This window comes from Malania oleifera, chromosome 4 (genome assembly GCF_029873635.1).
Source record: "Malania oleifera isolate guangnan ecotype guangnan chromosome 4, ASM2987363v1, whole genome shotgun sequence".
In the NCBI taxonomy this organism is placed as follows: Eukaryota; Viridiplantae; Streptophyta; class Magnoliopsida; order Santalales; family Ximeniaceae; genus Malania; species Malania oleifera.
Genome location: NC_080420.1, coordinates 17,910,177 through 18,033,214, shown reverse-complemented (window position 1 = coordinate 18,033,214; position 123,038 = coordinate 17,910,177). Strand labels below are relative to the sequence as shown.

Here is a 123,038-nt window from a genome sequence, read left to right as displayed (position 1 = left end):
AACGCTGAAAGATAAGTTAATATCTCTACAACTTTTTGATATTTAAAATGAAAAATAAAAATTGTTGTGGGCCTTTACTGCCCTTTGGCCTTTCTCTCTCTCTACATCACTATTAAAAATAAATGTTGTAAAACATGTATATTTATGTGGATAACTATCTAGATAATAGGTTACAACATTTGGTATGTCCACATAACGATTTATTATGTGGTTAATCTTTGGGATACCAATGTATTTGTCTATATAAGAACATGCTTTATAACGCAATGAGATAATAAGATGATTAGTAACATCTAGTTTTTGAAGAACTAAACTGTTGAATTTTTATAACTCCAAACTTTTTGCATTCCTCTTTATTTCATTTATAACAATAAAAATAATTTTAGCATAATTAAAAATTAAGAAAAATCGAACGTTAATGATGAGTATTATCAAATTTTAGCTTATTGACTTGCTATTTATCCTTTTTTTTCAACATAATTTTCATTCCTAGCCAAATATTAAAAAAAAAAAAAAAAAGATTCTTTCATATTTTTCTTTCTTTTCTTTAATATTTTTCAAATTGCAAACGAACCTAATTGGGCATATGCAACAATGCTCACACACACACACACACAGAGACTCTTATTCATTGCTGCGGCCATTCCTAATTCCATTGAAAAATAATGACCAAATCCCTAAGAGTGATGTTATTCATTATAGAGACATGTGACAACTAGAGGGAGAGGAGGAGATAACAGGGCACATGCCCTCTCTCATCTCTGTACTCATCAGGTGACCCCAAAATCGAAAATTAATTTTCTATAAAATTGAAATCGAATCAAATTGAAATATTAGACGGTTTGATTTTGGTCCAATTTTCGGTTTCTCGGTAAGTTTGCGCACCCCTACTCAGCAAAGCCCATTGGAGCATGATCCGAATGCAATAAGCTCAGCAACCTTATTCTTATTTGACGCTTTTGAATGAGAAACCCCAATCCCTGGCGTGCCCTCCTTTGCCTCGCCTGCATTCCTCTTGACCAACACCTAAATGATGGCTTTCAGCAAAATAAAAAAAACAAATTACAGAATTTGTAGAATACTTTCATTGATATAAAGATGTCCTATATATAAGAATTATACAAAATATGGTAATTACAAATTTAAAAGTATTCAAATAATATAATAAGAGAATTACAGGCTATCTGATATCAACCAATATTCAAATAGGAGATCCGTGACTGTTTCAGCAATGAGCAAAATTGTCGACGGTTTCCTTCTGAAAATGTTTGTCTGAAACCGTCGATGTAACCGTTGATGGTTGTCAATAAATCTAGTACAACTACATGATTTCGTTTGATTCGGAAAACACATTTGCAACCAACAAGTTTGATGGTGGAGCGTAGTGGAACAAGCTCCCATGTGTCATGTTTAACCAAAGCAGTGAACTCTTTTGACATAGCATGCCGTCACTTGGGATCCTTCAAGGCCTAAGACACGCATATGAGCTCTACAGGTTGAGGAAGAGGATTTTTTGTGGCGAGGTAAATATATTTGGGTTTATGAATATTATTCATAAACCTAGTAGTCATAGCATGAGTACGGGGACCGGTTCAGAGTTGTAAGTGTGGCGGGTGGAGTTATTACTGCTCGTCGAGATTGTGCCGGGGAAGATGATGGTTGGGAAAGTTGAGTCAGAGCTGCAGGAGCACTGTCCGTCACAATGGTAGGAGAGGAGGGTATTCGTCCAATGGAAGGCACCGCTGGATGGCAAGATCCTATGTGTTAGCACCTAAAACTAATAGAGAAGGCACAGTGACATGGCAAGAGGAAGAAAAGAGAAAAAATACACTCATTAAAGACTACATGCCTAGACAAGTAGATGCTAGATGTAACAAGGTCCATACACTTGCAGACACTTTGTGAGCTCGGTAACCGAGGAAGAGACAATGCGTTGATTTTGGTTATAGATTACTTGTGGTATAAGGTTTTAGCTATAGGTAACTCTAACAACCAAAAATTTACAATTTCTTGTAATCGAGAAGGCTGCCAAATAAACATTTGAAAGAACTTTTATTTTGAAAAATAGGGTGGGCATACAATTTATTAAATAAACCGCAATCTGAATCGCATAGGACCAATAAGATGGAGGAATTCTTGCCTGACTCAATAGAGTTAGGCCTGTTTCGACAATGTGACAATGTCGACGCTCACTCGTACCATTCTGTTGAGGTGTATGAGGAGTGGTGGTTAGCCAACCAATGGAATTAGAAGGAAGAAATTGGTGAAAAGCAAGATATTCTCCCCCCCCCCCCCCCAAAAAAAAATTATTGGAGTACAATTGCTTGATTTGAAAGCCAAATTATTTTTCAAGTTGCCCTTTTAACTGACAGAAAATGGAGCGAACATCACTTTTTCGACAAATGGGAAACAACCAACAATACTTATTAGTAAAATGATCAACAAATAAGACATAAAAATGAAACCCATCAAGTGAAGTGGAATATGTAGGCCCCAAAAGATTTGTATAGATATATTCAAGAGGATGAGTGCTAACTAGAGAAGTTGAAGAAAAAGACAATTTATGACTTTTATTGCATTGACAATGTTGTGACGTCCCGAAGCACAGGTGTCCCGGGGTGGCGAAATTAAATTCGTTTTATATTTTTTTTTAAAAAAAGGAATATTGGAGTCGCCACTAACCTTTTAGTGTGGTTAGAATACTTGATTATTATCAAATTAAAGGTAGAATCGGTCTGCATTACCAAAGTCGAGACTGGGAGTTCGGTTACGCGAGGGGAAGGTACGAGCACCCCTTATGCGCCCGTTCTTACGAACGATACCTAATTAATTATGAAATTATCTCAAAGTAAATTTGAAAAGTCTTTTATGTTACTTCTTTTGTGGATTTAAAAAATATACGAGCAAATAAATTAATCACAAAAATATACATAATATATATTCCCTCGGAACTAAAGGTACGTAAAGCCTAAAAGCTCATACCCCTTTTTGAAATCATAGAGATAAAAATCAAGAAAATACTTAATAAACATAATAAAATAATAATTAAGTTAATACAAATATATGATACTAAGAATGACACAACAAATGATATAAACTAAAATAATAATAATGATAATACTAATAATAAGTATTTATACCGTAATAAGTAATATCATATATACTAAAATATCAATAATAATAAAATCCTATAATATCATATATATAAAAAAATACCCTAATAAATACTACCATATTAACATACCAAATATATAATATAATATATAATATTAAGAATACCATAATAAAGTAATATCATATATACTAAAATACTAAAAAAAAAACTATGATAAGTAATATAACACCGTAATACTATATATATATATATATATATATATATATATATATATTAAAATACTAAAAATACTATAATAAGAAACACCACAATAAACATATAATACTTAGAGTGTGTGTCTGAGTGTGTGTAAATGAGTGTTTTAGTGTGTGGTAGAGCGTGTGTATTAGTGTGTGTGTGTGTTGTGTGCGTGAGTTAGTGTGTAACAGGTTTTGGGGGGGGGGGGGGGGGGTTGTGTGTTTCAATGTGTGTAAAGGTTTGTGTTTTAGTGTGTGCTGTGTGCGTGAGTTAGTGTGTGTAAAGGTGTGTGTTTTTCTGTGTGTGCAGTGTGTATTTATGTGTGTGTGCGGTGTGTGTTTATGCGTGTGGGAAGAATGTGAGTGATGAGGGTTGTGGGTTGAGACGACCTTGAGGTCGTGTGGTTGCGTGAGGTGGAGCAAGTTCAGACGGTGGTGTGTGTAAAGGTTTGTGTTTTAGTGTGTGCTGTGTGCGTGAGTTAGTGTGTGTAAAGGTGTGTGTTTTTCTGTGTGTGCAGTGTGTATTTATGTGTGTGTGCGGTGTGTGTTTATGCATGTGGGAAGAATGTGAGTGATGAGGGTTGTGGGTTGAGACGACCTTGAGGTCGTGTGGTTGCGTGAGGTGGAGCAAGTTCAGACGGTGGTGTGGAGAGGTTGGCGATGGTGCTAGAGCAGGTTCAGACGGTGCTGGAGCAGCAACGCTCGATGTGGGTTCTGGATGCCCTATGTTGTGCTAGGAAGACGATGAGGGGGAGCTCGAGCGTTCCAGTTCTAGCAAGGTCATTGGGTGATGGCCGGAGTTGCAGGTGGTCTGAATCCGGGTGAGGTCAGATCTGTTGAGTCTCTTTGAGAGACTAGCCGTGGGTTGGCTGCCTGAGGTGGTGACACGTGGTGGTTGTGCCGGTTTGCTAGTGCATTCCAGAGCTACAGGTGAGGATGGAGGGGCGGTGATACTTGTCGGTGGTCACAGGGTTGCTGAAAGATGGTGGCTGCGACGAAGACGGCATGCTAGGGTTGCGGAGAGGGAGGTTGTCGGTGTGTGGATGGTTGCTGCTACTGGCGGCAATGGTGAGGTCGGAGGTTGCCGGGAATGGTGGTTATGGAGATGAGGGGATCTGTGAGAGAGATGAGGGAGAGATGGCTGTCGCCGTAAGGCTGCTGCTCTAGAGAGAGATCGAAAAAAAAAAAAAAAAAAAGAAGGAAGATGAGGATAGGATAAAGGGGAGAAGAGGAATGGAGAGTGGAGGCTGTGAGGGAGAGATAGATGAGGGAAGCTTAAGGTTTTTTTTTTTTTTTTTTGGTGTGTTTTCCGTGTGTATATGTTATATTGGGTCTTGGTAAAAATGGAGTGTCTACAACTGTCCCTCTTTGTAGGCTTTGTTGTTTCAATGTAATGGTAGGAACTTTCCTACATTTTTGTAACAATAAGCCTGCAATGATAAAAGACACGGATTTTGAACTGGGCCAAATATAACAAAAGAGGCAAAAATGATCCGTGAAAACTGATTTGTACTAGGTTTAAGAGCACATGAGGATAACTTGCATCGGGTGTAGGAACCCGAGCTATAGTTCACGGAGGGTGACTTGCACCAGGTGTAGGAGCCTGAGTTATAGTTCACAGAGGGTGACTTGCACCGGGTGTAGGAACTCGAGCTATAGTTCACAGAGGGTGACTTGCACCAGGTGTAGGAACCCGGACTATAGTTCACTCAGGGTGACTTGCACCGGGTGTAGGAACCCGAGCTATAGTTCACAGAGGGTGACTTGCACCGGGTGTAGGAACCCGAACTATAGTTCACAGAGGGTGACTTGCACCAGGTGTAGGAACTCGAGCTATAGTTCATGGAGGGTGACTTGTATCGGGTGTAGGAACTCGAGTTATAGTTCACAGAGGGTGACTTACACCGGGTGTAGGAATTTGAGCTATAGTTCACGGAGGGGGACTTGCACCGAGTGTAGGAACCCGAGCTATAGTTCACGGAGGGTGACTTGTACCGGGTGTAAGAACCCGAGCTATAATTCACAGAGGGTGATTTGCACCTGGTGTAGGAACCCGAGCTATAGTTCATAGAGGGTGACTTGCACCGGGTGTAGGAACCCGAGCTATAGTTTATGAAGGGTGACTTGCACTGGGTGTAGAAACCCGAGCTATAATTCATGGAAGGTGACTTGCACCAGGTGTAGGAACCTGAGGTATAGTTCATGGAGGGTGACTTGCATCGAGTGTAGGAACCCGACCTATAGTTCACGGAGGGTGACTTGCACGGGGTGTAGGAACCCAAACTATAGTTCACGGAGGGTGAATTCAACCGGGTATAGGAACCCGAGCTATAGTTCACAGAGGGTGACTTGCACCGGGTGTAGGAACTCGAGCTATAGTTCACGGAGGGTGACTTGCACTGGGTTTAGGAACCCATGCTATAGTTCACGGAGGGTGACTTGCACCGGGTGTAGGAACTCGAGCTATAGTTCACGAAAGGTAACTTATCCAAATTTACGAGATTATTTGAATTTTGAAGGCCTAGGAACTCTAGTATGACCTAAATGACAGTGCTCTAGTTTCCAAACATTAGTGAAACAAGGGTTGCTTGGACAATGATGAAAAAAGATGTATGGCAAGACGAGTAAGATTGAATGATGTTATATGATGCATGAATGTTGCTATCGGTGATGCTAGAATGAAGTGATATGTTGCTACATGTATGCATGTTGCTAACTTGTGATGCTGGTGATGTGCTTCTATTTGTATGCATGTTGCTAACTTGGGATGCTAGAATGCAAGGGTATGCTGCTATATGTATGCATGTTGCATGTTATGACATGTATGCATTTTTTTTAATTTTTTTAATTTTTATTTTTTGCAATGTATGAAATGCATGATGATGCATGAACTTCATTTTTCCAATGCAAATGTAATCAATAGCTCAATCTCTGATCTTGGCTATGTTGTCTCTGAATTAGTTCCCTTGAAACTCAACTTGAAACCTACCCCAATTGAAAGGATCTATAACTGATCTTGGCCCGATTTTCTTAATAGAGGTGGTTGACTTGACTCAAATGAAACTCAATTACAAAATCTGCACCAGTTGAATGGATCTATAACTGATAAGAAGGTGTTTGAATGGGTTCCACTGAAACTTAACTTGAAATTTTCTCAAGTTAAATGTATCTGTAACTGCTTACTACCGTGTTGTTAAATTCCCCTTGAATAAGCAAATCTCTGAATCGGCTCGTGTGAAAATTATTATGACATTTGCTCCAATTAGATTATTCTATGACTGATTCTACCTGCATCGTACATTCCCGACAGGGACCTTCTCTATAAGAAGCCTACTGGTGATTCCAAAACTCTTCGACTATCCATCCTCTTTTCAAGCTTGGAAGAGTAAGAAGGCTTTTTTGTTTTTTGTTTTTTGTTTTTATTTTATTTTTTTGTTTTTTGTTTTTTATTTTTTGTTTTTGTTTTTTTTGCAATAATACATGATGACGCGCCAATTTCCCAATGAGCCCGTAACAAACCAAATTCTGATCTTGGCCATATTTTCGAATTCCCATCTAACATAGATGTCCCTGAATGTGTTCCTCTAAAACTCGGCATGACACCTGCCCTAGTAGATGCATTTATAGCTGATCCTGTCCATCTTACATTTTCTCCACAAAGACGTTCTTTGGATTGCATCCTTAATGTTTTAAAATCTCTTTGAAATTTAAATAAATAAGCATGCAATCAGATAACTCAATCTCAATAGGAATATGGAGGGAATGCACAAACTTACTTGTCTTTGCTTGATTTTCTGTGTTTGTTAAATAGGAGACAAATTTTACTAGTACTTTGACACTAATGTAACTTTGCTAGCTTAGAGAATCATATCAATGGGCAAACCCCCCCCCCCCTTTTTTTTATCATTATTTAGCCTCATAACCATAACTCCTCCACTGTATCACTACTTAGAGATTCTTTCTTACTTATTTCAAACTTATTTCAAACTCCCTATCTTGAATTATAACTAGTGTTTCATTAAGTAGTCTGATCAATATTCCAATCTCAGGGTGGACTTTAAAACACGAGACGAAATGTAAGCTTAGGATTTAGGTTTCACCAAGAACAAAGAAACTAAGGCTTAAAAGTCTCATCTCATAATAAAAATTTCTGCCCCAGTTTGTGATGTCGTATTTGCAAAATATTGACCGAACTTGTTATTTGAACAAGCTGCATACGTACCTTTTCAAGATCAAGTCATTACGTAGTTTAGACTCAACATCGAGTCTGAAAAATCATTTGAGACAACAATGTATACTAATCTGGTCAGGACTTTCATTTGGACCGTAATGTAGGCTAGGGGTATGGGTTAAAGAAAGAAAGACTTAAATAAGGCTCAAAATTTATCAATCTCATCACGGGTATTCGTTAGTCAAAGATCACATATGTAGTATGTCCCTTATTTCTTTCTTTCTTTTTTTTTTTATTTCTCTTTTTTTTTTTTTTTTCTTTCTCTTTTTCATCTTCTTTTTCTTCTTTTACCACAACTTTTGCTTTTCCTTTTATAAAGGAATCTTAACTTCATTTTCATTTGAATTCCATTTGAGACTGATCTTTTTTTAAAAAACTGCCACAGTGTGGAGTGTGATTCTTTGATGGGTTAATTAAGAATTGAACTTTTCAGGCTCAAAAAGGGTTTGCAAGAGATTTCTTCTTTGACTTTCTTTTGGGTAGCATAAAAATGGCTTACCATCATTTTGGTAGTGACCACTGCCTCAAATGACTTGTCAAACACTAGGAGACCCAAACCCAGGTTAAATTTCTGGTGTACTGACTTTTAATAAAAAGTTGGTTTGACATTCAAGCTCAAAATGGGTTAACAAATTATAAATCAATATTTGGTTCTTCTTAGGAATACTAATCGACCAAAGATGACCACCCCTCATTTGATAAGAATATAATCATTATACCTTTAAGACACCAATCATAACTTAGATAACAAAGATAAGAGACTTTGTTCATCAATTTCATCAAACACACGTATGACAAAGTTTGGTAAGTCATTTTTGTATATTTCTCCTACTATTCTTCATCATTTTGAAATCCACATCCCAACGAGGCTCCTTAACAACGTATTGAAGTGGGGATCTTCTAGCTCGGAGGCTTTTCCTTCATCATCTATTTTTTTTTTTTTTTTTTTGCCCCATTGAGTAGACTCCCAAAACCAACTAATGGCTCCAAGTCCTTTATACACTATTTCCTATGTCACTTACACAAAATGCAAGCAAAAATAGGCAAAATTTGGCGCAAGGTGATGATCCAAGGAGGATATGATAAGATGAGACTGAAAGACATTCCTATTTCATTCAATTTCAAAATGATTTAAATGAAAAGCATAGATACATTCCTCTTGTTATCACCTTTAGGTGATCAAGCACATCATTTTTGTATCATGTGCGCTCACTTCTGAAGTTGAATATCAATCAATCCTTCAACTCGATGACATTTGCGAAGTTTCAACTGTGATCGGGCAGCGGGTTCCCATGATTCTAACCTTTCGCCTAGAATAGAGAGATTGTTTTTGTTCTGCTTAATGATGGAATCTCTAATCTTTAACTTTGCCACTTCGGCACACCAGTTTTAGAGAAAATTGGAAATGTGATTACCAACTTATTGGAGATGACTATGCATGCATGGTTATGAAATTGAGCATGGGATGCGTGATTATGTTGTGCAATGAGTGTTTATGTATAGATGTAACTAGTGCAAACATGCTTATAAACAGGGACATGAACATGCATGCAGCCTATCGTGCATGACTATGCGTGAAATTATGCATGAAAGCATGAGTGCAATGCAACCTAAACAACCACTTTGCCAGAATTCTGAGAAAAGTCTTATCAACTAATGAAAGACATCAAAATTAAACCAACCCTTGATGGACATTTACTCTTTGTCCAATCTATCGATTGTGTAGTGTGAGGTTACGACATTCTCTCCGGAAATCAAGTGATGAGAGACCACTCTATCCAGCAACACCATCACCATCTCCTCCCTCTTACCCACACGGCCACCCCCATCTAAACACCGACATGACCACTTCCCCTTAAACACCCACACAGCCACTTCCCCTTATACAATCACACGACCACCTTCCCTACACTCCATTGATGCATTCATCTTGGTGATTCAAAGCTTGAACGAAGGCCTTACGATGTTGTCTAACTTGTTCTCAAGTCATCCAACAAATCTTGTGATAAATTCAGTACTTGTTTGAACCCTTACTTAATATTGTGTAAGCCTTTGCTTGAAGCCTGAAATTCCATATTTGAATAGCACATTTGAATCCTTAGATTTTATTATTGTCACTTGCTAGCTAATATCAATTGTATGAATATTAGTTTGCTAACTTAGAACTTGTAATCTTGGCTTTGAAATTAACAACTTTCCGCATAAAGCTTGATTCCTTGATCAGTAACACTTAGGACTTATTTTCTAAATAAAATCATACACCTTTTCAAAAATCCGACAACATGTGAAATGTCACATAATTTATGTTGTTTATGTTGGTTAATTAAATTCTTAAATCAAAGTGTTTTAAATGTATGTGCTTGTGTAAGGGTTGATCCTTAGGACTAGGCCAACCATACCCGTCCTACATCATCTTGGTATCAGAGCTTAGGTCGGATTAGGCGAACCCTCAAAGTCTTATTTTCCCTTAGAATAGTAGGAGAAAATAGTCTCTATCCAAAGTAGTTGACTAATTAACCCAAATAGTCGATTAATTGGTTCCAAAATTCAAACAATTTCTATTCTTTCTGAAATAGTAGACTAATTGCCCTAAACGATCGACTTATTGGTCCACAACAGCCTATATAGATTTTGAATTTTGATATTTGAACATTAGTTAGGTTAGGTTCACATTTGACCCTACTTTGTGTGACCAAACACCATTCCAAAGGGTTGCCCTAGTGTTGGCTAAATCCTTCCCCAACCACTAGGATGTCCACTTAAGTCAGGAATCCTTACATAGGTCATAGAACTGATGTTGATAGAGAAACCTCAATAGATGAGTTGTCAAGTGAACTAAATGAGAGTGCCCGGTTGAGTGTGATAAGACACACTATGAACATTCCCAAGGATCAGGAGGACTAGCGTCACACTTCTATTTTCCATACTTACATTAAGCGTGAGAGTAAAAGTTGCAAGATGATTATAGATGGTGGTAGCTGTATAAATGTTATGTTTAAATCTGCAGCTGAAAAGTTGGGTTTGAAAGTTGAGTCACGCCCACAACCATATAAGGTAGCTTGGGTTGATGCCACTACCATGCCCGCGAGCCATAGATGCCTAGTCCCCATTAAGATTGGTGATTATGAGGATAAGATTTGGTGTGATGTCCTTCCCATGGATGTTGCTTATATTTTGTTAGGGTGACCTTGGTTGTATGATTTGGATGTTTCACATAATGGTCATGCCAACACTTATTCCTTTAGGTGTAATGGTAAAAGAATTATTTTGAGTCCATTAGAGCTAAAATGTGAGAAAAAAGAAGTAAAATCAATTTGAGAAGGAGAGTCGAGATACACGGGGAGTATATGAGGTTGTTACCATGGAGATTGAGGCACCCCTTACTAAGCATGAAACACCACGAGAAGTATCACCTATACTTTCCAAGTTTGAAGATGTCATCTCTTAGCCACCTAGTGAGTTACTTCCCAAAAGAGACACTCAACATGTTATTAACCTTGTTCCTAGTTCATCTCTACCTAATTTACCACATCATAGAGTGAACCCGATAGAACATGAGGAATTGATAAAACAAGTGCCTGAAATGAGGGAACATGACTTTATTTAGGAGAGCATAAGTCCATGTGTCTCTACCCTGCTCTCCTTACTCCCAAGAAAGATGACACTTGGAGCACATGCATCAATAATAAAGCAATCAACAAGATTACCGTAAAGAATAGGTTTCCCAAAACCATTTTCTCTAATAGGGATGTGAAATTTGCAAGTTATTTTTGGAAAATCTTGTGGGCCATGTTAGACACCAAACTTCAATTTTCTAGTACTTACCACCCCCAAACTGATGGGCAAACTAAGGTAGTTAATAGGAGCTTAGGTGACCTATTGAGATGTCTAGTGGGTGAAAACATAGGTTCGTGGGATTTGTGTCTTCTTATGGCTGAATTTGCTTTTAATAGTTCAATGAATAGAACTACAGGATTGAGTCCTTTTCAGGTTGTCACTGGTTACCAACCTAGGAAGCCCATAGATCTCATCCCATTACCCCCACAAGCTAGAATGAATGAGCAAGCTGATGTTTTTGCAAAGCATATACATGATTTACATTCTGAAATAAGAATGAAAATTAACTTGAACAATGAACATTATAAATCTAGTGCTGATGTACATCACAGGTTCCAAGAATTTTCAAAAGGCGATATGATTATGGTTCGTATTCGTCCCGAGCGGATCCCATTAGGAAAGGTAAAAAAAAGTTGCATGCCAAAAAGATGAGACCTTTTAAAGTTTAAAAGAAAATTAGTTATAATGCTTACATGTTCGATATTCCTATTGATTTTTGTTAGACATCCCAGCCCGAGAGTATATAACCACGAGGGGGGGTGAATGGACTCTTTTGCGAAATTACAAATTTTTTCTACAAAATAAAATCCTTGACAAGATGCAAGAAATTATATCACAATATATGAAATTTAAGTCATACACAAGACAAATAATAAAGAGTATAGGAAGAGAAAATCAACACCGATATTTTTACGTGGTTCGGCACCAAGGCTACATCCATGCCTTGAGACCAACTCAAGGATTCCACTATACGATCTCCTTCACCGGCGGAGAAGCCTTGCAACTTAGGAAGAAATATCTACCCGCTCACCAAGAGTCTCTTTGGTTCACAAAGAATCTTCACCAAATGGTCCACAAAGAACCTTACAAGAAGATGATGGAAATATAATATGATGCTCTTCAAATGAGCAAATATTAAATACAAAGCAAATCTCACACTATCTCTCAAGTAATGAATCAAACACAATTAAAGAGCATGAGAGAATGAAGACTTGTGAATGAAGAACAACAATGCAAAGTGCTAGGTGTTTAGGTTTTGGTGTAAAAAGATATTTTTCCCTAAAAATGATCAAAAGCCTTCAAAACCATGTTAATACAAGTCTAATAGCTTGTATTTATAGTCCAAGAGCCAAATGAGCCATTAACTAGCGGTTGGGGGGAAGAAAAGATATTTTATTTGGTAAACTAGCTTTTTTCCACCTGTTAGTGTCATTCTGCCTGTTGGACTCATCGACTAGGCCCCTGCACTCATCGACTAATCATATACTGCAACTTGTCAACGAATCCCTTGTGTTCGCCAATGAGGTCCCTGAATTAGAAAAAGTAATCAACATGAAAGTTGTGGCATTTTATCTTAGCTTTCTAGGGACATCAAGATAGTCCCATTTGGACTTTTCTAACAAAAGTTATGCCCAAAAAACCTAAAAGTATTCAAGACTCAATGCTGCACTACGGTAGTGACGATTGCTTTGTTTTTCCTTATCAAAAAATGTTTTAATGACTCAAAACATTCTTGAACAAAAGTATATGAAATATATTAAGTCTAATAAAGATTAAAACTTGTCCAAAATAGTTTCCTTTTGAATATAAGATATCTTAATTAATAAAACACGTTTGAAAACCCATTTTGATATCTTATATGCTTAGTATGTCCTTTTATAAATATACTTGATTTTCTTTGAACCTTTAGGACATAAAACTTGTTTTAACACATTGGGACTAAGTATAAAAATGTTCTTAAAACTAGGATGTTAAAAACTTGTCCCTTTGAAAACATATTTGAGTTTTAGGATTCATTTGACAAACTCATGTTTTAACTTAGAAAACTATGAATTGTGAGTTTGTTACTTCTGTGCAAATCCTATATGCTCATGTGTCCTAGTATGCTTATGCAATGGCTCAACTCTTACTCAAAAATCATACAAGACACACACCGCAAGAGTTACAATACGCACTCACTCATACAACCCTTATTACAATTAATTCATATACAATGAAAACTTCAAGATGTACTTTGGTGCTTCCGAGTCAGCGTCCTTCCCATCTTTCCTATTTGATGTCTACTCGGTTCAATCTTTGCTTCTGATTTGGTACCTCCGTGTATCTGACACTTTGTACTTGTACTAGATAAGATCTGCAATGATGAAAAATACTATGAACAACAAATAGGTTAATATCATCAAAACATGTAAACCGAGATTGTGTAGCTGTCAGGGCTAACAATTTTAATATAAGCAATGTGTTTAATGTTGAAGATCTAACCCCCTTTCTTGAAGCATCATCTTTTGTGGAGCCTTCAAATTCTAACCCTGCAGGTAATCCGACTCCATTCCCCACTCCTCATAAGTATGAAAACCCAAAGTTGCCTTTGCATTCACCTTTACCTATACCAAAGAACCTTGATGAGATTGAATAGATCTTGGATGACATACAACACTCACATGAGCAGGATCATACCAAAAGTTCTTGGTCAAGTGGAGAGGCAAGCCACTATTCGAGAGGAGCTAGATACTTAAAGAGGACCTCCTTTGTCTCAACCTGGAGTTGTATTCACAGTACATCACTTCTCATTGTTTGGAGAAGAATTCTTTTAGGCCCAGAAGAGATGATGGGGATCAATATGCCTTGACTATTTCCTTTGCTGATATGGTAACACGTGGACGACCTCTCGATGTCCACTACTGTTCATAACTCTTTTATTTGCTTGGATATTTTATTTCAAGATTATTAGGTGCTTGAAGACCAAGTGAAGTATTAAAGCAAGATCCACCTCAAAACTCATGTGGACTCCACATGACTTGTGGGCCCCACATGATTTGGGTCTCCCTTTTGGCATATCTTATATTTAATTTGTAATAATGCAAGACAATTAAGCTTGTATATGTGCTTAGTAAGTTGTGAGAGTGTTTATGGTGTTATGATTTAGTGTTAGTATTTATTGTGTTTGTTTCCCATGCTTGTGTGGGAAGTGTAAGCTAGCTAATACCTTGTCCCCCATGCTAGCTTTATATCTTTCATTGTAAGAACTCAAACATTAGCTTATGTTTGAATATTGAATGAATTTCCATTATTGAAGCTTGTTTAGTTTTGTCCAATCTATCGATAGTGTAGTGTGAGGCTACAACGTTCTCTCCAGAGATCAAGTGGTGAGAGACCACTCTATCCAACAACACCGTCACCATCTCCACCCTCTTACCCACACGGCCACCCCCATCTAAACACCCACACAACCACTTTCCCTTAAACACCTATACGACCACTTCCCCTTATACACCCACACGGCCGCCTTCCCTACACTCCATTGCTGCGTTCATCTTGGTGATTTAAAGCTTGTACAAAGGACTTACGGCGTTGTCTAACTTATGTTCAACAACGTCAAGTCATCCAACGAATCTCGTGGTAGATTCAATACTTGTTTGAACCCTTACTTAATATTGTGTAAGCCTTTGCTTGAAGCCTAAAATTCCATATTTGAATCCTTAGATTTCAATATTGTCACGTGCTAGCTAATATCAATTGTGTGAAATATTAGTTTGTTAACTTAGAACTTGTAATTTTGGCTTTGAAATTAACATCTTTCCGCATAAAGCTTGATTCCTTGATCAATAACACTTAGGACTTATTTTCTGAACAAAATCATATACCCTTTAAAAATATGACAACATGTGAAATGTCACATAATTTATGATGTTTATGTTGGTTAATTAAATTCTTAAATCAAAGTGTTTTGAATGTATGTGCTTGTCTGAGGGTTGAACTATAGGACTAGGCCAACCATACCCACCCTACATCACAAATGCAAGGATGGCGTGAAGGATCAACTTATCTTGCCTGAGCCAATGCTAGAAGACCAGATTGGAGACATCTGTAGAAGATGATTCGGCATATGGGATGCTGGTGGAAAGCATCGGTGACGAACATACAGTGGTACCGTCAAGATAGCCCTAGAGGTCATAGCCAATAAGCAATGACGTAAGTTGGGCGTGCCATGAAATAAAGTTGGAAGGGATTAGCTTCAGAGGAAGCTGGGAGCCGATATTGATGGCAACAAGATGGGTGTTACCATTGCAAGGAAGCTCGAAGTTGTTGACTTTCATAGACTCGGGGGGAACGACCATGAGGAAAAAAAAAACTTGTTAAAGAAATAAGCTATGATACCATATAGAATTTGCAGAATACTTTCATTGAGATGAAGATGTCCCATATTTAGGAATTGTACAAATTATGGTAGTTACAAATTCAAAGAAATTCAAATAATATAACAAGAGAATCTCAGGCTATCGGATATCAGCCAATATTCAAATAGGCGATCCACGACTGTTTCAGCAACGAGTAAAACCGCTGATGGTTTCAATAAATCGTTGACGATTCAGTACATCGTCGACGATTGTCAAGAAATATGGTACAACTACATGATTTCCTTTATACAAAAAACCTAGCCTAACTTGTTTGATAAAAGTCTTAATAGTCAAGATGATGCATCTGTGCAAGCCTTCATAAGGTGAGTTGAATTAAATCTTAGTGCGAAATGAGGACTCTTCTTTCACTTCTGCATTAAGGTTTTATTTGAGACCTCAGTGTTAAGTCTTGGATTTAGATGTGTGAAGTTTTATGAATAAAAATAATTTTGTTATTTATTTTATATAAATTCATCAAACTTAAATTTAAGGTTCGAATTTCAAGCACCTTAACATGAGATTAGGGCTTTCCAAATATGAAAAATATGAAAATGACAAAGATTTTTCAAAGATTGTATCATTGTATGTGTGCATCCCGTGACCTGCTAGGAAGATTTTGATTCTCTAGGTATATATTTTATTCTTTTGCAAACCTATTTGGGTTGTCTGACATTATAATAATTGAGAATGTATTACTTTAGGAATTCCTACAATTTGTTCTAGCTACACACGTAATGCCAAGCAACCCAAGACTTGCAAGGTGCAGAAATGACATCTTGGGATGATACATAATTAAAATCTCACACAATTATTAATTCTTTTAATTTTTAGTGTAGATTTGATTTCATTCTGTAATGAAATTATAAGAGGCAAGTAATCAAACAAAATAATAATTAAAACAAACATATGAAATTCATCAGTAAATAAACCAGTTTCAAATCACCCACTCCCTAGATATGGTTATTGGATTGGTCTAAAAAATATTTATGGGTATCGTGGAAATTTTCTAATATTGCAGAGGAAAAAGCACATACTTTTGAATTTGAGAGAAAATGGAACAGAGTTGACCCTTCTGAATTGATCGCCTATTCCCTACAAGACTGAGAAACCAAAATTTCTTACGCTCCAAAGACTTGACCAGCTGAAACTTAAATATACAACACTATTGATTAGATATTGACCATTTCAATTTTGATTCCTGAAACAGATTTCTAGTGTGGAATAAAGCAGGGAATGAAGGAGATGACATCTAATTTCAACTACAATCATCGCTCCTGGGAACCTAGCATTGTAGGTCAACAGCTTGATTGAATTTACGATTTGTTTTTGAACTTGTTCATGCGTCCAAAAGTCTACACCCGCCGCTAAAATTTTTCAAAATAAAATTGCACATCCACAAAATTAAACTGTTGCATCACAAATCAATAGAAGTTTTCCTTGATAAAATCCATAGACCGATGCGGATAAAATTTTCTTCGCAAGTATCAAATGTGTAGGCTTCCATGCTTATAAAGAGAGATTTTTCAAGAGAAGCTTTTATCTTCATAGGCGACTTATGACAGCCTCCACCTCAGATGGCGAGTACAGGTGGTATGTTGGAGCTACCTTGGCAATATCAACATTATTGGGCGTCACCTGCAACAAAGAAGCTTCAATGTGAGTAAAATTTTCACAGGGAAATTAAAATAACATATATAGAACACATTCAACAATGCATATCACATAATTAAGCAGCATACCTTCTCTTCCATAACTTGCTTCAGGATGGAAAGAGCAATTGTTTCTGCCTCCTGAAGGGATATGTCCTGAACAAACCCAACAAAATTCAGCACAAACACCACTTTTCAGGAACGCAGCAGAAGAATCCAAAGGGGAGACATATTTCTCATCTACGGACTTTCAATATGGGGCCACACATGCACAGAGAGAGAGAGAGAGAGAGAGAGAGAGAGAGAAACCTGATTATATTGCTCTTGCAAAGAGCTGTCAGCACCTTCAGATCCTGAACCAATAGCTTTTGCATTGCACTGCCAAAATGTGCCAGATGGGTCTGTATAGTATCTGCATATCACAAGTTTTTCACTGAGAACATACCAGGACAAAAATGCCACAAGCAGCATTGAAGACTTAACGGCCACAAAACAGATCAAAATAAGCATGCTGCTATAGGAATTCTAATATAATTATACAAAATCTTTATACAGCATTCCAAAGGAAAAATTTGTAAACGTAATCTTACGGGGTCCATCTAAGGACTATATTGCTTGCGAAAAAAAAAGCCTTAGCCCTATGTTTGGGGAGCCCTAGGATTTGGATTTGTATTGGATTTGGATAAAATGTAGTGTAAAATTATATTAAAATTTGTCCAAATGCACCCAAATCCAAATCCAAGGTGCAAAATTCATGCTCCCAAACACTACCTAAGGGTCCATGAAAAGCTAAGTGGTAGGGGGTGTCAATGTAATAGGACAACAAGGGGGGAGATAATGACTCTATATGCAACTCTGCAGGGATTGTTAGAAATAAACTGTTTCTGTTAAGGTTTGTATTGTTGCCGTCTTGATTGAATAAAATGAGTATACACTATTATCGCTGTGCTTACAATGCTTGATTGTGGTGCACTTTGCTGATCTCTGAATGCCTTCTGCATGATTACCGGTTGTCTTTAATATTACTCCCAGTATTACCACTTTTGTTGAGACTTGTGTGATTCTTGTGTCTGCAGGCTTTGAACATGAGAACTTCGACTGACTCAATTGGGGAAGAATTCTCAAAGAGTGCCGCGCGGGCCTCATTAGCATCAACATTTGCCGGTCCATAACAGTGATATCAAAGCACAGTAGTCAGTCAACATGAGTGGTAACCCAAGAACTTCCAAATTCGCTAAGAGGGAGTGCAGTGAAGCGTTTAAGGAAGAGTTGCTGCATTAGAAACCCTGAGACAAGATTCCTAGAGCTCCAAGTGTTTGTGGTCAAATTGTCAAAAAAGAAGGGTGTGCCAAAAGAGCTTGAGCCGCTCACAAAACACTAGAGGGATCCTCTATTGTGAAACCGAATTTGAGAAAAGGATTGTGAAACTGGAGAGAATCTTATTCCACACATAAAATAACTGGATAATGGGTCAATACAGCTTAAGGCCTTCCAAAAGGAATATCGAGTAGCTGTAAGCCTGTAGGCTAAAACAGATAGAGGGCACGTTCCCATTGTTATCATCCTAAGGGAAAGGGCCAATAGAGCTTGAGGCCTCCTTTCGTGAGCTTAATGAAAATTTTCACTTGCAAATCATGTCAATGAGTCATTAGTTCTTTAAATGAATATCTAAAAGAAATGGGGAAGTGTCAAAACATGAAGGATCAATTCCAAAACCAACTGCAAGTTTCAATGTTAAGTTGAATGCACTAGCACAAATGTCAATGAGACCTGTGGTAGATGCTAGTGAAGGGGCTTGGATAAAATTACCGGACCCATAATCTAATGGTGAGGCTCACGATGTGAAGGAATTGAACTTCATCTTCGACTAGAACATTATTTCAACTGCTCTCGAATTGAATGGGAAGAGAACAAAGTGGCACTAGCCACGTTGTTCCTTGTGGATGATGCGAAGTTGTGGTGGAATACCAAATATAAAGACATCTAGAACAATCAATGCAGCATCAATACTTGGGAAGAATTAAAACAGGCTCCAAAGACATGATTTTATCTAAAAAATGTAAAGTATATTAATTGCTACAAGTTGTATGACTTAAATCAGACAGGCTCGACAAGGGAATACCAACAAGAATTCCAAGTCTTGATTTTTTTTATATCAAAGACATGGCAAGAGTCTAGTAGATTGTTTCACTTGTATGAGGACTCAAGATGTAGCCTAAAAATGAGCTACGGAGGCCAGGAATCTATGACCTTCCTCTACTCTAGCTGCTGCAAAACGATTAGATGACTATTCAAAAAGCTACCTAAAGAGGAAAAATCCAACTACCTCCAACGAGCAGAGGCCCAATAAGATTAAGTGATGAACAGGCCTACAAGCGGAGAAGGAGATAAGAGGGTCTACTAACTTTGGAAGAGACAAGAGACCCTTCTCATCTAGATACTCAAGTTGCGGATATATAGCAACTGGGGAGAACCAACTGCACATTTCTTGTTTTCTCTATAAAAGACCACATTGGGTAGCTAAGTGTCGTAAACCAGAGGCCCTAAATGTTCTAAAGGCCTTAAGGCCTTGTGAGATGGAACAAAAACCAAGAAAGAGGACACAAGGAAGAAATAGGATATGGTGAGGGCCTTAATATTTCTATGGGCCCTTAAATGTCGAGCAAGTATCAACAAATCACAAGGCAAGGGTCTTATGCATGTTGATCTAGTTCTAAATAGAAAGAGTACCAAGGTGTCACAGGCCGACTATTTTCACACCTTTGTGAAGGTCCGTGCGGCGATAGCTAAAGCACTCTTGCTTAACTAGCCAGCCTATTGTTTACCAACATTCATCCACAAAACACTTTCATTAATATTCATTCAAATAGCAGCAAAAACAGTAATCAATTCATAAAAGTCGTGGCAAGCAAGCAATAAACATTGAAGCAAACGTAATTCATTAACACCACCTCCGTTGACATTGTGCGTTTAGCGAGAGAGGCAAGTAGGCTAAACACTTTGACAATAACTAGTGAATTTTACAATGACTGATGAACACTCACCCTCCCCTAAAGAGGTTTTTATGTAATTATCATCCTGACACTAGAAAACAACAAAGTAACTAAGGAGTCATACTGTCTTATTTGGCATACAAATAAACTACTAGCAGAAAATAACCCTACACTAGTATTTACATAATGGAAACCCATCCTAAGCACATGAGACAAGCGGTCACAAGCAAGCATAATGCCCTAAACAAGCTTAGCTCATAACACTCTCCCCCACTTTTGCGGTCGATGTCCTCATAGACTTTGGCGGTAGGTACACTTCAAGTTTGTCCACGAACGGTTGAATTTCTTCCACAGAAATCCAGTTGATTTCTTTGTCATCAAGGCATTTCCACTTCACTAGGAACTTCTGTCGTTTCTTCCTTGAGGATATGAACTTTCTATCTGCAAGGATCTCTTCAACTTCATGTCTATCAGGTTGCACTATCTTCAACTTTGCTCTTTTTGACTAACTTCTACTCAGATCATCGGTGTTAGCGTTGAATGGCTTGAGGCAGTTGACAAGAAACTACGGTCTTCTCCCCTGATTTGCCCACTTCTTCATCTGCTTAGAAGCTTTCTCCAGATAGGTTTGGGCAAACTCTGCATTCTGTCTCCATTTTCTGGTGAAGATGTACGCCCTAAGACTCTTTCGTCTGTACGGCTCACCCACTATGTAAGGTAATAGCGGTTGCTGGCCTGTAACAAGCTCAAAAAGGCTTTTGTTGGTTGTTGAGCTCCATTGGGCATTGCCACAAAACAAAGCCACATCAAGTAGTTGCACCCCATTCTTCTAGTTATCGTTGACAAAATGGAGCAAGTACTCATCTAGCAGCTCTCTGAATCTCTTCATCTGTCCATCTGTCTGTCGGTGATAACTCGAAGAGATGTTAAGGTGTGACCTGAACTGTTGGGCTTTTGTGGAGCCTAGTTACGTTAAATCTGGATGATGACCCGACCTTTCTTTAATGAGAGATTTCTATCCTAAGGCTTAGTCCATGGAGCGAAGGCTTGGGTATTACGCAGCACTCATGTACTAAGCGGCCCAAGCCGTACTCGTGGGGGTCCGAGGGCAACACCCCCGGGAAAATTGTTAGGCCCATTTTGTAGCCCATTCAGAACCCTGTCTGCAGCATATAAAATCATTATTTTTCGGATGATTAGGGTTAAGCGGTCGCACTTGCGAGAGAGCAAGAGGGAGAGCATTGTACTGCTGCACTCTCTGTATTTTCTTCCTGATAATAGTGAAATCCTTGCAACTCCGTGGATGTAGGCAAAATTGCCGAACCACATAAATACTGTCATTTGCGTGTGATTGATTTTTCTTTGGCGTGTATTCTTTCTTTATTTTGTTTCTCACAGGTTTCGGGAATTTGTTCTTAATTCCCAACAACGGGTATCAGAGCCTAGGGTTAGGTTTGAGTGGGAGCAATGGCAGAGGAAGCAGGAAAGGCGTCTAGAATAGAAAAGTTTGGCACAATCTTTGAATTTTGGAGGATGCAGATCGAGGATTATCTCTATGGGAAGAAGTTACATCTGCCGCTTCTAGGAGAAAAACCTGCTACTATGAAGGACGAAGAATGGACTCCCCTTGACAGACATGTACTGGGAGTTATAAGATTAACTCTGTCTAGGTCTGTTGCACACAACGTCGTGAAGGAGAATACTACAGCAGATCTGATGAAGGCTTTGTCTGGTATGTATGAAAAACCGTCAGCAAATAACAAGGTACATCTGATGAAAAAATTATTTAATTTAAAGATGGCAGAAAATGCATCTATAGCACAACATCTGAATGAGTTTAATACTATCACAAATCAATTATCGTCGGTAGAAATCGATTTTGATGATGAGATTCGTGCACTAATCGTTTTGGCTTCATTGCCAAACAGTTGGGAGGCAATGGGGATGGCAGTAAGCAACTCTACTGGAAAAAAAAAACTAAAGTATAATGATATACGGGATTTAATTCTGGCTGAGAAGATTCGCAGAAGAGATGCAGGTGAAACCTCAGGATCTGGTTCTACCCTAAACCTTGAGACAAGAGGCAGAGGTAATGACCGAAATTCAGATCAAGGTAGATCAAAATCCAAAAACTATAATCGAAACAGAAGTAAATCTAGATCTAGCCAAAAAGGACAATGCTAGAACTGCAGGAAAACGGGTCATTTTAGGAGACAATGCAAAAGTCTTAAGAAGAAAAATGAGGATGATTCTGCTAATGCTGTTACAGAAGAGGTATAGGATGCACTACTTCTTGCAGTAGACAATCTACTTGATGATTGGGTTTTGGACTCAGGAGCTTCGTTTCATACCACTTCACACCATGAAATCATACAGAAATATGTAGTAGGAGATTTGGTAAGGTGTATTTGGCTGATGGTACAGCCTTTGGATGTTGTGGGTATGGGTAATGTCCGGATGTCGTTGCCCAATGGGTCTGTTTGGTTATTGGAGAAAGTACGACATATTCCTAACCTGAGAAGGAATTTGATTTCTGTTGGATAGCTTGATGATGAAGGGCATGCAATGTTGTTTGCTGGTGGCACTTGAAAAGTTACAAAGGGAGCCAGAGTATTGGCTCGTGGAAAGAAATCTAGTACTCTATACATGACCTCAAGTCCAAGAGATACAATTGCAGTTGCTAAAGCAAATACTGATACAAGCTTATGACACCGCAGACTTGGTCACATGAGTGAGAAAGGGATGAAGATGCTACTGTCAAAAGGGAAACTACCGGAATTGAAGTTCGTTGATTTTGACTTGTGTGAAAGCTGCATCTTAGGAAAGCAAAAAAGGGTGAGTTTCTTGAAAAGTGGCAGAACACCGAAGGTTGAAAAATTGGAGTTAGTGCACACAGATTTATGGGGGCCTTCTCCCGTTGCATCCCTTGGAGGCTCAAGGTACTACGTTACTTTCATTGATGACTCAATCAGAAAGGTATGGGTTTATTTTCTGAAAAATAAATATGATGTATTTGAAACTTTTAAGAAGTGGAAGGCTATGGTTGAGACAGAGACAAGTTTGAAAGTAAAATGTTTGAGGTCGGACAATGGAGGAGAGTACATAGATGGAAGGTTCAGAGAGTATTGCGCTACACATGAAATCAGAATGGAAAAGACCATTCCTGAACAGCAGAATGGTATGGCTGAACGTATGAACAGAACTCTCAATGAGCGTGCTATGAGTATGAGGTTGCACGCTGGACTGCCAAAAACTTTCTGGGCTGATGTTGTTAGTACTGCAGCTTATCTGATAAACTGAGGACCTTCAGTTCCCATGGAGTTCAGACTTCCTAAAGAGGTTTGGAGCGATAAAGAGGTAAAGTTTTCCCACTTAAAAGTTTTTGGTTGTGTTTCTTATGTTCATATTGATTCTGATGCTCGTAATAAACTTGATGCAAAGTCCAAAATATGTTATTTCATTGGCTATGGTGATGAGAAATTTGGGTATCGATTTTGGGATGAACAAAATAGGAAGATCATCAGAAGTAGAAATGTGATATTTAACGAATAGGTCATGTACAAGGACAAGTCAACTGTAGTGTCAGATGTCACATCAATAGATTAGAAGAAATCTGAGTTTGTTAACTTAGATGAGTTGACTGAAAGTACTGTGCAGGAAAGGGGTGAAGATGATAAGGAGAATGTAGAATCACAGGCAAATCAGAATACACCTGTAGCTACGGTTCGTAGATCTTCCAGGACCACTAGACCTCCACAATGTTATTCACCTGCTTTAAATTATCTTCTGCTAACTGATCGTGGTGAGCCAGAGTGTTATGGTGAAGTCTTACAGGATGAAAGTTCAAGCAAGTGGGAGTTAGCCATGAAGGATGAGATGGACTCCTTGTTGGGGAATCAGACATGGGAACTAACTGAATTGCTAGTAGGAAAGAAGGCTTTGCACAACAAGTGGGTATACAGAATAAAGAACGAACATGATGGTAGCAAGCGCTACAAAGCCAGATTAGTTGTCAAAGGGTTTCAGCAAAAGGAAGGCAATGACTTCACAGAAATATTTTCTCCAGTTGTGAAGATGTCGACAATTAGACTGGTACTGGGAATGGTGGCTGCAAAAAATCTACATCTTGAGCAGTTAGATGTGAAAACAGCATTCCTCCATGGTGACTTGGAGGAAGACATTTACATGATTCAGCCAGAAGAGTTCATTGTCCAAGGACAAGAGAACTTAGTCTGCAAACTGAGAAAGAGCTTGTATGGTCTAAAACAAGCTCCAAGACAGTGGTATAAGAAATTTGATAGTTTTATGCAAAAAATTGGGTTCAAGAGATGTGAAGCTGATCACTGTTGTTATGTTAAGTTCTTTGGCAATTCTTATATCATTTTATTGTTATATGTAGATGATATGCTTATTGCAGGGTCCAACATTGAGGAGATTAATAATATGAAGAAGCAATTGTCAAAACAGTTTGCAATAAAGGATTTGGGAGCTGCAAAGCAAATCCTTGGAATGAGAATCATTAGAGACAAGGCTAATTGTACATTGAAGCTTTCACAGTCAGAGTATGTGAAGAAAATTCTCAGCAGATTCAACATGAATGAAGCTAAACCAGTGAGCACACCCTTGGGTAGTCATTTCAAACTAAGCAAGGAACAGTCACCAAAGACAGAACAAGAAAGGGACCATATGAGCAAGGTGCCCTATGCCTCAACTATTGGCAGCTTGATGTATGCTATGGTGTGTACAAGGCCAGACATTGCACATGCAGTGGGAGTTGTGAGCAGATTCATGAGTAGGCCAAGAAAGTAGCATTGGGAGGCAGTCAAGTGGATTCTGAGATATCTGAGGGATTCATCAGATACATGTCTTTACTTCACAGGTGCAAGTTTGAAACTGTAGGGTTATGTAGACGTTGATTTTGCTGGTGATAATGATAGTAGAAAGAGTACTAATGGGTTTGTATTTATCTTAGGCTTCAAACTTACAAAGGATTGTTACTTTGTCTACTACAGAAGCTGAGTATGTTGCAGCAACTGAAGCTGGAAATGAGATGATTTGGCTACATGGTTTCTTAGACAAATTGGGTAAGAAGCAGAAGATGGACATTCTACACAGTGACAGTCAGAATGTAATTTTTCTTGCATAAAATTCGGCTTTTCATTCAAAGTCGAAACATATACAGACAAAATATCACTTTATCCGTTACCTTGTTGAAGATAAGTTGTTAATACTTTAGAAGATCTGTGGATCTAAGAACCCGGCAGACATGTTGACTAAGGGTGTTACTATTGAAAAGCTGAAGCTGTGTGCAGCTTCATTTGGTCTTCTAGCTTGAGGACAGGAGGATGAGTTGGAGAGATGAGGGATTGTTCATTTGGAGGATTGCAGTCGATATTGGTGATTAAACTAGTCTCCAAGTGGGAGATTTGTTGGGCTTTTGTGGAGCCTAGTTACGTTAAATCTAGATGATGACTCGACCTTTCTTTAATGAGAGATTTCTATCCTAAGATTTAGTCCATGGAGCGAAGGCACTCATGAACTAAGCGGCCCAAGCCATACTCGAGGGGGTCCGAGGGCAACACCCCCGGGAAAATTTTTGGGCCCGTTTTGTAGCTTGTTTGGAACCCTGTCTACAGCATATAAAATCATTATTTTTCAGGTGATTAGGGTTAAGCAGTCGCACTTGCGAGAGAGCGAGAGGGAGAGCATTGTACCGCCGCACTCTCTATGTTTTCTTCCTAATAATAGTGAAATTCCTGCAACTCGTGGACGTAGGCAAAATTGCCGAACCACGTAAACACTGTTTTGTGCGTGTGATTGATTTTTCTTTGGCGTGTATTCTTTCTCTATTTTGTTTCTCACAGGTTTCGGGAATTTGTTCTTAATTCCCAACACTGAACATCCTCAAAAATTCTGTCAAGAAGTTGTCAATGAACATTAAGTCTCGGTCACAAACAATAACTTGAGGAACACCCCAATATCTCACAATAGTCACAAGGAACAATTGTGCCGTCTCCTTTGCCGAACAATACTTTAGTGCGGCTATGAACGTACCAAACTTCCTCCGCTTCCCCATTGTCTTGTTGGCAAATGAGAGAAGTATGGGTATAATCAACCACATCATCCTGCATGTGCGGCCAATAATACCTCTCCTTCAATAGTCCTATCATTGGGTCATTCTCCGTGAATACCTCTCAATGAATTTCCTACAATATCTAATAAGGCCAAGAAAGGAACGCAATTCCTTCACTATCGTGGGGATTTTTTGTTCTTGAATCATCCTTACCTTCTCCATACCCCTCCGAATACGGCCTTGTTCAACCACATGACCAAGGAATTTGTTGCTCTGCTGAACGAAAGAGAACTTCCCTTTCTTCACATACAAACTGTTTCGCCCTAGCCTGCCGAACACCTTCTGTAGATGCTCTTCATGTTTCCTTTGAAACAACACCGATGCTCCCAACGATGCTTTGGAAGGGCGAACACATCTCGCTTCCATTTCATCAAGTTGTTTTCCCAACTCTACTATCTCTAGAGGCGCCATCCGACATGACCCTTTTGCATGTGGTTTCACTCCTGATAACAACTTGATCTCATGCTCCACAGTCCGTCATGAAAGCAAATTGTGAGGCAGCTTACCCAGCAACACCTCCTTGTACTCATCGAACACTGCTTGGATGGTCATAGGCTCCAGCTCTTGGCCTACTTCTTTGTCTACCACCGCCGTGGCTAGACATGTCTGCTCACCCTTTCTCAATCCCTCATTGAGTTGTATGACAGAAAGGGACTTCCCGTCGTCTCCTTTCATTGCAACGACTTGCACCATGCACAAGTGATCTCCCATTAGACACAGGGAACCAGCCGAAGGCATCAGCATTGCCCTCGCCCCCTTAGGAACTCCATTCCTATAATGACTAGAAAGTCATCCAATGGCATCGCTGTGAAATTCGCATGACCTTCCCACTGTCCAATCTTCACAGTAACTTGCTTGGCTACTCCCACAGTAGGCTAGGCTACAGAATTAACTACTTTGATGCACCCTGTATCCTTCTCTAAGGATAAGTTGAGTCTCCCTCATGGTTTTAAATAACGGCCGTTACGTAACGTAACGGCCGATACGTAACGTAAATCAAGGGCTCCGAAACCGATCCGGGCCGATAATGCGGTTCGGAAAAATTCACAGCCGTAACGGCCGTTACGTCTCCGTAACGGTCCGTAACAGCCGTTACCCCTACGTTACACTCCGTAACAGTCCGTTACGGACCGTTACATACCGACAACTTGCAGAATCTGCTTTCTGCTGCGCAGCGTTCCTTTCCCCCTTTCCCGAGTCCCAAGCACCCATCTACCATTCAATCTACCTAAATCTAACATTCAAAAACAAAAATACTTACTTGCAGACTTGCAGTTTTGTTGGCCGAGCCGCTGAAGCTATAAGATGGCTTCACGCCTTCACTCCTTTGAAGCCTGAGTTACTCATCTTCGCAGCCTTCGTTTCCTGAATCCTGAACCTAACAAAGTTCTTTGAAGCTTGAGAGTGGCCGAAGGCAGCTTCATCCGCCACCGCCAGTCGTCGCACTCGCCGCCACCAGCCAGCCCTCTACCAGTCGTCGGCGTCGTCGCACTCGCAGCCACCAGCCAGCCCTCCGCCAGTCGTCGCACGAAGCTTCGAGGCTTTGAGGCTCCTCCATCCTCCGAGTCGCCTCCCCTCTCTCGGTCTCACTCAGAGTCTCAGACTCTCTGCCCTCTGCTCATCTCGCGTATGAGATAAGCTTTATTTCAATAACACTCAACACCCACAACCACATTTTAAATATTTTATTATGTTTTTTTTTTAATTATAATTTATTGTAAGTAATGTTTGTTAAATTGAATTAAAAAAAAAAAGAGTAATTTAATAGAGTAAAAAGCTTTAAAATTTCAGATTCATTTAATATGCAAATTGGTTCCTAAACAATTTAAGCATGTCATATTCTGTTTTGATTAACATACTTTTATTCATTCTTTACGTATTCTTTCTTTCCTTTTGGTTTCATTGCATATAAAATATATATTATTTTAAAATAAATGACTATGACATGGCATTCCAAAAATATGGAGTGGACAATTTCTCATGTTCTATTTCTATGCTATTTTATATTTGTGAGTAAAACAACATTTTGCATAATTATTTCCCCTAACAGCATTTTTTTTGTTGTAAATTATTATATTCATATACAATATCAATTTCATTTATATGGTATCGCATTAACATTTTTTGAAAGCTGACACCGTTAGAAATAGACTAATAGTATTATGGTTACAGACTTCCAAGATACAACATTAGTACAAAAAATACTCTTTTCTAGTCTTATGCCTTGCCTATAGATGCAGCTCTTGTTTTTTTTTTCTTTTCAAAGATCAGAAATCTCCCACATCTTAAACTTTTTATTATGTTTTTTTTTTAATTATAATTTGTTGTAAATTATGTTTGTTAAATTGAATTAAAAAAAGAGTAATTTAATAGAGTAAAAAATCAAAAAATAGTAATAATTATGTAAAATAAAATTTTCTTAATTTATAAATATTTTAATTGTCTTATATTTTTTGAAAGGTAATTAGGAAAATTTAGTTTTATCACATATTTCCTATTTATAAATATTTTTTAAGTTTTAAAATATCATTTTGACGTTAAATTTAAAATTAGGCAAAATAAATCGTTACATGATCTATTTTTTGTTTTTCAGTTATCAAATAAAGTAAAAATTGATAACTTAATAAAAAACATTTTAACCTAATAGTTAATATATTAATAATTCAGATTTTTGCTAATTACTAGTTTACTACTGGAATTTGTAGAAAAATTTTATTTTAATCCATAAATTGAGAAAATGCTTAAAAAATTAAATAGAAAATTTATACTGTATGGATCTCTATTAGTGATGCTGTGATGTATATAAAAGTAGAGCAAGTTTTTTCCACCTTTAAAATTACAATGTTAATTTCTTATAGTTATAAATAAAAATAAAATCAAGTTAAAAAAATAATGAAAATACCTTTTTAAAGATAAAGGAATATATTTTTTTGTAATAAAATATCTAATATTTTAATCCATATACTGAGAAAATGTTTAAAAAATTAAATAGTCAATTTGTAATGTATGGATCTCTATTTGTGATGCTATGATGTATATGAAAGTAGAGCAAAAATCTTTTTCACCTGTTAATTTCTTATAGTTATAAATGAAAATAAAATCAAGCTATAAAAAATAATGAAAATATCTTTTTAAAGATAAAGGAATATATTTTTTTTGTAATAAAATATCTAATATTTTATAATTTTGTTTATTTATATATAAAAATAATAAACATTACTTATTATTTTTAATCAAATATTATACTTATTTTTACGTAATAAGTATTTAAAATTAGGACTATTTAGTACTTATTATTTAATATTTACTAAATTACTAATTATATTATTCCTGTCATTGTAGGAAGGTTGTAACTTTGTATTTTCTTTATATTTTGTGTAGAGATCATCAAATTAAGTCTATCAATATGTCACGTGATAGAGGAAATGAAAACTTACCTAGTGAAGATATTGGATGGCATTTTGGTACTGCGGTAGACGGTAATAGACATGTTATTATGTGTAAGTTATGTGGGAAGATAATCAAAGGGGGCATTACACGCTTGAAACAACACTTGGCACATAAAAAGGGTCAAGTAGCTGGATGCTCAAATGTGACCACACAAGTAAGAGAACAAATGATGAAACATCTACAACAGTATGCTGAGAAGAAAAGAGATAAACAAAAAAGGCAAGAAGAAGCAGAAGCCCAAATTAGAGGAGATTTTGAGAATTTCAGCGATGAAGAAGACTTGGAAGAAGAAAGTATGAGATTCGCTCGACAAGAAAGCATGCGATCACAACAACAATGGGAAGAGAGACAAAGATTTCGAGCAAGAACAACTGGAAGGGGTAATATTTATGAAGAGGGAGGTGGCTCTGGCAGTGGTGCTACCAGTGGTTTCAATAGAGCAGGAGCTCGATCTTATAGTGGTCGAGAAGCTGGAGGTAGTGGACGACAATGGATCAATCCTGATGCCCCTGAAGCTAGACTAAAGGCAATGGATCCTATTTAGAAAGAAGCAAGAGTGCGAAACAACCAAAACTCAACACAAAGTTACTGAAAGGTTTAAGAAGTAAATTAGGAAAAGCGGTTGGAAAATTCCTAATTTATAATCGGATTCCAGCGAATGTAGCTGACTCTCCATTTATGCAGCCTATGCTTGATATTGCTGCAGAGGTTGGAAAGGGGGTGAAGGGTCCATCACCCTATGAGATATCTGAAATTTATTTGGAGCAAGAGTATCAAGAAATGAAAAATTATATAGCTTCTTTTGCTGGAATTTGGAAGGAAAGAGGTGTAACACTTATGTGTGATGGTTGGTCAGGACCAACTAGAAAACACATTATAAACTTTTTAGTTTATTGCGATAGAGGCACCGTGTTTCATAAATCAGTTGATGCCTCTGATGTGCCAAGCAGAACAGCTGAATATTATTTCAGGTAATTTTCTAATTTTAATTGTATATGCAAATAGTATTATGGACTTGCATGTTTTTAATTAAATAGTAGTAATTATTGAATTTATAATTTCATTTCAGATTAATGGATGAGGTGGTTGAAGAAATTGGAGAGGAGAATGTTGTCCAAGTAGTGACTGATAATGAAGCTGCAATGAAGGCAGGAGGAAAATTATTAATGCAGAAGAGGCCCAATCTCTATTGGACAGCATGTGCAGCTCATTGCATAGACCTTATTCTTGAAGATATTGGTAAGAAAAGTAACGTGAAGAAGGTCTTAGAAGATGCAAGAACAATAACCTCATTTATTTACAACCACACATGGACAGTGAATTTCATGAAGAAATTCACAAATAATAGAGAGTTACTTCGCCCTGCCATCACTCGATTTGCCACAAATTTCATTGCTTTGGAGACTATTGTCAGGCATAAACAAGCACTAAGGGAAATGTTTACATCTGATGCTTGGAAAAACTCAAGGTTTGGAATGGCAAAATCAGGCCCAGCATATGATTCAAAGAAAATTATCTTAGGCAAAGAGTTTTGGCAAAAGGCCTCTGATATAATTAAAGTGCAAGAACCCTTGGTGAAAGTTCTTAAATTGGTTGATGGTGATGAAAAACCAACCATGGGCTTCATATACGAGGCAATTGATAGGGCGAAGTTGGCCATTCAAAAAGATTGCCGGTTTTACAAAGACTATTGGAAAATTATTGACAACCGGTGGAGTTTTCAGTTGCACCAAGATTTGCACGCTGCTGGTAAGTGTAAATCAAATACAATTTCTTATTATTTTAACTTTTAAATTATGCATGGTTGCATTAGAAAACTATTGATTAATATGTTTCTAAATTTAATTGTAGGGTATTTTTTGAACCCACAATTTCTTTATGGTGCCCCACCCTCTCCTGAAGTTGCTAGAGAAGTCATGGATGGAGTTAAAAAAGTGATAACCAAGTTGGTACCCCATATAGATACTCAAATTCGGGCTATTAATCAAGTAAGTATTGGTTCCATTAAATTGAATAATGAATTGTTCTAGTATTTAATAATACTTTTAAGAATAATTATTAATATATCTAATTAATTAATTATATTTCACAATCATCATTTTTTAGTTGTTGCTATATCGAGATAGGCAGGAGACTTTTGGAACCCCGTTGGCTCAAAGGGCAGTAAAACAAACAAATCCTGGTAAATATGGCTATATAGCTAAATAATAGAGAATTACTCTATTTTCTCTCTTTGTGTTCAAATTTGACTTTTGAAATACGCTATACTAACATAAAACTCTTTTTAATTATTCATGCAGCTGAATGGTGGATTCATTATGGCTTGTGTGCTCCTGAGCTCCAAAGAATAGCAATTAGAGTTCTTAGCCAGACCACATCAGCTTCGAACTGTGAGCGTAATTGGAGCACCTTTAGCCTCATCCATACGAAAACAAGAAATAGATTAAAGTACATGAGACTACAAAAACTTGTTTTCGTACATTACAACATGAGGTTAAAGTTAAGACGTACAATGAGAAGAAGCCAACGAGAAATTGAAGAGGGTTTCAATCCTATCAATTTGGACTACATTTTCGAAGAAGATGATCCTTTAAGTCAATGGTTAGAGGAGAGAGAGACACCACTACTCGACGGTCAGGACAATTCAAATTGGTTAAATGAAGAGGTTGGTGGTACTACAGAAGGAGGTGATCAACCACCAATAAACGCGCATGATGATTCAAGTTCAAGTCCTAAACGCACACAAAGTGATGACAATCTTGGTTTGAGCCCACCAAGTGATGATGATGGTAATAGTGGTGCTGGAGCTGGGGTTGGGGGGGGTGGCAGTGGTGGTGGTGGAGGCGGCGGCGGTGTAGAATATAATTATGGATATGATACAGGGACATCATTTGGAAGGGATATATATCCTTCTGATCCTTATGGACTACATGACATACCTGAAAATTATGACTTGGGTATTCCTCCAGGGAACCAATCTTCACAACCCAGGAGAAGGAGTGCTCGTGGTGACCCTAGCGATTCTACTGAAGATTCATATGGTGTGGTTCGTAGTTTTGGCGACTTTGGTTTAGATGGTTCATCATCACAATCATATGGATCTCATCCAGCATATCCACATTATGCATCTCGTGACTCACATTTTTATCCCAGTGGATCAGGAATCTCAGGATCTAGTGAGTCTTCTTCTACACACTACCCAGAGCCAGCCCCTGCCCCAACTTATAGACATTATTCAGGAGAATTTTCATCACCAGTACATTTTCAAGAGCAACAACAAAATGACGCAAACTTGGGTTCATTTAACTATGTATTTCCACAAGGATGGGGAGATAATTTCCCATCCCAATCTCAAGATACAGATGCAAATTATGAAGACCCTCCACGTCATTCTTTTTGGTGGTGACATGTGTTATGTTATAAATTTGTAATATTATATTCATGTATTTTCAACTATTTATTGATATTTGATATTAATCACTTTTTAAATTCATGTATATGTAATCACTGTAATGTGTATATTGAGTATTAAGTCTATTGAGTATTGATTCATTTTTAGTAACTTTATGACTTTAATTAATTGATTCTTACATTTCTACATCTTTTTACTCATTAAACTAATGTAAACTATAAAAAAATATGATTTTTTTTTTAAACAGCGCACTAAAATTAATATAAAAATCATAATGCCTATTAAAAAGCATTTGTAGAGTGAATGAAAGCCTGCAAAATTCATTAAAAATCATGTATTAATGGATTTCATGCTTAGTTTTTAATTTTGGCATGGTTGTGCATGTGTGAAAAAAATTCACGACCGTTACGCCTGCTTCCCGTTACGTAACACCCGCGTCTCCCGCGACCCGCGACACCCGCGACCGTTTCGCGACGTTACCCGCGACCGCGATTTCGAACCATGGTCTCCCTGCTTCCAACTACGAAACAAAAATATGGCTAGCCCCCATATCCACCATAGCGCGGGTACTCTTCCCATTTATCTTCAAGTCCACAAACATTAACCCTTTTGTTTGTGTAACTTTCGGTGCTTTTTCCTGCTTTTCCAATGCATTCACTTGTTGCATTACACCTACCCTTGAGGCATCATCCTCTTCCTCCTTGCTTTCCACCACTTGTCCCGAAGTGGAAGCTTGAAAGGCATTGATTAATCTCGTGTTGACACTCACTCACCCTGTGAGGTCCACCACACAAGTAGTACGAAATTTTACTCTTCCCCTTTCCATTGGGTGTGTTGATTCCTTTAGACGACGAAACTTCCTTTGAGGTTGATGATTTAAAGTCGGCTCCCCCACTCTTGGGTTTGGGTTTGCCTTTCTTGTAAGACTTTTCACTGTTTCCCTCTCCACCAAACCCTTTGGACGAAGCAGTATTCTCGCCAGCGTAGTCAATCAGGCGTTCCGCAACAGCTTGTGCAATAGACAAGTCTTGAACCCTTTGCCTAAGTTCTGTCCTTGCCCACGATTTCATCCCTTCAAGAAAATAGAACAACTTGTCCTTCTCCGACATATCCCTAACATCCAACATCAAAGCAGAAAATTGTTTCACATATTCCCTGATTGATCCAGTATGTTTGAGGTCTCTCAGCCTTTTTCTTGCATTATACTCAACATTCTTAAGAAAGAATTAGGCCTTGAGCTCTCTCTTCAAGTCTACCCAACTATCCACTACACAGCGTCCATTTTCAATGTCATTGTACTTGGCACGCCACCACAGTTTGGCATCACCGACAAAGTACATAGTTGTAGTATCCACTTTCACCTGTCCCAAGGTCATCCTCACAACGCGAAAATACTGTTCCATATCAAACAAGAAGTTCTCTAATTCCTTAGCATCACGAGCACCTCCATACATCCTGGGGTCTAGTACTTTGGTCTTGCTAACTCCCGGAGTGTTGGAGTTTCCCATAGCTAGAACCATCAAATTCACCTTTGCATCCAGATCAGCCATCCAGGTCTGCAAAGTTTCCACAGTGTGATGAAAGTCTCTGACATTTCACTTGTCAAACTTGCTTGATGTTGTTGTGATCCCATCACTTCATCAACAAGTCCCCTCAGTTGGGCCATCTCGTTGGCCATATTGTTGGTTGTTTCTTCAACCTGTGCTTCCAGTGCACTGATTCTCTCAACATTGTTTGGTGTCATGGTCACTTACCAAAGCTTTCCAAATCCCACAACGAAAGTAACTGAATTCTCATAGCAACTGAGCCTTGGCTCTAATACCAAGCGTCACGGGCCGACTATTTTCACACATTTGTGAAGGTTCGTGTGGCGCTAGCTAAAGCACTCTTACTTAACTAGCTAGCCTATTGTTTACCAACATTCATCCACGAAACACTTTCATTAACATTCATTCAAATAGCAGTAGAAACAGTAATCAGTTCATGGAAGCCGTGGCAAGCAAGCAGTAAACATTGAACTATTGAAGCAAATGCAATTCATTAACAACACCTCCATTGACATTGTGTGTTTAGCGAGGGAGGCAAGTAGGCTAAACACGTTGACAAAAGCTAATGAGTTTTACAATGACCAATGAACACTCACCCTCCCCTAAAGAGGTTTTTATGTAATTATCATCCTGACACTAGGAAACATCAAAGTGACCGAAGAGTCATACTGCCTTATTTGGCATACAAATAAACTACTAGCAGAAAATAATCCTACACTAGTATTTACATGATGGAAACCCATCCCAAGCACATGAGACAAGCGGTCAGTGGCAAGCATAATGCTCTGAACAAGCTTAACTTGTGACACAAGGCAATGATCAACACAAGTGCCACTCACAACTTGTTTGTCAATATTGAAGCTCGACAGATGAAATTGCAAGTTGACAAAGGTTTAGGAAAACTAAAGGCGATGAATTCTAAAGCGTTGTCCATCATAGGTGTTGCTTCGAAAGTCGCTCATCAGATGAGTCCTTGGTTAAGAAGGGTAGACTTCACAGTGGCACCCTTCAATGACTTCAACGTGGTATTGAGGATGGATTCCTCAAGATTACTCGAGTTGTTCCAACGCCCATAGCAAACTGCCTCTTGATGATGGGGGATACCGTGCTAGTAGACCGCAGCATTATAAATGAAAAGAAATTGCTCTCAGCTCTTCAAATTAAGAAAGGATTGAAGAGAAGAGAACCTTCATTTAAAGTGTTGCTAGAAGACCCAAGTAATGAAGCACCAATTTTGTGCCCAATAGGAATTAAGGAAGTTCTTGAAGAATTCAAAATGTGATACCAGATTAGCTTTCCGAGCTCCTTACTGCATGTCACCACCCAAATTAGTAGAACTAAACAATTAAATAAGTTATTGGAAGTAGGGTTTATTCAATGATCAAAGACACCCACTAGGGCCCCAGTTTTGTTCCAAAAGAAACAAGATGGGAGTTTACGCTTGTGAGGACTATCAAGCCCTAAATAAGGTGACGGTTCAAAATAAGTACCCTATCTCGCTGATTGTAGATCTCTTCGACCAACTAAGCACTGCCAAATATTTTACCAAGCTAGATCTGAGATCAAGGTACTAAGTGTGCATTGCTGAAGGAGATGAACTAAAAAACACTTGTGCCACTTAGTATGGAGCATTTGAATTTCTTGTTATGCCTTTTGGACTGACAAATGCACTTGCCACTTTTTGTACTTTAATGAACTACATTCTTCTAAACTATTTTGACAAATATGTAGTGGTCTACCTCGATGACATCGTGGTGTTTAGCTCAACGCTAGCTAAACACAAAGAACATTTATGCTAGGTCTTCCAAAAGCTTTGGGAAAACCAATTGCACCTAAAAGGGCAGAAATGTGTCTTTGCTCAGAAATGTATCAAGTTCTTAGGACATATTTATTGAGGAGAGGTAGATACAAATGGATCCAACCAAGGTTTAGACCATCTACGAGTGGAATCCACCAACATTTGCTAGTAAGCTACATTCGTTCCTTGGGCCTGCCAACTACTACAAGAAGTTCATAAAGGGATACTCCAAAAGTATCATACCGTTGACAAACTTGTTAAGAAAGGGAGTAAAGTAATGGTGGTAGAAAGATTGCCAACCCACATTTGATGAGTTGAAGAAGAAAATTATTAAGGACCTAGTGCAAAATCTTCCAAATGTAGTGAAGCCTTTTGAAATCCAAGCAAACACATTTGACTTTACACTAGGAGGGATTCTTCGTAAGGTCATCCATTTGCATTCTAAAGTCTAAAATTAACTAGAGCAAAAATGAATTATACGGCCCAAGAGAAGGAACTTCTAATCGTGGTAAACTGCCTCCAAGTTTGAAGGCACTACCCCTTGGGGCCTAGATTATGGTCAAGACGAACAACATGGCAGCCCTCACTTTTCATCTCAACTGGGATTAACTTGGAAGCAAGCCCGTTGGTAAGAGCAACTAGCAAAATTTGATTTCCATTTCGAATATAAGGCGGAGAGAACAAATCAGGTGCCAGATGCCTTGAGCATAAAAACAAAACTAGCAACACAAAAATAGGTAAACCATTTGTCAGCTAGCAAAGCAACCCTATCCATGAAAGAACTTATTCATTGATGAAATTAGTGGCAAAAGGCAAAAGCAAACATTTCTAGATGGAAAATGACCTATTGATGGGAAAACAGTGGTGACTATTTATGCCTAAATCTGGTAAATTATGAAAGACGTTATTAAAAGAGTCTCACGACACCTTATGGGTAGGACATCCGAGATGGCGACTAGCTCATGCCTTAATCAAATAGGGCTACTATTGGCCGCAAATGGAAGATGATGTGATGGGGTATACAAAAACATGTTTGATTTGTCAACAAAACAAAGTTGAGAGAGAGAATATTCCAAGACTATTAAAGCTTTTTCCAATACCAACAAGGCCATGGGAGAGTGTCTCCTAAGACTTTATCACCTTTTTCCAAAAGTGGAAGACCACGATACAATGTTGGTAGTGATTGATTTGTTCTTAAAGTATGCAACATTCATGTCTATTTCAAAACCTTGTTCTATAGAAAAGACAACTCAATTATTCTTCAAGCGAGCAGTGAGATACTGGGGAGTCCTAGAGAGCCTTATCAGCGATCAAGATGTTAGATTCACTAGTAGATTTTGAAGTGAACTATTTCGCTTAATGGGGTCGAGCCTCAATATTTCCACAAGCTACCATCCACAAACAAACGGTTAGAACGTTTAAATAGATTGTTGGAAGAATATTTGCTACATTTTATGAGCACTAACCAAAAAAATTTGGGTTTCACTACTAGATATTGCACAATTTTGTTTTAATTCTATGAAATTTGCAGCAACTAATAAAAGTTCTTTTGAGATTGTAAAAGTGTACCAGTTTACAAAGAACTGGATACAGAATATTGAAATAACTTGAGCTCAATTGGAAAAAAGTTCAAAGCGTATGAAAAAATGGGCAAGCAAAAGGAGACATCCACAACAATTTGAAGCTCAGTACCTTATGCTGGTGAAAGTGAAGCTAGATACATTTCAATTCCTTCGCAACAAAGAGAAAAGACTCTTACAAAGATATGAAGGCCCAATTAAGGTGTAGAAAAAGTCAAACATGCACCTTACCAAGTTGAAAAAGTAGAATATATGAAAAACCATAGATGACCGGACCATCCTCTATTCCACATTAGCAACTTAGAGTCATTCCATGCAGATGAGAAGATCCTAGCTAACAGAAGTCAAGGGGACCAACCATTTCTAGAAAGAAGACTACAAACAGAGATGTTGAAGAGATCTTTGCAGACAGAGTCATCAACAAAGAAGGTAGTTAGCAACAGCAGTACTTGGTGAGATGGACGAAGCTGGGAGAAGAAGAGAATAGTTAAGAGAAGACTGAAGACCTCCAGCATACCACACAGAAGCTTCAAGAATTCCTAAACTCCAAGATAGCAGCATCGCAGCTAGAAGATTGAAGACCTGACAATGTAATGGGATGACGAGGAAGATAATGCCTATATGCAATTCCAAGGATTTGTATTAGAAATAAATTGTTTCTATTAATGTTTGTATAGTTGTCGTCTTGATTTTATAAAATAAGTAGACACTATTATCGTTGTGTTTTACTATGTTTGATTGTGGCACACTTTGCTGATCAATGGATGTCTCCTACATGATTGACTCTTGCCTATGTAAACAGTGGTTGCCTTTAATACTACTCCCAAGGTTACCACTTTTGTTGAGAGACTTATCTGATTCTTGTGCCTGCAAGCTTGAACATGTAAACTTTAGTAGACTCAATTGAGGAAGAGTTCTTGACAAGTGCCACGCAGCCCTCATTGGCGTTGACACTTGTGGGTCCATGACACCAAGCCTTGTACATCAAGGGTACATTTGTTTAGCAGGCTAAGCGTCTGGATTTGACAAGACAGGACTGGACTAGCTATGATAAATCTTATTTTGAGTTTGGCCAGTCATCCATACATATAAAAAAGATAAGGACATAAGTGGAATTTTCTTCTCTTTCCAGTTTTAATATCCACAGAATGCCGCCTTACCTTGAGCTAGCCGGTGTGGGTTTTTTTTGGGGGGGGTTGGTTTAAGAACCCACATCCTGACCTGGCTGTCCAATCTCATACAACCACATCCATATCCTGTTTTGCTGAATCTGCTGATATGCCTATCCTATGTGTTCTAAAACAGGTTACGTAGGTGTAAAATATTGTACTCTAGTACTATATAGAAGGGCAGCCTGGCGCACAAAGCTGTGTATGCATGGTCTGGGGAAAGAGTAAATCGCAACGAGTCTATAATACGCAGCCTCACCTTACATTTTTGTAAAAGGCTGTTTCCATGCCTCGAACCTCTGACCTCTAAGTCACATTGCAATAACTTTACCATTGCGCCTAGGCTCCCCTTCATACTGCTACTATATACACACAATGAAAATAAACAATAATATGCTGCTATGATCTGATCTATTTACAGCCAAAGGGTAGCTTCCAACAATCGAGGAAAATTATTTAAGCGTATTAATTTACAGCTCAGTATATACTAGAATAAACCATCTAAAAAGAAAATAAAGGCAAACAGCTCATATCATAGCAAGCCCAATCTCACTGTAACTACCATTTGAACTATTTTTGCAGGAATTGATCATATGCTAAAAAAAAAATGGTTCTTACAGGCTGGGACCATTCTCATCATGACCAGCTATGAGAAGAGAAACACCAAAAGGTCGAGACTGCACAAAAGCAAAAGAAAAGAACATTAGAAACTGGGATCAATAACCAGGAAAAGCAGTTCAAGTTATTTACAAGTACACATTTTTTTAAAATTTGGAAAACAAGAATACACTGCATAAGTGAAAATTCCCATTCCCAAGAACGGAAGGATGCCTGATGTAGAAAACAAGAATTCCTGCCACAAAAATACTTGACAGGTAAAATTATTTGGAAGGGATGCACTAAAAATTTCATTCGCAAAACTGTGAATATGCACAATGTATTGGCAATTCATTGCAAAGGATGAAAGAGGCACTTGACACAGAAAACAAGAATTCCTCACATAACAACTCTACTTTATAACAGAGGGTGTGACTACTAAGAATTTAAACCTTGGCTCCAACACTCCCTCTAAATGTCACTCATGCACCAGGACACTTTGATGGCATTTGCTTGGTACAGGAGTACCTGAAGGTGAATGCCTAAAATATACATAGTGGTTCAATTGAACACAATGTCATGGAAATAAGATCACTTTAAACAAGGTCATTTTGGCAGATAACTTCACCCACAAGGATTTCAATTCCAGCAAGGCACTGAACTTCCTGGCCCAAGGTTAACCATATTGTCTGCCATGGTTCTGTTCTTGTATTAGAAACTATAAAATCACAATCAGCTAATAAACTTGACTAGAAAAAATACTTTCCTAAACAAGTACAAGATTCCAGAGAGATAAAAATTGCACACAGTTGAGTACATAATGTAGAGGGCTTTCAAAGACATCAAACTTCTATTATCAGGGCCACCCCATAACACAGCAGAAGAGAAATAGTTGTGGTTGCAGCACCAGTAATCTTCCCAACCACAGGTTTCGCGTCCTACTGACATCCTATTTCCTTTGGCATTTGGCAACCACTTCTGCTTTATGCACAAGATTTCTGGTTAGAAGCAATGACCTTCCGTACTGAGGATGCATTTCAAGTATGTGGTGCGTGTGCCAGTGATGAAACATCTTTCAATTGCTGATCTAACCCCCCCACCCCTCCCTCCCAAAAAAAAAACACCCCAAAAAGGGGAGATCTGCAGGGCCGAAAAATATATAAATGAGAGAAATTCTCTAAGCTTTGATTGTTCTAAAAGTTCCTGAAATGAATTTTCACTACATGTAACAAAAGGTAGCAGACCAGTAGAGACTCAAACTAGTTAATGGCCAAAAAATCTTAATATCAAGTCACAAGATAAACAGAGAATATAAGAAACAAAACCCTGTTAATGTGAAAAAGGAGAAAAGCAGGCCCACCGCCATACTACAAAAGGGAATCTTGTCAGATTGTTGGGTTCATGAACAATCACATAGTTTAAGTACAAAACCATGGGAGCTTAGAAGGATTGAATTTGAAATTTATAAATATACAAGGAAATGAAAATAATTATTGAAAAAGAAGCACTTATGACCATGGATTCTTCATCCCCCTCGCCAAATCGTAGAGCCAGATCACAAAGAGCTTGTGTAGTGGACTCAACAGTCATTGGCTCGCCATACGAGAACCTATGATTCTGTCAAAATAAATTTTAAAAATGGTGAGTGGCAATGCATCTTGACATGGATGATGGTGATTATGAAGGCCACAATGATGATGAACATCAAAAACCTGTACCTGAGTTTCAACTCGTGCATGTTCCACAAGTGTACGAGCATCAGCAATCAGTCCGCTCATTGCACAGCCTATATGCTCATCAATTTCCATAATTTTCTCAACACTGCTAGGTTCCTGCAAAAGAACAGGAAAGAAAATATAAATTATGATTAGAAGAATTTGCAACCTCCTCAAATTCCAATATTAACAAAAAATTCAAATCAGCAACAGCAAAAGCCAAATCTGAAATCCACCACAATTTTTTTCTAAATAAAGAAAATTATGACACTGAATCAACACTAACTTAACAGAAACAGCCCAAAATCCAGAAATATATATAAATGGTTGTTTCTTGAAACCATCCAATTTTTTTATAAAAAAAAATGTCTAGCAAGTAAATAATAAAATAATAAACTGCCACTTCAATAAGTTGTGTTATATAAGAAAATGTACAGTGGGCACTATTCCATTCATTGTCTTATAAACAATTAATGGCAAATTATCTACTAATGTTTGAATTTTTAAATATTTCAATGTTTTATAACTATTCATATTCATAATATTAAAATCCTCTTCCTCCTCCTCAGTTTTCTACCTCCAGATTAAAGAGGTCCAACAGTGTAAATGATGAGTTAATTAAGTGTAGAAGAATTACTCTTACAGTTATATTTCAGCTCTTTTGTCGCACCTCTAATAAATTGTTCAATATTCATTTTGACAATGCTTTAAAATGCGTGCCGGTAAATTTTCTGCCACACTGCTTTCTTCCAAACCTACAACTATAAAACTGAACCGCTGCATTTGGGAGTATAAATTTCGGACCTTAGATTTGAATTTGGGTGAATCTGGACAAATTTCAATACAATTTATATTATATCTTATCCAAATCTAATACAAATCCAAGTCCAATGTCTCTCCAAACATAGGGAAAGAGCAGCTCAATCTTTTGCCCCTTTGCAAGCAGCAAATATTTCTCCTAACAGTTAACTACATTTATTCAAATTATTTGTGATTGAATCACTCCAAATATTGGCTTTCAAACAGAATCCTATTGCACCAGCCAATCAGCCAAATTGTAAGAGCAGATTTGATAGTGCAATCTACCAATTTTGAATTAAGGTGCCGAAGGAGAAGGACTGACTCGCACCAGTAAAATAAGCCGAAATCTTATTCCTCTTCAAGTGCTAAATGCAAATCAATTTGCTTAAGAAGAGAATAAAAGCATAAAGGGAATCTAAAAGAAAGCAGACAGACCAGCAGTGGTGAAGTAATGCGTTTCTCAACAGCAAGCACAACACCTTCCTTCGTCTTCAACCCAATTGCAGTTGAGCCCAGCTGTAATAGAAGGTCATATATTTTCAGTAAAAAAACACTTCTATAAAACTTCTATAAAGCCCTAGAAATACAATTAATCTTCAATGAGTAAATAAAAGAAATAGATACTAGCAATGAGGTTACCTTGATGGCTTCAATGGCATATTCAACCTGAAACAGTCGCCCTTCTGGAGAGAAGGTATTGACTCCTCTATCATACTCAGTCCTTCAAGCACCAAAATGAACATAGAAAGAATTAGACACGATGTCGAAGTATCATATGACCTCTTGCAATAAAAAGCCTCTTACTTGCATCCAAATCACTCTTACCTTGTAAGAAACATCCTCAGTTCGATTAAAAATTTCTTTTATCTGCAGAGAAGAATCGCATTAATCAGGGAGAAATGCAGTAAATACCACGATTTTAGAGATTGCGGACTTCGTATGACTCTAGCACTAACAACAAGCAATCCCGTTAAAAAATGAATGCAAATTCGAAACTTCAAATCCAACCAACACAAAGTATAAAAGTGGCATTTCCATAGCCTTTACCACTTTGAGAACGTATTTCTGGAACGGTAACCCAGAATCCGACACAAGCGAAATAACATAGAAAAGAAAAAGAACAAAACAAAAAAATAAAAAACCTCATGCGTGCATCCGAAATCGCGATTTGGAGATGAAAAGGAGAAGACTTAAGAGGCAAACCTAGTCGGCGATTGGTCGGAGATCAACAACAGCAACAGAAGCCTGCTACTGCTATGTTGGAGCCCTTCTTGCGAAGCAAGGCAGCTACGGGAGACCAAATGTTTTTTAAAACCCGATGGGTCAGCGATGAGTGAACCGGTCGGTCGAACCGGAAGACCTTTATTGTTATAAAAAATGCAGAAAAGAAATAGATAAATAAATAAATAAATACGAGACAAAAATTTACGTGATTTGGCTATGCCTATTCTACGGGCGGATAGATCAAAACTTCATTATCATGGGAGGAATTACAATATGATACGAACTAGCCTTGTACAAGATATCTCTACTTTCTCTTTATCTCTCTTCTTCTTTCTATATACCCTACTTACTTCAAGCATTCAAGTGAGTATTTAAGCATGCAATATTTATACAAGTATGCAAAGATTTGTCTTACAAATGTGAGGGGTAGAGTGCCCTTTTATAGGACAATACGGATACCAATGCATTTACTGGGGTAGAAAAACGAAGTGGTGGAAGATAGGGTGACATCCACATTTCCCGTAACCTATTTTTCGTAACACTTCCTTTTGGATGTCACCCATATATTAACTACTTTTACTAAAATCTGTAAGGTGTTTCATTCCGATGAGATGAATCAATTTCTTGAATGTTATAGTATGCAAAGCTTTGGTGAACAAATATGCTTGATCAAATTTGCTGAACATCCATTCTTCTGGAGTTCATGTGTATATAAAAATTTTGGAGAGATATATTTTATTCTGTCACCCTAATTCCTTTATGGCCTTTGGGACAAGTGGCACTGGGAGAGCTCCCTTGAGAGGCTCGAGATCCTAACTCCTGCCACGGACCCATAAAATTACTAGGCCGCTTCCACGTACTCTAACTGGAGTTAAACTGAGACTCGTGAGATAAGTGTCTCTTCTTCTGGTTCGCCTCTCTCTCCCCTTCCTGAATACTGGCCTTTACCGTCATAGCCCTGTTCACTAGCTCAGTAAAGCTCTAGACCAATAACACCACCACCTACACGTGCATTGTCTGTCTCAGCCCTCTCTCAAACATCCGAGCCTTCTTTGGCTCATCCGGGACCATATGTGGAGCGAATCGGGATAGCTTTACAAATTGGGCCGCATACTGTTGAACGGTCATGGATCACTGGGTTAGGCGTAAGAACTTCTCTACCTTTATCTCTTAAGTGGCAATAGGGAAATATCTGCTAAATAAGATCTCCCTGAAACAGCTTCAGGTAACAGCTACATACCCTGGACGCTGCTCCACCACTAGCCTAACTGATCTCCACCACCTCTTTGCCTCCCCCAACAAATTGAAGGTAGCAAATCAGACCTTCTGCTCCTTTGTGCATTCTAGCATATACAACAGTTCCTCCATCTCCTGAATCTAGTCTTCGGCCGCAATCGGTTTTGGTCCTCCTAAGAATGCCAATGGATGCGTCTGAGAAAAATGTTGGAACGTGCAGCCTCTATCAGCCACTGGCTGACTCCATTCCTGAGAATCCCTCCGAGATTCTTTCCTAGCATGTTGTGCTTTACTATGCAGCACGACCAATGCCTCAACATCATCATCGCTGAAGGTATCTACATGATTGTCCCCTCCTATCATAACTTCCTTTCCCCTGGGATTCATCTTGAAGATAGGATAGAACCCGACATAGAAATTCCACATTTATCATGATCAATGCAAATATGGAATGACTAAATAACACAACATATGAGTTTGCAGTTAAAGGAAATCATTTATGCACTTCAACTGCAAAACTACCAAAGTATGGGTCCCTAATCATAACGCTAACACTACATACATACTTTTCTATCCTATCATTCCTAAACTAAATTTTTAAGCCCCAGTCCTTCAATCTAGAACCAAAACCATCAATGGATTTATCATGGTTTTCCTGAAATCATCATTCCAGGAAAAGCACAAAAGACCGTTGAAAGATCATTGTCCCAGAACTCCAAGAATAAAGCCCGACCTAACTTATTCATTCTTATCCTTAACTTATCTCAACCTATACTCTGGTAATTATCACTGACAAAGTTTGCAAAACCTAGAAAACCTAGGCTCTGATACCACCTGTAACGCCCCAACACGCCACATGGGCCCGGGGTGCTACTAAAGTGACATCTGCATACCTGATACCATAATCATTTAACAATAATGTTGGGGAAGTAATGAAACATTCTCCATTTATACATTACCAGAGTTCTAAGTTGGTTCATACATAAAGGTTTCCATGCATCCATATTACAATCCGACCAAAACTAGGCAACTAGTTTGGTCCATACGACCATAATGCAAGCCCTGAGCTTGACAACATAACTTACATACGCTAGAGTTCTTACAGACACTCGAAAAAAGGAACTAATCTAACTTTCACCCCTTGAATCCTCTAAACATGAATACTTGTAGTTTTCCTGAAAGATGATTTTTGTCTATTGGGAACTAGACACTTCTCAGTAAGGGTGATCAAGTTAATATTAGTGTGTGGGCAGCATGCTTTTAGTGCTTACAGAAAACATTCATTCTTCATATAACCGAAAATAGTTGTCTTAACATCATACATACATATACAGCTGGAAATACTCATTTCATTTTCCTGGCATAAACACTTCATTCATTTCATAACATCATTATTTACATAAATGTACAAATAGACATAAAAGACACCTCCTCAAACTAACACCATGCATAGAGCCCCGTGGTTAGGGTTATGCTACTCGAAGGCTGTACTAAGCCTAGGGTGATCAACCCAGACAAAGTTGACATTCATCTACGTCATAGCTCTGACTACGCAGGCATCCACAATGTACTTGCATGCCCTGATTGCCCTACCATGTCTTGAAAGTTTGACCTTCTAGGTATGGTATTATAACGACCTGCTTAATTGTCATATAAATATATATATATATATATATATATTTTTTCACATAATAACATACATAATATCCAGCTAAATTGTCATTTTTCATGGTCAACCTTGACCCATGGGTACCAAGGATATATTTGTCATAAAACTCTGATACTTAAGCAACGGGAAACATAAAATCATATACATGCCATAAATTCCAGAAACCATACCAGAGTTCTACTAAATTTATCATATACATATACATACAGTCATCCACCAAAAATACTGAAAGTACTTCTAGGGTCTTTACCCAAAAAATCATCTGACCCTAGCTCATCCACTTACCCTATAGACAGGGTAGCTCAAACCACTTCTACTGCTGTGGGCTTTCTTGTCCATCCTACTGTATTTCCTGAAATGTTTGTATGTGGGATATGACACCTCTCAGTAGGGAGACAAATTAATATCAGTGTGTGACAATATGAGTTATGTTCGGGATACAATCTAAAAAGTACATAAGTCATAACTGATATAACAGTTGTATCATATTACATAAAACATGGTTTATCATAACATAACATATCATACTAAATTTCAATACTGAGAAATCATTTATATAACCATATCATACGTAACTTATTACCAAGGATAGATAGTTAGTTAGCTCTCGTCATGTCTAACCCCCCACATGACAGGGTTGTGCGGCCCAAAGGCGGGACCTAGCAATGGCTGACCGACCATGCTAAATTAAACATAAGTCTGTAAGTACGATGGGTCTGTTCCGCCTGTGCCGGTCTACCAAGGGAACTACAACACTCCCATAAAGCCACATCGACTGTCATCTCCTATACTCTACATAAAATGTGTGGTAGCACTAACATATTCAAATTCATAAACATATAACTACGATATTGTGCTTCATAAAACTAAACTAAGTTATCCAGGTTCTGATAACATATAATACATTTCATATTTAAACATATTTGTTTCGTAATTCAGAGTAATATCTAACATAAACATATTCCATGATTTCTTACATATCATACATAATCACAACATCAGCGCCGACATAATTCATAATGTAAAATCACAACATTAATGCCGACATAATACATAACGTAAAATCACGGCATCAAGGCCGACATAATTCATAACGTAAAATAATGGCATTAATGCCGACATAGTTCATAACATAATAAACATACATTCTTGCATTATTTAACGTAATCTTTAAAACATATTTCCTGTATTGGTTTTAGGGTTATCCTGAAAACTACTATAACATACTTATCTTAGGAAAATCATAATATTTCAATATAACATAAATTTCATGGGAATATTATACTCATGCCACACGAATATTCATAGCCTTATAAATTCATAAATTATCCTGAAATCATATTTCCATATAAAATGTGTTAAAATCATTTCCCTGTTCAACAACAGTATTCTCAAACATAATTCTATATCATACATATTTTCCTAAAAATAAATGTTATTTAATTCATAATAATTTCAAGAAAAATATTGACTTAATTTATCCCCTTACTCGACTTACTTAGAAGCCCACAAAATATTCCAAATTTACATCCGTGTGTTCCCCAACTCAACACCCTGAAATTGCATTTTCCCCAACCAAACTTCAGCATAATACTATCTAAAGCATTTTCCCTAGTCTAACAACACCAAATAACTTATAAAGTCTAAAATAACTAACTTACCTAGATTTTAGGATGGTGCCCAAACTGGCCTAACCAACAAATTACTTTAACAGATTTATAGAGAATCTTCCCAGGAGTAGCATAGCAACTTCTGATCATTGAACCGGCATGTAACAAGGCCGGAATTCTAGAGAGAAGGAGGAGAAGACAATTTTTAGAGAGAGAAATGGTCCTGCATGAAATTCTTTCGTAGAAAAACGATTTTTGGCTTTTATAGAGTGCTTGTCCACGTGCCCTTGTAGACGAGCCACTCCACTTTGTCGACGAGTCTATGAAGGGAGTTCATCGATGAACACCTTCTCCTCATCGACAAGTTTTAGGCCCTGAAAATAGTCCTCTCGGTAATTTCTTGTCAATGAGACACGTGTCCCCGACGATGAGTCCAATAGGCCTTCTCGTCGATGAATACTCTACACTCGTCGATAAGACCCTACTGAAACCTTTTTTTTTTTAAATTCCTTTTCTCTCTTTTCTTTTATTATTTAATTACTATAATTCTTCGAGTCTCTACATTCTCCCTTCCTTATAAAATTTCTTCCTCAAAATTTACTATCTGTATTAAATATCATCTTTTGAGGAAAATGGGCTACTTATTTTATTACTTACTCTCATTTGTGGCGGAGGAATACTATGGTTACATTCAGAGTTCTGGGAGATTACATACACATAAAAGAAAAATTCTCTCAAAACCAAAATAGTATCTACTAACAAAAAATTATTACATGTACTCAACTAACTTGCACAAAATAAACTTAGCATACTTACCTGCATCTTCCCTTATTACTGTTGGTCCTCACTAAATAAGTGCGGGTATTTCTGTCGCATTTCTTCTTCAAGATCCCATGAAGCTTCTTCCACCACATGATTCCTCCATATGAATTTCACTAATGGAATCCTCTTATTACACAATTCCTATTCTTTTCTGTCTAAGATCCGCACTAGTATATCCTCATAAACCATTGATTCTTTAAGTTTTATCCCTGCATAACTGACCACGTGGGAGGGATTTAGGACATATTTTTTCAGAAAAAAAACATGAAATACGTCATGTATTATGGATAAAACTGGCGGTAAGATTAACCGGTAGGCAACTGACCCCATTATTTCTCTCTCAAGCAAAATATATCCTACTGCTCATACTCTCTTCAAAACCACTCAAACTTACCTTCTTCACTTCTCTATATCATCTATAAGTGTATTGAGTGTTGGTATTTAGAGGTTTGCTCTCTCATTCATTGAGTGTTTGAATCGATTTTTTACGAGAGCATAACGTAAGTATTCTTAGGAGGCTTTGCTAATAAGCCTACCCTAAGAAACTTGGATTGACCTGTCCTGAGTGTTGCATTCTCGTTGCAATAACTTATGAATTTGTATTGTTTTTGGTTTGCAAAATATTTTCAAACTACTCAAATTCTTGTGGAATCTTCTGTATGGATATATTTTGAAAAGATATTTGTATTTCGTTACCTTTATGCTTTGTGACAAATTTATTCAAGTACCTATCATTTGCTTAATACAAAGATGGCATAGCTTTGCCAACCAAGCATTATCCCTAATTCGTGGATTGAGACCTCCTATTGATTTGACATACTTGAATTTGCTCATGATATGGTCTGTGTGAACACATTTGATTGAATATTTTGAGATACACAGATTGTTATTGACACTTTCACGTACTCACTACATTGATAGAAAATACATTTGAGAGTTGAATTATTTAGACCACATTGAGCTTACATATTAAATCATTTGTGGTGTATGTGATTCAACGCATTTGGGTACAAATATGCTTTACGTGAAAACATTTTTATATTGTACCATTTGATTGTAAATCTGAGTGATTTTAGGCATAGCCTGAGTGGGCGGCAATCCAGCCCGATAAGGATTGGTGTAAAGGTTGAAGTCAGCCCTGTGCTAATTGACCTAGTTTGTATAGGTGTCGCGCCACCCGATTAAGTGAGCAAGTGATAGTGGTAATCCTTGTACTTGTTAGCCAAGGCAGGGACGTAGGCAATTGGCCGAACCTCGATAATATATCTGCATGTCACCCTCTTTTTACTGCTTTCTGGTGCTTGTGTGATTAATTAAATTGTTTTATCTACTTTCTGGTATACATTTACTTTACTTGCACTAAATTGACCATAGGGTTGTGAATATATTGGTGTTAGGAGATTAACCTAGGAATTAAATTTTAAAAATATCAATTCACCCCCTTCTTGGGATCATGGTAAAGCTAACACTTTATTTTAAATATATATAATTTATTTAATAAATTTTTATCTTAAAAAATAAATTCTCAAAAATAAATTAATTTGTGCTTAATATAATTCATATTATTACTTTCTAATTAACAAGAATACATATCATATAGTAAATTAACATATGATTGTGAATTTAATTAATAATATTTCAGCTTTTTATTATTATTATTTTAATTAGTTAATAAATCATAGTGTTATTTTTAATTAAAAAATCTCTAATTATGATGCAATATGTTTAAGTTTGTGGTTAATAGTAGTACTATTATTTATATAATCCAAATGCTTAAATGGTAATATTGTCCAAGAATTTCAACATATATATGCGAAAAACACATCTAAGCTACAGAGTAACATGCCGAAACAATATTCATTTAAATATGGAATGCAATAAAAAAACATGGACAACAATAATATATATAATAAATTAAAATACAAAATCCAAACTCACAATGCCAATCAAAACATAATTCATTGTCAATTAAATCCATTAGTATTCATTTGTTTCTATACCAATTTAAAACACTAGATTGTAGCATACTGTCAATTAATTACACATAACACATATAACAAATAAGGAAGTTTTTGATTATTATTTTGTACTTAATATAATTCCCATTATTACTTCTAATTAAGCAACAATCATATTGTCATGTTGATGTGAGTTTGCATATGTATATTTGTTACATTTATGAGTATGTGATTATGGTGGTATATAGATGTAGGTGGTAAGTTTGCATGTATAATATCATATATTGAATTAACATATGATTGTGAAATTTTTTATAATATGTCACCTTTTTAATTATATTTTTCATGTTACTATAATTCATATTGTTATTTTTTTAATTAAAAGTAAATATATTATGATGCATATTTTCTTGGCCCAAATCCCTACGCAATCCAATCATTTTTTAACACACCCTTAAATTTAAACAAATCCTTTTAACTACTATAATTATTTCGGCAAAATCATAAAATATCAATAAGCGTAGTACCGCAAATAATATTTAGCATATACAACACAATCATTTAGATACTAATATATAACTTTGAAAAAAGTTAGAAAACAAATTTAGATCTAGTAAGTGCCAACCAATAATAAACTTTAAATTTATTCAAATTTTTAAGACAAAATCATGATCATTAATGGAACAAAAAATAAATAATTACAAGATTTTAGTAGGCAAAATCACATTTACATATCTTTATTACACATTGAAACACCTCACTGGAAAAAATTTTTATATTTCTAATAATTTAAAAAGAATTGTACAGGTGTTGTAGTCTTGAAGCATATTACCCACAATATTTAATACTCAAATATAACATTTTAATTGATAAAATACCAAATAATGAAATAAAGTCTTACCTTAGATGGGGGTTCCTGATTGCCTGCTTCCAAACAACACATCGAAGCAAAATGCTTAATTTATGAATCTATAATAACAACTCTTCAAGCCAAGTCAATTATTCAGAATAATCAATACAACAAACTAATTTGGTAAAAATACATAGTCCCATTCTCCCCTTTTAATCTTACTCGAGCTCTCGAACGGTCACTTGTTTCCCTAAACGACCATGTTGGAATGGGGGTATCCCGATAAGGGGGGGTGAAATGGGTTTTAAACATTTTATTCTAATTAGCATTTCGCCGATTCAACTACAAACATTTTATCCAATATACACGCGTGTATGTAAAATAATAAAACGATAACTGAAAACAAACACGTGTGCAGTATATCTTATTTAAATCAAATGTGTGTATGCAAATAATTATTATATCAAATAAACATTCATACACATACTGAATTTAAAGTGTAAGAATTTAAATAAGATAGAGAGAGAGTGACACACAATATCGAGGTTCGGCCAAACCAGCTTACGTCTCCGCCTTGAGCATACCCCCCAAGGATTACACTATCCTTACTCACTTAAATGGGCAGAGTAGAAGCTGTTTATATCCTCTCCTTATGGGGTGAGGAAAACTCTAGTTCAATTTTCAAACTGAACCGAACCAGTCTCACTTACGGGACTGAGACTCTCCATTTCAATTTCCGGGTTGAACCGAATGTGTCTCACTTACGGGGCTGAGACTCCTCAGTTCAATTTCGGACTGAACCCAACCGGTACATTTAAAAACAATTTTTGTATATGAAAATGTTTTTAAAACATGCAGGCAGAAATGTTCACATTAAACTCATAAAAGATGCACTCTCTAAAGATATGAAATAATTGTCACTAGAGTAAGATGTGTATCTAAATAATTAATGCACAAATAAAATATATGTGAAAAAGAAGTATTATTGTTCTCTTATAAATACTTTTGCAAATAAGAATATTTGGAGAATCTAGGAATTTAACCTCAAGAAAATATTTATGCAATAAATAATTTTCTCCCAAAAATCTTTATCAAAGAATAATCAAGAGAAAGCCTCAGCACTACTCCTAACAAATTTTTTTCAACGAGAGAAGCTATGTGAAAGTAAAAGTAAATAAAATGCCCTAAATAAAATACTCTCATAAAAAATGATTTTGAAATAAATGTATGAAAAAGAGTTTGAGAGATTTGCATAAAAGATTTGGCTCCAAAAGAATGATTTTAACAATAAAAACGTTTGAGGAAACTTTGATTAACAATGGATTAGAGAGAAAATTTGGGCTAATCAAAGCAAATGAGGGGATATTTATAAATTTTATGAAAATTATGACCGTTGGGAATACGCTCGGTATTTTGGAAAAGTTTTAATTACAAAGTTATAATTTTTTTTAGCGTTTTTAAAAAATTCCAACCCGAGAGTTTCAGTCGACCATATTTGAGATTCGGTTAACCATATCATTATGTTCGGTCAACCATGACATTCTTGAACTAATGTTTTGATCAACCGTATTAAGGCGATATTGAAGAACCTTCCCAAGGTTCTTCGATCAAGGTAGTTGTCCCTAATTGATTTTCTACAAACCAGTGCGAACAGTGTCACGATTTTACTAAGGGTTCGGTCGACCAGAGCATTGGGGATCCCCCAAGTGTCAGTTTAGTTGACCATACAACTCAAGTTCATTTTAAAATGGTCGACCGAATAGTCAACAAATTGACTCTGGGAGGTTCGGTCGACCAAAGTTTCTATGTAGGTTTGGGATCGGTCGATCGAACACACTTAAAGTGTGCATTTAAGGCCTGATTTGAGTTTAAAGTTACATGTAGGGATCTATGATCTATTTAAGGTCAAGACTCTTTAATTTAGCCTAAAAAACTTGGTGTCAGTCAATCAACCTAAAGTCTATCTACGGTCATTACTGAGCATTCAAATATATCATGCAAATGCATGCATTATTACATATTAAAGATAAAAAATTAAATGCAATACAATTACAAAATAAATGTTTTCTTCTTTACTCTTACGTCTTTCGTGGAAAATTCCAATTGATGTGAACTTTCTAACTTTCATCTTCCTTTTTTGTGTGTGCATTCTAAATTTGTAAACCTGTTCAAAACATTAGCCACACACATAAGATACATGCGCTTTGTCAGTATCAAAATAGGGATTAGATTCAAAAAGTCAATATGTCACCTGCCACAACGAACGACCACCTGCTAGCTTGTTGCTGCTGCCGTCCTTTTCCTTGCTAGACTCTCTACTCTCTCTGTTGTAACTGTGCGTTCGTGAGGGAAGTTAAGAAGAAAAGATGAGTTGAAGGGTGTTAAGGCAAATCTCGCTGGACCAAGCAGCGAGATTTGTCATGCATCACACATCAATCGGCCCTTCCATTTTCTAGACAAATCTCGTTGCTTGGTCTAATGAGATTTTTCTTGACATGCGTTAACACTCGATTTGCCTTGACATGCGTTAACACTCAATTTGCCTGACCATTTAAATGTCGCTGTTTGGTCTAAAGAGATTTATATAAATCTCGTTGGATCAAGTAGCGACATTACGTGAGCGTCATTCTGAAAATAATTTTTCTGAATAGGGTGTTATTTAATATATTATTTTAAAATAATGATAAAAAGGGAAACAACTCCAGAGGTGAGCATGTTGCGGATTTCCTTGAAAATGTTACTAGGTTCCTTCTCGACGCTACACCCGCACCGGCAATTGGTAGTCTACTCCTAATAAGATTGTGCCACATGTATTTCGAATGACAAATGGAAAACAAAACCTTTTGTTTTGTATGAATACTCCACAATCTAAAGTATGCCCTCCAAAATTGACCAAAGGTCTCACTTTTTTTAAGTGTTTTGTTTTTCTCGCCTAAAAAAATTAAGTGGGTCTCTCTTAAAACATTTTACATATAATATTTTTATTTATCATGTTATCTTGTGCAAGGTTATTTAATATTTAAGAGTATGGTGTTTATTGCTTTCGATTTTAAGTGTAACCCAAGCAGAGGTGCTTTTATTTTATTGTGATCGTAATAAATAAATGAATAAATAATAACCATTACTCTGTTGCAGCCTGGAGGTGTGGTATTTTATGACATTAATTCTCTTCGCTGGGTATTTGAAAAATGCGGAAGTGTCACTCGATGCTCTTTCCATTTGGTTGGTACCTTTCCTTTTCTTTTATTTATTTATTTCTTCATCTCTCTTAAATTTATTTTGTTTTCCCAGTTAAAAAATTTTATTTTTCATTTTATTGATGTCCTCTTTGAAATTTTAAAAATTAACTTTTTGAAAAGAAAAAATATATATAAAAAGATTTATTTTTTTCATGTTTAATATATATATATATATATATATATGTTTCAAATGAGTGAACAAAAATATAATTTTAGATATCAATTACATTTTATTTTTTAAATTTTTTTTTAATAATATTTTAAATAAAGAGAAAACTTAATAAAAATTTAATTTTTTTTTTTTCTCAACATGTTGATTGATACTAACTGACCTTAAAAGTTTGGAGAAATACCTTTTTTTTTTTTTTTTTGCTATTGCATGCATTTTATACACGTTTTACTGTTCTATTTCATGATGTAGTCAAACTTAAAATCGAAAGTGACAAATACCATACTCTTAAATATTAAATAATCTTGCATAAGACAACACGATAAATGAAAATATTATACATAAAACGTTTTAAGAGAGACCCACTTAATTTTTTTAGGCGAAAAAAACAAAACACTTAAAAAAGTGAGACCTTTGGTTTGGACGAAGACGAACTGACGAACCACAAAGAAGCCTATTGTAGAAAGACAGCGCGTCAGCGGAGGGGGAGAAGGAGGCATCGAGCGTCAATCGGTCAAGGGAGAGGGAGAGAGAGAGAGAGAGAGAGAGCGAGACAGAGAGAGCTTAATCTGACGATCATCGATCTCTCGCAGCCATGTTCAAGTTCTGGTACTGCTCTTCTCTCTTCCTTTGCGATTTCTGGTTTTTTTCTTCTGGTTTTTGTTTGATGAGGTGTTTTTCCAGGGTTTTGAGATGGGGGAGGGTTTGGGAAATGTATCTAAGGGGTGATTGACTTAGATAGCAGTGAATTGCGTATAGCTAGCAGCGAATTGCGATCAAGCTGCGTTTTATTTTGTTATATGAGTTTTGTTCTCTTAACATGTTCTATGATGAAAGTAATGTTTCGTCGAATTAGCCCTAGATTGGTACCACATATAACTAAGTACTTATATGATTTGTCACTTGTTAGAAATTTTGTAGTAAATAATTAGTGTTTCATTAATTGTATGGAAGTACTTATAACCCTAAGTAGTTATTAAAACTCTCCAAAATTTTCTAGAAGTCTTGACGGGTAGAATGGTGGCCATTTTTCATTGCGGGGTCAATTTACCCTACTCTAGGCATGCTTTTTTCGTTGATTCCTCTTTATTTTCTTCATTATTTAAATGTTAGTTTGAGGTACTGGAAGATTGGAGAGGATTCGGAGGGATTTTTTTTGGTTAGGTGTGGGTGAGAGGAGAGGCTATCTTGTGATTTGGGTGACTTTTAGGAGGTTTAAGAATGAGGGGTGCTTAGGCCTTGGTAAGTTGGCGTCTTGAAAACATTGTTCTAGTGGGTAAATAAAATGGTTATGACATTTCCCTTTGGAAATTGATTCTCTTTGGCATAAAGTAATCAAGAGTAAATTTGTCATACGAACAAATGGGTGGCATGCTATATTAGAGTTAAAGAGTGATTATGAAAGCCCATGGAAATTCATTTCATATGCATTTCCCTTTTCCTTGTACTAAATTTAAAGTGGAAGATGGTTGTAAAGTTCGTTTTTGAGAGGTTCTTTGGCTGTGGGGACAATGTTATTTTGTTACTTTTGTTCTTTTTCTTGTCTATTTCCATATCTTGATGTATGGGTTTCTTCTTTTTTTTGATTGATGTTATTATGTTAATCATCTTGTTTCTTAAGACTTCCATTTTTGTAGAAATCTTAATGATGGGAAGCAAGCAACTTTCTTTAGTTCCCTTATTCGTATAGAGAGGATGTATTTGAAGTTTGGATGCTTCTAGCACAATTGCCATATTAGTGTTAGGACTCTTATATATGCTTATTTTATGCCTAGTTCCATTCTACTACTAGTCAATTTCTTCTGCTGATCCAGAGTTTGATCACTGCGCAAACACACATTGAAAATAGTCTTGTCTTCTCTGCAATAAACCTGCAACTTTGAGCTTTGCAACTCCATTCGTAGGAAATATCATATAATGAATTGTGCTTTTCTTTTCATTGGAAAGCATCTTTCTCTTGTGTAGACCTCCAGAAATTACAAAAATCAGTATTCCTAAAATAATCCATGTATTTAATCCTCAAAGGTTTTCTCCAATTGTTTTAGTAGTGAAGATGGAATTTGTGAGGATTGTTGTCAGGCACACCTCACTGATCAATTCAATATGTCAATGGCAATGATATAAAATGATAAAAACCTATCCAACAAGGTTCTATTCCTCAATTTCCTTGAAAAATATCCATGTGCTTATGTCCAAGATTGGGGTTGCAAGTATTAATTTGAGTGAGGGCAATTTAGAAATTTATCTAATTTAGCATATTGTAGTTGTAGTACTTTGCATTGTCCTTTAATTTCCTTAGGTCTCTCTCTAGGTGGCGATCCTAATTCCTCTTCTTTTTGGGAACTGGTAGTGGACTGAGTGGATAGTAGATTGGATGGTTGGAAGAGGACTTATCTTTAGGGGTTTGTATGACTCTTATCAATGTTGTTCTTTCCAACATTCCCACTTATTTTCTTTTCCTTCTTAGAGTTCCAGCCAGGGTGGTTAACTATAGCCTTGGAGAGAATTATGTGAGATTTTTTGTGGTCAGTTGCTGAGGATGAGAAGAGAGATAATCTAGTTAATTGGGAGAAGGTGAAAAGATTAATTTTAAAGGGGATTGGGGCCTTGTGAACTTGGTGTCTAAAAACATCTCCTTAGTGGGTAGATTTCTTTGGAGGTTGACTCTTTATGGCACATTGTTATTAAAAGCAAGTACAATACACACTAGAATGAATGGGATTCTAGGGGTAGTGGTATTGTTTGTTATGCTAGTCTTTGGAAATTTATTTCTTAGGTAGCTCAGTTCTTTTTTCCTCTTATTTGTTATCGTTTAGGGAATAGGAATAATATTCATTTCTAGGTAGATGTTTGGATGGATGAGGTTCCTTTGGAATCTTTGTTCCCTCATCTTTCTAGATTGACCCTCTTGCATAATGCATCGATAAATACTTTTTATTCTTTTGAAGGGGGGGGGGGGGGTGTCTCTTTTTTGAGATTTTCATATTTCTTTAGAATCTCAACGAGAGAGAGGTTGAGGATATATGGATTTGTTGCCACATATGCTAGATTCTTTTGTTGCTTGAATGGGTGGTAATATGAGGATTGCAATTGGGGATTCTTTTGGCTTGTTCTCCGCAAAATCTTTGCTTGCCCAATTGTTGAAAAGGTGAAATCATTTTTCTTTTCCCATCCACTTTATTTGGAAGGCCAAGGTTGTTGTAAGATTCAAGGCTTTTATGTGGACTCTTTAATAGGCTTAATAGTAATGATTTACTGCAACTGATTAGACCTTAGCAGGCCATGGGCCCGAATATTTGTTTTATGTGTTTGGAAGACAGCGAGACTAGCAATCATTTGATTCTACATTTCTGGGTAGCAAGTCAGCTTTGGGATTTTCTTTTCTTAGTTTTTTATGAGGCTTTGGTGGTCCAAGTGTTTGTTTATGTGTTCCTACCTAATTGTACAGTGCAAAGGATTTTGGGAGGAGTAAGAGAGGATAATTTTTATGCGGTTTTACAGCTTTTGGAATTTTTTGGACATTTTGGAACGAAAGGAATGTGATGATTTTCAACAGAAAAATAAATTATGAGCATTTCCTTTGGGATAGAGTCACTTTTAGGGCTTCTTTTTGGGCTCATTCTTTGGGTTTCTTTCAAGAAATGTTGCTATAGGATCTTCAAAGGGATTGGAGAGAGGCTTTGATGTAAATATTTTTACTTTGTTTCTTTGCTTAGTTTTATTTTTGTGTTAGGAGGATTTCTTGTCCTCCTTTTTGTGCAAGTCTTTTTCCTTTTCTTTAATATATTTTACTTTTTCTATATATATAAAAAATGAAAATATCCCTGTGCTTAGTTATTTTGACCTTGTTTTTAGATATAAAGAGAAATAAAAGAGTCTTGAAATCTTGAAAACTCAAAGATGGCAGTTATCAGTGCACAAATTTCAGTCATCAAATCAACAATAATGGCAGCGGAATGGTTATTTGTTGGAATAATATGATATTCCTAATTACATTAAAAAAGGAATAGACATCTCTATGATGAAATTTGGGAATAGTTATTCCTCGTCTATTCCTTATTATGGACTCACAAAATGTTTCACTTTGTTATTTGCTTTATGCTAATAACATAATTTCTTGTATAACTAATTATAACTAACATACTGAAACTAATCTATTGCTGAGAATAGAGATTCCACAAAACAAACGTAACCTCAAGGATATGGCAAATTATAGAAGAGATTTAAAAAGGTTTCTTAATCTACTCTGGTCAAACTCATCAGTTTGTTACAGGCAGAGATATCATTCAAGACTCTTACATGAGTTTGAAAGAAGGCATCTCTATTCTTATATTTGAGGGCTCTGAAAAGAAATTAAGTTATCATATATTTCTGAAAATCTCTACTGGAAATATATTACACATACACACGGTGGCTGGCAAATGTAATCACTAGGACAAAACATTAAGCATATGTATCAAGGAAGTTCCACAATGTTGCCAAACAACAATAGGCTACTTGTGCAATTGATTATGTCAAGCAAGAAGTAAGTACCAAAGAGTACCTTTACATGACGTGTTGTGTCTTAGTAAACTAGACTGGTAACCCTACAAGTAACACATTTCTCCCTAGAAGAACTAGCCAGCCTTGAGCTCTGGTACTATACAACACATTGTCTTGAAATTTGTTTGTATTTTTGGAGAGGATTTGGTTGCCCTTCGTCCTTGGAGGCATTTTGTACTTTGTTGTTTAAGGGGTTTGGAAAGGGGAAGCAGATAGAGGCATTGTGGCATTGCTAAATTTGGATGTTTTTTTTTTTAGATGGATAGAAATGCTAGAATTTTAAGAACTTGAATGCACCTCTTAACTTGCTTCGGGATAGAATGGTGTTTCATGTGTCATTGTGGGTTTTGGTGAATGTTTTCTTATGGTACTTACCTCTGGCAGATTTGGGGCTAGTTGCTTTGCTTGATTAGAGCTGTTTTTGTAATATGTATAGTTGCTTTTCTTGATTAGAGATGTTTTGTAATATATATATATATATATATATATATATATATATATATATTAGTTTTCTAGTTTGTTCTTTTTTTCTGTTGTATTGACAGAATATTTTATCCTTCCTGTTTTCTTTTATTTTCCTTGTTGTACTCTTCTCCCTCTCTAACAAATGTCAATAATGAATAAACAAACAAATAAATGCTACCCTTTTCACTCCATTTGATTATGAATAATATAGCAGATGGATTTTGATGGTTGTTTTCTCTAAAATGTGGAAATTCAGCATGCTTTTTCTCTTTGTAATCATAGTTGATTGGTTTTGTGACCTGTATCTTATTCAGCCTTACAATGTGTTCTGTAACTTGGCATTGTAATCACACAACACATGCTTCCTTGCAATTACATCAGGCTGCTCACTTCATGCATGCAGTTTGATCTGATCAACTTTGAAATCAGATTTTTTTCCCCTCCATTATTGTTCATAAATTATTAGCATTTGTAAATATTGGAATTTTCTAGATATATATATATATATATATGTGTGTGTGTGTGTGTGTTTACATTTATACGAATTCTTGTAAATTCAGAAGTCCTGTCCATGTGTGTTTATAGGGGATCTCAAGAACAACAAGCTCAGCCACGTCCGCAGGACATCTCCACGCAGTCTTGGTATCCTCCATCGGTAGTTAGCTCTTCTGGTTCTTCCCGCCCTTCAACTCCTAGTAGCGGCTCTTCTAGCTTTCAAAGGCCATCAGAGCGGCCACATTCTCCATCACAAGTTTCTCCTGCTGAAGCTGCCAGCATAATTGCATTGTTGAAAGACAAGAGGTGAGACTCATGATATTTCTAATTCCCTTATATGATTTGGAGATATGTATATTTTCATGATAATTTTGCTTTTGATGCAAGGACAAATGATGAGTTAATGCTATTATTAATATTATCTAAAACAACAACAACAACAACATGTCAATAACCAAGTCTTAAGCTCCACTAGTTGAGTTGACTACATGAAACCTTTTCTGCCAATCTCCTGTGATCTTGGACAATATCCTTTGACAAATGGATGGTTGTTAAATCCTTAGTATCTCACTCAAAGTTCTACTACGTCTACCCCTACCCCTGCTACTGCCACTAACATTGATTAGTTCACTTCTCATTGGTGCATTATTTGACCTACGTTACAAGTGCCTAAACCATCTTAGTCGCCCCTACCATATTTTATCTTCTATAGATACTATACCTAATTTATTACGAATGTTTCGTTTCATAATTTATCTTTAACAGTTGTATCATTCATCTGCCTAAGCATTTTAATTTCGGAAACTTTCACATATTGGATATGCTGTTTCTTACTTACCCAAGATTCTGATCCTTATTGTAGAGTTGGTCTTATAGCTGTCTAGCAGAACTTTCCTTTTAATTTGAAAGGTATCCTATGATCACACAACACGACTAAAGTATTTATTCATTTTACCATCCTAACTCTGGCATTACATCTTCTAACTCTATGTATTACATCTTCCAAAGTATTTTTACTTCTTCAATTTCTCCTTCAACTTGCATAAAATATCCAAGGTATCAAAATCGACTAGTTCTATTCATTTCTAGATCATTAAGTGTAATATTTTTGCTGATATTCCTCATATCATGTCTAAAATTACATGCATTCTGTCGAATCTGTCTTAAAACCTCTAGATTCTAAAGCTTCTATCCCAATTCTAACTTTGATACTGCACCCCTCTTGTTTTGTCAATTATCTGTAAACAACAGATCCTTGAAACCTCATTTTGGATACTTATAGTAAGTTCATTCATTACTAATGCAAAAAAAATATTGACTCAAAACAGACCTATTGTGATTGAAAAATTCCCTATACCCTGCACCTTTAGTCCCACACTAGTCACCTCATATCTCCAATAACATCAATATATACCTACTACATACTCCATTTTTTTTTTTTCTAGAATCCACCATGGGACTTCCCTAATTCTCTAGGTCAATAAAATCCATGTGCAAGTTCCTCTCTTTCCTCTAATATTTTCCGTTAATCTTCTTAAGAGCATGTAGTTTTTTTACTTGATCTCTTAGGCATAAAATCAATTTTTTTTCTGAAATTCTAGCTTCTAACTTTTTTCTTTGTTCAATTACCCTTTGCTAAAGTTTCCTTGTATGATTTCTAAGTATCTTTCATGCTTTTAAAATAAAGATTAGCAACCAACCTGGTAAAACCATCAATGTGGTTAAACTGGGCAGGCCATGGAGTCAAACTGGTGGTTGACCTGGTATATTTATTATTATTATTATAGTTTTAGCAGGAGTCAAACAAATATTAAGTGCTAGTGAGTGGGGTTTTGATTTTACTTCAATGGTAAAATATTAGGATTTTATTAATTCATAAATATTAAATAATATTGGAGTTGTTTGATTATGTTAAAAATATACTTAAGTGTAAAATTACTAAATATGTGTATTATACACGTGTGTGTGTGTGTAGATCTCTATGTAAGATTTGGACTTTGGAGTCAATTGGTAATATGCTGTATTTTTGTTTAGCTAAAAGCAACCAAAGCACCTGTGGTTGCATTGGTAGGCAATCCCATGCACTGTTCGGCTTTGCTCCTTTCAGCAGCACAATCAATTTTTTTATTTTTTATTTTTGGTGAGAAGCTTGGTTGATCCAGCCAGTTCATCAGCCTGGGTCATGCCAAGGTGCTGGGGTCTGGACGGATTAACACCATTTCGTAGTTTTCAAAAATCATTTGAACTGGAAAACTGAAAATGGTTCTTGTCTGACTGGTCTGGTCTAGGTTTTATCCTTGGGATCATCTAATGATGTAGAAGGTTCAAATTTCGTCCAAGAGAAATGCTTTCATTAAGGAAGCTTCTGATGATTGTGAATTATTGTCCTTTGTGTTGGACATCTTGGGGCCTCAATGGTCATATTGGAAAATGGCAACAAGAGGATGTGGTTTAAAAATGGGTAGAATGCATGATTTAGTGAGGTTTGTCTCTTGAGTTTATCCCAGAGAAGAAGAGTTCTCTTTTTGCTATGGGATTATAATTCTTAGCATGGGGGGCCTATGTAGTTGTTGCCTATTAGGGTAAGCTGTCAATGTGAAGATGGGATTTAAAAATCGGTGGTGCATTTAATTTGGTGAGATATCGACTCTATTTGTTCAAATGAGATTGCAATTTTTAATTTTCTCCTGTCCCCTTTCTGAAAGTGGCAAGGGAGCCAGGGGTCCGCTATATGCTTGCACTTTTAGAATGCATGGTGGAGAATTACGATGATTTCAATGCATGGCCTGTGAACTATAAGCATACAATCCACCAAGCACCATTTCTTTTTTGTATGTTTTGTTCAATAGGAGAGAAATTCGAAAAAAAAATCTATCCTTTATTTTTCTGTTTCAACTAATGGGAGAGAACTGAAAAGAAACTGTATGTATTTGTTTTACAATATTACCTCTGTAAGAGAAGTGTAGAAATAATAAGCTAGTGACTAATGACAAATTGACAATATGATCCAATTGTACAAGATCCCATAAAATGCGGAACAAACCTATATGCACATTGAACTCCATGATCAAAATATTTTCATTAGACATATATTGGCCTTAAATTTTTCCAAAATAAACAATCTATATATATATATATATATATATATAAACAATTACGTAAGATTTTTGATTTTGGTAATTTTTTATTTGGTTAAGGGCATAATTGTCTTTTGGAAAAGTTATTGGTTGGTTTCGTGTTAATTCTATCTGATTTGAGGAGGGGAAAAAAATGGGGCTTTTTGCCCCTTTTCTCCTCTCCACTTTTTCCTCTTCTTCCCTCTTTAAGTGAACCAGACATGAGAAGTGGAGCGAGACCTTCTTTTCTCTTCTAAACTCTCCAGTTGTCCCCAACCAATTGCACCCTAAAGGTTCAGTCTACAGAAGTATATATTGCCGAGGGATCTTTTTATCCTTTCTCTGTGTTCTTTCTGTATTAATAATGGTCCGGGTTTTATTCTAATGAATAGTGGTATATTTAGTTAGAAGAGCATGCCATGAGGATGAACTATAAGCATACAATCAACTCTGCCTTCATTTCCAAAAAATCCTGTATAATTTTAAGGTCGAACCAAGATAAGTATATATTGCTGAAGGATCCTTTATCCTTTAATTAAGCTGCGGTTTCTTTTAAGGGGAGGAAAAGATCTGGTTTCTTATCCACTATAATGAGATGTATATTAAGTTAGAAGAGCTTGCCATGATGACATATCCTTACTCTTAGGCAATTCAGTTCATGATGATCACAGTGCTGGATAGTGATGCTGATGACATATCTGTATCAGATTACTATTCTTTTTCCAATTTTCTATCTACCCTGCAAATTAAAATATAAAATATCTGTTCTTCCATACTCTTTTGAATTCTTCAATATGCCATACTGGCGTTAGAATTAGGGGAGGGAGAATCCTTGAATTGTTTTTTGATTTACTACTTCATTGTTTTGTATTTTTTTTGTTGCTCCTGATCAATCTCTCTGTCTCTCTCTCTCTCTCTCTCTCTCTCTCAATCTGTTGTTTTGTAATCTAACAGTGTTGATGAGTTACGAAAGCTCCTGTCTGATAAAGATGCATACAATCAATTCCTACTGTCCCTTGATCAAGTCAAAACTCAAAATAATGTAAGTTTTTATACTATTTTAATGTTTATGCTCATACTCATATATTATACTTAAGAGTCTTCACGTATTGCTTTTGTTGGTTTACTTTCTAACCTTGTATTAGATATATTACCTTGGTCTCTTAGGATGCTTGTGGGTTTAGGATGAGCTGACAACCCATCAGGATTAATTCTGAAACTTGACTAACAAATGTCCCACCTCAAATACAACTGAATATGTCCTATTTTTGCTGCAGTAGGGACAGGCTCAGTGCTTTTGTCAGTTATTGTTTCAAACTGGGTAGGATTGATTGGCAGTAGTTAACTCACTCTGATATCTAACTTGTTGATAATATATGTAAATATATACAGTGAATTTTGGGGCTTTGCCATTATTAAAAAATCTAGATAGAGAGCAATTTGCCTGTTGTTTTTTTTTTTCCTCCCTTTTTGTGGAAATAACAAGAATGTGGGAGTTTGGGATTTTGTAATGGTAAGAGTGGAAAGGAGGTTGGCCAGCTGGAAAAGACAATAGCTTTCTCAGAGAGGTAAAGGTAACATGCATTTAGAGCACTTTATCTAGCCTCCCAACCTTCTGCTTGTCTCTAATTACCATTTTAGCCTCTATGGCTATGAAAGTTGGAAAGAGACTTCTATATGGGGCGAAGAATAAAAAATTCACTTGGTGAATTGGGGGATGATCTGTAGAGATTTGAATTTGAGGGGGGGTGTTAGGAATCTCAAGAATTTCAACAAGGCTATTTTTATAAAGTGATTTGAAATTTGCTATGGAAAGAGCAAAATAGAGGGGAGCTGTAGAGAAAAAAAAAAAAAAAAAAAGGAAACCAGGGATTTGGTTGACTACTAAACAGATGAGAGGCACTCATGAGGTAGGGCTTGAGATGAATTCTCCAAGCACATCATATTAAAAGTTGGTAATGGCCAAAAAATGAATTTTATGGATGACTGCTGGTGTAGGGAAAGGCTCATTAAGAGGGATTACCCTGGTTTGTAATTCCAGAGGTAAAGAAGTTTTTGTGAAGGATGTCCTGGCTATAATTGATGACAGCGTCTGCTGGCTGCCTGCTTTTATTAGAGCTTTGCAGGACTGAGGGATGGAAGAGATCGAATAGATTGAATATTTCTGAAAAGTCTTTGCAGAGTTTCAATTTAGCCTGATAATCAGGGTTATTTGGTGTAGGATCAGAAATTTATTTATTTATTTATTTATTTTTAAGTTGAATTGTGTATCACTGTATGGGGAGAAAAGGGGGAATATCCATAGAAAACAATCTGGAAAAATTAAGCACCTCATTAATTTCAAATTTTCCTTTGGTTAGAGGGTTGGGAGTCTCTTCTTGCTTGGGGTAATCTGAAGAAAAAAGGATGTTATGCAGATTGTCAATATATGCACTTTGTGTAGAAAGGATAAGCCTGCGAGGAGTGTGTTGTGGGACTCAGGCACCTGCTTCTTCCTTGCCCTATTGCCAAGTGGAATCTGGACCATGTTCTTATGTTGCTTGGCTTGAAGTGGGTTATATCTTATATACCAGAAAGGGTAACAGAGCCACTCATGTTGTGAAGAGTGTTTTTGTCATTAATAGTAAAAGAGCATGGCAGATTCTTCCAGGTTGCATATAAGGGACCTTGGGAGATATACTAACAGAATTTTGAATGCTTGGAATCTGGACTTGACAATCTGACTGGTGTTATTTTGATTTTTGAGCAACAATTTTGTCTGCTTTAATGATTCCAACCATTCTACAGTTACTTATTTGTAGGTTTTTGAGTGAACTAGCTTACTAGATTTTTATTTCTTCCTCAATGTGCTCTTAAGTTATGTACATCCTCTCTTTGTATGTGTTTCTTCACTGTTTTGTTATATTAATCTCTATGTGCTCTAATATTTTCGACAGTGGAATTTTATCTGGCTTTCCCTTTTTACCTGTTTTTAGTACTTTACCAAGTATCTTTTGAACTTGTAGTTATCTCTATCGGAAGGCTCTTGTAAGGAAGAACATAGCACTTTAGCTGAGGCACAGCAAAAATAGGAACCCTGTTCTCTCAGTGTACTACAAATAAACTTGTTGTTTGGTATTTAACTCTTCTTTACCTAAAAACTCATGCCAGGGGCTGGGGGAGGGTTGGGGGGTGTGGAGATAAAGGAGAGGGAGTGGGAGGGACAGGGGAAGAAAGAAGGGTGAGGGGAGAACAAATCTCTCAATGCATAAATTTCTATTATGTAATTTCATTGCTGTGTTATAATCTGATGGTCCTACATTTAGTGATTATGACGGTTTCAAGGCTTACTGCCATATGTACAATGTGGCATAGGTTTAACGCTTAAGAAATTTCAAGTCATATTTGTAAAATCATTTGAAGTGCTATTTGGATTAAGTTTTGGGCTGATAATATTACTATGACAGCGTCATGTCTATGTTGATTGTGTACAAGCCTAAATGAGATGAGTCTTATCTTGCTTGGCTCGTAAAGTAATTAAGGTTGATATGTAGCGTTGAGCTTGGCTTTTATGTTAGCAAACTAGCTTGCTGACCTTCTTACTGAGTTGGGCCTAAGTATTTGTGAGACAGTTCAATTTGTTTCAGGTGTTAGATGATACTTAGGACATTAAGCAATAAGATGCACTAGGATTTCAGTCACCAAGGAATCTAGTCCTGCATATGTTCATCAGTTCTCATTTGTGATAATTCTAACTTGTTTTGAAGAGTGAATTTCTTTTCGCTCATGAGAAAGTGGGAACTCTGGAAAACAGATTTTGTGCACCTTTTTTGTGGAGTTGTTTGGAGATAATTAGTGAACATAAAAGCATAAAGAATTTTGACCAGAATATACAAATGGAAAGGTTTTGAAAGTTCACAATTCGTGGAGTTACTTGGCACAGAGGAATTCTGACAAAGTGCATTTCCTCATTGCGACAAAAGAAAAAGTAAAATTAAAAAGGAACTTATAAAATGTACAGAGAACTGGCTGCATCTATATTGGAAATGATTGTTCAATGAACGAAGTATTTTGGTAGAAAGTTAGCTTGAGTCTGGTAACTCCATTTTAAACAGATGTTTGAAGAAACATTCGTTTACAATTTGAGGTGGGGAGGGTTTCTCAGATTCATTTTGGGCAAGATCCATGATTGGGAAATGATGTTCTATCCGCCTCTTATCCTCATCTCTTTCGATTGAACTCTGGGCAGGATAGTATGATTTTTTTCTTTGTCATTTTGTTTCGGTCGACCCTTTGTTTCTCGAAATTTTCGTTTTAGAATATCTCTAAGTGATGGAGAACTGATGGGACTTTCGTCCTTCTTCTTGTTATTGAACAATTATCATTTTTCTTCAGCTAGGGATACTTGCTCTTGAGCTTTGGATCATTTGGGGGCTTATTCTTGTAATTCTTTTTTGTTTTTTGGAGTTTTTGACCCGTTCTAATTCTTGTTTTCCTCCTCTATACTTGTGTATCTAGAAGGCCAAAGCTCCCCCAAAGATTAATGCTTTCATTTGGCTGACTATGCATACTAATAATCTGTTGCAAATCAGGAGACATTTGAAGGCCTCATCTCCAGATGCTTGTGTACTCTGTTATTTGAATTCTGAATCTGCATCTCATTTGTTCTTGCACTGTGACTTTGCTTGGAGCATCCGGAGTAAATTATTTGGAGTGTTGGGACTTGGGAGAAGCTTGGGTTTGCTCAGCGTCAATGGAAGGAATGTTTGCTATTTCTTTTGAGGGTTTTGGAAGAAGGATAGGCCTCTTATCCTCATCTCTTTCGATTGAACTCAGGGCAGGATAGTATGATTTCTTTCTTTGTTGTTTTGTTTCGGTCGGCCCTTGGTTTCTTGAAATTTTCATTTTAGAATATCTCTAAGTGATGGAGAACTGATGGGACTTTCGTCCTTCTTCTTGTTATTGAACAATTATCATTTCTTTCAGCTAGGGGTACTTGTTCTTGAGCTTTGGATCATTTGGGGGCTTATTCTTGTAATTCTTTTTTTTTTGTTTTTTGGAGTTTTTGACCCGTTCTAATTCTTGTTTTCCTCCTCTATACTTGTGTATCTAGAAGGCCAAAGCTCCCCCAAAGATTAATGCTTTCATTTGGCTGACTATGCATACTAATAATCTGTTGCAAATCAGGAGACATTTGAAGGCCTCATCTCCAGATGCTTGTGTACTCTGTTATTTGAATTCTGAATCTGCATCTCATTTGTTCTTGCACTGTGACTTTGCTTGGAGCATCTGGAGTAAATTATTTGGAGTGTTGGGACTTGGGAGAAGCTTGGGTTTGCTCAGTGTTGATAGATGGAATGTTGGCTATTTCTTTTGAGGCTTTTGGAAGAAGGATAGGGCTGTTCTTTAGAAATTCTGTATATTTGCTGTGTTGTGGGCATCATGGTTGGAGTGTAATGCACGGATTTCTTTTCAGGGAAATAATTGAGTTGTTAGCTGATTTGGGTTAATGGGCCTCTTTATGGTGCGTTGGCTTTGGATGTTTTAAGGGAGCTAGCTTTTCAGAAATCCAGTGAGATTGGAGGAATTTTTTGTTTGACGTTTCATACTATTTTTTCTTTAGTTCCTTTTCTGGGCTTTTCCAGAATTTTGATGGGAGATGCCTTATTCTCCACTTTATAAATTCTTCTCTTATTAATGAAATCTTTTCTTTTGCCATAAAAGAACAAAATAAAATAGAGACATCTGTTTACTACACTTGCTGTAAGTAGCAAAGATAAAATATTTATTATTCTTCATTGAAACCCTTTTGTTTAAAAAAAAAAATTGTAATATAAATCTTTCAAGATCAGATATTTGCCAATCCCCATTATGTTCTACCTAAAATATAAATATTTGAAATTTTGATGTTGTGGAACTATATACAATAATTTTTTGTGAAGCTATGCCTAATTAAGAGCATAGTAGTGATTATTACCGAAGGCAATATGGCACATTGTGAGTTACAATTGTTGAGTTGGTTGTTCATCCTTACTATGATTTTTGGTGGATCAAATATAGGATGTCACCAGTGCCACTATTGAGTTATAATGGGGACAGGTGGGCAGGTGTTAATTTCTTTGTTCGCTGAAGCAGTGGAAAATAATTGTACTTCCAATATTATCTTCTTCCAGCCTGGTGAGTTTAATAATTTAATTTATGAAGAGGATTAGGTTTATTTTAGTGTAGTGTTAAGAGATTTTAACTAGTTTGATAAAATTAAAAATGAATTGTTTGCCTGAACATTTAAAATTCTTTGATCATCATTCCAATCTTCCTGATTTCATACTTTAAGTGTTTTGGCGCTTGTCAGAGATGTAGGGCAACAAGCAAAACATCCTGAAGATCCTTCCTTGAGAATAATAAAAAAGAGTTGGGTCAAGGATTTGTTGGGTCTAATTTGTTGTTTGCTATGTGTCTAGTTAAATAAGATAGTATTATGTGTATTTGGGGGCTTGTTTGTAGTATTTGTGTATTCTAGGGGTTTGTTTATAATTCATGTTGTTTTAGGGGTATATGTATAATTTCATGTGCTTAGAGGCTTTCTTATAAATAGTGTGTGAAGGCCATGCTGTAAGCACTTATTGTTGAATTTGAATTGGAACTGAACATGAGTTCCCCCTTGGTATCTCCTCTGTCCTTCCCCTTCCACTTTTAATTTCTCCATGGCTGCAGAACCTTGATGCTGCCCCAGCATTATTTGGTTTCAGAGCCCAACTTCGATCTCCTTTCTTCCATTTCAATCCCCCCATCTCCCCCTTTCCTCTTCTCTTCCGCCTGTTCTTCTCTCCTTCTCTCCATTAATCACTCTCCTTCTCTCCTTCTATGTTCGTCCCTCATCTCATCATCTCTGTTCTGAAATTTCAGTATTTAAAAAAATAAAAATAAAAGAACATTGAAATGCAGTCCTGAACAATTTTGAAAATTTCAATTGTATTCCCAATTCTCCGAACTCTACTTTCCAGCGACCATGCTGCAACAACACCCATTCCATTGCAATCAGAAGCCTCCCAAACTTTCCCTCAAAATTGCACCCTTCCCTAAAAATTGCATCACCATCTGATCTGTTGTGTGGCCCCATGCGTTGGCCAAACATACTCTGGTCGTCAGCCTTCAAGAATCCCTAGTGTCCTTTGTTTTTCTCATCACATCACCACCATCACTGTGCTCTCGACCCCCTGATCTGCACCTGCCTGAAGTTGCATCACTGGACTCTCACCACTGGCTATTCATGTGCCAAGCGAAGCACGTGAGGAAGTCTCCCAAAGTCCTCTGCAATTTCCTGTCTTGCGAGAAATTGCCTGCAGCCACGATGTTCCCCCCTATAGTTTGATCTGCAGGTTGATATTTTGATCGCGGACACATTTTATATTGCAAACAAGCATGATAATGTGGCACAAAACCCTAGAAATTGTCATTGCCAGCATCAAAAATCAGATTCTATTGCTGCAATTTGAGAGTTTTGTAAGTGAATTTGTTTCATTTCAGCAAGACACTCTGGATTAAGGTGAATTGAAGATATTTCTTAAAAATTGGGAGTCAAGTCTATTGTTTTTGAAGGATTAGTTTGAGAAATTGTGGGCAAGTTTGTGAAGAACTTTTGGTGATATATGGTTGCAGTGTATACAAGTATAAATCCAGCAAACATAGGGACAAATAATTGGACAAAGAAATGATAAATCATTTATCATACCTTGGGCACAATTTCAAGCTTTTCCACATCTTTATCAAGCTTGGAGGAATTGTTTGCAAAATCATCATTGATGCACAATGCCCTATGAATATGGTTTCTCTAAATGGAGTCGTTCGTATGCAACTTCATCCATAACCTCATCCAGAGCCTTATGAGATGTCTTGGATTGATGACACAACCTTAAATATTTATGAAAGATGTTTAGTTCCTATTCAAATGGGTGCCTACTTTGATAATGTTTGGTGTGATATCATACCTATAAAGATAGACCATGTACTCCTTGGTTCTCCTTGGTTGGATGATTTGGGTGTGATTCAAGGACATGAGAACACATGTCTTCTGCTATAAAGAAGATCACCTTAAAGCCTGCACTACCAACTAAACATGACAGAATCCTTGTAGAGATACTCAACTTGAAGACACTACAAGCAAGGAAATGAATGTGTTTGAAAACATCCAGAGGCTTTCAAACATTCCCATTGTAGAGTTGTCATCCCCAATGAGTTCATTGTTGCCAACTCTCAATTTAAGTCTACGATGCTGCCAAAGGATCGTGATTTCCTGTATCATTCAACTGCTGGCTTTTGAAGAATTCAAGTGTGCTTCTTAATTCTGATCCTCCATCTTGGGAAGATCCTTGTTGGAGAATAATTAAGAAGAGTTGGATTAAGGAATTGTTGGATTTAATTAGTAGTTTACTATGTGTTTAGCTTAATTAAGATAATATTATGAGTACTTGGGGGCTTGTTTGTAGTATTTGCGTATTTGACGGGATTGTTTGTAATTCATTTTGTTTTAGGGGTATATGTGTAATTTCATGTGTTTAGAGGCTTTCTTGTAAATAGTGTGTGAAATCCATGTTTTAAGCAATTATTGTTGAATATGAATTGGAATTGAATGTGTGTTCCCCCCTGGCATCTCCTCTCTCCTTCCCCTTCTCTCTTCTAATTTCTCCATGGCTGCAGAACCTCGATGCTGCCCCTGCAACAGTCACCAAGGCACTAGATATAATTATCACTGAACTAGCTCAATTATCAATACTTAATAATTATCAAAGTGTGAAGCGACAGCGGTGGTTTTATTGCAGAACAATAGAATAATTTGCAGTTATTTCTCTGCATTTTGATGTGAAATTTTTTTTTCCTACTTTGGGGTTGGAGGCCTCTCAACTGTTTCTTGTGCTCTTTCATGCAACTGACATCAGCTAAGGGATGAACTTCGGAAGGAAACACTGCAGCTTACAAGTGAGTATCTAGCTTGTCTGTATTATTACTATTATTATCGTTGTTATTATTCTACTAGGTAGCTGATTAGATTGCATCAACAGGGGAGAATTTAGAAAAGGAGCCTCGCATAATGGAGCTGAGAAATCAGGTGAATGTTTGATGCTTGTTTGCATCTTCTTTCTTGAAGCCTTACGTCAGAGCATTATTTATTAATTTGCTTTTTTTTTTATATACTTATTATTATTTTTTCTATCTGGGATCACAGTGCAGAATCATCCGTACAACAGAGCTGGCTGCTGCTCAAGAGAAATTAAATGAACTAGAGAAGAGAAAAGAAGAAATTTTGAAATTCAATTCCCCTGCCTCATTGCTTAGAAGATTGCAAGGTATAAAGGCATGGTCAAATATGTGATCTGGTTCTAAAAGCTCTTTGCTATAAAAATTTAATGGAGATGTGATTTGCAGAGGCTATGAATCAAACAGAGGAAGAGTCTGAAAGCTTGCATAAGCAGCTTCTTGACCGGGAGATGGAACTTGGGGCTTTTGTACAGAAATACAAGAGGCAGCGCACAACTTATCACAGACGGGCACTCACCTATATTTCAGCAAAGACATCAATTGGATGATCCCGCAAAATAAGATGTATATTGAGTTATGAAAAGATTTTTTTGCTTTAGCGACTTATATTCTTATAATTTGGATGCAATTAGGAACTGTTTTGTATTATTATTGTGATATAATGATTCGTTGTTCATAAGTGAACCCTCATGTGCTCACCAAATCTGATTTTGCAAATTTTTTTTCCTAGTCTTTACAGCAGATGATGTCTGATTCAAAATTTTAATTTCACTCTCTTTTCTCGCTCTCATTTAACCTAGGTACTGCTCCCCATTTTCCAATGCCAAGAGAAGAATATCTTTTACCAGTGTTGGTGTTTGAGGTAAAAACAGACCAAGTTCTTTGAGAAGAGTTTGAAGCCATATTAATTCAGCTGCATGCCAAGGATTTGGTATTCAGCTTTTATAGATGATCTAGCTACATGATATGAGATGGTTGTCAAGATAGATGCAAAAGCCACTGGTTGATCGTTGATCATTCAGACAACCACCCCAATTTGTATCGGAATAAGCTTGAAGAACAAAACTTGACTGAGAAGCAAAAAATAAACCATGGTTTATTGTACCATTGAGGCATCTCACGACACTTTTCAGTGCGCACTCTAATGAGTAAGTTTGGGTGAGTGCATAAATTGACAAAGTTTATTCACGGCAAATGATAGATATGGGCGGGTGACATTGAGGTATTGAAGACCTCCAACTAAGGATTTGTAGAGAATAGGATCATCAAAATCAGGTTAATCAAATTTAGAAAGCTTAAGGGATGCGACCATTGGTGAGGACATGGGTTCGGATTGAAGCATGTTGTTGTGGGTGAGTAAATTTTTGATATATTTTCTTTGTGAGATCAACAAACCATTTGTGGTATGATCAATTTCAAGACCCAAAAATAAAGACAAATTCCCAAAATCCTGAACAGGGAAGGCAATAGGCATGGCAACAATCAAAGTATCAATAACAGAAGAGTTAGACGCAGTTATCACTATGTCATCGGCATAGACAAGCAAGAAAATTCCAACTACACCATTACTGAAAATAAAAAGTGAAGGACCAGCTTTGGAGGCAAGAAGTCCATACTCAAGTTGCCAGGAACTAAGTTGATCGAACCAAGCTCTTGGAGCTTGCTTCAACCCAAAAATTGCCTTGTTGAGCTTGCGCACAAATGGAGGATGAGTTGGGTCCACCAAGCCCTGGGGCCACTGCATAAAGACATCATCAATAAGAGTTCCATGCAAAAAAGACATTCTCAATATATAGTTGGAGCAATGCCCAGCGTCGAGACACAATAATGGACACGATAAGACGAATTGTCGAAGGTTTAACCACGGGACCGAATGTCTCGTGGTAGTCAAGTCCAGGTTGTTGATGAAAGCCTTTGGCCACTAATTGGGCCTTCCGTCGCTAAAATGGACCATTTGCGTTGGTCTTGGTGCGATATACCCAAGGTCACCCAAGAGTGTTTGAAGAGGGAATAGATGGCACAAGCCTCCAAGTATGGTTGAGTCAAAGCAACAAACTCCTGGGCTATTGCCACACACCAATCCGGAAATTTTGAAGCCACTATGTAGCTTGAAGGCTCATCGGGAATAGGAACAGTGGTGGTGAGGCATTGGTGAGCTAGCTAGGGCACAGTACCATCAAAGAACACTCTAAGGCGGGAGGAATTGGTTTGGGCACGAGTTATTATGGGGGACCGAGGAGGGACATGATTGGAGGATCATTTGAGGGGATGGAGTTGGAAGGAGGCGAGGTGTTTGATGTTTGATGAGATTGGGAGGTAGAAGGAGGTGCAGGAGAAGATATTTGTGGCAGTGGACTAGGGTTTGGGCCGAGAATAGAAGGTGACTGTGAGTGAGTTGGGCTAGCAGGAGGTTAGTGCAGAGCTGGGCTGAGTATTGAAGGTGATATAATGGGTAAGGAGGCCAGAGTAGGAGCGGATGGAGAAGAGTTTGTGGGTTGTGATTGAGAAGGTGTATTAAGCAGAGACTGTGCAAGAGGAAATGAGTTTTCATAAAAAATGACATCACGTGATATGTATAGTCTATTGTTTGAGAGATCTAAATATTTTTATCCCTTGTGGGAAGCACTATAGCCAAGGAATAAGCAAGGAGTGGACCGAAAATTAAATTTGTTTGAGAGGTATGGTCGAAGGTTGGGCCAACAAAGGCAACCAAATACCTTCAAAAAATTGTAATTGGGTTCATGATTATAAATCATTGAATAAAGAGATTTATGATTTAATGTTGGAGAGGGGAGACAATTTATTAAATGAACCGCAATTTTAAAGGCATCGGCCCAATATGAAAAGGAAAGAAATGCTTGGGCCAAGAGGGCAAGCCCGGTTTCAACAATATGACTATGCTTTCTCTCAACAAGTCCATTTTGTTGATGAGTGTGAGGACATAAAAGGCGATGTTGGATTCCAACTTTTTGACACATGGCAGTGATGGGTTTAAATTCACCACCTCCATTAGTTTGCAAGGTTATTAATTTGGTGTTGAACATTCTTTCAACAAAGGGTAAAAAATTGAAAATATGCAAATAACTAGTTTAATAGGGAAGAACCAAGTGAATTTGGTATAGTGATAAAAAAAAAAAAACATAGTATTTATAACCCAAACGGGATACATATGAAGATGGGCCCTAAAGGTCCGAACAAATTAATTCTAAGGGCCTGTGATACACGGCCCGACTTCAAGGAAAGGGAAGCTGATGTGATTTCGCAAGTGGGCAAACTGGGCATTTGAAGCTTCTGAAGAGCAATACGTCAAACAACTGCTGTGCAGAAAGCGATGGACGAGAGCAAGGGAAGGGTGAATCAATCTATGATGCCACTATGGAAGAGAGGTTTTCTGAGTAACATGGGTGGAAGGAGAATATGAAGTGGTGGTAGGAAACACATATAATCCATCACAAGTTGGCCCGATCCGATGAGGAGCGTTTGCTTTGTCTGTGAATCCTTGACAGAGAAATGCGATGAGCGGAACTCAAAGAAACAGTGATTGTCAATGCAAAAACGAAGAAAAAGAAATGAGATTTTTGGTAATCGATGGAACATGAAGGAGATTTGTTAAGAAGAAAAGAAGAGGAAGATGTAGGAAAAGAAGAATCACCAAAATTTTGGATGGAAAGTCCCGAGCCATCACCAACCATGATAGTGTCACCACCGCTGTACTATTCTGATGACAGATTCATGTTTGACAGTTCATTTGTGATATGATGTGTAGCAGAAGAGTTAGGGTACCACACACTGTCTGAAGATGAGCTAGGAGCAGTGAAATTAGCAGATAAATTTCTAGGAGAATCATATTGATAAGAATAATTGAACCTATTTCAGCATTGGAGTGCCACATGCCCAATTTTGTGGCAAACTTGGCATGTTGGCCATGGGGAAGTGTTCTGCTGAGATGGGTTGCGAGAACCATTACGATCACCACAAGTTTTGTAGGAATTTCTCCCTCGTCCACAACCTTGTCTCCTAGCTCATTGAAAAGGACAACCTCGTGTACCATTAGGAAAGCTGAAATTTGCAAAGAAGTCAAGAGAAGGAGTTATGGTTTTGGTAATATGAGAGAGTCTGTTCTCTTGAATGAGAAGAAGTTGGTACAGTTCATGGGTGGTCAAAGGATTGGCTCTGGTTGTAATGGAGGTTATGAAGGGTTCATAAGAGGGTCATAGGTCATTTAAGAGATAGGAAACAAGCGATTTATCAGAGAGAACATTTCCAGTTGCAGCAAGAGAGTTGGCTAGAAGTCAAACTTTTTCAAAATATTCAGAGATGGTTTGTTTTCCACAAGAGAGGTTGGTGAGTTGGAACCTAATATGAAACTCTTTTGCTGGTGAGTGAGAGGAGAACATGGAGGAGAGGGAAGACCATAGTTCTCGGGATATGGAAGATGAGAGCACATGACCTAAAATGGATTCTGAGAGAGAGGAGAACAGTACACTATGGACCAATTGGTTAGTACGTCTCCAGGCTAAGAAAGCAGGGTTGGGTTTGGGTATTTGATCTGTGGTCACAGTGAGAAATTCAGGTGGGGAAGGAGCGAGCCATCAACATAGGAGAAGAGTTCTTGACCCCTTAGGTCAGCTGTGATTTGAACTTTCTAGAGGAGATAGGTTACTTCGACTTTTTACTCTCGGTATTAAACCATCTACGGAATGTCCAAACCTGTCGACGATTTGGCTCGGGTTCCCAGCACTGGTTTTTGAATTTTGAATTTTGGGACGTTGGATGGGTTGGGTTTCAGGGCTCCGAGAGGGTTATATATAGGTTGTATATGTTGTAACTCTATATGTTCATGTCTTTGGACACAAGATAGTAAGAAAAATACTACTGATTAGTCTCATGGATGTAGGCATTGCTGAACCACGTAAGTCTTTGTGTCATTATTATTGCTTTCATTATAATTTGCGTGATTGTTGTTTTGAATATTTTACCGTTGAGTATTGCATTGTAAGATCAATTTATTCCGTTGTGCATTTGTTTTTCACAACACATATGAAATGGATAGGTATGTGTTGGCTTTACAAGGTTTAAAATCTTATTTTGATGATAACAAATAAGAAAAACTTAACATATTTGGTTGAGTAATGATATTTCAGGATTCAAGAATATGAATACAAGGATGATTGCTCACAAGAATCATTGACAACTTATACACCAAAGAATGATGATCAAACAAAGCTTAAAGAACATTAAAGCATGAATTCAAAGATCATATCTATTAAACCTTGAAGATCATAAGAGTGTGGATATTAAAGAGAAACTTGCTAAAAGCTTAAAGTTTGAAAACAAGAGAGCCAAAGAAAGACAAGCATGAAGAGTCAAGCACTTAGAATGTCAAAATCTTAAGAAGTCTTTATGTAAGTACTCCATATTTTAAATATCTTATGAAAATATGTTTGAAACTCTTTTAGGGTTAAATATTGACTTAGAGACCTTATTTCAAAACTCGAAAAATATTTGATAACAAATCAAAGTAAGAGAGCAAAAATAAATTTAGAAAATTAAAATGAAAATTTTGAAAATGGTCTGCCTAGACGACTGAAGAGAATCCTCAGAAGTCTGAAGAAGCACTTCAGACGACAGAAGTTTTACTTCAGGCGTCTGAAGAATTTCTTCATAAGTCTGAAGACTTAATTCAAAAGACTGAAGATTTTATTTTTGAAATATAGAACAGGCAGAATACCTTCAGACGTTTGAATGGTCAGTTCAGTCGTATGAACAGGAACTTCAGAAGTAAACCTATGCTTCAGACGTGAATTAGTCAATACTCAATAGTCAAGCTAAAATTGATTTTATTGATGTAATTTCATTTAAATTCTTTTCTTTTATTTGCAGCTCACCCCCTTGGTGCTTCTCATTATGTTATATGAATTGTAGATTGAACTATACTCGAATACATGCTTGTGTTGAATATCAACTATATGGCTGATGGATTATACTGTGAATTGCATGCTGGTAATGGATTTAGGTTGTTGCATGCTTGAAATGATTTATTTGCTGAAAATAATTAGGTTTCAAGTACAAATTTTATGGGAAAATACCCAATTTACGGACGATATGCTGCCGAAATTTCTTAAAATTTTCCCAAAATAAAACCATGTACAAAAATAATTATGATAAAATGAATATTAAAATATTTTTGAAAGGATGAGTGAAAATTAAACGAATATTAAACTTCATCCTTTATGTGAACAGTATTGCAGATTATTATCCATAATGCATCGAATGACTAAATTTTTTTGCGAACTCATCAGTAATTCTTCTGATATATGCTTCCCATAACCGCACTTAAATTATTATACTTCTCTCGAGTTTTTTTTTTTCTAGTTTTTTCCTTTCGCATTAGTGTCCGAATGTCCAATTATTTTGCTATCAAATCAATAATATTTATGGTACGTATACATATATGTTCAAAAATCATATACTAATTTTTTTTTTTATAATTCTTAATTTATAGAGTTTGCAGCTATCACAATATCAGCACGATGACATGCACTACAGTTGGATGCAACTTTTTTTTTTTTGTATTTTTTTTTTGTTATCTGAATAGATGGAATTTCTGTATTTTAATTTGAATTTGTATAATGTATTTGTATTTGAATTTAAATTTTGAATTTTTTTTTGTATTTTTGTTGTTATTTGAACGAATGAAATTTCTGTATTTTAATTGAATTTTTGTAATGTATTTGTATTTGTATTTGCTTTTGAATTAGAATTTTGAATAATTTATGAATTTTTTAGTAATTATGGTTTAATGATATGGATGCAAAAATGTAATTATAGATTTTACAAAAATTAATGATTAAAAAAATATTAATTTTAAATTATTAGTAACGGTTTTAAAATCGTCACTAATAATTGTCCATTTTTTATGTAGTAGTGAAGGTTTTAAAATCGTTACTAATAGTGGAGTATTAGTGATAAATTTCAAAATATTAGTGAAGGTTTCAAAATCGTCATTAATAGTAGATTATTAGTGACGAATTTGAAAGTATTAATGACGGTTTTAAATTCGTCACCAATAGTATATTATTAGTGACGATTTTAAGTATTAGTTAAGGTTTCAAAACCATTACTAATAGTAGAATATTAATAACGAATTTCAAAATATTAGTGACGGTTTTAAATTTGTCACTACTACTCTATTATTAGTGACAATTTTGAGCTGAACCAATGTAGAATTTATAGTGACGGTATTGGAGTTTTAGTGACGGTTATGATCCCTCACTAATACTCTATTATTAGTGACTATTTGTAAACTTTGTCACTAATAATTATTAGTAACCGTAGTTATGGCAACTAATTCAAAACCCTCGCTAATACTTATAAAACTGTCACTAATACTATTAGTGACGATTTTTATCCTTCACTAATAACCTTATTTTTTGTAGTGCATATAATATAACCACATTCTATTACTACATTTTAAATAATAAAGGTCAAAAGACATTCACCTCCCCTGATATTTGTCAGAAAGACAGAATCCTCCCCTGAGATTCAAAAATGCCAAAGACTTTCTTTGAAACTTCAAAAATGTCTGAAACTTTTCCTGAGATTTGTCAAAAAGATAGGAACCACTCCTAAGAAAACTTGTCTCTTTACAAAATATAAGGAGAAGTTTGTGTCTTTTTGACAAACAAACAAAGGTTTTTGAAATTCTTGAAACCTCGAGGAGGTTTCTAGAATTTTTGAAACCTCAGAGAAGGTTACTATTTTTTTGTCAAACCTTAAAGAGGGTAAGGTCTTTTGCATAATAATAAATTATTAATAAAATAAGAATAAATATTTGAAATTAGTGTAAATATTATATATATATATATATAGTTAATTAAAATATAAATTATTGTAAATGCTTATTATAAATATTTATATTAATTAACATTTTAAATGATATTGGTAAATTATTAAATAAAAATAATATTATTTTTGTCTTATAAAATTTACTATAATAGATAATATTTACACATTATATTGACCTCATTTATTTTGATTAATCAATTATTAAGTGTTGAATGTTTTAAATTTACATTTATTGAAAATTTAAGGATATATATTTAATTAAGCACGTATTTTTTGTATATTTTTAGGTTGAAAAATATAATTATTATTCATATAGTTACACACGGGTCAAAGGAATAATAGTCATTTTATTAAAATATTTGTTAGGATTCTCATGTTAAATCAAACATTGACATGGAAATCATGTGTGTTGGAATTTGGTGCAATCCCAAGAGAGGGGTGAATTGGATTTTTAAAGTTTTTTCCTCCTAAGTTAAATAGTCAGCAGCAGTATTTCACAAACTTAGGATCAATCTAGAGCATATATAAAATAAACTAGTAAATACAACTAGATTGAATTTGCACAAGTAATTAACCAAGCATCCATAGAATAGTAAAGAAAGTAAAGTAGATGAAATTAGAATAGTTTTCCCAAGAGAGGGGTGAATTGGATTAATTAAAAATTTAACATCTTTTCAATTTCTTACTTGTTTTAATATAACAATAAGAAAGTAAATGAATCAGCTTATGATCACAACCAAATCACACCACAAAGTACTAAAAAATTAAAAACACAATCCAACCAACCAAAGTATGAAAATCAATCAATCATTCAAGAATTTCTTGCTTTTTGGTAGCAATTCTGTAGTTGTTTGCAAACTCTGTTTTGAATGAAATTTTATTGCGCTTCTCTTAATTAAAATTTTTGCAAATTTAACCAACATACTCCCTTGTGGGTTTCCGCAAACGGTTAATTAAAACGTACTTTCTAAAATTAAGAGTCTTTTTTAAATTTTGATTTTAAGCCTTACAACATGCACTTAGCATATACAAGAATATATGGTGCAGAAAATAAAAAGAGTAAGGATGAGAAGAACACCAAGACTTACAAGGTTCGGCTTATCCACAGCCTACATCCTCACCTTTGGTAAATTACCAAAGGATTTCACTAGCTTAGTTCCTTTACCGGGTGGAACAACACCTTTTACAACCACTCCTTCAAGTAGGCTAGAGTCCGCCTCTTGACATGATATTCCCTCATTCGGTCAATGATCCAACAAGCTTGGAATCGTCCAATAACTACCATTAATTACATAATATCCAGAGTTTACTACATTCCCAAAATACAATATTTATATACAACCTCCAAAATATCAAAATAATCTTAGGATCATACAACAAAAATAATCCTAATCCTAGTACAAAACCTTACCCTCCTAGTGGGGTAACTTAATAAGCTCAACGGCGGCTACGACCCGCCGGTCACTCAAGGTCTCCTGAAAAATTAATTGGGTTCAGGGGTGAGACACTTCTCAGTAAGGGAAAATAAACTAAATACAGTTGTGTGGCAACATGAATATATAATGCAGTTATACATATACAATACATTTCATATATTTGTGAACATTCATCATATTATACTGAATTCTCATATACTTTCATATTTATTAATCAATTATAACATTCATAAAACATCTACTATAACTGATAATACTGAAAACATACCCAGGATGAATAGCTACCTAATGTCATGTATTACCCCCCATGACGGGTTGTATAGCCCGAAGGCGGGACCTGACAATGGCTGGCTGACCACTGCCGAGTCAAATATGTTTGTAAGTACGATGGGCCCGCCACACCCTAGTCCAGACTGCTAGGTGGACGTCTACAACTCTACATTGAAAGCCACACCGACTATCTATCTCCCACCCCCTTGTGGAGTGGTTAGCACAAGTCTGAACATAAATATCTGATCTATATAGCTACGGTACCGAGCTCCTGAACTGAACTAAACTAACATTCGAGTTCTAATAACATATAATATGTGATAATATAGCATATTTCATAATTACGGTCTCGTGCCGAACATTTCATAATTACGGCCTCGTGCCGAACATTTCATAATTACGGTCTCGTGCCGAACATTTCATAATTACGGTCTCGTGTCGAACATTTCATAAATACGGTCTCGTGCCGAACATTTCATAATTACGACCTTGTACCGAACATTTCATAATTATGGCCTCGTGCTGAACATTTCATACATATCATTCTGAAAATAAATCAATTATCACATATTTCAAAATCGTCATATACTGCATTATTACGTAATTCTTGAAAACATACTTATTCGTAAAATTACCGTAACATAATACATTTCATGAAAATAATATTCATGCCACACAAAGCTGAGAAAATCGATACATTTTATTCTAAAATCACATTCTTGTATAACAGCAGTATTTTCCCAATAACATACATTTTCTCAATGATATTCAAATATAATACATATACCCTAAAAATTACTTTACTGATACTAATAATACTAAGTGTGGAAAATTAACTGCTTTAATTTATTTTCTTACCTAGCTACTGAGAAAGCCCCTAAAATATCCTAGTCTAACATCCGTAAGGTTTTTTGATCAATACCCTGAAAATGAAAACTCTCAGTACTAAACTTCAGTATTTCTACGTGTATATTATTTCTTATAACTACTGTAAGATCAAATTTGGCTTAAAAAGTCTTACCTCAACTTAGGGATGATTTCCAACTGGTTTTCACCGACGATCCCCTCTGGCAGATTTGGAGAGAACTTTCCCAGGACGTCATGTTGGCTTCAGATCGTCGAACCGGCGAAAATTCGACCCAAAATCGAAGAGAGAAGAGAGAGAAACTGTAGAGAGAGAGAGAGAGAGAGAGAGAGAGAGAGAGAGAGAGAGAGAGAGAGAGAGAGAGAATGAAAGATTGCTTAATGGTGAAGTAAAAATCCGGATTTTTGATATTTATAGAACTGAATTCGTCGACGAGCCACGTTATTTGTTGACGAGTCCTTTAATAATTTCATCGACGAAACCTACTCCTCGTCGACGAAATTCAGACTACTCAAAACCTCTCTCGGTATCTCCTCGTCAACGAATCCCCTATGTTCGTCGACGAGGCTCTGATAACTTCTCTCGGTTATTCCTTCCTCTTTATTATTTAAATCCCATTTTTATTCGGTTGTCACAGATTGAACATCACATGGCTAGTTCATCCTCTTCTCTTGGCAAAGCTCCAATGGATATAAGCTCCGTTGATGTTGGTGATGATGATGAAGAAGACGAAGAAGATGATGATGATGAAGGAGATGAGGAAGCAGAAGAAGAAGAAGATAATGATGATGCAGATGCTAGAATTGCATCATTTTATACTTTATGGTCGTTTAAACACTTATTTATGTGTGTTTTTGCTTTTTGGATTTATTGCTTACGCATTATTATATCATATGCTTATGGTTGCTTATTGCTTTAATTTTTGTCTAACTTTCTTGATATTTATCTCTTTTTGATTGATGTCAAAAGAGGGAGAAAGATTTTTGAGCAAAACTGAGATATGAGAGATGATTCAATGAGATATGATATGGGATAAGATATGAGATATGAGACATGATTCAAATTAACACATAGACATTCATATACATGGTTGATATATTGATATTGAAATATGAACTTAAACTGATTCTGATAACATTTGATATTTCATTTTTCAAATATTATTAAGAGTATGCTTATTGTAAGGGGGAGCCTTATTAAGGTTCACTCACTTTGGTTCCTTATTTGTTATCATCAAAAGGGGGAGATTGTTGGCCTAACAGTTTACGAATCTTATTTTGATGATAAAAAATCAAGGGAACTTAACATATTTTGGTTAAGTGATGATGTTTCAAGTAACTCAAGTATCAAGCTCAAGTGACCCAAGTGACTAATATCAAAGTGCTTGACAAAGTCTAATAAAAGATTGAACTTAATGACACAAGATCTTATGAAATTAAGGATGAAGCTTAAAGCCAAACTCAATATGAAGAATGGAAGCTATACATGAAGACTTAGTGATTAGAAGAGTCAGAGTTTTTAAGAAGCTCCATGTAAGTACTTCAAACATTTCAATATGAATAAATGAAGCTCTTAGGTTTCATTATTAACTTAGAAACCAAATTTTGAAAAACCCCAAAAAATATTTTCAAAAGTCTCAAAGTAAAATGGCAAGTATAAAAGTTAACAAAAGTTTTTGGTAACAAAATTGTAAAAGCATATGTTGTTGCACGATCAAGCGACTAACCTGTTATGGTCAGGCGACTGACCTTTTTATGCTGAAATAATTAGGAAAAAAGAATAAGCCCAATTGACTGACCCTATGAATTTAGGCAAGTGACCCCATTCTGACTTTAAAATTTCGCTAGATTTTAAAAGATCAGGTGACTGACCTTGATAGTACAGTCGGCTGAACTTTGTAACGGTCAAATTTAAACAGTGAAGAAATGTTTCCAAAATAGATTACTTGACCCTAAAACTTTGTGAAAACTTGGGAAACACTCCAAGTAACTTGGGGAATATGAAAATTAAACTTTTTCATCTATAAATACATGTTATATCAAAGAATTAAAGACACTAATTTTTACAATCCGCATTCAAGCATAATATTTTCTACTCTTCAAAAGCTTTCTTGCTAAAACTCTTGCTGAAGTTTCTACTGAGAATTTGCTTATTAAAGCCTACGGTTCTTTGCTTTTCTACTGAGTTTCTTAATCTAAGAAAGAACCTCAGTGAAAAATTATTGAGTGTCATCTTTCTATATTGATTTTGATTGAAGTATATTGTGATATTTTCTTGTACTAATCTGCTCTTACTGAGAGTGTTTTTTTATACACAAGAATTTTTCTTGTTTCTCTTGTTGTTTTTTACGGTTCAAGATTATTGAATCGTTGGACTACCAAGCATAGGGTATCTCTTGGAGAAGAAGGCTCCATCCTACTTAAAGGAGTGTGTAAATGGTTTGCTCTGTCCGGTTAAAGGAGCGGTATAATGAAATCTTTAGGTGGTTTACCTAAGGCAAGGATGTAGGCGGGTTTAGCCGAACCTCGTAAAATCTCGGTGTTTTTTCTTTTCCTTAAATGTCTCTTTAATTTTTTGTATATATAAAATTGCGTGGATGTTTACTTAATTGTTGGAAATTAAATAGTTATTGGGAATTGCGAAAATCTTGATTAAAGGAAGTACATTGATTGCGGAAACCTTAATTAAAGGAAGTATGTTGATAAATATCAAAGTTCATTAACATACTTAAACTCAAGTAACTTGTTTGATATCCAAACCTAAACTTTGGAAGTTGCTGATAAATTCAAATTTTGTTGTTAATTGGAGAGTGTGATTATAATTAATATAATCTAAAAAGGGTTATACTTGTGATGACCCAAAAATATATATATGATTAAAGCACAATAATAATAAAATAATAAAAATGGTCATTAAGTTAATATCAATACAGAAGTGTTTTTTTGTAGGATCCTTGATTCCATGTTTAATGTCTAAGAAAGACCTTGTCTAAGCGAGTGCTCAAAGACCATTACGGCTCAGTCGCTCCCTAGAGGTCGGTCTGGTCAAAATGAAATTTCATAGGATAAACAGGATAGACACTGTTTGTACACGTAAATAAGTATATATACATAAAATAGTGTTTTGACAGACATAATTTGTAGAAATACATAATAAGATGATAATAATATAGGTATCATATGTGGGGCCCACAAGACTATGTGGGGTCCACATGAGTCCCGAAGCCACAAGATACTGTTTATATACGTAAATAAGTACATAAAATAATGTTTTGACTGATATAATTTGTAGAAATATATGATAAAATAATAATGATATAGGTATCCTATGCGGGGCCCACAAGACTGTGTGGGGCCCACATGAGTCCCGAAGCCGTATGGAGGTTTACATGAGTCTCAAAGCTATGTAGGATGCATAAAATCATATAAGAGTTATTCGAGTTACGTAGGATCCATTTGGGTCTCGAAGTTGTGTGGCGCCCACATGAATTTTAAAAATTCAAATTTAATTCTTATTCAAAAAATAAAATAAAGAAATACTAAAAATAGTTTAAAAGTAATAACAATGATAATAATAATGATAATAATGATTAAGAAAAATAATGAAATAATAAAATAATTAATTAACTAATTGATTAATTAGGTAAGTAATTAATTAAAAATTTATTTAATGGGAATGGTGGCAAGCACTCCCACATGACCTCCATCCCCATCCCATACTCAACCCATCCCTTGCCCATTCTTTAATTTTTAAAAATTTTAATTTCACCCATCTCCCCACACTTTTATAAATTTCATTTTTTCTCCAAAATTTTCCTATAAATAGGGAGCTCTCAACCTTCATTTTTCACAACAATTTTCCAAGGAAGAGAAGAATTAGTGAGTGAAAGAAATTATGGTGAAAGAGAATTTTTGAGTAAGTTCTCAATCACCCACTCTTTCTGATCTCATTTCTTAGAGATAGTTACAGTGTTCGTAAGGAAGAAAGTAAGTAAATTTTGACTATGTTAGTTTTTTTTTATTTAAAATTTATACTCGAGTTTATTTTATAAGTAAATTTCAATTATGTTAATTAGTTCCACAAAATTTTCATGAGTTTATTTTTACGCATATTTAATTATACCAGTTCTATCTTTAATATACTTGCATCTATTTTTGGGTTAAGAAATGTTCTAATCCCCTCGGGTAAATTTTCAGCATTTCTTTCTATTTAAAAATAAAATTATATTTATTTTTAACACAAAAATTATGTGGCATGAGTTTATTTCTACGTTGCATTTTTTATGAAAATATAAGTAAAGATGAGATTTTTACGATATTATTTTAAATTGCATAAATTATAATAAGATGATTTTAAAACCCTTATGGCAACAAAAGTTCAAAGTTACAGATGCTCGGTACCGCAGCTTAAAGTTTATACGGATCAGAGTGCACCCACACTATTTATAGAGTGGTTATTTATGTTAGTGGATTTCTCCTGAGTGCACACCTGGTTTCGGACCAGGACTTAATAAGGAAAATCTCACTTAAAGTTTACGTACGTTGATTTAGTTTGGTTGGCCAGCCAGTTAAGTCCAATCTTCGGACCGCACAACCCAGTCACGGGGGTAAACATGACTTACGGCAAAAAGGCCTAAGGGTGGTTTTTATAATATATGTTTATACATATTTAATTACGTGTACAAAGTTACTGATGATTTGAAGGAAAAGTATAAGTTTACGTGAAAAGGATTATTCTGGTGCTTAAATGACGATCTAAGGAAAACGTATAAGGAAAAGTATATGTATGTTTATCATTAAATATTTTTACAGTTTTAAAGTTAAAAATTTAATTTAGCAGTTATAGTATAGGATTATAAAAATTTACTGTTAAAATTGATGACAAAAGTTTTATGCAGAAATTTTTAAATTTATATTTATTCTAAAAGCAGTCTTGAAGTTATAGTATTAAATATTGTTTTATGAAATTCTTTAAAAGCTCATTTTGGCCACACATTAATAATAATCTTATTTACTTATTGAGCGTCGTCTCACCCCAATCATATTTTATTTCAGATAACTCTGAAGGATATGTTGGCAATCAGGCTTAGCAAGTATGCGGGTGGGGATTAGAAAAATAAAGATTGATTAGAAATATTAGTATGGTTTCAGATATTTATGTTTGTGTAATTTTTCTTCTTTTGAAATAAATGATTGTAATATGGATAATTAGCGCTCTGGTTTAATAATAATTGAGTCTATTTTGCTTTCGTTGTAAATTAGTAGTAAAAAGTTAATATCTTAGGCCCTTCGGGGTTGGGGTGTTACAATACTAGATTAAAGTTTCTAAAGAAATTTTAAAAACCCAATTCTCCCCCTCTTGGGAGTACATCTTACTTCTCAAGCGAATCTAAGTAAACATTCTACTGCTCAGTACTCAAGGACAAACGGTGATGTTTGGAACGTTTCAAAGGTTTCCTACGCAAGTGTAGTTGGGTACTTTGGCGGGCAACAGAGGGATCCATCAGTTGTGAGGTTCACAGATAGAAACTACACAAGGGACTTGGATGACAGGAGGCTTGCAATGTGGTATGTTGTGGGAAGGACTAATTATTGGAAGTTTGGGATATAGTCCCAGCGTGCGCTAGTTACAACTAGATCAGAGTTCTTGGTAGTAGCTGAAGCTGCCAATGTAGCTTTGTGGTTTAGAGGATCATTTTAGGAGCTGGGTGTTCAGTTAGGTAGAGTTCCTGTTACCATGATCAAGTTCAAGCATGGCTTGGACTTGGTCTACGTCTCCAGCTGTTAGATGGGAGGCGAGTCCCAATCTACTAGCTCGGGAGGAGCATCAGGATTATGCTTTCGGATTTCTCTTAAGTGGTGAATATTTACCAAGGTGGAGATTGTTGGGGATGTGACTTATATTTTGAGTGGAACACATGCACCGGGGAAAGCAGCGTGAAGCGAGGTACCAAGAGAGAGATGTAGGGTGCATCCTTGAGGGCAAACCGTCGATGGTTTTGGGTAACCATCGACGATTTCAAGCAGTGCTACAGAGGTGTTCTTCTTGGCTTCAAACGATCGACAGTTTGGCCTAAACCGTCGACGGTTTGACTCGCGGACGTCACGCATTTTCGAATTGGAGATCAGTAGATTGGGAATTTTTGGAGGAATTTCCTCCGAAGGATCGCTAAATAAATGTTTTTGATTAACTATAGATCTTTTGTACACATTAGATTTATATATAATGATTATTATGTAACCCTAGATAAATTAAGCTTGGTGTAAGCTTCATTGATAGTGAAAAATAACGGCTATTCCCATAGACGTAGGTAAATTGTCAAACCACATAAATTCTTGTGTATTTTGATTGTTGCTTTCATTAAATCACATTATTGAGTGATTTCTAGGTTCGTATAGTTCATCATTGAGTGCTCGCTTGCTTGTTCCATTAATTGTTTGTGAGAGTTCATGTGAGGTCTTCCGCTACACACACTCGGCACCGACAATTGGTTTCTGAGTGCTGATTGTTTGGGAACAACAATTGGTATCAGACCCGAGTGATTGTTGGTGTGCTGAACAGCAGAAGGTGAAACGTTCAATGTCAGTAGAAAATGGTTACTTATAAAGGAAAGGGATTGATTATGATAAGATCTTCTCCTTTATGGTCAGACACACTTCCATTAGAGCAGTGTTGGAATTGGTGGCATATTTCGATATGCATTTAGAGCAGATGGATGTAAAGACAACATTTCTCAATGGTGATTTGGAGGAGTTGATTTACATGGTACAACCAAAAGGGTTTAGTCAACCTGGACATGAACATTTGGTTTGTAAGCTGAGGAAATCACTTTTTAGGCTAAAGCAGTCTCTAAGGCAGTAGTACAAGTACTTTGACTCCTACATGATACGGATTGACTATAGGGGATATGAGAATGATTGGTGCGTTTATGTGAAGAGCATTGATGATGGTTCATTCATTTTTCTGTTGCTTTATGTGGATGACATGTTGATTGTTGTGAGGAGTATGATTGAGGTCAACAATTTGAAAACCTTGTTAAGCAAAGAGTTTGACATGAAGGATTTGGGTGCGTCTAAGAAAATTTTTTGGGATGGAGATTCATAGGGACAGAGCTTCCTGGAGATTGTGGTTATCTCAACATGACTATGTTGAAAGGGTGTTAGAGAGGTTTAGTATGGATAATGCAAAACCGATGAGTACATCGTTGGCGAATTATTTTAGATTGTCTACCGCCTAATGCCCAAAGACAAATGATGACGTTCATGACATGTTAAAGGTCTTATATGTCAATGCACTGAGGTGTTTGACGTATGCTATGGTTTGTACAAGGTTGGATCTGGCACAAGCTGTCGGTGTTGTGAGCAAGTTTCTTTCGAATTTAGGTCGACAACATTGGGATGCAGTCAAATGAATTTTCAGATACTTGAGGGGTACTACAGACATGGCATCATGTTCAGCAAACAACAAGGTGATCCTTTAGTGATAGGTTATGTGGATGCATACTATGCAGGGGACTTAGACGACAGGACGTCTACCATAGGGTACGTATTCACCCTTATAGGAGGGTCTATTTGTTGGAAGTTCATGGTTAAGTCACTTGTTGCACAATCTACTACCGAATCGGAGTATATGGCAATGGCTGAGGCTGCCAAGGAAGCATTGTGGCTTACATGATTAGTCAAGGAGCTGAGTATTCAATAAGGTAGAGTTCAACTGCATTGTGATAGTCAGAATATCATTTATTTGGCGAAGAATCAGGTGTATCATACGAGGACCAAGCACATAGATGTGAGGTTTCACAGGATCAGGGAATTGGTTACTTTTGGTGAACTACTGCTTGAAAAAGTTCACACTTCTGAGAATGCAGCTGATATGTTGACAAAGCATATTACCATAGACAAGTTCAAGCATTACTTGGATTTGATCAACATCTCCAGTTGCTATGTGGGAGCCGTCTCAACCTATTGTCCCAAGTGGAGCTGCAGGTTATTTAACAAATTGTGTTTCTGTATTGTTCATCGTTGGTTGCTGCATTACACGATCCGAGTTTGTTTCTACTGCGCATTAATTTGCACAACACATCAAGATAAATGAAAGGATTTATATTTATGTGGTAAAATTTTAAATGAACTAATGTTACGTTTGGGAACATGAATTCCAATCCTCGAATTTGAGTTTGGATGAATTTAAATAAAATTTAATATAATTTTATATTACATATTGTCTATATTCACACAAATCCAAATCTTCGTTCCAAAGATAGGATCTGCTCAAGTTTGGTTAATTATTTTATTCATAATTAGTATTTTATAAATCAAACTAATTTATTCACTTTCTCTTCTTTCAATATAATTTACTCATAAAACAGTAGCAACATAAATTGAAAGTTCTGTAAAGTAAATGAATAATAAAACTTTATACAATTAATCTGTTGAGATCATACATGTACATACATTTAAAAAAAAAAAAAAAGGTTTAAATACTTCTTTTATCCTTAATTTATTTTTTTCCTTTTCCTTTTCCTTCATTTTTTTGGCCTTTATTTTCAACTTAACGCTTTCTAGCATAATCATTAAGCTAGAAAATGATGTATAGACGTAGGCAAATCTCTAACAAAATATAAAAATAATAATAAAGAAAAATTTAAGAATATTAGAAAAATAATGTAAAATGATAATAAAGTAAAATTTAAGAATTTTAGAAAGAATAAAAAGATCATGTAAAAATAATTTTAATTTTTTTTTATGACTCGGGGACGCCAGTCACCATCGCACCACTTTTGGACACTATGGTGCGAAATCAAACCCAAGTGGGTGAAAGTCGCCCGTCCATTGACGCGCCCCTAGTAATTTACCAAGGTAAACTCTCAAGGAGGAATTGAACTCGTGATCTTGGGTTTACCCACAACATAAATCCCTAAATTTTAAGAAAAATTATTGCATTTTCAATTAGTTTCCTTGCAATTGTTAGATAAAAAGTGACAACCTTCAATAGGGGTGAACATAATTCAATTAAAACCAAATTAACTGAGTAAATTCGGTCGATTCGATTTGGTTAAAAATTATTCGATTCGATTATCGAATTAACCAAATAGTATAAACTAATAATAAATAATTATATATTATATATTAAAATATTTTATAGTTATTTTTTATATTATATATATATTAAATATATATATTTTATATATAAAAAATATTAAATTAGTTATATCGGTTAACTTATTTAATTGAAATTCGATTCGATTGGTTTTGAGTTTTGTTAAATATGAAATTTCAATCAGTTCGATTATTGAGAATTTTAAACCAAAATGTTTTGATTAACTCGATTAATTAATCAAATTAACCAAGCTGACCAAATGCTCACCCCCTACCCTTCCATGCGGTTGATGCTTAATTGACTACGTTGAAATATTTTCTAATTATATTTCCCCCTATTTTAAGAAACACTCTCATCAAATAAAATCGCAACACAACCCCTCTTCCCAGTCACATTTACAACGGTGGCATCACGTACAACCACATGAAAAACCCTAATTTAGATAATACTAGAATTAAAAAATTTTATAACTGTAAGAACCAAAACATAAAAATAAAATATAATAAAAGTAAATTATGTCTAATAAAAATAAAAATAAAACTGCACTATACTGATTTATTTTTTTTCCCTTTTTTAAATGAATAAAGACGGGTAAAGTAACAGGCCTACTTTTTCTGGAATGCGAGCAGACTAGACACTAAAGCTTGGGTGGTCCTGCTAGACCCAAACAAAAAAAAAAGGAAAAGCAAGAAGAAGAAGAAGGTAGAGGCAGCCGTAGTTCCATTCGACCCAACACTTCTTTTATTTATGCTTACGACCCGGAAAAACCATTTCTTTTTGGATTCCCCCCCACCTTCTAGTAGTCTTCAGAGCGGTCACTTTGGGACAGTCTGACGAACGGCTACTTCCACGAGTCACATGTCAATTTCTCTCATTTTCTGTTCTATAATATCACGAGAATTACAGTTCACAATCGCAGCTCCACTGGCATGCCAGGCGAGCTGAATGTCCACATACGTGGCGTGCATCGGAGGAAGGTGCTGCCCTGCAGGACCCACTGAAGAGCTTACGTTCCAACCGCTAGATGATCATAATTGGCGAGGCGGCGTGATCATTGACGGTCGAGATTCCATCTCCGTTAATGCCGATCGATTAGTTTAAAAACTATATCAGGTGGGGCCACCATATGGTCATAATCACACCACGACCTTCTGTTCTACCCAAGAAAAGGTACATCATGTCTTGTCAACGGTCGAGATTAACAATCTTTTATTATTTACCGTCCGATCGCTGTCACCGCAGCGTCTCATGATAAATTGTTTGGTAAGTGAGGAACTTTTGGATTTTCTCGCCAATTTTTATTCGGCCGTTTCTTTTTTCTCAGTAGTCCATCTTCCCGAGGCCTTGAGCTAAAGCCTTCCTCAGCACTTCCCCCTCTTGCGTTACTGTAAAAGCGACCATACTCTCTTCATTTCTCTTTCTCTCTCTCTCTCTGGGATAGGTCCATTGTTTCTCTCCAAATTTGCTTGATTTTCTGGGAGAGAAAGGTAAGTTCTGTGAAACCCATTTCTGTTTTTGGTTTGCACAATCTAATTTTTGTTCCGAAGGAGATGATTCCTCTGATTTTGTGGGTTCTTCTCTGCAACTTTCATTGTCTGGTGAGCTCTTTGAATGATGAAGGGTTTGCGCTTTTGTCGTTCAAGCAGTCCATTGGAGAAGACCCAGAGGGCTCTCTTAGTAACTGGAACATTTCTGATCGAACCCCTTGTTTATGGAATGGGATTACATGCAAAGAAGATAGAGTGGTGTCGCTGAGCATTCCAAAGAAGAAACTCTCTGGGTTTCTTCCCTCGGCTGTTGGGTCTCTCTCTCAGCTCCGCCATGTAAATTTAAGGAACAATAAATTCTTTGGAAGCTTGCCTATTGAGCTTTTCCAAGCCCAAGGGCTGCAAAGCTTGGTCCTTTACGGAAATTTCTTATCTGGGTCTGTTCCCCCTGAAATTGGGAAGCTTAAGTACCTTCAAACCCTAGATTTGTCACAGAACTTTTTCAATGGGTCGATGCCCAGGTCTTTAACTTGGTGTAAGAGACTAAGAAACCTTGATCTAAGTCATAACAATTTCACTGGTTCTTTGCCTGATGGGTTTGGTACTGGTTTGGTTTTGCTGGAAAGACTTGACCTCTCATTCAATAAATTTGGTGGTTCAATCCCTAGTGACATGGGGAATTTGTCTGCTTTGCAAGGAACTGTTGATTTGTCTCATAATGTGTTTAATGGTTCAATCCCTGCCAGCCTGGGAAACCTTCCTGAGAAAGTTTATATTGATCTCACGTTCAACAATTTAAGCGGGCCAATACCCCAAAATGGTGCTCTAATGAACAGAGGACCAACTGCTTTTATTGGAAATCCTGGGCTATGTGGCCCTCCATTGAAGAACCCGTGTTCTTCGGATACTTTGGGCCCGAGTTCACCATCCTCATTTCCTTTCATTCCAGGTAACTCTCCTCCCCAGAATTCGGACAACAATGCTGGAAAGGGTGAGAGTGGAAGAGGACTAAGTAGGGTTGCTTTGATTGCTATAATTGTGAGTGATGTAGTTGGAATCTGCCTGGTTGGGCTGCTATTCTCGTGTTGTTATTCAAAAGTGTTTGCTAGTTGTAAGCATAAGGATGAGAGTGGCTATAATTTTGAAAAAAGAGGGAAGGGAAGGGAGTGTTTTTGTTTCAGAAAGGATGAATCCGAAACTCCATCAGAGAATGTGGAGCAGTACGATCTCGTGCCATTGGATACACAGGTGGCTTTTGATCTTGATGAGCTTCTGAAAGCATCTGCTTTTGTTCTAGGAAAGAGTGGGATTGGGATTGTATACAAAGTTGTACTTGAAGATGGGCTTACCTTGGCAGTTAGACGATTAGGTGAAGGTGGCTCTCAGAGGTTTAAGGAATTTCAGACCGAAGTAGAAGCTATTGGAAAGCTGAGGCATCCTAATATTGTAACCCTTAGAGCTTATTACTGGTCTGTTGATGAGAAGCTGCTCATCTATGATTACATGCCAAACGGAAACCTTTCCGCTGCAATTCATGGTTAGTTGTTTCATTCATAAACCCTTTCCCTTGTTTTAATTTCCTGCGTTAGTATTAGTTCTATAATTGGCACCTTATTACAGCTAAAGCTTTTGATTACATCCTTAGTAAGTTCCATTCATAAACCTGTTGCCTTGTTTAATGTCTTTTTCTAATATTAATTCTATTATAGGCTTTCTTATAACGGGCTTGCAATTGGGGATCGAACACTTTTATTCACTCAATTGTTTTTGATTCATCAGGGAAGGCTGGAACGGTACCCTTTACGCCTATGTCCTGGTCTATTCGGCTTAAAATCATGAAAGGAACCACAAAAGGATTGGTCTATCTCCACGAATTCAGCCCCAAAAAATATGTCCATGGAGACTTGAAGCCAAACAATATTCTTCTTGGACACGACATGGAACCCCACATTGCTGATTTTGGACTTGGACGTCTTGCCAACATTGCAGGTGGATTCCCGACCCTTCAGTCCAATCGAATGGCTTCTGAAAAACCACAGAGGCAACAAAGCAGCAGTGCTCCCTCCGAAGCTACTACGGTTAATTCTGCTTACTTGGGATCTTGTTATCAAGCTCCTGAGGCCCTGAAAATGGCAAAGCCATCCCAAAAGTGGGATGTTTACTCATATGGGGTAATCTTACTTGAAATGATTACGGGAAGATCACCAATGATCCAAGTGGGTAACTCGGAAATGGACATTGTTCAATGGATTCAGCTCTGCATCGAAGAGAAAAGGCCACTTGCAGATGTCTTGGACCCATATTTGGCTGAAGATTCAGACATGGAAGAGGAGATGGTTGGAGTTCTGAAGATTGCAATGGCATGTGTTCATAACAGCCCGGAGAGGAGACCTGCAATGAGGCAAGTCTCTGATGTTTTGGACCGATTGTCCATGTCTTCTGATTAGAACATATGATCACTCTACGAAATCTTGTTTGAAAATGAAGAGTTTCCACTTGAATTGATGAGCAGTAGATGGAATTAGAATTGGGATTTTCAGAGAAACTATGACCACAGAATGGACAGTGTTGCAGTAAACAAAGGTGATAGCTATTGAAGTTGTCCATAGTTTTTGCACAAGTTGGCCTGTTTGTACGCAAGCAAAAGGGTGTTGTAATCTCCTTCTCTAATCTGTAATTCTGTATTCTTTAGTCATGGAAGGTAATTATTTGTCTTGTTTTTTCTAAACTCATGTTTTTAACTGATTGGTGAATAGAAAAATAAGATGGAGGACTGTCTTCATATTGCTCATTTTTGTAAAACTGCCAAGGACTGGAATAATATCAATAAAAAAACATTCAGTTTGGGATTGTTTTGATGAGCTAAAAATAAATATAAAAACTAGAACAAATGAAAGCACCTTCACCTTATAATTAGGTTGTATTTGAGGACATGGATTTCAGACAGAATTTGGACAAAATTTAGTATGATTTTATATTATATTCTATTCAAAGTCTTTTTTCAGAAGGTTAAGACATCATTTTTTACATTAGCCTAATTCATCTTCTTTATCAGCTCTTTCTGAAGTTCATTTCCACGTCTCACAGTCAAATTAAGCATAGGTTTTAAGGTGATTCAAATCTTCTTTTGGGTCCATTGTTAATGTTAGGTCTGCTGATCCTGTTCATGTTCCTCACGTTTTACTTTTGTGGAGTTCATATTGAGGCAGTTGTTAATTATGATTGTGTAAAATTTTAAGGACCAATAATTTACCCTTCAATAATTAAATGACCCACAATTCTCACTTGCAACTAAAAAAGAAAAAAGTAAAAGGCTGCTTAAAATTTTGGAGCACTGCATCCACCCTCCTGTTCAGTCTAGTCATGGATTTTTGTGAAGACAATTAACTGTCGGCGCATGAGAACGCAGGGTAAAATGAAAATCTAATTCCATTGTGGCCCTTGTTAAAAAAGTCAAGCAACCATCAAAGACAAAAGAGCAAAAGGAAGAACATGAATTAATTTACTAAAGAGAAGACACCAACTGATCTTACCTCTTATTTGAAAGCATAGAAGTTCAAATTTTATACTTAAATTGTATATAAATCAAAACAAATATAATTAAGTTTTAAATTTGAAATCTAAGCTCCACTTTGAATTAAATTTGAGAGAAAAAAAGGGTTGCAATGGAAGGGCAAACAAAGGGGAGACTAATTCAATTCAGCAGTCAGAGGAGTGTGAGGTCCCCATTTTCCAGAGAAAGGAATCCAATATTCTTTTGCATTTGTAGGTTCAATCATGCGAAGAGAAAAAATTAAACAAACAAAGAAAAGGAAACGACAAGACCCCACACAGAGATAAAGGGGGAGAAGGACAGCAGTCCTACCAAACCAGATTGGCGCAAATTGAGGGGAGGGTGGACTCCCACCACCGTGGCGAAAATCAAATCACTTACTAGCTGTCTTTCTTTTCTTTTCTATTTTCTCAGTCCTCCATCCCCCCGCTTTAATATTTTAGAAGAATTGACATTCTCAGTCGCGACCTGCTTTATTTTCCTTTCATCCAACGACCTACCCCCCATCATTTCATTCATACGCACGAAACATGCACGTGAGACGTTTGTCGCCAAACTTGCATGAATAATTTTCTGTTTATTAAGGAGATTAAAATTTGCTAGAGTAAAATATTTTTGTGTATCACGAAACCAGGCAGCATATTATTGTTGGGAAGTTCCCAAGTCCTCCATCCCCCTCCTCCGTCCTCTTCCCTGTAAGAACACATGCACACCTCTCTCCTCTCCATCCACACTCAACCGGGTCAAATCAAGCAATTTCCTTCCTGAGAGATCATTCCCAAGATTTCCCACAACCCAATTTCAGTTCTCTGCACTATCATTTTCAATTCCAACCCAGAGCAGAAGGATTTGAAGAGTTACAAGTATGGACATGAGGATCCTGGGCTTCGCCTCGCCTCTGTTTTCCACTTTGCAGCGCATTTTGGCAGCCACCGACGACGCCGACAAGTCCTTCAACTCCCCCAGCCGGAAGTAGGTCCGGGACGCGAAGGCGACGCCGGCGGTCGTGAAGGAGTACCCTCCATGTGCCTATTTTTTGAATATGGATCATGTGATTGTAGATTTTACATTTATTACCATCAATAAGGAGTTGGACCTATTTGCCCTCCTTTTTCTATTTTTATATATTTTTTTATTTGTTGTGTTGTTTTTAAAGAAAAAACTAAAAACCATTTTTCAAAAAATAAAAAAATAAAAAAATACCTTTAGAAAAGAAAGAGGGGAAATCAAATAAAAGGGTTTTTTATTTAAGCAAAATTTGAAAAGATTGAGAAACATAATAAATATATTTGTAAAAGGTGAAAAATAAATAAAATAAAAAGCCACAAAATAAACATGAGTTAATAAACTTTTTAATATGAAAAGCTCATCTCTTAAAGATCAAATTAAAATTGCATCTTTTTAAGTAATCATTCGCAAAAATTATTTAGGCCAATTCAAAAGCCGACTTATCATATAAATTTTCAAATTGTAATTTCTATTACTATAGTTGTATTTATTTATTTTTTTGAATAAAAATCGTACACCTGTTAAAGTAATTAGAATATCACAAAGCATTCCTTAACTTTTAAACGTGATTCTAAGAAACTCCTTAAATTATCTATTTAATTACAAAAGTCCTATTCTATTATCGAAAATCGTTAAATTTAATATATTAACATCATGTGCTATACGTATGATTATTATTATTTTTAACAAAATTGTCCTAATAAGCCCAAGAAAAGTTATGGTTAATAAATTTTATTCTATAGATATGACGAAGAAACCTATTTGTAATACCTACCTATTTCTTTTTAAATCTACCAATACAACAACAATAAAACCAAACCTTAGTCTCGTTAAGTGGGGTCGGATATATGAATCATTTTCCGCCAATTTATGCGATTATGGACCATTTCTTTTGATAGGTTTAAGAATATTAAATTTTTAGATACACTAGATGTATATATCGAATCCAATATGATTTTTTCGTGTGTATGTATTTAAATAAGTTAAGTAATTTTTTCTACACATGGCAAAATCATATTAGATTCAATGTATACACCTCGTATATGTATCTAATAATTTGTCTAAATATATATATGATTCTTGTAACTTTTTTAATGCTAATAAGGACAGTTTTGTTTTTAAAAGTTATTAATTATTATGATTCATGCACATGATACTTATCCATTAGATTTAATGATTTTTACTATTTAATATAAGAAATCCTTGTATAATTAAATAGATAGTTAATGGAGTTTATGTCACTTTTAAAAATGTTTAGGATATGTAAGTCTCGGATGTGCAATCGATCGGTTCGGCCAATTAACATAATTAACCATATTTTTTATTCGGTTAACCCCACCGCATAACCGAACCGACTGAATTGAGTTCTTTAACCGAACCATACCCGACCAAACCAAATTTTCGGTAATTTGGTTAACCGAATAAAATTAAAATTAATTATAGAAAAAAAATATGAATGTATAGTTTGTATGCTGAAATGGGAATTGCCAAATGGGAAAGGATTCTGAGAATGGTCGAATGGAACATTGGAAGTTTGGAACCCTAGCATAAAATCACATTATTAATAATTTTTATTTAATTATTAATTAATTATAATTCGGGTAATTCGGTTAACCGAATTACATTTTCCTTATAACCAAACTAAAAATTGAATACCTGAATTTACCCCACTCTTAAAAAAAAATGTTTTTCTAATTTTAAATAATAAAAATATTTTTATTCATAAAAAATAATGTAAAATATTCACATTTTTATATACAATATATATGTGTGCAATCATGCTATGTAGCTGAGGGTTTTGGATTTCATGTAGTAAGTAATTTTTTGTACAATGTATATTTGCTAATTTTTTTGCCTTTCAATTTATTAAATTTTTCTGTTTATTTTGAGCTGGTTGTGTGTTGCAATGTGTACAAATTATTCCCACAATGACATTAACTATAATTCTATAAAAGACATAATTATCTTACATGTGACTACCTAACTTTACTAGAGATATTGCCTAACTTTATTTTAATATTTTTAGATTTTTTTTTTAGTCGTTTGGAGGTCCGTTGGGTCGAGGGACCAAGCTGTGCAATTGGTTGAAACATTAAAGAATATTCATAAACCTTATGTTTGGATGAGACCATGAATTTGAATTCGTGTGAATTCGAAAAAAAATTTTAATATAAAATTGTATTAAAATTTGTTCAAATCCATTCAAACTCAAATTCATGATCCCAAATGTATACTCTCAAATACGGTAAAAAGGTATTTCAAAAAATAGTTTTATACTATCCTCTTCATTCCTTTTGAAGAAAATAAAAGATTCAAAGTACCGATCTTTCTTTTAGTTGTTAATTCAAATATTATTGTAATATGTGACTCTTATGTTGAGTGGAACACATGTACAGTAAAAAAATGGCAGAAAATAGTGAAGTTGACTTGCAGGAAGAATCAGCGACGGTTTTCCTAAAACCGTCGACGATTTTGTTCAGTTGCAGAAGAAACAGTCGACGGATTTGCAGTGTTATATCGACTGTTTGGTCTCGGCATTAAACCGTCGACTGTTTGTTTGAAATCGTCGACGGTTTTACTTGATTACCTTGCACTATTTTTCAAATTTTGAATTGGGAAGTTGGATAGGCTGGGTTTCGGGGGAAAAACCTCCGGGAGGGTTATATATAGATGTTATATGTTGTAAATCTATGTCTTTGGACACAAGATAGTGAAAATTCACAGTTGTTTGCTCTTGTGGATGTAGGCATTGTCGAACCACGTAATTTTACATGTCATTGTTTTATTGCTTTCATATAATTTGCGTGATTCTAATTTTTGTGTATTTCATTATTAGTTGTTGCATTGTGTGATTGTATTCCATTGTGCATTCATTTGCACAACAAATTGGTATCAGAGAAAAAGTTTTCAATGGCTTTTGGGATTTCTTCTGCAAAGTTCGATGTTGTCAAGTTCAATGGATTGAGAAAATTTGAACTATGTCAGAAGAGGGTTAAGGATCGGTTAGTGCAGTAGGGTATGGTGAAGGCATTATACAGAAGTCAACCGGAAGGCATGGATGAAACAAGTTGGAAGTAAAGGTTGTGGCCATTACCAGGCTTTGTCTGGTTGATGACGTGTTGTATCATGTCATGGATGAGGAATCTTTTGTGGCTGTTTGGTGGAAACTTGAAAGCCGATATATGTCTAAGTCTTTAACAAACAAGTTGTATCTTAAATAGAAGTTGTATTGGCTTAAGATAGCAGAGGGTTCGGATTTGAGCCAACACATCAATGTATTCAATCATATTATAAGTGATTTGATGCAAGTTGATGTGAAGTTAGAGGAGAAAGACAAGGCGTTGATGCTATTGAATTCCCTACCTGTGTCTTATACGTATGAAAATCTAGTTACAACTCTAACATAAAGAAACCTTGAATTTGGAAGAGGTTGCAAGCGCTCTGTTGGATTTTCATAAAAAAAAAAAAGCCAACGATAAGATTTCACAAGGTGAAGGGCCTGTGGTGAAGGGTAACCAGGAACGTGGGAGAAGCAAGTTCTGGAGTGGATCGAGTAATAATAAGTCTCAGTCACTATTCAAGAGAAGAAGGACATACAGTGTTTTAAGTGCGGAAAAAAGGGGCACATAAAATCGAAGTGTTCGGAAAGGAAGAAGGGGAATGTATAAAATCAAGAAGGTTCTTCAAAGTTAGCGATTGTAGTGGAAAAAGGAGACTCAGAGAGCAGTGATGGTGATATGCTTTCTATTTCATCGGGTTCAGATCGCCTCACGAATTCTTGGATCCTAGATTCGATGTGCTCTCATCACATGATACCAAATAAAGATTGGTTCAGCACCTACAGGTTAGTTAATTCTAGTTCTGTTTTGATGGAAAATGATGAACCCTTCATGTAAAATTGTTGGAATATGAAACATAAGAAATAAAATGTTTGATAGTGTTGTGAGAACATTATGTGATGATAGGCACATACCGGATCTATGGAAGAATTTAATTTTATTGGGAACTTTGGGGGTCAGTGAAGGTAGCATCACGGGGTGGACATGTACTTCGTGAGTTTTATCGATGATTACTCATGAAAGGTCTGGGTGTACTTCATGCAACACAAGTTAGATACATTTTTCAGGTTTAAATCGTGGAAAGATGAGGTGGAAAATCAGACCAGGAGGAGGATTAAATGCCTCAGGTCAGACAATGGAACGAAGTATGCTGATTCGAGATTCATAGAGCTTTGCAAGCAACATGGCATAAGGAGACACTTTACAGTATGCAGGACACCACAAAAAAAATGGTGTGATGGAAAGGATTAATCGTACTCTAGATGAAAGAGCTTGGTGTCTCAAGTTGAATGTATGGCTTGCAAAGAACTTCTGGGCCAAGTTGGTGAGTATGGTGTGCTTCTTAGTTAACTGATCACCAAGGGCATCACTAGAGGGGAAAGTTGCAGAGGAGGTGTGGACAGGTTATGTGGTAAACTACTTCTGTAAGACCTGAACCGTGATATATGGAATAATTTAATAAAGAGAAGGATAAAATGGTAATTGAGCAGGCTTCACCCCTATTGTACGTACATATTTTTTTTTTCAGGTCCTTCGAGTAACCGGAACTAGCGACCTTGTGTCGGGAGCGTAGTGGTCGGTGTACTGTAGATAGTGCTTGTGTAAGTGCTAGGACTTTATCGGGTTGTCATTTTTGGGGCATGGTTGGCACCCAAGTTATGTTTTGTTTTATGGAACCTAGACTCCTTTTGTATAGACTTTGGTATTATACGATGTATATATAGAAAGAATATTTTTCGCTGCCTATTTGTTGTTTTTGTCAATGTGTATAGGGTGCTTGGGAACTCCACGGGGTCGAACTCTCATTTATTTGGTATTGTATCATTGGTGATTTGTATGATACAGGAATATGTTAGGTTACTAATTCACCCTGGGTCCCAATACCGGGTTCAAGGCGGGACAACTTCGACTTGAGAGTATTTGGTTGTAACGACCAGCTACTATATACCATTTTTTCCTTAATATATTTAAAACATATAGCAAAAAGGTCTATAATACTACTGAAAACATCTCAGGCCCAAAGGAGCACTGAGGAAAATTTTGTACACAATACATTCCTAAGCAGCGGTAAATATGATACTATAAACAACTATATTCAATACTAGAAATCTAAAAAGTGCCAAAATATATATCACAATATACCTAGTGACGTCATCAAAGTCCTGGGATCTACCCCCAACCCACTGACACCACAGAAACACCTACCCTTCCAAAAAGGGCAGCGTAGGAACTCCTTTATCTGCGAGCCTGATCTGCTCGCCTAGCTGGTTCACCTGAAAAAATGGTAAGTCACTAGGATGAGACATCGCTCAATAAGAAGAAATATGCTATTACTAATATGTGGCTACTGAGTTACACATTTAAATCTACTATTATAGTACTTGAGATTATAAAACTGCTAGTCTAGTATACTGAACATATCACGTTTATTATAGGTTAAAATACAATTGAATATCTGAATTTTCTATTCACATATAATTCTAATAATATAATAATATTGTTACTGCATTGTATATCTGTATATATATAAAAATAACTATGATAATACCCTGAGAATTGAATGTCATGATTTAACCCCTCATGACAGGGTTGTGCGGCCCGTAAGCGGGACTTACTCTAGTTGGCCTACCAGGCAAGTCAATCCATATCTCTATCAACCGTCTGGCCCACTGCAGTCTCTCCGGACATACTATTACTTTATCTCATCTAACCGTCCACCTCAACCCAGGTTTCTGGGGAGACTGCAATCTCTTCTGGCGCGGTTAGATGGAATCCACACACTCTCTGAGATATGTGGTTGCATTCTAATCTGAAATAGCAACAGTACCGTGCTCTGCTGTCTGAATCTGACTGAGTATCTCTACAGGGTTTAATACTATTTAATACTGATATATATATATATATATATATATATTTATCTTACTGTTTTTACCATGATATAGAATAACCATAACATCTTTAATATGTTCTGCATAATCTAAATTTCTGACTGAATAGCTGAATAAACTGAATAACTGAGTGTTATGGATTTGAAGTCATGACATACTGAATAATACTTTAAATCATATTATTTGAAACTGATATCAATTTTTCCTGCTAATAAGCTGTAAAACATGATATTTGTAAAACTTTATAAATACCTCACTAAACTATAATAAACTCATGCCACACAATAAAGTAATTAAATCTCATGCTTTAAAATTTGCATCTCCTGATATAATAATACTAAAATTCTAGAAAATTGAATAATAACGCTAGTACAAACAAAATTTTTTGATAAATTTTCTAAAATTCCTAGCATAGCATATTTCCCTTACCTGACTACCGAAATGCCCCTCCAGTGCCTAGTCTTACACTCGTAGGGTTCCCCGTTCCACACCCTGAAACCATATCTCCCTGAACAAAATTTTAGTATTTTTTTGAGTACTACATTTCTTACAACTACAGAAAAGCCAAATACTAAATAAAAAAGTCTTACCTTGAATTTAGGATGAAATTCAAGTCAGTCCTACCAACGATCCACTCTAGCAGACTTGAAGAAAACTTCCTCAGGAGTGTTGTTGTGGCCTCAAATCGTTGAACCAGTAATAATTTGGCCCAAAATCTTAGAGAAAAGGGGGAGAGGACGAACATAAGAGAGAGAGAGAGAGAGAGAGAGAGAGAGAGAGAGAGAGAGAGAGGGTTTTCTACACATAATTTTGCAGAAAATTTGAGTTTACGCTATTTATACACTGGCCTTCGTCGACGAGACACGTCACTTCGTCAATGAGGCCACGAAGGAAGTTTGTCGACGAATGGCTATTTCTCGTCGACAAAATTCAGAGCTGAAAATAGCCTCTCAGTATCTCCTCGTCAACGAGACACGTGTCGTCGTCGACGATCACAATAAGCCACTTCGTCAACGAACGCGGACCTACTGTGACCCCCCCTTTATAATTTCCTTTCTTTCTCCTTTTATTATTTAATTAATATAATTCCTTCGGGTCTCTACATTGGTCGTCCAGCCTATGTGCACATTTTTAGTAAGGAAGATCAAAGTTTGATGCTAAGTCTAGATGGTGAATTTTTGTTAGTTTTGGTGTATTCCCGAGAGAGAAGGGGGGGGGGTGAATTGGAATTTAAAACTTTTTCCTAAGTTTGACCTAAACAGTAGTAGTATATTCACAACTTAGGGTCTGTCTATGCAGTTCCAAATGTGTAGATAAATATAACGTGCGGAAATTTAAATAATGTGCATCATTTACATTATAACATACACGTGCGGTAAATATGAAATGCGAAAATATAAATAGAGACACGATATGTTATCGGGGTTCGACCAATATTGCCTACATCCCCACCTTGGCACACCCGCACAAGGATTACATTATAAGCTCACTTAACGGGTGGAGCGGCATCGGTTACAACCAGTTCAATTCAAGAGCTAACCTCAACCAACATGCCTTACTAGGATGATGCACCTAGCTTTCCTAACCGGGCTTAAGTCAGTATGGAACTATTTAACAGGGTTAGTCTCCCTTTTCAGACCCATGCCTGAAATACAACGAATGATATAAAACTTTGTGTACAAACATATGCTTCTTACACTAAGGAAATATGCATCAATATGCTCAACTAAATAATGCACTCACAGATGATAGGATATTAAGCTTTTGTGAGATTTTGTTAACCAATGTGGTAACTTTCAATAGGATATGAATCAATGTGTGTATGTGAGAGTGAGGCTTTTGATGTCAAGCTAATATGTTTGTGATGTGATTGATCATAAGCTCACAATAACCCTAATACATATCTCAAATAATGTTTCTCAATTAATAAGCACAGTGGATAATAGGGTTTTTACGCATGCTCAAAAGATTTTCATCAAAGCACAAATCAAGCTTATGAACACTTGCAATGAGGATGCAAGGTTCTACGCCACTCAAGGGTTTTTCCCAATCAGATATTTATGAACGAAATATTATGATAAAAACCTTAGGTATCTCTAAAAAAATCAACACATAAACAATTTTGAAACAAGGGAGAGAATGTCTTATGCAAAAGATATAAGAAATACTACCTTTCAAGTTAAGTAGATAGATGAACACAAGATGTAGAATTTTGGCAATAGATTTGAAGAATTATAGGAGTATGAGGATTTTGGGCAAAAATATTTTCTAAGAATTTTTTCTTAATCACAACTCCTAATCTCTTACTAATCTTTGCAAATGATGGGCTATATATAGAAGTTAGAAAAATTATAGTCGTTCGGGACACGCTGGGTATTTTTGAAAAAAATTAAGTGAGTTTAATTAAAATTAACCCAATTTAACTCTCGATAAAAAATTCAGCAACCCGAGAGGGTTGGTCAACCGAACTTAAGGTTCGATTGACCAAGTGTCCAAGTCCGGTCTACTATGGAGAAAATGAACTGAGTTGTTGGTCGACCGTCTCAGAAGATTTGAAAGTGATTTTCCAATTTAGCGTGGTTCGGTCGATCGGGACACTTTGAACTATGAAGTTCGGTCGACTAGGTAGTTGGGACATCACCTAAGGAACTTCGATTGACCATAGCGTTGCAACATATTGGGTCGGTCGACCGAAGGGTCAAACTGTTGACCTCAGGGCAGTTCGGTCGACCAGCATAATTGAACTGGTCTGGTTCGGTCGACCGAGCCATGGTCAAATTGTTGACCACTTCCCAGTTCAGTCGACCGAACATGCATTTTTTATGCATATAAGTCATGATCCCTTTATATATTAACCCTATTCATATGATGTTTATTTTTTATACAATAGGGAACTTTTTCATGCAGATTTGTGAGTCCTAAGTTCAGTCTAAGGCATTTGAATTCGGTCGACCGAAGGGTGTTCCCTAAGGTCCAGCTATGGTCATTGAGCTTATCTGTCCTATAATGCATGAAATGCATTAATTATTACAGACCATATAAGGTTACAGACCCAAATGATAAATATAAAAAACATAATACAACTTGAAACATAAATCGATCTTCATGCGCGGCTCCTTTGTAACTCCATGGAATACACCTGGATATGCTTGTTTAGGTGCTCTTACAGCTTCCATTTCTCGTCTGTTATCCATGCTAAGAAAAATAAACATGTTCAAATACTCAAAACACAAAGATGAGATATTGTGGTTTATCATAGTCAAAATAGGGATATGACCAAAAATTTGACAATTTTTATGGGCTATCAGAAAGGTGTGAAAGGGTTCAAACTATGGGATCAAATGGCAAACAAGGTGGTGGTTAGTAAAGACATGATTTTGATGAGAAAGTCATGTTGCAGTGTACTCAAGAGGAAAATAAAGAGAAACAGATACCAGAAAACTGCAACAAAAATGAACATGTGGTATAGGTGGAGTTAGAGACTCAGGACAATGATGAAAATGTTCAGAATATAGGGAGTTCTAGTTCGGGAGACTAGCAGGATCACAATATAGCTATACACAGACTCAGACACACTATCAGGCCACCGCCTAGGTGTGGATTTGATGATCTGGTGTCTTATGCACGTATCACCAGTTGCAAGGATCCTACTACTTTTCAAGAGGCAGTCCATAGTTAAGAAAAAAGTAGGTAGATGGGTGCTATGGTGGAGGATATGGAATCATTGCATAAGAACTAGACGTGGGAGTTGGTGGAGCTTTCAAAAGGGAAGAAGGCAATAGGATGCAAGTGTGTGTATAAGAAGAAAGAAACAGTATCAAAAAATGAAGGAGATAAGTTCAAGGCTTGATTAGTAGAAAAGGGATACTTATAGAGGAAAAGAGTTGATTATAAGGAGATCTTCTCCCTTGTGATCAGACACACTTCCATCAAGGTAGTGTTGAGATTGGTGGCGCATTATGATATGCATTTAGAGCAAATGGACATAAAGACATCGTTTCTCCATAGTGATTTGGAGGAGCTGATGTACATGGTACAGACAGAAGGGTTTAATCAACCTGTACAAGAGCACTTGGTTTGTAAACTGAGGAAGTCACTTTATGAGCTGAAGTAGTTTCCAAGGCAATGGTACAAACGTTTTGACTCCTACGTGATCAAGATTGGCTACGGGAGGTGTGAGTATGACTGCTGCATTTATGTGAAGAGTCTTGGGGATGGTTTGCTTATTTTTCTATTGCATTATGTTGATGACATGTTGATTGCTGCGGAGGATATGATTGGGGTAAATCAGTTGAAGACTTTGTTGAATAAAGAATTTGACATGAAGGATTTTGGTGCGGCCAAGAAAATTCTTGGGATGGAGATTCACAGGGACAGAGCTACAGGGAGATTGTGGTTATCTCGGGGTGGCTATGTGGAGAAAGTTTTGGAGAGGTTTAGCATGATTAATGGGGTGTTTAATGTATGCTATAGTATGTACAAGATCAAATCCAGTAGAAGCTGTCAATGTGGTGAGTAAGTTTCTTTCAAATATGGATAGACAACATTGAGATGCAGTCAAGTGGATTTTTTGTGATATCCCATGGATGAAGGATTTAAAAGATTAGATGTTACTACTCATATCAACAAGGTGTACCTTTCTTTTTGGAAGCCTTCTCATAAGAACTCCACGGTTAAGCGTGCTTGGCTTGGAGCAATCTTGGGATGGGTGACCTCTTGGGAAGTTTTCTCAAGAAGTGTGTGAGTAAGGACAAAACACACTGAAAAGAACATGTGTTGGTTTGTGGGGCCAGTCATTAGTCCGATAAGGCCCGCCCCCCCGTTCTCTGGTCCAGGTGGAGGAGGAGAGACGCAGTGCTCCCTAGCAGACCCAGGTTGGGGCGTTACAGATGGTATCAGAGCCAACACCCAGCCAGAAGTGTGATGAGATTCACATCGCCTGGGTTTGTAAATGTGGGTTCGCAACGAGGACGTTGCGTTCTATAAGTGAGGGAGAATGTGATACCCCATGTGGCTTACAGGTTTAGTCAAGGAATTGGGTATATAGTAAGGTGGAGATTAGCTGCATTGTGATAGTCGTAGTGTCATTTATTTGGTGAAGAACCAAGTGTATCATGTGAGAACCAAACATATAGATGCGAGGTTTCACAGGATCCGGGAGCTGGTTTCTTCTAGTGAACTTGTGCTTGAGGAAGTTCAAAATTCTGAGAATGATGCCGACGTTTTGACAAAGCATGTTACCACGGATAAGTTCAAGTATTGCTTGGACTTGCTTAATGTCTCCAGTTGTTAGACGGAAGGCGGTCCCAACCTATTGTCTCAGGTGGAGCAGGGGGTTATGTTTTCGATTTTCTCCTAATGAGTGTATATTCACCAAGGTGGAAATTATTGTAATATGTGGCTCATATGTTGAGTGGAACGCATGTACAATAAACATGGTAGAAAACAGTGAAGTTGGCTTGCAGGAAGAAACTAGCGACAATTTGTCTAAAACCGTCGACGATTTTGTTCAATTGCAGAAGAAACAATCGACAGATTTGCATTGTTATATCGACAGTTTGGTCTCGACATTAAACTGTCGACGGTATGTTTGAAACCGTCAACGGGTTTGCTCGATTACCCAGCGTTGTTTTTCAAATTTTTAATTAGGAAGTTAGATAGGTCGGGTTTCGGGGGAAAAAACCTTTGGGGGGGGGGGGGGTGGAGAGAGGTTTATATACATGCTGTATATTGTAACTCTATGTCTTTGGACACAAGATATTGAAAATTCACAATCGTTCGCTCCCGTGGATGTAGCCATTGCCGAACCACATAATTCTTCATGTCATTATTTTATTACTTTCATATAATCTATACGGTTGTGTTTTCTATATATTTCACTATTAGTTGCTGCATTGTGTGATTCGGTATTCCGTTGCACATTCATTTGTACAATAAATATATTTTTGATTGATGTGATTTTCTAAATTTTCATTATTAAAAGAATCCAAATAACAAGAACAAAACACCTTTTATCACGAATCTCTTTTCATCGAGACGTTTAACATCAAAATTTAAAACTTTATTCATTTAAATATCATAAAAAAACACTTGATTGCTTTGAAAAAAAAAAACAAAAAACAACACAAAAAAGTACTTTTGTCTCATGGCTCTTGGTGCAAGACATTGAAGAAACCGTCATCTTCCTGTTTGTAACCCACAGGGGGAAAATCTGGCCACTGTCAAATTTCAACTTTGAATCTCAAAAGCCTGAGAACCACCTTTTCCAAATCTACCAAGTTGCAGAGAGTCCAACAAATTAATGTCTACTAGTTTTGGTAAGTGTCAACAGCCAAGAAAAATGAACTAAAAACAAAAATGTCATCCACCCAATGTCCACTGTCATGATTTGCACATTCATTTACTGGCTGCCATTTCAAACACTTCACTAGTAGGCGGGTAGAATGCAAAGCCATGAAATAACACTTATATATGATTTTTTTTTTTCAAATACTTATAATTCTATAATTTTACAAATTCATTATATAATTTTTCAACTTTTTAAATATTAATTAGGAGAATGAAGATGAGAAAGGAAGAAATGGTTCTTCTTTCCGCACAATCATTAGCCGCTTCACACAATTTACAAACTCCCTGCCAAATTTCACCAACTCTTGATTAGATAATTTGATAAACATATGAAGGTTGTAGAGCTTAACACACTATTAATTAACTAAAAGAACTTAAGACAATTTTAATTAATTAAAAAATGCCATCTTCTACGAGTCTAAAAATTAAAATAAAATTCTCAATTAATAGGTAATTCCGTAATTTACATGCTAAGGTTTTTCACAAAATAAAAAGATAATTGTATGAATTAAGTGATTCTAGACTATTTTGAATCAGATTTTTTTTAGTTATTATATTTGGTAAAATTTTAACATATAATGCACATGTGCACTGTGCATAGGTTAGGAGCCGAGGCTATCGCAGGTAGTGTTGAGTGCGGTTCATTTAATCAAATCATATTCTGAGTCAAAATTTTTTGGGTTTCCAAAAAATGAAAATCAAAACCAAATCACTTTAAAAATTAACTGAAATTTGGTTAATAGGTTTTTAGGTAGATGTCTCAATGATTAACCAAACCAAACTGTATATTAGGTTCAATTTAAAATTTTAAAGTCACCAGCATTACCCTGTTCCTATTTAAAAACTAATTAAAAAACAAGTACTTCTTGTAAAAAGTATTTAACTTAAATATGTGGATCTAGATATATGCAGGAAGAGAGAACATACTTCCATGGGATGTCACCAACGGCCCTCCAACTGTCATCTCTGTCCTTATAAAACAAGGTGAACTCAGAGCCTGCCTGGAACAGCCGTAGCCCAGATAATGAATACTGTCTACCTGATCAGAACCCAGAAACTGACAACCTTGAGTTCTGTCATTCATACGCGAAGCAAGAAAAACAAAACAAAAGCAGAAACGAAGAACAAAAACAAAACTCCAGCGTGTCTAACCAAACATGTCCTCCAGTTGAAAAGCAAGGCTTGAATAATTAGAGTGATCCAGAATGCAGACTTTGCGACCAATAATGACCCCTTCCATGTTCACCTTCACGTACACCCACCTCTCTTTGCTTTGGACTCCCTCCTCTATCTCATTCTCAGCGTAATCTTCGTATCTTACTACTACACCAAACCAAAAAAAAAAAAAACGTTAAAGTAAAATAAGAGTAAGCAAAGGAAAGATGAGCAAAAAGTGGCTTATATACAATGGCTATAGGGATAGCAATAATGAGGTTGGGGCTGCTGGGTGCTTAGGCTGAGATCCAGATCAATCCCATTCCCACCATTGTCATCCTTCATCTGATAGTGCATTGGGTAGAAAGTTGAAGGGTTAAGAATGCAGTGTGGGGCACTTGAGTCCATTTGAAGCCTGCAGAGTTAGTTTAGTTACTGCATATATGCATGGGACAGAACTAAGAAGAGTTATCCTCTATTTATTTATACCACTGGGTTCCGGGAGGAACTACTCATCAAGTTGCATTAAAAAATTAGTGGAGGTAGAAGCAGCCAAGTGGTTTGAGAAAGAAGACACGAAAGACAGAACCCCATCATCAATCATGGAGGTATGCTTATCTTCTTCTGCTGCTACCAGCATGCAAGAGCAGGGATGTATGGTAAAAGCCAGAAGAACAAGGCATGGCCGTAGTGATCCTGGCAGAAGTAAGTCCGGATTCTGCAACCCAACACTGGGGCAAAGGTCCAAGTCCATGAGTGAGGCATCAGAATTGAGCTACCAGTTAAGACCAAATTAATGAGAATTGCTGCAGAAATCTGACACATTGTCCTAGATATGTTTGCTGGTTGATTGACTTTGGCTACTGCGGTTTGATGCCAAGGTTAATTTAGGCAATAGTGTGCATAACTTGGGAGGGGTTGGGAAGGGGTTATGGGATGAGAGATTAGTTATCTTACAATTGCCAGCGAAAGACTTGGAATTGAGTTGAAAATATTGTCCTTGAGGTTTCCCATAAGAAGGACTCGGCAAGGAGAAGTCTTCTTGGAATAAAACTCAATTAAGGGAAGGAATTAGGGGGGCATAACTCCTAATTCACTACAAAAAAAAAAAAAAAAAAGACTTTTAGTGACGGTTTCAAACCGTTACTAATAATAGAAAGTCGTCACTAATACTTGTTAGTGTTAGTGACGCTTACAAAATGGTGATTATAACGGCGGTTTCAACTGACTATTAGTCACGATTTTCAAAACCATCACTAATAATGGAGTATTAGTGATGGAGGAAGACCATCACTAAAAGACAAAGAGCCACACTATCACTGGTATCTTATGCCCTTATTACCAGTTGCAAGGATTGAACTACTTTTCAAGAGACAATGCATGACCAAGAGAAAAGTATATGGATGGGTGCTATGGTGGAAGAAATGGAGTCATTGCATAAGAACGAAACGTGGGATTTAGTGGAGCTTCCATAAGGGAAAAGGACGATAGGTTGCAAGTGGGTGTAAAAGAAGAAGGAAGCAACTTTAGAAAAGGAATGAGAGAAGTTCAAGACAAGTTTAGTAGCAAAGGGATACTCACGAAAGAAAATGATCGATTATGATGAAATCTAACATGTGGTCAGGCACACTTCCATCAGGGTAGTGTTGGGATTGGTGGCATATCATGATATGCAATTGGAGCCAATGGATACAAAAATAGCATTTCTCCATGGTGATTTGGAGGAGCAGATTTATATGGTACAGTCAGAAGGGTTCAGTCAACCCAGATAAGAGCATTTGGTTTATAAACTGAAGAAGTCACTTTACGAGCTGAAACAGTCTCCGAGGCAATGGTACAAACTTTTTGACTCCTATATGATTCAGATAGGCTACAAGAGGTGTGAGTTTGATTGATGCGTGTATGTAAAGAATCTTTATGATGGTTCTTTCATTTTCTTGTTGCTTTATACTGATGACATGCTAATTGCTACGAAAGTTATAAGTTAGGCAAATCAGTTGAAGACTCTGTTGAATAAAGAGTTTTGACATGAAAGATCTTAGTGTAGTCAAGAAGATACTTAGGATGGAAATTCACAAGGACAGAACTGTAGAGAGATCGTGGTTATCTCAAGGTGGTTATATGGAGAAGGTGTTGGAGAGGTTTATCATGGCTGATGCAAAACTAGTAAGTACACCGTTAGCAAATGACTTTAAATTGTCTACCGCTCAATGCCCAAGGACAGATGATAATATCTGTGACATTTCAAAGGTTCCCTATGCTAGTGCAGTAGGGTGTTTAATGTATGTTATGGTATGTACAAAGTCGGACTTGACACAAGTTGTCAGCATTGTAAGTAAGTTCCTTTCAAATCCAAGTAGACAGCATTGGGATGTCGTCAAATGGATTTTCAGATACTTAAGGGGTACTTCTCACTATGGCATCATGTTAGGCAAGCAACAAAGTAATTCGTTAGTTGTCAGGTATATTGATACATATTTTATACAGGGGATCCAGATGACTAGAGGTCTACAACAAGATATGTGTTCACCCTTGTGGGAGGACCCATTTGTTAGAGGTTTATGGTACAATCTCTGGTGGCATTATCAAAAAATGAGTTGGAGTATATGGCAGTCGCCGAAGTTGCCAAGAAAGCATTATGGCTTACTATTTTAGTCAAGGAGTTGGGCATACAGTATGGTGGAGTTGAGTTGCGTTGTGACAGTCAGAGTGTCATCTATTTGACGAAGAATCAAGTGTATCATGCAAGAACCAAACATATAGATGTGAGGTTCCACAAGATCCGAGAGTTGATTTCTTCACGTGAACTTGTACTTGAGAAAATTCACAATTCTGAGAACGTAGCGGATATCTTGACGAAACCGGTTACCATGGATAAGTTCAAGCATTGCTTGGACTTACTGAATGTCTCCAGTTGCTAGACGAGAGGCGGTCCCAACCTAATGTCCCAAGGTCAAGGTGGAGTAATGGGTTTATGTTTTTAGTTTTCTCCTAAGGGGCATATATTCATCAAGGTGAAGATTGTTTTAATATGTGGCTCATATGTTGAGTGGCAGATATGTACAAAGAGAAAACATGAAGAAAAGAGGAATGCTGACTTGTAGGAGGAAACCGCCGACGATTTCAAGTAAGCAAGAAACCATCGATGGTTTCCATATAACCATTGACGATTTGGTCCAAATTCAGTGAACAGTCGACGGTTCTGAACCTGTTACATCGACTGTTTGCTCTCGGTATTAAATCGTCGGTGGTATCTCTATAAATTTTTGACGAATTTGTTCGGTTACTCAGCGTTTGTTTTCAAATTTTGAATTGGGATGTTGGACAGGTTGGATTTTGAAGGGAAAGCCTCCGAAAAACTTATTTATACATGGTTTATGTTGTAACTATGTAATGTTCAAGTCTTTGGGCACAAGATAGTAAGAATTCCATTGTCGATTGCTCCTGTGGATGTAGGCATTATTGAACCACGTAATTCTTTATGTCATTGTTATTGCTTTAACTACAATCCGTGTGATTGTTGTTCTCTATATTTTACTATTGGTTACTACATTTGTAAGATCGTTTTATTCTACTATGCATTCAATTTTCACAACACCATAGATCAAATACCATCATATTGTTTGATCCCGGTTGGTTGCTTCTTTCCATATAATGCATATAGCTCTGGTTGTTGGTTAGGCTGGTTCGATGGCTCTATATGAATTAGCAGTGGACGAATCCATCATTTATAGTTAAAAGGAAGAGTCACAAAAGGTACAAGATAATATCATTACCACCTAGACAATTAAATATCCAACCCATTTCATGAATAAAATGTAACCAATTAACCAACCAGCATAATATGCTCATTGAATGAAATTGGATATATATATATGGGTATTAAAGAAAATTTTGGTAATGAAAGATCCTTCCCCTTTAGGCCGATTATGCGCGAGGATGGATTCCAACTTGACAAAATAAAAGAACCAAAAGCTTTGTCCTTCCATCATTCTAGTTCATACTACTTTTTTACTTATCACTTATGTAAAAACTAGGCCTATTGACACTCGCACGACATCCGTTTTTCAAAGATCTGCGCCCACCCTTTACCCAATTCTAGAAGCAAAGGCGAATAATAGATTGATAAGTTCCATAGCTTTAGGTCTGCTATCCCAATCATGATTTTCCCACCCCGAGAAGAACCTTTCATATCATAGTTAATAGTTAAATGTGTAAAATAAATAAAGTTTCAAGGGCAAAGAAAATGAAAAATCCTTAAATATTAAGTTCTATTCTTAGTCGGCACCCTTGCAAGCCCCCCAAACATCACTATAAACATGGTCTTAAATTTCCACAAAATTATCGAAATTTCTATCGAAAATTCCGATTTCTGTCACCCTCGAAATCGAAATGGCAATCAATTTTCATCTTGCATAATTTCATCCGAAATTTATCGAAATCTCAAAATTTTAACAAAACTTGTCGAAATTTTGACTATACAATGAAATTTCATTAGAATTCAAACGAGAAATTTAGGAGTGAAGTGAAATTTCTATCCTAGTTTATTTTATCGAAACAAAAGTTTATTACAAGTGCTTTTGAAATTATATAAAAAAATAAACTTACAATAACATTTTATTTAACCATTCATGTCTAAATGATCATTATTTGTATAATAAATAATATTTAAATGATTTATGAATTTCATTTGTATTAACTGAATATATTTAATGTACATTATCTTACATATATGTTTGATATACATACTATTTTACAACTTTTCCACCTTATACAAAACATAGATGTATTTAATTTGTAATGTATTAGTCCTAAAACTTATATTATTATGTTTTTTAACCATTTCTAAAGTTTTACAAAGAATTTCATGCTTTACTACGAATTTCTGTTATTTTTTCAAATCGAAATTGAAATTTTCGTCAAAATTTTCGTACTTTTGGAGCTTCGAAATTTGAGTCGAAATCGAAATATAAGACCTTGACTATAAACATAACCCAAAATGTCTCTACTTTTCTAGGAAGACAGCTTGAATTTCACTCTGACTACTTATCCAAAACACAATACCTGTAAAAATCAACTTTGCAATCTTTCAACCTTTTTAGCAATTTTCTCTTATGGAGCTCCATTATACCCCACTCACTTATATGTCCCAGCAACAGATGCCAGATTTTAGTGTCAACTATGTTAGTATCTAATGATGTGATTGTTGCACTAATCATACAATTGTACTACCTATCAACCGATATAGATTATTGTCAACTCATTTACCTTTCATAATAACCATAGAACCCTTTGACGCCTTTAGGATTCCACTTTTGGGAGTTGTTGAAAGTCCTTGCTAAGTCTTTTCTTATAACCTAGAGAAAGCATGTTCATATTTTATTCTAGAACATGTTTAACATTTTGTAATGTTCTAACAATATCTTCAAACATTCTAACTTTTCACAATACCAACGCCAATTACAAGACATGGATGAGCATCCCAAAGAACTACTAACCTACCATCACATTCCCTATAAGTATTAAACCACTCCCTATATAGATAATAACAAAAGGAGTAATCAGAATCCTTAGTCAAAGTATCCTAAAAAAAATTGTTACCTTAAGCAACCTGCAGCAGTTCTTCACTATCTGAACTAATTGTCACCATACTTCCAAAACTTGAAATCAGTTTTTCTTGTTTTTCTCTTTCTTCCAAAAAGGGCAATCCCACTTATAGTCACCCTTTTATTTGTACTTGAAACACTCAACATTATTGACCCTTGATCTACACTTCAATCTACCCCTCTACTTATACTTCTCTTTGGATATCCCTCTCTTCTGCTCTACCTAGACAACCAAGCCCTCTAGTTCATGATCCTCTTTATTGAGTCTTCTTCAAGCTTCGTTTAACATAAGAACCCCATAAACCTCTTCATAGCTTAGAGTGGATTTTCCATAGAATGGTGTTGTAAACAACTATTCAAATGAAGAAGGAAAAAAAGATAACAACATTAGTGTCTTATCTTCATCTTCAATCCTCGCATTCACTTTGAGCAAACGTCTGAGAATCTAATTAAACTGATTCATATGCAGATTCAAATCCCAATCCTCGACCATACGAAGAAACAACAATGAATTCTTCAAGAGAAATTTGTTAGTATTGCTCTTTGACATATTCAAGCTCTCCAATTTTGTCCACAACCCTTGGCAATTTTGTACTCCATAATATCGAATATGACAGAATCTGTCAAATAAGATCGGATAGTACTAAAGGTGATGTGTTTTACTTCCATCCAATCATCTTCATTCATCTTCTCCAATTTGTCTCCATCAAAGATTGGTTACCCATATCTGTCATAGGCTAAAGTTTCCTTTGCTATCAAACTTTTCAAATCTACCCTACTCATCCTTACTTCAATCCAAATGCAAATCCTGAAAAACTTAGCACAAACCTGGTGTTTTAATACCAATTATTGTGAAATCGCGCCCTAAGATTATGCACACAAACAAAAAAATAGGTAAAATAGAGAAATGCGAAATAGAGAAAGAAGAAGAAGAAAAAAATAAAGAAAAAAGAAAAACGCATTTACTTGGTATGTCTACGTCCACAAAACCAAATTTTCAACCCTTAACTACAAAATATATATAGTCACATGTAAAAATCTCAAAATATTCTCATACAATAATACAATTATATTTCGCCTAACTCAAATCTATCCAAAAACCCTATCCTACCCGTACACCCCATGGCACTAACCTCCAACTCCCTTTGAGTGGGCAAGGAGGTACAGCTAAGCCCATAGGCTTGTAGTTTTATAGAATTCTTAAATGTAAATGATAGATGACAGTAGGGAATCACTTTTATATGTTCTAGCAATTTGACAAATGAACAGACTACATGAATTTTTGTCATTCTTTAACTTAATTAAATTCATTCCAATGTATCTATATTTACTCCCCACCACAATATGAATATTAGGTATCAAAAATATTACATACCAGTTAAAAGGTTAATGACAACATGTTAAATCAAATTAATTACTATATATATATATATAGTATTTTCTTACTTTCCTTAATAATCAAATATTTAAAAAAGATTATTTTTTTATATTTTTTTTTTCTTTTCTTTAAAATATTTTAGATTCCCAAAAAGCCTTACCACTCAACTTATATTTGTTCAGAGCTATTTTAAGAAATGAAAAGTGATGGGAGAGTCTTATCTTGTATACACGTGTTGTACTATATTTTATTTGTTTTATGTAATTAATTAATTTTCTTATAATTTAATTAAATTCATTTTTAAAATTTGTAAAGGCCGACTATAACTATACTTTGCTAGGTTTTTTATTTAAATTAAAAATATGTTGCAATATTTTAGAATTTTGAAAATATATACCCCCTTTGTCTAATAGAGATGAATTACAATTAATAGAAGATAGCTCATCTTACAAATCATACCCGTGTTAGGACCGGAGGAGCCCATGGGTGGGCTTGATACACATGAGTGAACACCAACTTGACCCAAAAGCTCAAGTCATTTGGGTCTTGGGTCCATCCATATATATAAGCACCTATCATCGACTTTAATTTTTCAATATGGGACAAACTCACAAGTGGAATTCTCAACAATCTCCCCCTCACTTGTGAGTTCTAATTGCTCCCCCTTGAACGGAAACTGTCTCCCTTCTGAGACAATTCTCCAACAGTTGCTCAAATGGGTCTTACCACTAGCGTCTTACATGCATCAGATTGCATTCCACGTGCCTCCAAACCAATGTTACCTCCCACGTCTTGACGTTATTCGAATCCATCTGCAGCCTAGATAATCCTTATTGGCCTCAGCCACACACTTGGTCCTTCAACTATTAGCACGTCAGGAGAATTAGCTTTCCGTCTCGACTTTTTACGATGTTGCTCACCCAGAGTTACGAACCGTTGGCTCCGATACCACTTGTTAGGACCGGAGAAACCCATGGGTGAGCTTGATACACATGGGTGAACACCCACTTGATCCAAAAGATCAAGCCATTTTGGTCTTAAGTCCATCCATGTATATAAGCACCTATCATCCACTTTAATTTTTTAATGTGTGACAATCTCACAAGTGGAATTCTCAACAACCCGCATCTCTTTCAAAACTAAAACGCAAAACTTCTAACATTAACTTATGAAAGTCTTGATTTTTAAAAATATAGATTGGTATTATAAATTTATGTTGAATCAATAATAACATGATAACATAGATATAAATTTTTAAGAAATGAAATGAACAACAAATTGGGAATTCCTCTTTATCAAGATTTATGTGGATATAAATAGAAGTGGGATTTGTGCATGTGAGGGGTGGACAGGACAGCGCTGAGGCAGAAAGCCCAAATGCAACTGCACGCTGCCCTAGTGCAGAAGAAACAGGATTGAGACATGGCTGCCACCATAACTGCACCAATAGTAATTTTTTAAAAATATCTTTACGCTGCTACTTGCTTTTAGCTTTCGTGCCAATAGCACTGTTCTTCTAGAACAGAAAAATAAATCTTATGGATCAAATTGGCTGCAGAGCTAAACTTATTTAGGTTTGGTGCCTTGCTCAGTCCAATGCCAGGTTTTCCCATACTGGTATTATTCGTTTTTCTGGCTAAAGATTTGTAAGATTGGGATATAAATAAATAGTGTCAGATTCATAGATCAAATTGGCTATTTTGTTTATGTTTTTGCTATATATATATATATATATATATATATATATATATATATATATATATATAATGTTTGGTTTGTAAAATGGAATGGGTAAGAAAGGCATATAATGAAAATATAGATGGAGAGTGAGAAAGTAAGTGATAAATTCTATTTCATTTGCAAATGGCAGATAAGGTAAAGGATAATGACATGGGTGAATTTTTTTTTTTACTTTTGGCTTTTTATGCCGTTAGTCTACCTTAACCAAAGGTAACCGGTGAAAAGGAATAGGCCAACTTTAGGTTATGTCTACATAGTTTAGAAGTTTTTCCCTAATTTATCATATCCTTTACTTCTATTTTACCAAATATAGGCAAAGAGTGACATAACCAAAGCTAGTAAGTTTTAAGCCTACAAATAAATACATGTAATCACATAAAAACGATGTAAGAGAACTTGAAGTAATCATCAGTTAATGACCAGTATTATTCACTTATGAAAGAAAAATAAGCACAAGATCATATGAGTGGTGTAACATGCGAACCAATACGGCAAGAAATATGGTTTTAGGGGACAACCAGAGTCATCTCCTAACTAGGCATCAAATGCCTAACTAAGCATGCTTTTAACATTTATCAAGAACATGTTGACAATTATTCAAATTCAAAAAGTACCATTTACTACATCATAAAGAAATAAAAAATTTTAAAAATTCCAATATTATAGAAGAAGAAAAAATAAAGCAAACACAAACTTTCAAATGAAGAAGAAAAGAAACAAGACAAACATGCACGCACTTGTGAACAAACACACACTCACACACTTAGGTTTTTTATACTAATACACAAATACACGACAAATCAACTGTGCCTTGAGGTACCAATCAAAATTGTTCTGACATCAAATCAACAAAATGAATTCACCATCTCATTCTGAATCATTCAACAACTTATGAGTCTGACTCTCACCAAATATGAAGTTATCGACAACACCCCTCCCGACTTTATCCCCAAATTAATCTATCAAAAACAAAAATTGATAACAAACTAGCATAAGGTAAATGAGCGAGTTGAATCTCAAATTCTTGCAAATGACCTCACCCAATGGATCTATAACCAAATGAGCAAACCAACATAAGACACAATCGGTGAAGATTTAAGTACAAGATTCTGAGATTTTCTGAGGAATGATCGTAAGAACGATGGAGAATATTTGCAAAACTAAACCAAATGCTTACTGCTTGGAGAAAATTTGCCCAAAGTTGAAATGTTATTTGCAAAACTAAACCAAATGCTTACTACTTGGAGAAAATTTGCCCAAAGTTGAAATGTCATGGAGAAATTTTGGGCAAAACAAGATAAATTTTAAAGGGAAACGAAGCTCGATTGTCGCACAACAAAAGTTGTCCCAAAACTTATTAATGTAACACATAAGGGACAACTTAACAGGTCATCCCCGTACTCTCTCACAGTTATAATTTCTAGGACAAGTTTCTTAGGTCGTCCCCTTATAGTTGTCCCTTTATATACATTTTCTAGGAGTGCAAAGGGCTCAACACTTTGAATGAAGTGGTGATCAAGGAAAATGTGAAAAGTGTAAGAAATAGATCAAATATGTTCAATGAACCACAAACTTTTTATTTGTCCTATATGCGATTAGACTACCTAATTAATTATTACCTTTAACTAAGCCAAAGCTAGGTTTAGGAAAGGATTGTCCTTGGTCTGTGAAATCTTTCCGTTGAACTAGCTTTGATTGGTCTTGGATGCTAATACCTTCCCCTATCATAATTATAGGGGAAGGCATTTGCATCCCCTATACCCATTAGATGAAAGAACTAACTAACCATGGATTATCTCAAATTTAATTGAAATGATATTTAATTTACTAATGTTTACTTCAATTATAAACTACTTTAATATTAGTCCATTTATGTCTATATGGAATTTCATTTATGATCACAAAGTTCATCTCACCATAACAGATCGCTAAAGGACACAACTACTCCACTTTTAAGCTTTGCCATCGAATCAATTTAGCAAAATGTTTTAATATGGCAAAGAAAATGTAACACACAAATCAAAATGTCCAATGAGACCTCCCAAATATGTCAAATTGGATTTTTGAAAAATTTTGGATTTTGTACGTAGAAATTTTATGACTTTCTATATTTCTTAAGTTTTTTGGATTTTTTGTTTTCTCTATCTTCTAGAATTGGGTTTTATATTTTGTGATTTTTTTGCTCCTTTCATAATTTTGAAAATATAAAAGGATTTAAAAAACAGATTCAAGACAACTCAATCCTAGTGTTCAATAAAGTAACATCAAGTTAATTAATCCAAACGCATAATAAGAACTAATGCCACTAGTGGTACAAATCAAAACAATACTGACTAGTTGCCCTATTTACTCACCAAATGTTGGGTGAGAGGCTTTTTAGTCAAATCCCTATCTCCCTCACCCTTCTCCTTCTTTCGAGAACATGCAAAAGGTATATGTTTGTGCGT

The 123,038-nt window shown here is 36.2% G+C and overlaps 5 protein-coding genes across 6 annotated transcripts; 3 read left to right on the top strand and 2 right to left on the bottom strand.

The window, feature by feature from the left end:
- Positions 1–16,850: 16,850 nt before the first annotated feature.
- LOC131153411 (proteasome subunit alpha type-5) lies at positions 16,851–43,785 on the bottom strand. 2 transcript variants are annotated; one of them, XM_058105695.1, is made up of 10 exons: positions 43,645–43,785; positions 43,267–43,308; positions 43,081–43,162; positions 42,877–42,957; positions 41,644–41,757; positions 41,441–41,542; positions 39,947–40,005; positions 17,556–17,658; positions 17,337–17,402; positions 16,851–17,232 (listed from the first exon to the last, which is right to left on the bottom strand). In XM_058105695.1, the coding sequence occupies exons 2-10, from the start codon at positions 43,278–43,280 to the stop codon at positions 17,140–17,142; spliced, it is 714 nt and encodes a 237-aa protein (XP_057961678.1). In that variant the 5' UTR covers positions 43,281–43,308; positions 43,645–43,785; the 3' UTR covers positions 16,851–17,139. The 2 variants fall into 2 exon arrangements, with proteins under 2 accessions (XP_057961678.1, XP_057961679.1); XM_058105696.1 differs by having other exon boundaries at positions 43,584–43,776.
- LOC131153410 (uncharacterized) lies at positions 29,642–33,311 on the top strand. Its single transcript, XM_058105694.1, has 5 exons — positions 29,642–30,793; positions 30,892–31,571; positions 31,674–31,810; positions 31,929–32,004; positions 32,123–33,311. The coding sequence occupies exons 1-5, from the start codon at positions 30,501–30,503 to the stop codon at positions 33,226–33,228; spliced, it is 2,292 nt and encodes a 763-aa protein (XP_057961677.1). The 5' UTR covers positions 29,642–30,500; the 3' UTR covers positions 33,229–33,311.
- An 11,786-nt stretch (positions 43,786–55,571) lies between the features above and the next one.
- On the top strand, positions 55,572–73,554 carry LOC131153409 (vacuolar protein-sorting-associated protein 37 homolog 1-like). Its single transcript, XM_058105693.1, has 7 exons — positions 55,572–55,827; positions 60,811–61,026; positions 64,791–64,878; positions 72,752–72,791; positions 72,875–72,921; positions 73,039–73,159; positions 73,239–73,554. The coding sequence occupies exons 1-7, from the start codon at positions 55,814–55,816 to the stop codon at positions 73,397–73,399; spliced, it is 687 nt and encodes a 228-aa protein (XP_057961676.1). The 5' UTR covers positions 55,572–55,813; the 3' UTR covers positions 73,400–73,554.
- A 20,095-nt stretch (positions 73,555–93,649) lies between these two features.
- Positions 93,650–96,700, top strand: LOC131153645 (receptor protein kinase-like protein ZAR1). The gene is made up of 2 exons (XM_058106096.1): positions 93,650–95,393; positions 95,636–96,700. Exons 1-2 carry the CDS (start codon positions 93,920–93,922, stop codon positions 96,301–96,303), a joined length of 2,142 nt encoding a protein of 713 aa, XP_057962079.1. The 5' UTR covers positions 93,650–93,919; the 3' UTR covers positions 96,304–96,700.
- Positions 96,701–110,403: 13,703 nt separating this feature from the next.
- LOC131153525 (auxin-responsive protein IAA34-like) lies at positions 110,404–112,323 on the bottom strand. Its single transcript, XM_058105875.1, has 4 exons — positions 112,119–112,323; positions 111,865–112,035; positions 111,640–111,751; positions 110,404–110,635 (listed from the first exon to the last, which is right to left on the bottom strand). The coding sequence occupies exons 1-4, from the start codon at positions 112,273–112,275 to the stop codon at positions 110,593–110,595; spliced, it is 483 nt and encodes a 160-aa protein (XP_057961858.1). The 5' UTR covers positions 112,276–112,323; the 3' UTR covers positions 110,404–110,592.
- Positions 112,324–123,038: the final 10,715 nt, after the last annotated feature.

Bases quoted from the DNA above. Each gene is read 5' to 3' on its own strand.
- LOC131153410 (XM_058105694.1), top strand. From the start codon at position 30,501: ATGCAGCCTATGCTTGATATTGCTGCAGAGGTTGGAAAGGGGGTGAAG. The intron at 31,811-31,928 runs GTAAGTATTGGT...ATCATTTTTTAG, and splicing joins AAATTCGGGCTATTAATCAA to TTGTTGCTATATCGAGATAG. The intron at 32,005-32,122 runs GTAAATATGGCT...TTATTCATGCAG, and splicing joins AGTAAAACAAACAAATCCTG to CTGAATGGTGGATTCATTAT.
- LOC131153411 (XM_058105695.1), bottom strand. The intron at 41,758-42,876 runs GTCTGTCTGCTT...GTTCTTTTGCAG, and splicing joins GCATTACTTCACCACTGCTG to GAACCTAGCAGTGTTGAGAA. The intron at 40,006-41,440 runs GTCATAAGTGCT...GCTTTTGTGCAG, and splicing joins AGGGGGATGAAGAATCCATG to TCTCGACCTTTTGGTGTTTC.
- LOC131153409 (XM_058105693.1), top strand. The intron at 72,792-72,874 runs GTGAGTATCTAG...TTGCATCAACAG, and splicing joins GGAAACACTGCAGCTTACAA to GGGAGAATTTAGAAAAGGAG. The intron at 73,160-73,238 runs GTATAAAGGCAT...TGTGATTTGCAG, and splicing joins ATTGCTTAGAAGATTGCAAG to AGGCTATGAATCAAACAGAG.
- LOC131153645 (XM_058106096.1), top strand. From the start codon at position 93,920: ATGATTCCTCTGATTTTGTGGGTTCTTCTCTGCAACTTTCATTGTCTG. The intron at 95,394-95,635 runs GTTAGTTGTTTC...TTGATTCATCAG, and splicing joins CCTTTCCGCTGCAATTCATG to GGAAGGCTGGAACGGTACCC.
- LOC131153525 (XM_058105875.1), bottom strand. From the start codon at position 112,275: ATGGACTCAAGTGCCCCACACTGCATTCTTAACCCTTCAACTTTCTAC. The intron at 112,036-112,118 runs GTATATAAGCCA...GGTTTGGTGTAG, and splicing joins TTGCTATCCCTATAGCCATT to TAGTAAGATACGAAGATTAC. The intron at 110,636-111,639 runs GTATGTTCTCTC...GCAACTTGGTAG, and splicing joins GTTGGTGACATCCCATGGAA to ATTTGGAAAAGGTGGTTCTC.